The sequence below is a fragment of the Chelonoidis abingdonii genome, chromosome 20, assembly GCF_003597395.2.
Source record: "Chelonoidis abingdonii isolate Lonesome George chromosome 20, CheloAbing_2.0, whole genome shotgun sequence".
Classification (NCBI taxonomy): Eukaryota; Metazoa; Chordata; order Testudines; family Testudinidae; genus Chelonoidis; species Chelonoidis abingdonii.
Window position 1 is genome coordinate 21,786,702 of NC_133788.1, and position 124,786 is coordinate 21,911,487.

Here is a 124,786-nt window from a genome sequence, read left to right on the forward strand (position 1 = left end):
AATTGCTCCTGTTGTAATGGTCTTCTTCAGCCTGGAGACACCAGAGGCTGCTGTCACCCCTGGCTTTGTTAACATGTCATCACTGCTAGCTCTTTTTAGCTGCAAGAAAGGGAGATCTTGTGAGCAATCAGAAGAATGAGAAATCTGGTATGCACATGAGCTAGATGATTTTACAGACATACAAGTTGAAAGAAAAGTGCTGACACACTTGGAGAAGGGAGTATTTCAGGAAAAGGAAACCCACTGAAATATTGCTTTGGGAACAGTAATCCAGAGTAATTTCTGAACATTCAGAAAAGGAGAATATCCTTCTCCCATATATTAGAGGGATTTTCCCAGCTTGGCACCAACGAGGTCACTGCAATCCAAGGACATATTTTCCTTTGGGCCAAGACCCAGGACAACATCCCACAGGCTGAGAAAGAAATGAGACTGATGAAATTTGACTCAGATACCAGGCCTAATGGACACCACTGGCTACTCTCTGATCCCCTGGTGCAGCAGGCCCAGCACATTCATACATGTGCTTGAAATTTTATCTACCAGGTGGGGTTATTGGTACCAAATTCAATAGCCTGCCACGGTGGGGAAAAGCATTTTTGTATTAATTCCTGCCTTTCAGTGAAGTGGACCAAGAGGCAATGCAGATTTGGTGATGCAGGCTATAGTGGGGGTGAAGGAGGGTGAACAAAATAAGCAATGACAGAGGGGATGGGGTGAAAAATCCCGAGTCCCATTCAGAAGCTCCTGATCATCAGTCATGGCACTGGAGACTTCTCCCCACATCCTGGTTGGATTTGCACTTGTTCAAGCACCTAGGCTTCTGAACATAAAGAAAACAAGCAGCCGAGGAAACTGAGGCACAAAGCAGGCAAGGAACAATATAAAATAACTGGCATCTCAGTGCACCCCTATGCCACAAAAGCTACTAGGCCTTGGAAGAATCTGCTGCTTTCTATTTCTGTTTCAGCTGAGGCCATTTTACAAGGCCCTACTGTGCTCCAGCAGTGACCTCAGATCCTGACCTGGGAGGGCCAGGCATTTCTAATGGAGAGGCTGTCTGCTCATTCCCATCTCTCTGCCAAGCAAGAATTGATGAACTTAGCTGCATCATAAACTCTGCTTTGTGATATGAACAATGACCCCACTAGGGACTAGCCAGGATCCCAAATTCATTTAGCTGAGGACTGGAAGCTAAAAGGAAAGAGCAGAGAACACAGAGTCTGCTATCACAGTTACCAAAGGGAAATCCTTTATCTTAAGTCTGGCATCACTTCAGCGGTTTAGACCTTCAGGGGCTTCATTTACTGAACAGCAGTGAATAAAACTAACCCAAAACAGTTTGGTAGGTGCTGGTGCTAGCATCACTACTGGAAGATGCAGGATTTGATTATCAGTGTGAAAATGGAAGAATGTATCCAAGAAAGGGCATTTCATTCTTCAGATTGCCAGAGGGAATCATTCTCAGCACAGAAATGCATCAGCTCTCAGGTTTAGACAAAGAAGCTGCAGAAACCTCCAGATTATTACCCATACAGCCCCACTGATGTGGTTCACAAATTTGGAAGAAGACAAGATGCCTGCCCTAAGGTGTGTTCTAAGCAGGTACTTAAATGGAAGTGTGGTTGATACACAGGAACTGGAAGCCTTGGTGTCTTGTAAAAAGCAAGGCTAAGGGAGCATGAAGGGGGACCTTCTATTTAGAGGAAGATGCAGATAATTGGTACCCAAGATGCTTAGGCAATTCAAGAACCACTAAACTGAACTAGTTACAGCTGCTCCCCAGGGAACACGTCTAGTGTGACTGCAGATTTGTCCCCTCCCAGACATTCAAGAAAGCACTTGGAACATGCAGGATGTGGGAGGGATTTGTGATCTCAGAACAGGTGATCTAGTTACAAGCCTGACACCTAATGGTATATGTGGAGCTGCTGCACCACATTTGCTCAGGCATTTAAAAAAAAACAAAAACACACTAGAATAAAGTTTTCCTGCTTTAAGTTTCCCAAAGTATTAAACAAACTTATGAATAAGACTCTACTAATATAGTGACTCTGTAAACAAATTGTGTTCAGTAATAGCTGAACATTTTTTCTGAGAGAGGAAATGCTAGACAGGACAGCAAATTTATGTCCACAGTACTTCCAATTGGACAACCCACCCAAAACTGACAGAAAGGATCTTGCTTTAATGTGTCAATCAAAGATTGGCACTGATAACAATGCAGCATCTCCTCTTCCAGTACTGCACTGCAGTGTCAGCACTGGGGATGAGCCAAAGTCCTGGTGCGACATTTGAACCAGGACCTCCCACCACATGGCAAGGTGCCAGCCTGCCCTACTACAGGGCACTAGACACAGGAATATAAGAGATGTTCCAGCATATATTTTAATGTAGTTTTTGAAGTTAATGTAGTTTGTGGTTGAATTTTCACTAGCCAGCTCACCACTATGTATGTTAATATTCCAAAATCTAACACTAGCTGCTAACACCCACAGTTTACTCTGTAAACTTTACTGCACCTGAAAAAGCAAGACTGATTTTTTTTTCCTGGTAATCCAAGTTCATTCTAGAGGCGTATTCAGGAAATTCATGCAAATCTGAAAGACCAAAAAAACATATGCTGCACAAGGAAAACATTGAAATGATGTTGGCCTAGACCAACGTAAGGAGGAGTCCATCTCCGAACCCTCGCCAGTTGCGTTTCCCTTTTTGTGCACTTCCATAGCTCAGATTAACTAATGAGTAACCGAGAGAGAGAGAGAGAGAAGCCTTCCGAGAATTTTAAAACAAGGCGCTGTAGCATCTCTCTCTAGACTAGAGTGAGATGTTAGTGGACAGAAAAGAGATGAGAAGGGAGATTATACTGCAAACACATGCCATGGTTAGTGGGTTCCTGAATTGTAATTTTTTAAAGCAAGATCAAATCTCTCTCAGCTCCAATTTTCTTCTCTCTTTCATCTCTTCATCTGACTAAGTCTGTGGTTTCCCAGACTCTGGGAGCATGTGAGCTTCGATAGCCAAAGCGTTGATCTACTGCAGGAAACTAGACATCTGAAGTTTTGCATTTTGGCAGGGCCTTTGCCAGTCCATTCCTGAGAGCAAGACAAAGCAATCTGACTTTCTGACCTCTGCAGAAGTCTCCATCCATTTTCTCTACAGAAGCTTTTACTAAGTTCACCACTTTTCATAGTGCCAGGTGCACCTCACTGCTCAGTCTGTCTTTCCACAGCCCCTTGCTAACTTTTCCATTTGATCGTCTTCTGTTTGTACTGTAGTTGCTCAGCAGGTTAGAGATCACGGAGGCAGCTAGAAAGAAAACACCATGTTCTTTAAAAGATGTACAATTAAACACATCAGGTTCCCTTGCCTTCCTGCCCACACAGACCTCTACAACACAAGCTCAGAAGTGCCAGCACAGCACCACACTTTAAAGGAAGGACCTTGTAAGGAAAACAGATTGGCTGGAGCCCGGGGCTCAAAGTGTCTAATTTCTGAGATGCTTAGAGTTGTGGGAGTCTGTGAAGTGGGTATAATATATGGTCCCATTGCACTGGAGGCTGCAGGGGTTAATAAGTGTTTGTAAGGCTCTTTGAACATCAGCTCTGTAGAATACTATATATTGTTAGAAACAAAGTCTCTGTTCCCAGGTTCCTATTCTTTCTTCTATACTTGGACCATATTGCTCTCTTTGTTCAGGGTCTGCCAGAACACAGATGCAGCACTATGCCAGGTTTGGAATTTGCAATAAAATGGAACATTATTTTCATGTGCATTTCTGGTCTTATTAAAATATATATAAAAAGATGAGTATAATAAAATGTAAACATTCTATCACAAACAATATTTTTGCTATGTATCTTGCCTTTTCAAATGGGGGGAAAAACACAGATTATAGGACACAAGATTATCTCATAACCCTTAACAAATCTCTTTTTTAGGAAAATAAATTCTAAACTCTAAAAATCACCCTCCACTCCTACCCATTCAGTGCAATCCAATCCAATCCACACCCACCCATCCACAGAGTATAATTTGATCCACACATACCTTGTACAGACTAATCCTTCACTCACAACACACACACACAAAATATATCCTATGCATGCACTACCCCACCCCCCCACAGTCTAGTCTCTCCAACCTCTATCACACACCATGGTCAAATTCCCTCCGTCATCCTCACCACACACCAATCCACACACAGAGACAAATCTGGAATGACTATCCCAAAACATACAGTATGGTCAAAAGTATACAGGCCCTGTGGTATAATAGGTTTCAGAGTGGTAGCTGTGTTAGACTGTATCAACAAAAACAATGAGCAGTCCTTGTGGCACCTTAGAGACTAACATATTTATTTGGGTACGAAAGCTTATGCCCAGTGAGCACGGAAGGTCTGTGTCTTATGCCCATGAAAGCTTATGCCCAAATAAATGGGTTAGTCTCTAAGGTGCTACAAGGACTCCCTGTGGTATAATATGCATATAGTAGCATCTGATCCAGACATACACATACCCAGTGGCAAAGCCCTAAACACTTGGTGACATGCCCCGCCTTAGCTGGAGTGGTAGCTTGGAATGCTTGCACACTGCTTACTGGTTAGTACCTTGCTGAGCCGAGATTCAAAAGCAAGTGAAGTAGAGGATTTGGAGGTCTTCAAGCCCGAGGAAGTGGTGGAGAGAGATTTTCCTCGATCAATTCCATGGTTCCCTTGCTTTGCCATTGCACTCCAAGGTCTGGCAGCACTCTTCATTTTCTTTCCAGAGGAGTCAGTCTGCAGAATATCGGAAAGAAATCAGATATTAATGTTTTTAAAGCATCTGGAATCCAAAGAGAGAGGCAGAGGTGCCTGGCGCCAATTTAAAGGGCTGAAAGGAATACACCAAATTCTCCCCTCTCTCTTCACACAGGCAGACATTCAGGCATAGCCAGAGCATGGCCTTCAGAGATCAATAAAGAGGCCTGCAGCCACCCACACCTTTAATCATGTGTTGCAAATCTGTAAGCACATAGAGGGAACACTGAATTCTGCTTCGGCTTGTAATCTCCATAGGATTGCCTATCCAATATTAAAAAGTACAAGGAAAGCTGCAATTTGCATTATGTTATGCAAGTTAACTGCAACCCTCAGGTTTCAAAAAAGGGTCTAAATGCAGCCACTGAAGAAGGTGCAGTTGTCCTTATTTTTAGCATCCAGGCTTCAGATTCATAAAATGGGCATTACCGAGAAACTCAATAATATTAGGACAGTCCCAAGAGACAAAATGATAACATTTTGTACTGGACTAGGATCTTTCTCCACGCCTCATGCAAAGAAAGCATAAGGGCCTGTACTAGTCCTGAAGATAAAGAGAGGACTCTGTCAGACTGTCAATCCAGCATCTTCATCTTGAACCATGATTACGTTAAAATGTTATATTCAAAACAGAATCCTGAGACACACACAAGCTCTCCTCCCACTATTTATTTATTTTTGATAATTCCTCAGCAGCACAAATTAACTATACTATATCTTTAGCTGATCAGACCTGCCTAGAACTGCAATAGTTGATATTGCTACAGTGATGAAATCATTGTTCCATTGTATTTCCATAAAAGAGAGACAGTCTCACAGGTAACAGTCAACTTCTCTGCAAAGAGAAAAAAGGAGCTGCAGTCAGTCTTGAATTTTCCAGATACGAGCCTATGAGGGAAGCAAACCCTGCCAGGATTTGGAGAACAGAAATGAATTTCTCTTCCTTGATGTGCGAGCAAGCACATTTTGTCAATTTCCCTCAGTAAGTGGTTTGTTGCCAACTAAATGGATGGCTTGACTCTTTGAGCAGATCTGCATCCCTGACTTTTCATTATCCATTCCCCAATTTGCACTAGCAACAGTATCATCATTTGGGTCTTACAAGTTCTGCCAGCCACTTTTGGGGGGAAATCACAGATGGCTCTTTCTTCTTCTTCTGTTCTTCAGTCTCATTTTCTAAATCAGATAGGATGTAGCTGCATGCGACTCTTGTGCAGGTAGTTTGTGTGGTGTTTGCCAAACAGGTGGCCAGAAACTACAGAAGACCAGTAGAGAGGCTCGGGTAGATGGACTCCTGCATTTGATTATAGAAGAAGAGGCTAAACCAAGACTCTTGTGGTCATAGGCAGCAGCTCTAACAGATGAGCTAAAATATGGCCTCCCTTAGCTAAGCCAGTAAGTCTCATGGTGAGGAGGACTCAGACTTTGCCCAGGTCTCACAATTTGCTTTGTGAATTGTTCTGGTGAAGTATTCTTGTTAATGAGTGTGGACCCCTGGGAAGCAATCTATTCCGGTCCTAATTACATTCCGTGTGAATGACACCTTCCAGGTGTTACGGATGTTCTATTTTAAGGGCATGCAGGTGCAAGAGTGTTCTAGGCTCTCTTTTGCTGCTGTTGTAGGGAAAAACAAGCACTAATTCCCCTCCTCATAGCATCATGGCTTTTCCTTTGCAGATGCTGGAAAAAAAATATCAAATTTTTGCATGGCTCTAACCTCCCAGCTACTAATAAAAACTGAGCAACTCCTATTTTAAACTCTGTGCAGTCACCAATTCCATTGGGAGTTCCAACATATATAGTGAGCACTCAAGAGCTAATTCATCGCAGGAGAAAATTATCTATTAATTCCGTGACCATTACTGTGCTGCATATACCTGACATTTAACGCATCAGTGAATATTTAACTATGAGGAAATACAATAAATACTATTCTTAAGTCCCATGGTTTCAGAGTAGCATTAACAGGATTCTAGTGTTTTATATGCATTTAAAAAAAATATATATGGATGTATGGTAACCCACTTTTACACATACAAATCAGGCAATTGCACATGCAAATAGCCTTGTTGAAGAGATTACCAGATTTATACAAACACAGTTTTGTGGGTGCCACAACTGCACATGCATTTTTCCTACTGTTGCCTCAGGACTTCTTCCTGTTTCTATCCCAGCACCCTCCTGCCCAGCCTTGTGATGCTCCTCTCTGGCCTATGAGGTCTGAAGGGATTCCATCTTGAGTCAATGAGCACATTTTAAAGTGCCTGGGGAGTGTTGTGTCTTTTGGACAGCCACATCAGAAAGAAGAAAAGCAAGAGCGGGAGCAAACCTCAGTGAAAGCAACTACAATTTAAGTGGCAGTTCCTCTAACTTTCCCTCCTAACCAGTAGCAACTTAGATACTTGACTTAAGCCAGAGTGGACATATAAGAATGTAAGGTAATAGACTTGAAATTACATCCTTTTTCACCATGTCAAGCAAGTGAAGCCAAGGATTGAGTCCATTTTGTTCCAACTTTTCGATGGTCAATAAATTTCAGAATCTATCTAGATGGGACCCTGTGTGGGGAAAATTGGATATTATTGCACTAGCAATCAACACTGAGTGTGTGGGGCGGGGGAAACAGAGATATCATCTTTTTCTATTTCTAAAGAAGTTGGAGTCTCTGAGCTGCAGCCAAAATACACAAGTGGAGATTATTTTGTCATGTTGATCCTAAGACCTCTTCTTGATTCAGGAAGGAAACTAGAGGCCTGTGCAGAACTGTAACTAAGAATGTGCAACTGGAGTGGCAGGAGAATAATCCATCAAGCAGATTCCATATGCACTGAGATCTTAGTCAACTATAACCATGCCTCTGAGCAGGGATGGACTGAACTTGTTTACAGACTCAATTTGTGGTGCACAGGTAAAGTTAGGTTCCAGGTTTTGATCACATCAGCTGTTGAAGACATTCTGGAATCTTTCTGTGTGCGCAGCAATTGATTGAAACATCTGCTTTTGCATGAGGGAATTATGAAGTTCCTCTTTCTGCAGAACCAGCACCAAAATTACCATTAGCACACTGCAGTTACTAGACCCAAAAGGGGTAAAGCACATAAACATCTGGACAGATGAAGAGCTGGATGGCACCATATTATTGGGAAGGGGATCTGAGCCTTTCACTTCTAGGTTTCAGGCTAAAATCCAACCCAAGTCAGTAGCAATCAACACTCAAAACAATTCAACAACAGTTTAGTGGACTGCATAATGTGGACTGGTTATCTCATCTCAGTGGCTAAAGTTCCACATCACAAAAGCCACCAGGACACTTTGCAGCACCTTTCAGAGAGGCCAAAAATTAAATAGGTTCCCATTGACTGTTTCTCCAGAGCAGGCAGGAGATACTTGACAAGGCCGAGCTTGGCCTACCCAACCTGAACCTGTGCTGTGGGTAAGGAAGATTTCAGTTTCTGAGTGTTAATCCAACATCTTCCACAAGCCTTAAACTCACTTGAAAGAACAAAGTCCATTGCACACGTCCCTCTCATCTTAATTTGCTTTCACTCCTGCATGACACAAGTTGAAGATTTTAAAGGAACTGCTTGAAGAACAGCCCAAAACAACAAATTACCAAAAAACAGAACAGAAGAGCCCCACTGTTCCCTGGTCAGGGCAGGAAATCTATCTTAAGAGTCAACATCAGCCTTTCATTTCCTCCAAGACCAACCTTCTGAGTCAGGGTGAAAACGCTGTTTGTGACAAGTATGAGTAGCGGGAACACTGGGAAACCTCAAGGAGGTAATAAGCCTTTCCAAGCTGCTCATTTGCCTGCAATGAATGGCAAGGCATGTCACTAGAATTAGGTACACACATTAGCTGGAACCTGTCGCCATTCAGGAAACAGAATATTAATGTGGAAAAGTTACTACCGCTAGTTCTCCCCCCCAAAAGAGATAACAGAATGGGCAAAAACAGCTTGTACTGCAGATGGCTCTATTAATGGTGCAACAGGACCCCAGAAAGGTTTTGCATCCCAGCTTTGGGAACATAAATTGAGATGTTGCATGTTCCTTGAATGTGAGATGCATATCCTACAGGAGAGCAGAAGTGCAATGTGGCAAGTCTGGGCACTCCTAGGCCTTGAAATGGTAAACCTAGGGGGTGACAAAGAATTAAATATAATTATCTAGAGGGCAGTTGTTAAATCATAGATCTTCTACTAGCGTCTGTGTGCTGGCACATGCCTTAGAAAAGCCCATTTAGCCAGGCTTCCCTGGCCAAAGGCCCTTTGGCCAACAAGAGTGAGAGGTTATGGCCAGAATAAAGGGAATCATTATCAAGGAGCCCCAAATCCTGAGTTTGTGTGATAAATAATCAGGAGTCACAATACATTTAAAAACCATTTTAAAATATGCAAAGATAAAAGAAGAAATTCTATGAAGTACAGAGAGGGATTTGAAATTGTACAGAAAAACAAGAAATAAAAGGCGAGGGATTCAGTGTCCCTAAATATAAGCTGATGAAACTAGCAAAAGGCTGTATTGTCTGCAGAGGATCAGGCAGAATTGTGGAATGACACTTTGCAGTGTCTTCCTGTCCCAAACATTGAACCAAGACATCAGCTTGTCAAAGACCAATACAACCATTAAATGGCAGAGTCTGCCTTTTTGATGTGGCTTTGGGTCAAAAGCTGAGAACAAGGAGTTGGTAGATGTGAACTAAAGGCAACTTTTACCATCCCTCCTTAGCTAGTATCTACAATGTAAAGGCCAGCACACTGCAATTTCATTGTACTACCAAGGCGGGCCTAGCTTTTTACAGGAAACTAGGTAGTCTGGTCAAGAGGTTAAAGCAAGAGACAGTCAGAAGACACAGGTTCTAGTTCCACCTTTGCCAGGGACGTGCTGTATAAAATCATCACTCTGTGTATTTCCCTGAATAACAATACTGAGCCACCTTTTATTTCCTCCGGTGAAAAGTGCTATATACATGGAAATTATTTAATATTAATATTACCAGAGGAGATTTTGTTCAACACCTATTTGTGCACCAGACTCTAAGACACGTTTCTGTGTCTGGGAAGATAAGCTTTCAACAAGTAATGGCTCCCTGTGGCTTCAGATGCATCAGTAAATATAAGTCTACTGTATGGTAAATAACTGTCAGCATTTTCTTCCAAAAGGACCCCAGGGAGACTGTGGACAGCCTAAAGATCAAACCACAGAGAGCAAAAGGAGAGAAAAAGCAGCAGGAAAAGCAGCCTCCCAACACAGATGTAGTCAAGGAAATGTGTCAGATGCAATGATAATCTAACTCCCTGGCTTTCACCCTCATCATGTGACCCCATGTTTCAGATGACAGTTCCTGATCAGTCCCCTGAAGAGGGCCCTATAAACCATACTTAGAGCTCTGAGGATTAATCAGTTTCTGGCCTCCTTCTCCAAATTACATGTTGACCCTTCCTCAGGAGAGAAGGGCTGAAACCCAGCTTTCTATAGAGCCCACTGATACCTCTCTTTGCCTCAGCCAGGGGAGGTGACTGAAGAGCACCAATTAGATTACTGCAGTGTACTCTGTGTAGCGCTACACCTTGAGAACATTTGGAAACTGATGATAATAAGAGGGCAGCTGCGTTCTGCAATACATGGAGTTCCGTTCCAGGGGCAGGTTACATCAGCGCACTGAGATGTGCACTGGCTACCAGTAAGTTTCTGGGTTGAACTCAAAGCGTTGGTTTTAACATATAAAACTCAATGGTCGGTGACCTGGTCACCTGAGATGCATCTCTGCCTGCACTGCACTGCTGCAAAGGAGATCAGCTGAAACTTCCTTGATATCAACAGAAAGAGGCGCCTGACAGGGCATTCTCTGGACAGGGTCCTCAGAATTCGATTCCCCTCACCCACCTTAAGGGCATGCTGTAGCACCCATCTTTTCTCCCGGGCATTAGGGGGGAGGCATGGAAGGTTTTGGTTTTTGCAGTGGGAGCTATTTAATTAGCTGGTGTGAATTTATTTTACAGTGGGACACGGAGTCCATTATACTTGGAATTTTATTCTGAAATGTATGTCAAGGCACCTAGTTATAGTTATATGACTCAGTCTATAAATATATCAGTAAAACCCCTCAGCACCCACTCTGAGGGCAAAATTACTATCCCCACTTTACAGAGTGAGAAAGTGAGTAAAGAGACTTGGCCAAGGTCACAAAGGTAGCCAGGAATAAAACCCAGGTCTGAGCTTCCTGCTCTGTCTTTTAACGTATAAGAACATCCTTTCTCCTTTATATAAAGCATATGTTACTGTTTTTGATACAAATACTATTGCCAATAAAGGGGTGAGCTGCCAGCCAGTCCTGTAGATTCTGAACAAGGCTCTAGAAAACATATTCCACTGGGGATTATGGCAAGTTACACAATGAGCTAGGTAAAAAGAGAAAGTTGATTGGTCAGTGAAGGATATGCCCACATTTGTGCAGTTTAATGTCTAATCCAAGATCTGGTAGCTACACTTATCAGTTAATAAAATCATTTATGCACTTCAAGAAGAGACATTACACAGGAACACCTGAGCTTTTAGGTTAAAAGGAGAAGTCATTTTGGTGGGTAAAGCATAAATTCCTCGCATCAAACCCTGGATGTATGAGTATCCAGGTCTCAATTTTCATGCCTTCGTACACCAATAATTAGTCAACAGGGCAGTTAATTTAACCAGGGTCATTCAAGTGCCTTTGCAAAAGCAATCTCTTTTGAAAGTTAATTACTAGATCTGCAGAGTAATATACCAGTCGGCAGCTTAACTGGGAACTGCAAATGCTCAGCATTTCACAGTGAGGCCACTAGTACCCGACTTTCAGATGGGACTCATGAAGGAAGGAGTTCTCTGACTTTTGGGAGTTTAAATTAGACCTTTACTCCCATTTTCCTGTAGTTTGTTTATTTCTACCAAGCAGTCAGGCCAGTTCAGAATCAACACAGAACATTGGCTTGAAATCAAGGTAAGAACGTCGGAGGTTTTAGCATGTAACATGTGAGCCATGTTTATATTGCTGTCCCTCTATACTAATTGAATTCTGCTATTCTCAGGTTAGCCATCAACTGAAACAAAAAGACCCAACAAGCTCAGTACATTGTCAAGGATACCCTACTGGAGTGTAGGAAGCTATGCAGCAACGTAACCAATGGAGTCAAGATAGAATGTTTTTTCAGACTTTCGTAACACCTCACTTGAAACTACAATTTGTAGACTTGACAGATGCTTTCATATGACTCATCTTAATTTCTTAACTGATACCAGGAATCAAGCCACAGTCACAAAGCAGAGAAATTGACCGTCCAATATGGCAGTTGCTGATCTGGAGGCTGACTGCACAGATAAAAAACTGTTTAAAATCAGACTGAGCTTGTAATTAAAACCAAAACCTTCTGTTACTCTCCTAGCCTCATCTTTATCTGCCCCTCTACAGACCCAATCCCTTCCAGCTCAGTCTGCATCAGCTGTACATCTGCTACGTCCTCTGTTGCAGAGACAGTCGCCTGTCCTTTCATAAGAACAGATTTGAGCATATAATCTCCCCCCACCCCCTTTCTGTAATTTCTATTATCCTGCCTTGTTTCTAGCATCCCCTTGGCTGTCTCTGGGCAATCCTCATCTGTCATCTTTCCAAATGGAAACTTTGGCTGTGTTTTTGCTTGTATGAAGCTTAGCTCACATCAGGGTTTAATGAATTTAAAAATACTGGAGATATGTCCAGTTCAATGACAGCTCATTGCTAATGCTCTTAGTGTTCTCGCTGGGCACTGGGACAGAGGGTGAACCATAAGCCCTAACTCCTCCACTGAGCATCTGGTTCCAGTGGCCTAGAGGGCCAACACATTCTCAGCAGACTCCATTTCTCATAACATTTAATGCTGGATACTCAGACTTTGTTAATAAGATACCAAGAAACAATACATTACTTGGAAACTTCCATGCCCAGACTACAAGTTATAGCAAGGAGGAGGACTGTGGGGTTTTTTCATGCCTTAAGCTAGGTATTTTACTTTCAACAGTCCAGAAGAATGTGTTATAATAATAAATCTATGGACTTTGCAACCAAAGATCCACAGAGGCTAAGGCACTTGCCCAAGATCATGCAGCAAATCCGTGAGAGTCAGAAATAGAATGTCCAGTACTGTGCTTAAGCCATCAGACCATGTGACATCCTCTATAGGGTTGTACAAGGACTTCTTTCCTTCATGGAAGTTGCTACCTATGAGCAAACAAGGCCACCATATGGAGTCCTATGAGAATCCCCTTCATGTATGCCATCCTTGCTCCATAGTGTAAAGAGCCCCTCCACAGGGTCCATTATTCTCTTTCCCTGCACAGTATCACATGGAGCCACTCTCGAACAGTGAAACTACTCTGGAGCCCCCCAAAGACAAGGTCCAATTGTCTGAGAGTGGGTAGCTGTGTAGCAGGGAGGAGCTAAATGGGTTATGAGGCTATCGCAGAGTCTCTAGCAGTTGCTTGTCTTACTTGTGCTTAAGGCTGATCTTGTTCTTTTCTTAGGCTAATTTCTATCATTTATCCTTAAGGGTGTATTTCTTTACTGGTGGAGATTCCATAACGCCAGTATGTTATAATCAGGAGTGGCCTGGGCAGAGAAAGGTCTAACCAGCCATGAATGCTGAGCACCTGGTCACTGCCTCAAATAAACCATCCCATTACCACTTCCAAAGCCCAAGTCAGCAATTCCAATCTTTGGATGAATTCAGTGTTGCAGACAATAAAAAAAATATCCTACCTGCAGTCACCAGTGCGTCAATCGATCACAGATTGTAGGGCTGGAAGGGACCTCAAGAAGTCATCAAGTGCAGCCCCCTGCGCTGAGGCAGGACCACGTAAACCTAGACCATCCCTGATAAGCGTGTCCCCAACCTGTTCCTTAAAACCTCCAGTGATGGGAATTCCACAACCTCCCTTTGAAGCCCGTTCCAGAGCTTAACTACACTTATAGTTAGAAAGCTTTTCCAAATATCTAACCTAAATCTCCCTTGCTGCAGATTAGGCCCATTACTTCCTGTCCTACCTTCAGTGGACATGGAGAACTATTGATCACAGTCCTTTTTAGAACAATCCTTAATATATCGGAAGACTAGTATAAGTAGGGTGACCAGACAGCAACTGTGAAAAAATAGGACAGGGAGTGGCGGGTAATAGGCGCCTATATAAGAAAGTCCCAAAAACCAGGACTGTCCCTTTAAAACTAGGACATCTGGTCACCCTGGTTATAAGATCCCTTTTCTTTTTTCAAGACTAAGAGTATGTCTACACTTGAATTGCTACAGCTGCACAGCTGCAGTTGAACTGCTGTAGCACTTCAGTGTAGACACTACAGCAACAGGAAGGGTTCTCCCATTGCTGTAGTTAATCTACCTCCCTGAGAGGTGGTAGATAGGTCAACAGAAGAATTCTTGTGTCAACCTAGTATTGTCTATGGCGGGGGCTAGGTCAGCTTAACCATGTTGCTCAGGACTATGAATTTTTCACACCCCTGAGCAACACAGCTGGGTTGACATAACTTTTTAGTGTAGACCTGGACTATGACTAATCAGTGATTTTTACCAGAGACGGTCAGGGAAATAACAAAAGAGAATTGCATGGCTTTGTCCCCAAATCCCACCACCACAGAATGTCTCCTGAGAGTTTTGGGCTTATGGGTTTCTTGTTCTCAACTGGATCCCATTTTCCAGCTGGACATGAGAAAGGAAACAAAAAGTTTAAACAAAACTCTAGTTCTGTGCAAATGGACAGAGGATTTATTCAGCTCTGTTTTTCTTGTGTTGGATCCACATTCCTGGCATTTACAAGCCACAGGAAAAATATACCCTTGCTGTTTTACCAGATAAACCACATGGAGTTGTCCAAGGTCAGAACCCAATTAACCTTAGATACCTCAGAGACCCAGGTACTTCCCTCTGCTTCTTGATCAATACAGGGATGTAGAGATAAAAAACACACAAGCTAGCAGAGATTTGGTCAGCATTGACCCTATAGGAGGACAACCACCATCACTAGCTGGAGCTTTGATTTCTACTGGCTAACAGCAAACAGGCCACCATATTTAAGTTAAGTTATAGGTGTAGTCTAAATAAGGTTGATTGGGCAAGAATGGATATGACCTTTTTCTTAGTCCAGGGCAGGGTTTTAGACTTGAATGCGGCAACTCTGTGCTCATCATGTTACTGACAGCTGCATGTGAAGAAGGCAACAAAGCAAAGGGGGGGGCGGGAGAATGTGCTGTTGGGTGTACTTTTGCTTAGAGGAACACAGTGTCTGTACCTGTGTGCATATATAAAGGCTACACAGTTAATGCTAAATTTAATCAAACCACACCAAAATTAACTACGTTCAGGGAGTGATCTCACTCTAGAGAATCCAGGAGAAATCATCATCTCAGCTCATAGCTTCCAGGCAATAGGGGTCCCAGCTTATATGGTATGTATAATCAGCCATTACTTTGAGACTTAGGGCACAGGAGGGCAAAGAAAGATGAAGGCTGAGCCTTGATTCTGAATTTCCTAGCTGTTGGGAGTTTTAAATCAGTCTTTAGCCATAAAAAAAGTTAAGCCACTCAGAGCTATCCCCAACACCTTCCTGGCCTGAGCAGATGGGTTTAACGCTGGTGTAGTATAACGCACGTACATTTTGAGAACAAGGTCTATCAGAGCCATCTGAAAGTAGCTAGTTCTTGTTAATCCTCTTCTGCCACCCCCGTGACGCGAACTAGAGGAGGATGAGAAATGGAGGGGTAACATTGCATGGTCTTATCAATCCACAGTAAGGAGAAGGATGTTCTATTTTACACAAGGCACAGCTATGTAATTACTATAGAGAGGAAGAGTAATGACAGGGGTTTTGCCTGGTAATGCCCTGTCATTATACCTTACTGCTGAGTACAGGCAGATGCTCTTAGAAGGGACAGAAGGAACTGCCAGAGAACACCTTCTCTAGGTTGGAAGAGAAACATAGCATACAAATACATGACAACTTGCCCACCACATGCATGAGACATGGCAACAGATAGATGATTTTGTAGTAAGGACAATGGATTAGGATTCACATCTTAATTCCATTCCCAGCTCTGCCACAGACTTCCTGTGTTATCTTTGGCAAGTTACAGGATCTTTTTCTGCCTTTGTTTCCCATCTATAAAATGGGAATAATACTGGTCCTCTGAAGAAGGGGTCTTGGGAAGATAAACTGCGATATATCATAAATCCTCTGGTACCTTGATGAGGAGCCTCATGGAAAAGCCAAACAAAAATAAAAAAGCAAGTCCACTTCTCCCACGCACAATGCATGGGTGATCACAATCCCCAGCCAATCCGCCTATCATTAATCACAGCAATCATTAATTTCTGAAAAGTTGTCTGGCAGAGAGACTGTGCTCTGCAAATGTGCACAGTAGCCTGTTAATTAACTGAGACCTTTTGAATTTGAATTTGTTAGTGGTCAGTGTTGTGAACTCCTAGCAGAAAGGTTTCATTGGAGAGAGGAAGCCATTGTGAACTCTAAAGCTGCAAGAGAAACCAGTAGACTTCTGCATTTTCAAATTATTCATTCTGCATGTGGACAGGGCTGAACAAAGCTGAATGGATTCAAACAGCAGAGTCAGTGGTTTGCAAGCTATGGCCTGCCGACCACCAGGGAGCTGTGAAACCCATAGAATCACACAGTGGGGTCCAGGTGTTGAGACAGAAGCTGACCCAGGACAGGTCTCTCTTACTAAGTAATCATCAGAATCACACCACTGGAGAACAATCAAATATCCCCTTCTCAGCTGAGACTCAGATTGGCAACAGAATAATTTCCAGTTTGTAGGGAGTAGAGGCAATACTCCACAAACAAACCATGTTAAGGGGTAAAAAGAACAGGAGTACTTGTGGTACCTTAAAGACTAACAAATTTACTTGAGCATAAGCTTTCGTGGGCTACAGACCACTTCTTCAGATGCATAGAATGGAACATACAGTAAGAAGGTATTTATACATACAGAGAACATAAAAAGGTGGAAGTACCCATACCAACTGTAAGAGGCTAATTAAGAGAAGCTATTATCAGCAGGGGAGAAAAACTTTTGAAGTGATAATCAAGATGGCCCATTTCGGACAGTTCTATGCATCTGATGAAGTGGGCTGTAGCCCACAAAAGCTTATGTTCAAATAAATGTGTTAGTCTTTAAGATACCACAAGTACTCCTGTTCGTTTTGCTGATACAGACTAACATGGCTGCTACTCTGAAACATTTAAGGGGTGATATCTAGAGAGAGAATTAGATTGTGTTGATGAAAGGAAGCAGGGTGTGGGGGAGGAGAAGAGTCCCCATTTCCTTTCCAGTTCTACCAGTAATGATTCATTACAAACACAGAGCTTAATTAGCATTTGTACAGCTCTGCAAAGCTGTAACAGTCTATATAAATGCTGCATATTATTACAATTGCTATTACCATCAAGATTCAGTTTAAATCAATCACATTTTTGTGGCCAATTACTAAACTGTTGAAACTGATGCTTCCTTCTGAGAGTCTCGGCAGCTCCCTTCTTTGATGGAGGGAGAGCACAGCTCTGGCCAGGCTCCCCAACATTTGTACTCATTCACCTTGCAGACGAGGTAACTGCCAATTTTTTTCTGAAGCAGCTTGGCCCCTTCTTGACTGGACAGTCTCAACAGCAGGGTTGGGGAAACCTATTTGTGCTCCTGTTCGACCCTGCCGTTGGAACAGATCACTGAACACCAACAGGAAGAGAGAGCCGAGGCAGGCAGAGTGACAGCTTCAGCCCATTTGTCACTAGCTCAACTCCATGCAGCGAAACAGAAAACTACATAGTAGCCAGTCCTCGTAGGATCATTTTCTATCGTTAACATCTAATAGACCATCCAGCCTAGCTCCCCGCCAATGCAGGCATGTTCCTTACAGTGCATTTTCTAATGCTCCATCCAATCTAGTTTTAATTAGAGTCAGACATTACATTCAGGTGTTGTTAAGCAAGACAGTCTGCTTGCTGCGAGAATGTGCCTCTGTCCACTAACCCGCACTAGAGAAAATCCAGTTCCCACCTTACAAATAAAAAGAGGATTAATTACTTACAGTGAAAGCTTTTTCTCCTCCTTGTTTTAAAACGAAAACTGTCTCCTGCTAGCCTCTGACAGCATGTGCAAGCCAGACTGAGAATTCAGGGCTTTAGTGCTTCCCTGAGAGGAAAACCACATTGCAACAACACACGGAGAGCTGCTTGAGAAATGATTCACATACGGAAGCAAGCTGGCTTTACCAGAGCTTTGGCATTCAGCGCACACGCACACACACATATGTGTGCGCGCACACACACACACGAAAGAGAAATATTATACTTCCATCATACCAGGAGGTATTCTTGCAGGCAAGCCATTCATACCGGAATTCAGAGCTATGCAGGGCAGCAATCCCCTTCAGAAAGCAGTGAAGGGTTCCTTATTCCTTCAGCCCTCAGAATAGAAGTGTACATTGGTAGATGGTCTGATAAGCCCCAGTCTAGTCTGCATAATCTGATCAAACGAAATATGCAGCATGTATATTGCAGAAAAAATAACAAGGTGGGCACCAAAAGGAGATATTTTCCGGGGGGTGGGGTGGAGAGGGGTCTGTCTTTGGAGGAAAATTACAGAAGCTGCACCCACAAGCCCTTATATTCCATACTGAGCATCTTCTCCCCAGGAGCCCCACTCAAGAGGCATTTCCCTCACCTTTACCACTGCCTTGAAAAAGTGCAGAGTGGGGGTTTTACACTAAAACAGAGATTCAATCATGATCTAACATGTGGGGGGCGGGGGGGAGAGAGAAGAGATAGGAATCCAGCTCCAGAGCTCCCCATATTGTCAAGAGCTGAGAGCCCTGTGCAGATAGCACAGGGGAATGGACAGCATGTCTAGCCCCATCAGATTTCAATGACATGTCTGTGGCTCACTAGGCAGAAGCACGCATCAGCTCCTAGGCTAGAAGAAAGTGAATAAGGGGCATGGGGCTGAGAAATGCCTGAGGGACTCCCCTCACCCTTCGGCCCTCTGTGTGTGCAGAGAAAAGGGGCAAGGGATCTTTACAGACAGAAATCAGGTAGAGATAGATAGGGTCCCCTAGGTGGGGGTCAGAAAAATTAGAACCAAATCAGGATTTCAAATACTCCCAAGTTTGGGGATGTTCAGAGTTAGGGTGTTGGTTTGGCCCATTATAAAGGCAGGGATATTTGCAAAATTCTTCTTTGGATCTGCATCCTAGGCCATTCAGACCTAGGATATTAGTTTGGATCAATCTCTAGAATCAGGTGTGGGTTTTTTCCACTGTAATGTGAGCCTGGAATATAAGTGACAGTGATACAACAGCAGTCTCCTTAGAAAAGAAAGCTAGGGAGGGTTTATTTTAGCCAGCTGTTTACAATCAGATCCTAAATGCAGTGGCAGTCTATATTTGGCTCTGCCCTCACTGAGCACCGCCCGAAACCCTCATTCTAGGGGCCAAGATGTCCTGACACAGCCCCAAAGGAAGCCAATGATGTGCCACGTGTAAACTCTTCACCCAAAGGCTATTTCTAGGTCATTGTTGGTCCAAGTGCTTTCACCATAGAGCAGTTGGTCTCAAGCTAGGGGCCTTGGATCCTGGAGCTGCAGACCCAAGGAAGATTGAATACAATAAATAAACAATGACATTCTATCTGGTTTGTCAATCCCCGCACTATCTGGGGACAGACTAGGTGACCACAGGTAGAGCTTTTCCATCCTTACTTTATGCGCTATGAGGCTTCTGAGACCTCTCCCAGTCACAAGCTATAATCAGAAGGCAATACTCTCTGGCATTCATATTAACAAATTACTATAAATGAACTCTGCTCCTCTTCCTGGGAGGCAAATCATACTATTTTTGGTGATAAATGTATGGACAATCACTCAGGTTTGCAATACATAGGGACAGCACTCAAATCTCTGCTCCATGTCGACTTTGGGCAGCTTTCAGAACCAGAAAGGGCAAACTGCAAAATGGCGGAATCAAAACCAATAGTAAATGCCAGAGACACCAGGCCAACATGTACCACCTAAAAAAAAGTTCCCAGTTTGAAAATACAGACACACATTTTTTGGACTGAAGCACATTGTCTCTTTGTCATTGCTGGGGGTGAGTTCATATGGGGCTCAGTGGGAAACCAGCCCCAGACTATCAGCTCAGTAGAATTTAAAAAGATATTTTTAGCTGTGTCGGATATCACTTGACCAAAACCCAGTGCTGAAAATGCTCAGCATGAGTAGGAAAAAGCCACAACACTTGCCCACTAGAGTTTTGGTACATTGGCTATAACAGAGTAACTGTGCCACACAATTGCCCCAAACCCAACAAATCTACAGTATTTATTTATTAGTACCCTTTTCTATGGCATTCATCACTATTTTTACCTAAGCACCTGACATACACTAAAGAATTTATCCATTTGCCAACTAAGGAGCCAAGGCATAGAGAGATTAAATGACTTGCACTAAGTCACACTGGAAGTTTGTGGCAGGATTAGCTTAAGAAGCCAGACCTCCTGAGTCCCAGGCCAGAGCATTAACCGTCCTTCCTTTCACCCAGTAGCAGGGGTGTGAAGTGAGAATATGAAAGTAATTTAAAATTAAAACAAAGAATCAGCAAGATTCACGTCTGAAATAGATGTCAACCAAATGTGCAACTGCAGACAGAGGCAGAGCTAGCAACTTGCGCATGCGCGCGCACACACTCAGCTATTGTCTCACACCCACTTTGTAACCCTAATCTCCTAGAACACACATGCCACTGGGCACAATCTGATCACTTACACAGCAGGAGCAGAATTATAGCAATGTGTTATGAAGAGCATTATGATGAACAAACTCTGCCAGACAGCGCACCATAACAACACAGGGCCCCGGGAAATTAAACATTGTATGCTGAGGCATGCACTGGGCATGCTCTTTTTCAACCACAATCTTGCTTAAGGCACAGTGTGATGGAAACGATCAAAAGCTGGATTTGAGTTGTTAGGCTCATTTGGGAGGCAGATGTCTCTAAATAGGGATGTGGAAAAGAGGCTTATACAGGGACCAGAAGAGGACAAATGCACAACTTGAACCAAAAGATAGGCTTTTACAAACTGCACTTGTATGTGCAAAAGCCCTAGTTACAAAGAGACATTCCATAAACAAGGCTGTGACATCAACATCAGTGTGGTTTTCAAGGGAGTCTCTAATTCAGTTGTGAAGCATGGAACATTATTGTCTGCAGATATAAAACCTAGAGGTAATTACAAGGGAAAGTCAGCAGGCAGAGTGGGTATTAGCTGGAGTTGGGCTGTGGCTTTGGGGCTATATTCACCCTGCCCTTTTCCTTGCTGTGGAGATCCAATATCAACTCCTCTTTATTTTTCTTTTCTCAGTTTCACTGCTGATGACAGGAAGGAAGTTTGAGGCACTAGCAGCCCATGTGCAGAATGAATCATAGGGCAACAATCAGCTTCCATTTTGCTGAAAACACCCTGCTGCTTGGTTAACAAGATGATGCTAATCAAAAGGGTGGATGTAAAGAGTGAACTCCAAGAGCTGTTGCCTGTAAGGGCACAACCAGTGCGAGATGCCTGTGTGTGCAGACTTAGAATCATAGAATATCAGGGTTGGAAGGGACCTCAGGCGGTCATCTAGTCCACCCCCTGCTCAGAGCAGGACCAATTCCCACCTAAATCACCCCAGCCAGAGCTTTGTCAAGTCTGAATAGGCAAATATCTCACCAGACAGTTAACATTTAGACCTCTCTCCTCAATGCACTTGAAGAACTCAAGAATTTCTAGTGTTTAGGGGAATGTTACACAGGTCCAGGTTCCCACTCAGACACCCAGTGAGCTCAGCCTAAGCCACAGCCAGCAGCTTTTACCTACAACTGCTGGAGAGAACACTCTCTTCTAGAAGAGGGCAGGATTGTTAGAAATCTCACATAGGAGTGACAGGGAAGACTATTGGAGGCAGATAACCAGCCAGTTTCCTTTGTTCTGCATTGTTGAGATTTTAGAAAAGTAAAGCATACTGAAACATCAAAGAACAGAGAAACACCAGGCAAGACATGTGAACTAAGAAATGAATTTGTTTTCGAAAGTATAAGGATTTGTAAGAGACTCCAGCAGTTTTCAGCACCCCTCTCTGGCCACGTCTACACTACGCGATAATATCGAATTAGCTAAAATCAGTTTAATAAAACTGATATTATAAATTCGATTTCACGCGGCCACACTAGGCACAGTAATTCGGCGTTGTGAGTCCATGGTCCAAGGCTAGCGTCGATTTCTGAAGCGTTGCACTGTGGATAGCTATCCTAGCTTCCCATAGTTCCGCAGTCTCCCCGCCCCTTGGAATTCTGGTTGTAATCATTGATCTGTCGGGTGGTTCTGGGTAAATGTCGTTCAGTCATTCCTTCCTCCGGGACAACCAGCGACAATCTTTCGCGCCCTTTTTCCTGATGCCCTGGCAGACGCCATAGCACGGCAACCATGTGAGGCCCGTTTCAGCTTCTTTTTTTTCGGCAGTATGTGTACTCGATGCCGGACAGAGGCATATCAGCGCCTACACAGTAGCATTCATTTGCTTTGCATGAAGCAGAGATGGTTACAGTCTTCTTACCGTTTCTGCCGAGTAAACTGGCAATGAGATGAGTTTCTTTCTCTGTACTGTCTGCTGCTTCATGAGTGCCCCTGGCTGAGTCGGCCGGGGGCGCAAAGACAAAAACTGGGAATGACTCCCCGAGTCAATCCCTCCTTTATGGTTCTAAAAAGAGTCAATCCTGCCTAGAATAGGGCAAGTGTACTAGGAAACCAGTGTATCAAGATCGAGAGCACAGCCGCTCCGTGTCAGTTCATTAAGATGAGCTCTCCTAGGGGGTGCCCTGCAAACCCACCTTGCTTCCCTCCCCCAAACCTTCCTGGGCTACTGTGCAGTGTCCCCCATTTTAGTGATGAAGTATAAAGAATGCAGGAATAAGAAACAGGACTTGTTATGGAGATAAAATGAGGGGGCAGTAGCCTTCGAGGCTATGAGTCCAGAGCAGGACATAAGCGGTGCGGGAGAGGAGCCCAGCCTACCTGCTCTATGACAGTCCAGGCAGAACAGAATTTTTCTTTACACAGAAAGGAGGGGGGCTGATGAAGGGGGTGCTCGGCCCCCAGTTGCTTGATGAGACAGTTACTAGCCAATGTTCTGTCATCTACTGGGAGTGACGGAATCATTCCTTTTTTTACCCAGGGCCGGCCGCCTCACCTAGCACATTGGAGCACTCACGGCTCATGAGGACAGTTACCAGTCCTACTGCACGCTCTGCCACCAGGAGAGGGAGGGAGCGAATACTGTTTCTGCTGCAGCACTGTCTACCAGGCAGCATCAGTAACATAGGGTGACATATAAAAAGTCAAGAAATGATTCTTTCCCCTTTCTTCAGGGGGGGAGGGAACTGACAGAGGGATTCCCTGAACCACCAAGACAATGTGTTTGAACCTACGAGCATTGGAGCTCAGCCAAAATGCAAATATTTTTTGAGACTGCTGGGACTGTGGGATAGCTGGAGTCCTCAGTACCCCCTCCCTCCATGACGTCCATTTGCTTCTTGGTTTCTTCCGTTACCTTTTCACCAGCACTGTGTGGATGCCCTGGAGATTTTTTCGAAAGCTTTGGCATTTCGCTTCTGTAACGGAGCTTGATTAGAACAGATTTGTCTCCCCATACAGCGATCAGATCCAGTATCTCCTACGGTCCATGCTAGCTCTTTTTGGATTTGGGACTGCATCCCACCGTGCTGATCAGAGGCTCCCGCTGGTGCAAACAGGAAATGAATTCAAAAGTTTGCGGGGCTTTTCTGTGTTACCTGCCACTGCAGTCCGAGTTCAGATTGCTGTCCAGGCGGTCAGTGGGCACTGTTGGGATACCACCGCACGGAGGCCAATCACGTTGCCAATGTCGGCCCATGCACCTATCGATTGGTATTATTCGATTTTAGCGCTACTCTCTCTTCGTTGGGGGAGGAGTACAGAACACCGATTTAAGCCCTTTCTATCGATTAAAGGACCTCGTTGTGCTGGACGGTACATTCGTTAAATCGTTTAGACGTGCGTTAAAATCGGTTTTTACGCATAGTGTGACCAGCCTTAGAGGAGAGGAAAGTGATCAGGAACAGTCGTCAACATGGATTCCCAGGGCAAGTCATGCCTGACTTAATCTAATTGCCTTTTGAGGCGTAACTGGGGTCTGTGGATGAGGGGAAAGCGTGGGACATGTTATCCTTGACTTTAGCAAAGCTTTTTGATACGGATCTCCCACAGATCTTGCCCAGCAAGTTAAAGAAGTACAGTTGGCTGAATGGACTATAAGGTGATGAAAGCTGGCTAGATCGTCAGCTCAACGGGAGTGATCCACGGCTCCATGTCTAGTTGGCAAACCAGTTTCAAGGGCGCGGGCCCCAAGGTCGGTCCTGGGGCTTGGTTTTTGTTCAATCTCTTCATTAATGCATCTGGAGGATGGGGTGTGACTGCACTCTCAGCAAGTTTGCAGATGACACTAAACTGGGAGGAGTGATAGATACGCTGAGGTGGGATGGATACAGGAGACCTAGACAAATAGAGGACTGGGCCGAAGAAGCCTTGGTGAGTTTCAACAGACAGCTGCAGAGTCCTGCACTTAGGATGAAGAATCCATTCACTGTTACAGACTAGGGACCGATGCTGTAGAAAAGTATCTAGGGTTCCAGTGGATGAAGCTGGATATGAGTCGACAGTGTGCCTTTGGTGCAAGAAGGCTAATGGCATTTTGCGTGCTGCTATAGTAGGGATAATCGCAGCAGATCGAGGGACATGATCATTCCCCTCTATTCGACATGGTGAGGCTCATTGAATACTTGTTCAGTTTGGGCCCCACTCTACAGAAGATGTGGAAACCTTGGAAAGAGTCCAGCAGAGGCACAGAATGATTCGGGCTGGAGCCATACTTATGAGGGGGCTGCAGGATTGTTTATTAGGAAAAAATTTTTCACTTGGGAGTAGTTGAAAGCACTGGAATGAGTTACCTGGGAGGGTGGTGACATCTCCTCCTTTAGGGTTGTTTCAGAGCTTGACAAAGCTCTGGCTGGTGAGATTTAGTTGGAACTGGTCCGTCTGTTGAGCAGGTGTGACTAGGATGACGCTCTGAGTCCCTTCCAACCCTAGTTATGTCTATGATTTATGAAGGAGACGGCTGTTTCCTCTCTCAGCACATTCATATATTGCCATGCTTTTCCTCCATTCTGGAAGAATCTCCCCTCTGTTCCGACAGAGCCTGGTCACGGGTAGCTGGCCCCTGAGGTGGCCAGGGTGCTCGGCCTACCTGGACAGGCTTGGCTGAGAGAACTAGGCCAGTCATCCATCTGGGATACTCAGAATATATAACTTCTGCTCTTTGTGCTTGGCAGGAGAGACGCAGGAGGGCACCTTGAGGGAAATAGCTCCTGTTGGAGCTGGATAGGAAGCTACACCCAGTGGGCTACCTAGAGATCAGGGCTCCTGGGGAGAGACCAGTTTCCAGTGTGCAGAAGGAGAAGCCCCCCAAGGAGGGTTCTCAGGGGACTGGTGGAGATGACAGAACAAGGCAATGGGTCTCAAGTTTCCAGGTCAGGAAACGTAAGGAAGAGTGCTCCCTAGGTGGGTGAGGCTATCAAGGAGGAGCTCCAATGAAGGGATACAGGAGCCCCCAGTTCTGTCCTGAGGGAAGGGGTGTCATCGTTGTCTCTCTGTGGGATCTTCACCAGAAGAGGAGCTTCCCCAGTTGAATGCCAGAGGCCCTGGCACCCAGAAGAGGTTTTTGGGTCAAGAGGGCCTCTCTGGTAAGGACTTGGGACTTATGGGGGGTTTGGACCAGGATGTTGGGGGTCTGGGGTTGAGGCCTGTCTGTGTATGTTTCATCTTTGGGTTAAATAAATGCTTGATCCCTGAGGGGCCACTTCATATACTCAACCTCATTGACTTATTGAAAGTCCATTAGGGGAAACTGAGGGCCGGGATATTATATTGTAGTGCTGCAGTGCGCCCCCGTTGCCAGCCTGCTTTTATTGATCTCATGTATATCTCCAGCAGAGCAAAATAGTGACAACTTGTTTAGAGGGGCAGTATACGTAGGCATGTGCCATTCTCTCTCCAAACTATTCTCTCCCCTCAGCCCCCTGGGAATGCCAGAGACGGTCTGTATGTGCAAGTGGGACTGCTGCTCCCTCCAGCCTCCTTCATCAGACAAAATGGCTGCAGTTCTGGCTCTTGGTGTCCCTCTGTGCCTCTAGAATGGCAAAAGTTTATTGATTTAACCCATCCCTTATCATTGTTCCTTTCTCCTCTCTGAAACATTTGTACCAATAGCAGGAAACTAAGACAGTGCGTCCCATATGACCGAGTTCTTTCTGCATCATTAAGGGCAACAACTGGAAGAACACCTGGCTTTTGGGGGGTGTTACGATATAGCTATTCAGGCCTGTCGTGCAAAGGTCTATACTTTAGAATTTAAGGTGTATTTCTTAATCACTTAGCTAGTTATAGAAGTATAAAGAAAGAATCCAATCACTGTTTGGTGTAATGGCTTTTCTACTGTACAGTCTGAGGCCTAGATTCTTCAGCTAAGAAAACAGCCATGACACTGGGGAAATGTTATGGTCACATCTTCCCCCAAAAAAAAAAACCATTTTTCCCGACTAGTCACATTGAAAAAGGCAATTTGGGCTTTAGGAAGGTGACCGATCTAGTCCCTCCAGGAAGGAAAGAGCTTAGGAGGATGTGAAAGGGAATTTTTTGATAGTTTTCGTCTTGTAAGAACTACTTATTAATAGACAAGCTGGAAAACTCTTATTCTGTAATAGATGTAGTTGTGAGCCCCTTATGTCTGTATAGATGTAGTTGTGAAAATCCTCACTCTGTATTGTTTGTATGTTTATTTGCAAGGTCTCTGTCTTAATTGGTGTCTGTGATTGTTCTGTCTGCTGTATAATTAATTTTGCTAGTGTAAACAATTAAGGTTGCTGGGTATAAATTGGTTAGCTATTCTGGCTACAATACGTGTGTTAGGACTGTAGGTAAATGTAGAATGACTGGTTTTTAAGGTAAGTGGATATTACTATTAAATTAGGGCAACAGAAAGTAAAGTTGGATTCAAAAAATAAGAAAAGGAACTTGAATTTAAGCCTTGCTGGACGTTCACCCCAATAAACATTGAATTGTTCTGCACCTTCGGCGTATTGCTGCTCTCTGTTCATGCGAGAAGTACCAGGCAAGGGTGGAGTGAAGGAGTAAGCTTCTCTAACAGGGTGTCTACACTAACCCAATTTTCTGTAAAATTTCACACTGTTTGCTACCACCAGTTCTGCTCATTATGCTAGCATGCCAGTACCGACAGTGTTCGCTGGTGTTGCACTTAGCCACTAGGTCATCTGCTCTGCCCAACTGTCTAGGGGAGGTGACCAGATGTCCCGTCTTATAGGGACAGTCTGATTTGGGTCTTTCTTATATGCCCTATTACCCCTCCCTCCCCGTCCCAATTTTTTCACACTTGCTGTCTGTCACCCTATCAAGGGGACATGGGCGTTCAACACCAAATGGCTGCTGGACCTGTCTGATGTCTACACAATCATCCAATGGTTGCTACCGCCTGGGATCTGCCTCCGTAGGTGTAACGGTGGGACCAGTAGGGGTACTAAGACCTGTGGGTAGAGGAGGCTTTGAAAGCTGCATTTCTACTGGCTGTGTAAAGAAAGGTGACAGCTACAGAGCAAGGAAACAGCTTGTGGCTGATTGGTTATGGCCCATCCGGTGCATGATTTTGTACAATGCCAGGCTATGAAATACAATTGAATACCTCTAGAGGAGTGATTTGCTCTCTGTTTGTTTTCATAATATTCTAGTGAGCCAGTACGCCTGTCTACCGCTCCTCGGCCTTAGCCCTGTATCACCCGTCTCTCTCTACCCTTCCCCAACTTTATCTAAAATTCTTATTAATTAATCCGCTAAGGCATACGCTTTGCACTTTTACCTATTTATATTTCATCCTATTAACTATTACTCCAGTTCTTAGCAAGGTGGTCCCCAGATCTCCTGTATAGTATCCGCGTCCTTCCGTGTTAGCAATACCCTCCAGCTTTTTGTGTCATCTTGCAAACTGTTTATTAGCAGCATTCCCGTCTTTGTGGCCAGTCAGAACAAAAGGTTAAATAGACGGTCCCAAAGCACGTCAGCTTGAGGGACTCCACTAGTAACCTCCTTCCAGCACTGACATTCAAGCCCTTCAGTACGGACCGCGCTGGAACGTCTTCCCTTTAACCAGTTCCTTATCCACCTTACAAACTTTATATTCATCCCCATCTCTTTCCAATTTACTAACAGTTCCCCCCCATGTCGGAACCGTGTCAAAACGCCTTAAACTGAATCGAGGTAAATTTAGATCTACCGCATTTCCTTGTCTAAGTAACCCGTCACCTTCTCAAGAAGGAGGAACAGGTGGTTTGGCACGATCTACCTTTCAGTAAATCCATGTTGCAAAATTCGTCCCAATAGCCATTGACCTCAATGTTCCTTAACTTACTTTCTCTAAAATTTTTTCCAAGACCTTACAACTAACAAGACGTCAGCTACAGGCTATAATTACCACAATCACTTTTATTCCCTCTTAAAATAGGAACTACGTTAGCAATCTCGCAGTCATACGCGTACAACCCCCGGATTTGTTACCGAGACTGCTTAAACCTGCGTGTCCTATATGGGCTCACAATTTCCACACGCCAGTCTTTATATCCTCGGATGGAGATTGTCCGGGCCCTCAATTTTGTCCCATTAAGCTATTCAGTTTGGCCTCTACCTCAATGCGGTAATATCCACCCTCCATTATCGCACGTTTCCCTTTATCATCCCTCCATCATCCCTAACTCCTTCACTAGTCTTATTAAGACCGCCCCCTTAGAGAGCAAATACTTATTTAGATAATTGGGCCATGCCGTAGGTTATCCTTTAACCTCCGTTCCTCCTTCAGTGTTATAGCGGCCCCCACTTTCATCTTCTTTTGTTTTCTTCTTATTTACTGTGGCTGTAGAACCTTTTAACTATTGGTTTGATTCCCTTTGCAAGGTCCGTTTCTACGCGGCTTTAGCCTTCCTCATCTTCTTCCTACTATGTTCTGACGTCACTAAGCGTAGCTTCCCTGCTATCTCCCCCTTCCACTCCCTGTAAGCTTTTCTGCTTTTTCCTAATCCCCTCTCTGCAGTATGCTTGCTTCATTCCAGCTTGGCCTACAATCCCGCCATGGTTTTTCCCCCTTTCTTGGGTAGCAGGCTTCCGACAGTTCCGCAGTGCGACTTAAAGTCATTCAGGCCTCCTCCGCATTTAAATCCCCCAGTTCTTCGGTCCATCCACTCCCTGAACTAATGTCCTTAACTCGTTTTAAAATTAGCCTCGGAGTCGGCAAACCTTATCCCAGATCTACTTGTTCCTTCCATCTAATGATTACTCAGCTCCATGACAACTCGAACCAAGTGTCCCCTACCACCATTTCTTCTACGAGGTCCTCACTTGCTCACCAAAACCAAATCTAAAATGGCATCCCCTCTCCGTAGGTACTTCAACTACTTGATTGAAGAAATCCATCCTTGCACGCACATCCAGAAAAAATCTGACCCTATTATTCTTGGCAAAGCACTCCTCCTCAGTTATTATCGGAATGAGTCTCCCTAATCACAAACATATTCCCTTGTGCCTTTACTTCATTAAAGAGGTTCTCTATCCATATCCAAATCAGATCCCGCGCGTCTGTCAGCACACCCAAGCACTATCTCAGGGGGACAGCTCTAGTAGCTTTTTTACCCAGCGTGATTTTTACCCAGACCGACTCCGTCTTTATCCTTCCATCACTTCGTTATTTCATTACATTCACCTCATCATTGATGTACAAGGCTCTCCACCACCTTTGCCTTTCTCTTCCTGTCTTTTCCAAAACAGCACAAGCCTTCATCCTGTAATCCAGTCATGATCTATTCACCAGGTTTCTGTTATCCCTATTAATATCCGATTCACTTCCTTGCACCGTAGCTCCAGTTTCCTCTCTTTTACCAGGCTCCTCGCATTAGTGTACAGACATTTTAATTTTTGGCGTTTGGCATCAGTGACATTCTTTCCCCCGTCGTGCACAGACCTTCTACCACCAGCATCACCCGTTAGACTAGTTTCAACTCCGCTTTTCCTCCAGGCCTCTGATTCCCAAACAGAACATTAACAGGTAACAAATGCATCTACTTACAAGAACAGAACCATTTAAGATTCAAATGAGTAAGGGACTATATGGAGAAGGAAAAACCCCACCAGTAAAAAAGCACTTTAAAAAAAAAAAAACCTCTCTGAAGATTACATCTTCGCACGTTTTACGCAGATGGTTTGCCCACCTCTGCACTGCACCCCAGTTCACGTGGCTCTGCACTTGCTTAGCTACTATTGGTGGCACCTAAGGAACACAGCTCCCTGTCCTACATTGAGTATCATTACTGACACCAGCTGTAGCAAGGGAAAACACAGAACCATTCATTCAAGTCCTGGCAGGTAAAAAGCCTTTCTGTTCTATAACAGGGTAGCTAGGTTCTTCTGCGGACCCACCCTGTGAGCAGGTGTTAGAACCCTGGAGGGAGATACTAATTAAGCCCTACTGACTCATTGTGGCAGGTGCAGCTCATTAACCCACCCAAAGGAGCTAGGAATATCCCCTCTGGAGAGAGGTATCTAGGGCCTGGGGCTGAGCTGAACTGTGCTAAGAATGGTCATGCCAAAGGAAAAGGCTTGGATGTAATTTGTTTCATTACCTTGTTAACAGAGCCAGATGTTAGAAAGGGGGAAAGTTTTGAACCTACACGGCAAGTGTTGATCATTTTCAAGCAGGGTGGGAAGACCACCTTTTCACAAATATACATAAGGATGCAACTCTCCATCTTGTAGCATAGGTGATTCAACTGCCACCCTCAGTTAATTCACCAGGACTTCCCAATGCAATGTCAGACTTGTGTACTGTTGGGCGGAAAATCATTCCTTACTGCACATATTAAACAACATAGCATATGAAAACACTTCAGTTACCAGACCAGCTCTGACTCCCAAAAGCTGTTTGAAATGTTAACAGCAATAACATTGCAACCAGGGCTGTCAATTAATCTCAATTAACTCATGTGATTAATGCAAAAAAAAAATTGAGATTAAAAAGATTAAATTGTCATTAATCGCATTGTTAAACAATATATACCAATTGAAAATTATTCAATATTTTGGATGTTCTTCTATGTTTTAATAGAAATCAATATATTTGAAAATGTAGAATACAAAGTGTACAGTGCTCACTTAATATTTTTATTAGAAATATCTGCACTGTAAGAATGATAAAGAAAAGAAATAGTATTTTTCTATTCACCTTATACAAGTACTGCGGTGCAATCTCTTTATCTTGAAAGTGTAACTTACAAATGTAGATTTTTTTTTGTTATATAACTGCACTCAAAAACAAAACGGATGTAAAACTTGGAGCCTACAAGTCCACACAGTCCTACTTCTTGTTCAGCCAATTGCTAAGAAAAACAAGTTTGTTTACATTTACGGGAGATACTGCTGCCTGCTGCTTATTTACAATGTCACCTGAAAGTGAGAATAGGTGTTCACATGGCACTTTTGTAGCCAGCGTTGCAAGGTAATTATGTGGTAAACATTCATATCCCCCTTCATGCTTCAGCCACCATTCCAGAGGACATGCATCCATGCTGCTGAAAAATAGTGCAGTAATTAAATTTGTGACTAAATTCCTTGGGGCAGAATATAATGTCCCCTGCTCTGTTTTACCTGCATTCTGCCATATATTTTATGGTATAGCAGTCTCAGATGATGACCCAGCACATGTTGTTTGATTTACGAACACTGTCACTGCAGATCTGACAAAACACAAAGAAGGTACCAACAGTGAGATTTCTAAAAATAGCTACAGCACTTGACCCAAAGTTTAAGAATCTGAAGTGTTGTCCAAAATCTTAGAGGGATGAAGCGTGGAGCATGCTTTCAAAAGTCTTAAAAGAGCAACACTCTGATGAGGAAACTACAGAACCCGAACCACCAATAAATCAAATCAATCAACTTTCTGCTGATGGCATCTGAGTCAGATGATAAAAATGTACATGCATCAGTCTGCTCTGCTCTGGAATGTTATCGAGCAGAACCCGTCATCAGCATGGATGCATATCTTCTGGAATGGTGGTTGAAGCATGAAGGGACATAAGAATCTTTAGCACATCTGGCATGTAAATATCTTGGAATGCTGATTACAACAGTGCCATGCGAACTCCTGTTCTCACTTTCAGGTGACATTGTGAACAAGAAGTGGGCATCATTATCTCCTGCAAATGTAACCAAACTTGTTTGTGTAAGTGATTGGCTGAAGTAGGACTGAGTGGACTTGTAGGCTCTAAAGTTTTACATTGTTTTATTTTTGAATGCAGTTATGTAAACAAAAATAATTCAACATTTGTCAATTCAACTTTCATGATAAAAAATAGCACTACAGTACTTGTATTAGGTGAGTTGAAATATACTCTTGTTTTTTACAGTACAAATTTGTATTAAAAATAAATACAAAGTGAGCACTGTACACTTTGTATTCTGTGTTGTAACTAGAACAGGAGTACTTGTGGCACCAATATATATATATATCTCGTCCTACTGTATTTTCCACTACATGCATCCAATGAAGTGGGCTGTAGCCCACGAAAGCTTATGATCAAATACATTTGTTAGTCTCTAAGGTGCCACAAGTACTCCTGCTCTTTTTGCAGATACAGACTAACACAGTTGCTACTCTGAAACCTGTGTTATAACTGAAATCAATATATTTGAAACTGTAGAAAACATTCAAAAATAGTTAAGTAAATGGTATTCTATTATTGTTTAACAGTGCAATTAATCGTGTGATTAATATTTTTAATCGCTTGACAGCCCTAATTGCAACTATAACATGTTGCAAGCACTACTTTGAACCAAGGTGTTTACAAAGCTCTTTAATGTATTTTCTTTTACAGTTTCAGCAGAAGAGTAACTTGCCCCAGAGTCAGCAGTTTATGCGCTTTCAGCATCTGCTGCAGAGAGGACAGCCAGAAGAGTATATTCTGAAACTGGTTTCTACTTGGTGTAAATTGATATTAAATCAGTTTCCAGATGGTGCCCTGTTGGCAGCATTCCACTCTCTTGCTGCACCATCAATCACAATCACTTACACCTTGCAGTAGCAGACAGAGAAAAGGGACTCAGAAAGGCTCATAGAAGGGCTAAGGAACATCTGCTAGAATTTTCTGAAACTGAGGAATTCCAGATGCGAAATTATGTAATTGGAATGATATGGGGGGAACTGGAACGTGACAATGTCCCTAGACTCCAAGGCACAGTCAGTAAGTAGAAACTGATCTGCACTTACTTCTGGCCAAAAGAAAAGTGCAGGCAGTGGCCTGTGTACTCAAAAATCTGATGGAGGTTTAACATGGCTGGTTCCTAAATCTTTGATCGTTATGAAAATTACAGCACGAGAAACCACTATATATATATATATATATATATATATATATATTAGTGCCAAAACCAGCATCATAATTACAAAGCAAACAATGGCTTAGACAATGAAATGAAACTTTCCTCCTGTTTTTGAACTGTGCTAATTGATACAAGGTTCTCTTAGAAGCAATGGATATGTCACTGACAAAAACATGGGTCAGAAAAGCTGGTGGTGACATGCTTCAGTAATGTGAGTGTGACATAAGTGAGGGGTAGAAAAAGCCCCTTAAAGCCCCTCACTGGAGTAAGGGTAGCTTTACTGTAGTTTTCCCTTCCATTCAAAAGGGCAAGACGTTTACAAGTGAAATGGATGTCCAGCTATGACTTAGCGCTCCCCAATGGGGGTCTGTGCTCTCTTGGACAAGTCACGAGTGGTGGAGAAAGTGCCGTTGTATTCCTAGGAAAATTAATAATAACTAATGTCCAACATAGCAAGTGGAGAGTGAACTAGAGGCTTGGGGTCTCCATTTTTCATCTGAACACTTTCACTGCTACTTTTCCATCGTATATGTTTTGAGGCCATCATGCCATTAACAATCCATTGAGAGTGACCATGTTCAAGCAGCACAACAAGTGCCCTCTACCTGGCTGTAACTGGACTATTCAGGCAGCCCAGCAGGTGCACTCCCTGGCTGCTCCTCCTTGACTGAAGTGCTGAAAAAGACGGCATGGGATCGGGTGCATGGTTCCCCCAGAGCTAATGTAATAGGAACCAAGACAGATGGTCATTTGACATTGTCAGGTGCTATCCCAGAACCACCACACTACTACATTTTTACTGCATGCCACCAACTCTCAGAGCAGGAAAAGGAATTTAGGATTGGCCAGGATGTATGTCTGAGGCTGCTTTGAAATAGAATATACTGAATTCAATGGGCTGGTGCAGAGTGCCTCTAGGCTTAGAGCTTTAGAACGAATTTGAGGTTGATATACATAAAACAGCTGAGTTGTCACCTCTGTTTTTGAGGGGCTTCCAGTGGAACTGCTGACAGCCCTAGAACAGCAGCAGCACTGCAGGGCACAGCTCCTATACAAGATGGAGGCCCAACAGTAACAAGAATCAGGACAAACTGACAAGGAAAAAAGAAGTGCATATAGTTCAAATCCCAGGAGATTAATGGGCTCTCTAATGTAGGGCAGGGTTTCTGAGTGCAGCGAGCTACGAAGTTTGATTATGGATATCATAAAATCCTAGTGCTTCCTTCTTACCCTCAATTCCAGGATCTCAAAGTGCTTTACAGACATCAAACAAGTTACTGATATAGGCTAGCAATATCCAGTCTAGAGATGGAGCAAGTAAGGAACATAGAAATTAGTGGTCCAATTTTCAGAGGTACCAAGTGCCTGCAGTGCCCATCGATTTCAGCTAGATTTACATGTGCTTAACATCTCTGAAAAATCAGACTCAAGTTGTTTTAAGTTAGGCACCCAAAATCAGAGGCTTCTTCTCATGGATTTGTAGATTGCAAGGCCAGAAGGGACCACTGTGATCATCTAGTCTGACCTCCTGTATAACACAAGCCAGAGAACTTCCTAGAGCAGATCTTTCAGAAAACATCCAGTCTCCAGTCTTGATTTAAAAATTGTCTGTGATGGAGAATCCACCATGATCCTTAGTAACTTGTTCCAAATAGTTAATTACTTTCACTGTTAAAAATATATGCTTTATTTCCAGTCTGAATTTGTCTAGCTTCAATTTCCAGCCACTGAATCATGTTATGCTTTCCTTCCTAGACTGAAGAGCCCACTATTAATATTTCTGTGATCAAGTCACCCTTTAACCTTCTCTTTGTTGAGGCAGGCTTTCTAATCATTTAATCATTCTTGTGGCTCTTTTCTGATTTTCCAATTTTTCAATATTTGAATTCTTTTGAACATGTTCACTTTGGGGACTTGGCGAAATCCAGAGAGTCAGTGGGAAGGTCTGGATTAGAGCTGAGCAGTTCCTCACTCAAAATTAGCCACTAACAAGACAATTTTCCAGACCCAAGTCTTCTCAGAACTAACTGTAACTTCACATTATAAAATATTAAGAAATATGCATTGACGGAATGCAAGGAAATTCCATTCTGAGATCCTGGCTCTGCTTTGATGATTTATATACAGTAAAGATAGTAAAACATAGCTGTAACCCCCCAATTCACAGATATTTAACAATCAATCATCTTACTGCAGCTAAAATCAATTGGGACATTTCTAAATTCATCCGAAGAGGAGTCACTTTGGCATATGTCTCAGGTTTTAATTGCCCCTGAAGCAACTAGGAGCAGATACCTCCGCTTTCAGGATTCACGTGTCAGCAGCATGAACTTCTCCTTAAAACAAATGGCTAGTCTATTCTTCACAGATGTACACAATACTATCTGCTCCAGCTATATTGATCACAACACACTTGTGTCATCAAAACACAAGACCCAGAAATTGAAAGCGGATTACTACACAAGGTCAAGGACCCATCCTCCTGTTTTCTAGCACAGTTACCTTGAACATCAGCCTGATTTACAAACAGAAATACCACTCAAACCCTTTAAAATCTGAAGACAACAGACGCAATGAGCAGAGAAGCAAGAAAGTAGCTAGAATGAAGTCCTAGCAACCTACATATGGTATAAGCTTTCTGACTCCTGGGGGAACAAAAGATGTTGCACGTAGGTGGCTCAGTGTGATAAGGAACAAAATAATAATCTCCTTGCATTTCTATAGCTCCTTGAATCCTAAAGGAATCCAAAGCATTTCACAGGTGATAAATCGGGTACTCACATCAGCCTCTGGATACGACTAGCTTTAGACCAACAATATTATACAGTAACATTTAAAAGGGGGAAATTGGGGTAGATCTAGTTATGTAAAATGTAATTCATATAAATGAAACATGGCCAGGATCCTGGTGCTAAGTCTCTGTTAACACATATCATTACATTCACACATCCTCTCTCCTAGTCTCTGTCTAAGGCAGACCTGCACAACTTGTAAAGCGCCGAGGGCCACATTACTCCAAAGAAAACAGCTGAGGGCCGAAACCTCCCGGCCCCGCAGAAAAACCCCGCCCCAGGGCCGCCCAGCCCTGCGGAAACAAACCCTCTTTCCCCAGCCCCGCCCCACAAAAACACCTGTGGGCCAAAAAGGAAGGCTAGGGGTGGGGAGGTGATACTTTATTTTAAATCAACCAGGGGCTCCCAGCTGAAGAGGTGGCGGGAGCCCTCAGGGGTCAAATTAAAAGGGCCGGGGCTCCAGCGGATGGGGGGAATCAGCAGGGCTGGCTCTAGGTTTTTTGCTGCCCAAAGCAAAAAAGAAATTTGGCTGCCCCCTGTCGCCAGCTCTGGGCACCCCTGTACCTCCCCACCCACTGCCTCGCCCCCAGTCCTGGCTCTCCCCCACCCACCCACTCACACCCCGCTGCGCCCAGCGCCTGAGCACGCTTCCCCACCACCGTGCTCTCCCCCCACCAACGCGCCCCCCGACACAACACCCCCTGCCCCCCAGCCACGGTCACTGCGTTAACTCGCTCCAGGGTGGGTCATTCATAGGATTTCTGGATGTGCACAAAGCAAACCACGGAATTGGTTCCCATATGGTTACAGAAGCTGTAAAGTGGAACAATTTTCAGCTTGTGTGATTGGAGGATATCTTTGGATGCCATATTTCAAGACTGTCCTCCATAAATGAGGAAAAGTTGAGGTGCCTTAATTATTCTTTCTTTCGACTCTTTCTTCTATAGGGAATTTGCCAATGCAATATCCACTGTCCTCCTTTTAAACAAACAAAAAGGCAATGGCTGTTGAAAATAGCATCCAGTCCTAACAAGATTTCTTGCTCAAATTTTATTCCTACTTTTTCTACGGCACAGTTCTACCCAGTGATCAGTATATTGATTTGAAAGAGAAAATGAAGTAACAGCTCCCAACTGAGCTTAGGAGACTCACTGAATTTTGAGGTGTTCAATCGGAAGGCAGGTGCTGGGGAGAGGGACTGCTGGGGCTCCACGGCGGAGCAATGGCAGCACTGTCCTGGACCCACCAGACCAACTGCTGGTCTGAGTGGCAGCAGTAAGGGGGTTCCAGGGGGCAGTCAAGAGAGAACACGCACAGGGGGGGGTTGGATGGGGCAGAGGTTCGAGGGGAGTCCAGGGGCACAGCACAAGCATATTTGGATAGGCATGGGAGTCCCAGGGGTTTATCAGGGAACAGGTAGGGGGTGGGGTCCTGGGGGGAAGTTGGGGGGGTCTCAGGAGGAGGCAGTTGGGGACAAGGAGAAGGGAAGCTTAGATAGGGGGTGGGGTCCTGGGGGACAGTTAGGGGCAGGGGTCTCAGGAGAGGGGTATCGGGGACAAGGACCAGCGATGCTTAGATAGGGCGTGGGGGTCCTGGAAGGCAGTTGGGGCAGGGGTCCACGGAGGGGGCAATCAGCGGCCGTGGGCGGGGATTCAAAGGGCTTTGAGCTGCCGGTCACTGCAGGGAGCCCTGAGCCCTTTAAATCCCAGCCGCGGCCCCGCCGCCGGAATTCAAAGGGCTCTGGGGTGCCCGAAGCCGGGGGGAGCTCTGAGCCCCTTAAATACCAGCCATGGCTGGGAATCTCTGCGGGCAGCCCAGAGCCCTCTGACTACCTGCCACGGCTGAGATTTAAAGGGCTTTGGGCTGCCCGCAGAGCGTCATGTGTGGAAGATTTAGAATCCCCCTGCGGGCTGCACAATGAGGCTCTGCGGGCCGCATGTTGTGCAGGCCTGGTCTAAGGATATGTCTATACTACCCGCCAGATTGGCGGGTAGTGTTAAATGTATCAGGTATCAATTTATCGCATCTCGTCTGGAAGCGATAAATCAATCCGCTAATCGACGCCCATACTCCACCTTGGCAGGAGGAGTGAGTGGAGTCGACGCCAGGTAAGTAGAACTAAGATACGCAACTTCAGCTACGCGAATAGCGTCGCTGAAGCCGAAGTATCTTAGTTAGAACCCCCTACACACACTAGTGTAGCCCAGACCCAAACTATGAAAAAAAAAAATAATAATCACAGTTTATAGAACTGGGACTGATCTATTGGGACTAGAGCAAGCACTCTCAGCTCTCAAAGTTCCCTGAAAAGCCAATGACTAATTTAAGTCTCCAGCAAAGATTCAAAGAGGAAATAAGATGCGAGGTTGTCAAACCATAAAGCCAGAGGAAGATATATTCAACCAAGTTTGGGGACAGTTTGTTAGACAGAAAAAAATGAACAAAAGCTGAACAAAATCCCACGAGAGCCAAAAGGGTATCAGAATGGAAGAAATCACTGAGTATGCACAGGCATGCCACCTTAAGAAAGCTGAACAGAGGCCATGCAAGACCAAAGGTGTAAAAAGACAGGTGGGTAGAGCAGCAAGAACAGCAAAGGGAAAAAGAGGCTGTGAGGGACAACAGGGCAAGGCACTAAGCTCACTGTGCAGAGCGGCTGGAGGAGCAGAGCAAGAAGGTTAGAGAAGTGCAAAAGGCATAGCATGGGTGCACAGAAAAGTGGGAAGCCATGTAGCAAGCAGTCCAGTGATAGAATTCCTTAGCACTTAAAGGGTTTTCCTCCTCCAAGACCTGTAAATGTTAACTCTGGACAATCTGTGAGACAGGGGAATCAGTATTTTTATTCCCATTGTTACCAATGAGGAAACAAAGAAACTAAATCAGCCTTGGCAACTCTTCTCTCTCCTCATTTGCCTAGGCAACTCCAATGTCACTCTTTTTCCTCCATCATCAGAGCAGATGGGTAAGCAGATTTGTGCCTAGCTAGTAACTTGAAAGTGACTTTATCAGTGCAGTGTAATTATCGCTTAGGAACTCCTACCTCCCAGCCCATGTTCAGTCCACTGATTAGTTCAAACAGCCCTCAGGAAATGGAGAGGAAGAGACAAATGCAGAGCTAAACATGTTTAACCAAAAAGCTAGACATTTCCATAGAATGAAGAATTATTTTTTCCTCAAATTAAATAGAAAACGTAGCCAATGTTCTTACTGTTAAGGAGATAGAGAACCTTAGGATCTGGTCCAAAGCCTATTGAAGGCAATGGGAGTCTTCAGTGTGCTTTGTCTTCAGTGTGCTTTGGATCAGGCCCTTCCTGTCCATCTCTCTAGCTGAAATCTGGCCCAGGTGGACAGTGACTGAAAAGCATTACAATCTGGTGGTTGTTTGGTGACCAAGGTTCAATGAGCTGGTGAGTCTAAGCTTGCTCGTATTATCCACCTCACAACTAGAGTAACACCATTTCCCTTGTTACCTTGTTATTGGAGAAAGGCTAAGCAGTGAATCAGCCACAGAGACTGGTGTTGTCCCATCCTCTACTAGATTGCTCCTGAGCAGGGTTGGAGCAGACTGGGGAGGGAGTAGTGGATGGGGAAAAGTTGCTCCACTACTGCCCATTAAGTCCCTTTTCTGTGGGCCAAGGTCATCAGTCTCCAGGGCTGTCAATCCCACTCCTTTCACCAGCATCAAGATTCCCTTCCATAAAGATTTAACATACATAGTTTTTTCCTTTCTGACATTTGTGACCTCTGCCCAATTGTGAATCCAACAGGCTCTGAGCATTAAACTGTAATAACTCAGGGAGCCAGGCAACCTACCAGCAAGAGGCTTTGGTACAGCAGTCACCATGGTGACCTTTAGAGTTAATGGCTATTTACAGGCAACTCACTCATAATCACTTCGGTTAGACAGCAGGAAGCTTTCAGATGATGGAGACACAGAAGGCTTAGAACCAGAGGGCACAATTTATTGCTGGAGCATTGGAGTCTACGGAGATGTACCAGCTTACAGCACTGTTGAGTTGGAGTCCAAAATTCCCATTCTATCCAAATCAAAAAGGGAACAGGAGCTCACCAAATGAGCTATTTCAAGCAAACTCATTCGGAGGAATATTTTGGTTCTGAACGCCTCATTGCAATAGCTGCAGCTTCGTCACTGCAGAATAACACACTGCTAAACATATAACAACAGACTTAGAGGCCTTTAAATAGGCATAGATTTTGACCCATTCACAAGCAAGAGGAACCTGCAGATTTGGATACCTAATCATATTTTTGTGAAATATTTTTGAGTCACTGAAAGGGCAATATTTCTCTTGGGCTATTACAAGATTGAGATACGAAAGATTTTAGCTTGTGATCAGACACTGTATGAATGCCACCAAATAAATCATTCCAGAGTGTGCTGCTGTTTATCCTTCCTTGGTGTTGGGCTGCCAGGGACGGTCCTGCCCTCTGAACCTCACTTTAAGGAGGTTCCTCACATCAAAGGGGATTCTGCATGAGATGGAATTCAGATGGAGGCAATGGATGATGTGCTTTCTCCCAGAACTGGTCCTTTCCATCCAATCCGACTGCATGGGGTCCAGGAATGGTGAAGGGGAAGGTGTCCTGGAGGTGACAGCTCTCACCATTACAGCACAGCTGAGGGTAAATCTAACTATAAAGGGTCCCATCTGTGTGGAAGTCTAGTGGGTATGATCTGACCCAAGGGAAATGGTGCCCCATTCCTTGTTACAGGGTAGGTTGTGGTGGGTAGATCCATACCTGAAGGTACGTGAGCAGGTACCTGCAGTGAGCTAAATTAATCTTTTTCATGAATTGGAGATAGAAATGTAACATTGTTTTGTTTTTAATCCATTGTGTTCCATATGGATTCCATGGGAGTTCCACACAGAGGGATTGCAGGACTGGGCCCCTGGTCCTTAATATCAGGAGCATCTCAGCAGCTTGACAAAGCCTGAAAGTCATTTACCAAACTGAGGATTCTTTTGCCTTTTCACTGCACCTCTCCCCCCAGCACTTGCCCTCCTACATCAACTTCTCTCTGGACTAAACCAGGTTTCTTGAAAGAGAACTCAGGGTCCTATAACAGCAGCTTACTTCCCTGGAAGGTGACATCAGAAAACTTGAGACACATTTTTAAGCACTCAAGTTACGAGATGTTACGTACTTTTAAAACTGTTAATCACTGGGTGAAAACACAATTATTTCTGATATCAGGGTGAAGGGAGTGATAGAGATGGGAGTGGACCAAATGAAAAGCACAGATACTGCACAGTAGAGGGTCTCACTCTTCAAAGGGCTTAATATAAAATACTTGCAATAAATTAGACACAGAGAGAGAAAACAGGAAGGCTCAGACAAACATCCCCCAAACCCAAGTCTCGTGCTTCCTGCCAAATTGCAAAACGCAGTCACATGGAGCAAGCCCAGCTGGTCCTATGAAAAGGCTTTGAAAAAAAATGTAAACAGTCTGTCTTATGCTAACCTGAGTCAGGAGCTTAGTTCACCATCCTGTCTTTTCAGTCTTAACTCTCAAATCCCTGCCCTCGTGGTCTACAGCCCAAGTCTTTATTGATATGTTGGTGGTTCAGCAGAATAATGACAACTGTTATCAGCTTGGAAAGCCCTGTCAGTTCAATAGAGAAGTAACCCCCTCCTCAGCCTACTCTGAGCTTTGGTTTGCATTTTATGAACAAATTGAGTGAGGCTCAGAAGATGAAGCAACTTTGCTTTCAGTTGCTGAATTCAGAGAGCAGGCAGATTTCACTAGCTACTGTGCATTGTCTTGAGCCTTCCATCCAAGGATCTGAAACCATTCTACAAACAGTAAACAAACTAGTTAAAGCATCATCATCACCACATTATAGATGTCTGAACAGTGAGGTAAAGTAACTCCCTTAGTGTCAGTGACTAAGAATTGGGAATAGAACCCAAGAGACCTGGCTCCCAATTTCCTGCTCTATCCACTGGACCGATTTTTTATGAATGCAGCAAAAAATTTTTTAAAAAAGTGGGATAGACCCCGAGTCAACAGTAGAAAAGAAGGAAATGGATTCCCAACTGTGAAATAAGCCACAACCTCAACCAGAATTTGGCTTGACACCACCTGCTTTGCAAACTGTCCTAAAACCTACTGTGACGCAGTAGGGACTGTCTGCATGGGGGATGGGAGAGCAGGGGATGACTTTAGGTGAGGGACAGGACTTGAGCCTGTAACCTGAGCCAGGAAGTGGGGTGGGGGGAGTCAACACCTTTGCCCAGGAAGCTGGACAATGGAGGAGAGCCTGCTGGAGAGGTTTGTAGTTTCAGTTTTGGGCTGGCTGGGAAGAGGCAGGAACGCAGGTCTGGGGTCTAAGATCCTTGCCCCCGAGAGGGACCTGGCTGAAGGGTCCTGGTCGTACCTACAAGCCCTGCTTGGGACTGTGTTCCTGTTGTCTAATAAACCTTCTGTTTTACTGGCTGATTGAGAGTCATGGTGAATCGCAGGAAGTGGAGGTCGCAGGGCCCGGACTCCACCACACTCCGTGACACCTACCAACAATGTTTTTTATTTGCAAAGGAACTTCCTGCTTCCAAAGAAGGGTAGAAGTCCCAGCTGGGATCATACTCTAAACCAGTGTTTCTCCACCTTTTAGATACCAAGGACTGGCTTGCTGCCTTCCAAAACCGTGTCAGGGAGATTTCAAGGACCGGGGCCAGTCCACGGACCAGTCATTGAGAAACGCTGCTCTAAACCACATCAGTGCAACAGCCAGAGCTCTCTGCAGACATTCAGAGCGCTCATGGTCATGGAGAGTGACATGGGGAAGCAGCTTGTCAGCAGCCAGCCTATCTAGCTTTGATACTCAGTGCTGCCAGCTCTTGGGATTTTATCATGAGTATTGTGATATTTAGTGTTTTACTTAAAGCCCCAGCTCCTGGAGTCAAAACACAGTCTAGCCTCACGGTTATGGATAAAGCTTGAAAACATGACCACTAAGGACAAACAGCAGAAGGCAGATAAAAAGACCCCCAAATGTGTATGATTTTCAAGCCAATCATATGATTTTGGAGGCCTGACTCATGATTTTTCAACACTCAGGGCTGGCAATACCCTAAATTAACACTCAGCTACCACAGTGCTGGATGTAAAGACATTCCTGTTTAGCTAATTTTTGCTCTTCTTGTAGCAGCAGTTCAGGATGTCAAGGCTACAAAAATAGCCCTCTGTGCAGAAATACTTGCAGCTCATTATCTGTCCACAAAGTCACAGGAGACCTACAAAGCTGGAGACTTTCCGGGAGGGAAGGGGAAGACGAAGGGGGCAGAGAGAGGGAACCAATTTATTTATATTGGTCTCCATTGCAAAACTGCTTCTCATGCAGTGAAGTCACTTCTGGAATAACTCTGGGATTTGAGTGATTGGTTCAGAGAGCTGCGAAGACTTTTTGTGCAACAACACCCAAAATAACCACCCGAGTCTATGCAGAAAAGGGACTCTGCTTCCAGCAGAGAGCTGGCTGTTATATGAAAGGTATACTTCAGAATCAGAATTTCAGACAAGAATATTATAAATATAGTTTAAATGCTCTGTCCCTCAGGGCACCGACCTACATGTCCATATTCTGCAATCAAAGGTTCAGTGACACTGACCAATTCTCTCCTAAAAACTTCTATATGCTGCCCTCTAGTGAAACTAAACAGATCCTAAATGTATAGAACAGTCACTGTGCATATATTTTATAAAAACATAATAGCTATTGACCTTTCATGCGTAACACATTTCATTTTAATTACAGGGCAAAGAGACAAAAGAACGTTTGAAAGAGTTCCAGTCAGGGTTACACAGGTAAAAAAATAAAATAAAAGTAATCTCTCTCGACAGAACTGAGGTTTCTTGGAAGAGGTTGAATATTGAGGGCTTAGCAGCTCCAAGTCAGCAGTAGGGTGACCAGATGTTCCCATTTTATAGGGACAATCCCGATATTTGAGGCTTTTTCTTATAAAGATGCCTATTACCCCTCAACCCCATCCTGATTTTTCACACTTTCTATCTAGTCACCCTAGTCAGCAGTGTAATTTCAGGCAAGTTATTCAGATGACAGGCTTGTGCTGAAGGGGATCAAACAGCACTAATTTGCAAGCGTCCTGTGAGTATTTTTGAGAGAGAATTTGAAGCTTGGAGTGAGTAGCTTGTTCACTGCAGGTTTCTACTTGTTCCACATAGCAAGAATTGTCAGTCACACTATCTAGGCCCCAATCCTGCAAACACTTACATTTACTCATATGAATAGTCCATGAAAGTCAATGGGACAACTTGCATACTTAGAGAAAAGCACAGGCTTAAATGTTTGCAAGATAAATGTCTTAGTCCACATGCAGAATATAAACCCATGTGTGCATGATACTGGGAAAGGGGGACAACATTCATAATGAGAAGAAAGAGATATTGTGGGGGTAAACGTCAGAAGACTATCATCATGTAATTTCTGGCAATAAATGGAGTCTGTCCCCATTACTGTGGATGCCTGCTAACCACACCAAAAATGGGAAGAATAAATTGCACGCCCTTCCAATCCCAAATCACAGATGTGGGAAAAAATAATCCAAAACAACACTCCAGCCACAGAGAGAGACCAACTCTAAGTGCAAAAGTCCCAGCCCTCAACAAATCTCTCACTCGCCCAAAATCGTAGGGAAATATATCGGCTTTGCAGGTGCCTTGGAGATTAGCAGATCTGGGCTATTTCGGATCAAAAGAGGGAGTGAGTTCTGAAGTTCAGTTTTCCTCATGAAGAGCACTCTGGCTCCTCCTTTTTATACTAAGACTTGAGTACCTACTGCGGAGGTGGACAAACTACGGCCCATGGTACCGTCCTGCCCAGCCCTTGAGCTCCCAGCCGGGGACGCTAGCCCCCATCCCCTCCCCTGCTATTCCCCCTCCCCTGCAGCCTCAGCTCGCTGAGCTGTCAGCGCTCTGGGCAGTGGGGCTGCAAGCTCCTGTCGGGTAGCGCAGCGGCATGGCTGGCTCCGGCCAGGCAGCCCAGCTGCCAGACGTGCTGCTCTGAGCGGTATGGTAAAGGGGGGGGGAAAGGACAAGGGGCAGGAGGTCCCCAGGGGCAATCGGGGACAGGGAGAGATTGGATGGGGTGGAGGTTTGGAGGGAGTGTCAGGGGGTAGAGAACGGGGGGGAGGGGCTTTGATAGGCGTCGGAGTCCTGGGGGACCTGTCAGGGGTTGGGACAGTCAAGGGACAGGGAGTGGGCAGGTTGGATAGGGGGTGGGGTCCCGGGGGGCAGTTAGGGGTCAGGGGGCTTCAGGGGACAAGGAGAAGTGGGGGTTGGATAGGTGGGGGGTTCTGAGGGGCACGTCAGGGGCAGGATGGGAAGGGCAGAGGACGGCTACGTTTTGGGGAGGCACAGCCTCCCTACCCGCCCGCCATATACGTTTTGGAACTGATGTGGTCTCGCTAGAGTGCCACCCGACTACTACATCATTTACGGGATGGCATTGAGAAGCAGTAGAGGGCATGAGAGCTCAATTGCCCAGGTCGATGTTCCGCTCAACTTCGTATATTTGAGGGGCAATAAACCATTGTACAGTGTTTAATATATTTGCACACAATTATCCAGATCTGCATGTGTGTGTCATGTAAAACAGTACAGTGCTGAGTAAAGAGGAAAGGAAAACCAGGATAATATACTGTACAGAACACCTAGTGACTTGACCTGTTCAGCCATGGGTTCTGCTTTTCAGAGGGGATACATGAAATAAGTACTTTTAAGGTATAATTCTTTTAAACATACCACTACAATGTTTTCTCACATAGATGACTTCAGTGCTAAAGCTCCATCTCACCATAACAGTATTCCTGCGGGTTAGCAAAATGCAGATTTTTTTAAAATTATAATAGTCCAAACTTTCCAATAGAACTACAACAAAAAATATTTTGTTTGGTTTTAAAACCCATCCTTCCCTTTCCTGCAGCAAGCTTAGCAAACAGAGTGTGTCTAGTGCCATGGGAATCAAAAAGTGAAATAGTCCAGCTATGCCACTACTGAGCAAAATGACGCTATGAAACAAATAGCATATAAAGGCTGTACTGCAGGCGGGGCCGGCCGGCCGGGTCAGGCCCGGGGCCGGCGGGCGCGCGCGCCTCCGGGGAGGGGGCCGCGCCATGACAGGCCGGGTAACTCAGTCATGGCCTCCCCGGCCGTAGATTCCACACTCGGAGTTGGGGAGCTACTGCCGCCGGCCGATTCGATCACAGTGTAACCACTCATGGGCGGGGAGGGAGGCCTCGTCCCAGTGGACTACAACTCCAGCATGCCCGTCTCCGAGGGGGCCGGGTGGGGGGGGGAAGGCGCGCCGGGATTCACTGGGGGCCCCTGTAGATCGTCTCTAACCTTGCGTGTATATCAGCGTCCATTGCGGAACATGAGATGTGACTCGGCACGCTCTCGCTGCGCTCAGAATGATGGGGATTTGTAGTCTGGAGAGCTAGAAAGAAAACACATCCGGGGGCCCCGCGGCGCTAGCCCTGGCGGCGTGGACGGGGAGGAGAGAAGGGTTGTGCGGCCCTGAGAGAGCAGCAGGTGAGCGGGGCTGGGGCGGGCTGACCCTTGGGGCTCTCCCAGCAGGCAGGGAGTGGCAGTCGAGAGGGGGTAGGGGCCATGGTAGGTGGGGGCGGCCCTGGTGACTGCCGCTGCAATGCGGAGAGCCCTGGGACCTAAGTGCAAGCGCATCCCCATGAAGCAACAAGTGGCCAGTGTTAGTCAGGGCAGCTGGTGTCCTACCCTTTGGAGCCTGCAGCCACCTCAGGCCCAATCAAGGCGAGTGGCTTGGGGAAGCCTTGGGTCCCGGTGTGCTGGCCAGCAGGGGCAGGGCTGTCCTTTGGCGGCTGTCACATGAACACTTGTGGTGGCCTTGCGAGGTGCCGATCCCAGAGAGAGAGAGGCGTCCTGCTCCATTAATGGTACCTGTGCAGTAGGGTTGAGTCAAATAAGTCGGCCCACGGGTACCTACGATGCAAACCCCCTCTTGAAACCCTCTCCCTGTCTTCTGAGGGAGTGACCCAGAAGTTTGAATACCAGCATCTGAGGTGGTTGCTTGGGCAAGACAGGAGTGTACTCGCTTATTTTACGTATGTACGGCAGAAGACAACCCAGGTGGACAGAGTATATGTCATGAGGCCCCAGCTGAGTGAAGTTTGGAGCCGCCTGGCATAAGCAGTACAGCAGGCTGCGAGGACTGGCGTTGGACAGATCAAAGGGCGACTAGAGTGAGAGGCATTTGTCTTTGGATCAAAAAATGCAAGTCTGATTAGTGTAGATAGGTAGGGCACTCGTAACTCTCACACTAGTGTTAGTTCTGTTTGGCACGACTATAGCTAGAACTTCCACCTGATAAGCTTGACTCAAAGAAGAGGCTGTCTAGCTAAAATAATACTCTCAGCATATATGCTATTTGTTTCATAGCGTACCCAATTTTGGCTCAGTAGTGGCAATAGCTGGACTATTTCACTTTTGATTCCTGCTGGAGCACCTGGTGGGGGAGCGGCGGGGGCCTCGCCAGGCCCGGGCCCTGGACCCCGCCGCGCTGGGGGGCATCCCGGCCCCGCCCAAGAGCGAGGAGCAGAAGCTGATCGAGCGGCTCATGGAGAGCTGCGGCTTCAAGGCGGCGCTGGCCTGCGTGGGAGGTGCGGCGGGCGCCCGTCTCCCCCTCCCACCTCTCGAGCTGCCTGGCCCCGGGGCAGGATCGCGGGAGCCCCCGCCCTGAGCCGGGCTGCGGTGTTACAAGGGGAGGCCTCGGGGCTCAGCTTCGACAAGAGACCGGGGGCGCGGGGGGATGGAGGGTTATCAGATCACCAGTGGCGTGGGGAGCGTGGATGGGGAAGGGTTATTTGCCCGTTCGTCTAACACAAGAACTGGGGGGCGGGGAGCGGCACCCAATGAAATGAACAGGCTGCTGGTTTGAAACAAACCGAAGGAAATAGCTCTTTGCAGAAGGCACAGTCACCCTCTGGAACTCGTTGTCAGAGGATGCTGTGAAGGCCAAGACTATAACTGAGATCAAAAAAGAACTAGATAAGTTAATGGAGAACAGGTCCATCAGTGGCTATTAGCCAAGATGGTCAGGGTCACAACCCCCATGGTTTCAGGCCCTAAACCTCTGAGTGCCAGAAGCAGGGACTGGGTGACGGGATGGGTCAGTAATTGCCTCTGAAAGATCTAGCAATGGCTGCTGTCAGAAGACAGGATACTGGGCTGGCTGCGCCATTGTCCTAACCCAGTATGGCCATTTTTATAGTCGGGTCAGTTACTTCTCCCTCCCTGAGCATCAGTTTCCCCCTTTGTACACATGACTCTCCATTACTGTCCCCAGGGAGTAACAGAAGTGGTGCTTGGAGATGCGCTGTGTTATTAATAACAAGGAGTCCAGTGGCACGTTAAAGACTACAGATTTATTTGGGCATAAGCTTTCGTGGGTTAAAAAAACACTTCCTGCCCCAGTCACATTATGTATCTGAAGAAGTCCACTCTCCTGACCACAAACATCTTTTAAAAGCTGTAACGTACCAGGATGCTGGGACGTTTGTTGTCATGACAGTGCTGCATTGCTGCAATCAGGGGGGAAATATTCTGTTCTCACTGTGGTTTTTTGGCTTCTTTAGGTTTTGTTTTGGGAGGAGCATTTGGTGTATTCACAGCAGGCATCGATACCAACGTAGGGTTTGATCCCAAGGATCCCTATCGTACGCCAACTGCAAAAGAAGTCCTTAAAGATATGGGGCAACGAGGGATGTCCTATGCCAAAAACTTTGCCATTGTGGGTGCTGTGTTCTCCTGTACTGAATGCCTAGTAGAGTCCGTAAGTAGCCATCAGAAATGCTTTCACTCTTGACGTGTGCATTCCTAACTAACTTGCTCTTGAGCTACACTAAAGCAACCTTGAGTGATGGAAAAAAGCTCTAGGAGGAAAATGAAGAACACCTAGCCTGATGGTTTTCAGTGTTTTCCAGACTCTGATTCCTTGTTATAACAGAAAAAAGTACAGAACCACCCTCTTCACCATTTCACCACAGAGGAAGAAAGGGAGGGTCATTGCAACCCTGTTAGGGCACACTTGGTAACAAAGATCATTCCAGTTCCAGGGCTGGATAAATATATGGGTAATTTTGGGGACTATATTTTTAAAGATTAGCCACCCTTTTTAAAAAAATAAAAAATCTCAGTATCAGTTGTGCCCATAATTGTTTGTGCCTCTAAAATTTTAGAAGCAAAAAGGAGGTTAGTTCTGGATCATATCCTGGATCTCATTTTGTAGCTAGAGAGCAAAGTGACCTTGCTTATCTCACTGCTAAAACTCTTGACTTTCATATTTGCTTAGGAGTAAGGCAACAAGTTTCTTTATTTTAATTGGAACGTGTAATTAACTCATGCAGAAGAATAAGGGTATATGTACATGGTAATAAAACACTCACAGCTGGTCCTTGTCAGCTGACCCGGGCTTACGGGGCTACTGCATTGGAGACAGTTGGGCTTGGGCTGGAGGCTAGGCTCTAGGACCCTCTCCCCCTTGCAGCATTCCAGAGCCTGGATGTCTACACTGCAGTTTTATAGCCCCGCAGCCCATATCTTGCAAGCCTGACTCAGGTGATACAGGCCAGCCACTGGCATTTCATTGTGGTGTAGATGTACCCTAAGTGTCTTAGGAAATACTCCCCCTTCCCCCAAGAAGTCTCATACCAAAGGTCAAGGTTGCACGCTGCTGCAGAGTTAGGGACAAGCATATTCGGCTGTGAGTCAAGGGGAGTGAAGGCATGTTTTTATTCTCAAACTAACATTCAGTAGCTATGCTAATAGTTCCATGTGCTCTTTCCTACTGTCACTCCATTGCGTTTCTCCATTCCGCAGTATCGTGGCAAATCAGACTGGAAGAACAGTGTTATTAGTGGGTGCATCACTGGAGGTGCCATTGGCTTTAGAGGTTAGTAGCACTTACTTTGAACTGTTGTATGCTAGCTCTGGCCCTGGCCAAAACTGCCCACTACATGGATGTACCGCAGTCTTTTCTAGACATCCCAAGTGCAGAACACGTCCACGCAGTATTAATGGGGCATCACCATGGAACTTGTAATGGTTCAAAATGAGTTAAATTAGCTTTAGGTGCTGCATCTGCTTCCCTGCTAATTGGTGGTTGTATAATATTTTGCTGTCATCTAAAATGTTTTACTTTCTCCTGTGGTTTGAAAGACCACACAGACTCGGAGGGCTGGACTGTGTAAAAGATACAGTGAAACGGACTATACACAAGCATCAGTCAAATGGAAAAATGAAACATTTTTATTCAAAGTTTTCAGAGTAACTTTCGGTGTTAAGATGTAGAATAACCCCTCAAACCAAATATTGCATAAGAAATACCACCAGCGGCTGGCGCCTCAGAGTGAGTCTAGCTAGTAGCCATCAGAATGCAGATTAGTCCAGCACCAGTCACTGCTTATCACCTGGGCTTTTTGCAAGAACCCACCAAATGCTCCCTTGTTCAGAACATGCATGGAAGGGGGAGCTGGGGTTGTGGTGCTTTTCAGCACAGTTGACGTTCTGCCTTCTTTTCCCTTCCTCAAAGGAGTCTTCTCAAAGAGTATTAAGGGAAGCAAACAGCTCTAGAAAGGCTCCTAATTAAGTCTATTATACTGTGTCTGACCTGGACCTAATCCTTTTAGAGCTCTTAAAGCAGCTGCTGCCTTTCTGTCCCCATCATACTGTTTAACCACCATAAGTCACCTGCAGTGCTGAGATCAGAGCCAAGTGACTCCAGCCAGCTGTTGAAACAGCCATTGCATCGGAGCTGGCAATACTCATTTGCAGCCCTTCAGAGGCAGAGAAACGATAACAAAGCTCAGTTAGTTCAGCACGCAGGCCCAGCCCTTGTGGTTCCAAGTGCAGTGTGGGCCAAATTCCTGGGATGCATGTAAGTCTCCTAATCCAATTATAATTGGAGTGCAAGATTCTCTGCATGGAGAACTCTGCAATCCTGGGACCTCTTCAAGGCCAGCAGCGTAAGGCAGTAAATGGGAAGAAATGCCAGGCGTTCCTAATTCTTTCCCTTCCCTTTCTGCATTGCAGCTGGTTTAAAAGCGGGGGCCCTTGGCTGTGGTGGCTTTGCGGCTTTCTCAGCAGTGATTGATTATTACCTACGGTAACAGCACAGTCCTGTGGGGAAGTTTCACTTATGTTCCAGTGCCGCTGGTAAGAGCTGTGGGTTCGCCAGACTTACTTCCTTGCCTTTGGAGCGGTGATCAGAGCAGGATGGTACCTGCTGTTTCCTAAATGACTGATGATCCTTTCACCCTTGGCCCTGGCAGGCTGATCTCATGCCCCGACGTTCCTGGGAATTGAGCCAGGCTTTTGGACACACTGGTCAATGTCATCAGCGGAATGGATAAATGGTCAGTTTCCAAGAATTAAGCCTTCCGGATCCTTTGAGGTCTGACTTCTGGGGAGTGTTTTGCTGGTGTTGAAAGAGGCAAGCTGTCAGGATCTTGATAAATAAATGCAGCAAGCTGGGTTGTCACAGTTTGCTGCGAACGTTTAACAGTAACGGGTTTGCAACTTGCCGCTCTGTTGGGTAGAAACAAGACCGTGTGGGGGGAAAGAATAACTAATTCTAGGCATTTCTTAATATCCACTGGAGAGTGCCAACCCTCTGTGTAATGCTTTAAAGTACAACTAAATAGGAACCAACTTTCCTTACCATATCTTCAAGAGAACCAAGTGAAAAGGCATTTTACCTAGCGATGTGTGTGGCAACATTTCAACAACACACCTTAGGAAAAAGCAGCTTGTTGACAGAAGTATATTATTATATGGCAGGCCTGGCTAGCTAAGCTACTGCTTCATCTGCCATTGGATCAAAAAGTTAGTTCCAAAAGTTGTTTATAGAGTAGAAAGACATCGCATTAGAACAGTGTCAGGAGCGTCATAGTTACTCAGCAGCTCACACTCCTTTCCCATGATGGAGCTGCACCACTTTCACATGCTCTGTGGTGCTGACTATTACTAGACACTGTATTATTGTGCACAAGAGCTACCAGCTGGACTTGAGTATGACTTTAGGCCATATTTCAGACTGATTTCTGATTAAATCTGCACAGAGTTTCTCTCACACTGAGTTGGGGGACTGCTGCAGAAATGGCTAGTTAGTGGCACACTGCTGGAGGTACATGTTAATAGGCTCTTCCAAAGGGAGACAGAGGTTCGTGGCCATGCTGGGTGTGCATGCTAAACAGCTGTAAGCAGTCTGATGCCTTACACCTTCTCAACCGAGCCTGGCTGTGCAGAACTGTAGCTGAAAGTGGTGTTCCACAGGCAAAGGTGCTTAAAACTCTCTCACTGAATGTAGAGGAAGATGTTAAGCCTGGGACCGCTGCAGGGTGTTATGGGAAGTGAGCGAAGCTGGAGTCAGGATCAAGTGTTACTACAGCGTGCAGCAGGGTGGAGGAGACGGCCGCTTGGGTTAAGTGTGTTTAGCTTTCCAAGGGGGGCTGAAAGGGCTGCTCTTCCATAGCTGCCGGCTTCTTCAATGGACTTCGCCGTACTGTAGTCATAGTTGACTGTTCATTAGCACCCACGAACTGGTGCCTTAGGGTGAGTTCTGGCTGGCACATTTCTAAGACAGCTGTTCCCATGCCTTAGAACAAACATCGTTAGTTTGGTAGGCTCAAGCCTGCTTAAGCTGGTATTAACCTGGTTTGCCTTTATGAATGGCTCAACCACCACTACGCTCTTAAGTGGTCTGTAGCCTGGGCTCCTGAGATGGGGGTGGGGGGGTTCCAATTTCCACTGTAGGTCCCCTGCTGAATCATGGCCACCCATTCACAGGCTGCTGCCAGCCCTGGGGTAATGACAGCCAGTGCTTACATGGAACAGTGAGAGCAGCGGCAGGGTTTTAGCTATCCCATGCTTGAGGAGTGTCCTGTTTGGAAAGGGAAACCGTGCTGTGTGTGTCCCCACAATCAGCTGGAGGGCGGGAGCCAGCCCCATGTGACCTGTCAGCTCTTAGGTTTCCAGAGCAGGCTGGCCAGTACTCTCAGCAGTGGATCAGCGACACAGCATTCAGCAGCTGGGCTCTGCAGCATTACTAGTAAGATGGCTCCTTGCTGTAGAGACCTGTCTGCGCAACAGGCGCAGCGTGTGCGCTTGGGCCTCAGAGAGCCCTGTGATAATAGCAGTATTTACAAGGCAAGGGGGCAATTGAAAAGCCAGCATGTGTTGGAGATAACCAGCCTGCTGCCTTTGATGCAAACATCTCCACCACAGAGCTACTTTTTGTGCAAACGTCACGGCTTTGCATTTTATTAACATGTTTTCACATGGTTTACATCCATTGAAAGTTTATAATCTACAGAAGTTGAAACAGAACACAAACAAAAAATAGATCTTAACTTAGTGAAAGTCAAATATTAATGAACTCTTCTATTCTACCTGTAGCCACAAGAGTCCGACACCTCCCACCCCGCTGTAGGTAAAATGAAAACACAGCCCATGGGATTGCCACAGCTTGTGCAGGGGGCTGGTCTCCAGCCCTTTGAACTGGCTTGGGGTGGGGTGGGGTGGGGTAGGGACGGGCCATAGTCTCCCTTTGGAATGACACCACGGTTGACAGATGTAGGTACATAGAACACACAGGGATCCATTGTGCAGTTAGATCTAAGCTCAGCCCCATTATCCAGGGCAAAGTGCAACCCTGGTCAATATGTCCAACGCCGTGTCTCTTCTGCTTCGCCAGCAGGCCAGCAACACAGGGCTGGAGCGTAAGCCTGTTAGACTGGCATTGCAAGACTTCCCTCTCCCTTTAGCTGCTTCAGTGCTGTGGGGCCAGCAGCTACAGTCAGCCCCCCTGAAGCTGGTTTTTAGGCCATGCCTGCTGCTTTCAGCACGTGGAACAGCAGTTAAAGGCAGTGCTGCTGATACAAGGGATATGCCTGGTCACCCCAAATAAACCAGCTGTCCATCAGCATTTGGCACAGAGGGTGTGGGGGCAATGGGCAGGGCTTTCTCCCCAAGAACAGGCTCAGTGGGGGGAACAGGTAGGGTTAGTTTCCTTGGCAGGTACCAGCACCCATCTGCAGGCTGTGGAGGTGGGGGCAGGTTGGGGTGCTCTCAAGCTACGAGAGCAGGAGCCCACAGAAGAGTGAACACAAGATACAAGTGTTTGTCTGTGGGGCACGTCCCAGCCAGCAGACAGAGCCATCGTTGCCTTGCCACAAGGGCTGGAGGGAACCAGCTCAGGGGAGCTGTCCCAGCAGGAAGGTGTGTACCCATGGCGGCTGAATGGATCAATGGATGTACTTTAGGTTCCACCACTCAGGCTGATGGAATGAGGGAGGGCCACATGGGGAGAATCCAGCTCCTGTTTCAAGCAACGGGGCTTGCCCCTTCCAGCCCCTGTCTCCACGAGGCTCTGAGTTCACTTTCAGCTCAGAAGCTGTTTACACCTTGGTGCAGGAAGGAACAAAAAGCAGCTGTTGTCCTACAGCCTCTGGCAGCCTCCTGCCGTGTTTACAAGGGGCCGGCCTGCATATGGCACCAAAGCAGAGCCTGGCTCCCTCCCTCCTCTTCACCTGGTTCTCAGCAGGGTAGCTCCCGGACAGAAGAGCCCCCCCTCATTAATGCTGGGGAAGGAAGCCTAGCTGCCCTGTCACACAGTGCGGCTACCTGGTCTCCATTAGCTGATGCCTTTGTGGCAGTGCTCGGCTGGAGAGGAACGGTGCTAAGGCATTGGCATTGACGAGGTATGTGAGACAGTCACTCCTCCCTCACACTGCAGTACTGAGGGGCATTCCCCCGCCGGAACACTCCAGCTTCAGGGAGCGCCTGGCTTAACCTCGGCCGTCCCAACCATCCCCTGGAGACACTGTGGGGGCTAGAGGCTAGTCTGTTTGCACACCCAGAGGGAGGCGGGAGTATAACATGACAGCCCTTTCCACACGAGCCTGCCAAAGGCACCTTCCCCACCCCCACCCCCGAGAGCAGGTTACCCCCAACACGACACAGCAGGGGGATAACCACAGACTACACAACAAACAGGCAGAAAGCACAGGCCACGGGCCCTAGAGGACGAAACCATAAAGCACCTGGAACGACATTAAAAAGCTCCCTTCCTCCCCCCACACACTCCTGTGGCCAAAAGTTTGCTCCCAGAGGGAGAAGAGTCCAGATGCAGAGTCCACTGTTCACAAGGCCAGCAAGGCAAAGTGGAGCTTATTGTCTTGAGGGGTAGAAAGGGGAAGCCCTTGGTCCCGTCTTGGCCTCTGAAGCAGGAGAGGCCAGGCAGCGCTGTACATTCACGCACAGGGGACGAGGCAAAACAAACAGGCAGTGGTGCGATGCTGCAGGCTTCGAGCAGGGCGAGCCGGGGGGACGCTTGGCTGAAGCTGGAGAGGGCGAAAGGAAAGTTGCAACGGCCTTCGAAGGAACGGGAGCCTGGCAGGAAATGAACAAAGCGAGGAGCCCACGGCCCTTGTCAGTCACTACCTCTTCTGTCGAACGAATATTACATAAAACAGTTCCTGACCACCAAGGTACGTAAGACACGACTACTAGACAGGGCGCGCAGGGCCAGGGGGCACTGCCCTGGGGAAGTGCCCGTCTCCCCGCAGGGGCGAGTCTGGTCTGTGCTGTACCCCACGCTCCGGGAGGCTGGCTTCGTGTGCGGCTGGTGCCTTCTCAGCGCAGGCTACACGTCTGTGGAGAAGTAGAGTGTGTTGCGTTTCAGCTCAGCGAAAGAGATGGGAGGGTGCTGCAAGTAGTAAAGGAGAACCTGGACCTGCAGGGGACAGAGGAGAGAGTTAGGCCTGGGCACGGAGCTGGTGAGGGGACAGAGCTGCCAGTCCAGCCCCTGCCTCCAGCCATTAGAAGAACCTTCACGTGAGAAAAGCGGGGCCGAGTCTGTCCATGAAGGTGACTAAACCCAACTCTTCTCCCACAGGGCAGACCAGAGCCAGACAAGGGCTGTTTTAACGCACAGAACACCGTGCTGAAGGGCCTGCTCCACTGCAGGTTTTTAATGCAGTGGCACTTAGAGGCCTGCTCAAGATTGGACCCCCGTGCCAGGTGCTGTACACAAAACAATGGACCCCACCCCCCCCTTGCTGACAAAACTCCCCGAAGGCAGTCACTGAACCCTGGCTCAGATTTACCCAAGCTGCACGGAACAGGGATCCTGGCTGAGACAGACAGAGCTGCTTCCCCCCAGGCAGCTCTGCACAGCTGGCCAGCAGCTTTCTGGGGCTTTTCAGCTCCAGAATCAGGCAGAAGCAGGAGACTGGTCCTGAATGAGCCAATGGGCTGAGCTGATGGCCATCTGGTAAAGGGCAGAAGAGTATCCCAACGGGTGGCCTCTGCTGTTTCCCAGCCAGGCTGGATGTCAGTTTGCCTTGCCAGGACATACATGGAGATGCCTGCACCATGTGCACAGAGCATGGACTGACGAGGACCAGAAACATTCAGGGTTAACCACCCTGTGGGGACAGGCACGTTCAGCCCGGCTGTGCCTGAGCTAGGCGAGTGTGCCTGCAGCTCTGCCCCGACACCCGGGGGACGCCCTGTACAGTGAGCCGCAGCTTAGCGAGGGGAAAATGCGCACGGCCCACGAGAGGGCACTGCTTCCCCAGGCAGATGGAGCCAGGGCAGCAGTCAGCCCCCATACCTGTGCCATAACGTCATGGGACCAGATGTCGGAGGCCAAGGTGAGGTGTCCTTTGCTCTCCACCTCGGAGGGTCTCAGCAGTGTTGGGCCAAAGACTGTGGCCAGGTTGTGGAGGGACATTTTGTTGATGGGCTCCTTTTCGGCAACCCTGCGTGGGGTACGGGGTGGGGGGAAGAGTCAGTCCACTGCAGAGGTGGATCCGGAGCCACCCCAGAGCTGCACTCACAGGCCACCTGGCTGGGCGCAGGGCTCCCAGAACCACTCACGCTCCCCTGGACAACACAGGGGAGGGAAGCAGCAAGCTGAGCCACTCTCAGCCCCTTTCCAAACTGCACCCATGGGCAGAGCACTGCTGGCCACAGCGTCTCCTCAGCCTCACTGTCTGTGGGACACAGGCCAGGTGCACTGCAGGGCTCTGTCCACCTCCTGCTGGAGATGGGACCTGATTCGATGGATCAGCAGCTGCCGGGGGTTGCGCTGCCAGCCCGGTGCTTCTGTCTTAGATGGTACGATGTGCCGGTGCCCCGTGAAAGCCACCCAGGACTCCCCAGCACCCCTCCCCCCGATGTTCTGCAAAGCCCTCCGGTGCCAGGGAAACTGGCATCACAACATTGCCGTCTTCAGCCCAGGCTGAGCGCGATCCAGGGACCAGATGTGCCCAGTTCTCAGGATGGAAACCAACCAGCCTTTCCCAGCAGCTCTTTCGCTCGCTGCCTGGCCCCTCCCCCAGCTCACTCTGTTCCCTGTGTGATCTTAAATAAACCAGAGAGAAAAATGCCTCCTGACGCAAGTAACATGAGACCTCGACCCATGTCCAACTTCCCCCGCACCTTCTGTCCAGCCCTGTGCCTGGAGCCAGAGCCCCGAGCAATTCCATGGCCCCGCCAGGGGCACTAGCCGCCGTGCTCCCCGCACCGCCCTGGACCCACGCTGCCCCGCCAGGGACACTAGCCGCCGCGCTCCCCACACCGCCCCACCAGGGACACTAGCCGCCGCGTTCGCCGCACTGCCCTGGACCCATGCCGCCCCGCCAGGGGCACTAGCCGCTGCGTTCGCCGCACTGCCCCGGACCCACGCCGCCCCACGAGGGGCACTAGCCACCCACGCTCCCCACACCGCCCCGGACCCGCGCTGCCCCGCCAGGGACACTAGCCGCCGCGCTCCCCACACTGCCCCACCAGGGACACTAGCCGCCGTGCTCCCCACACCGCCCCGGACCCACGCCGCCCCACGAGGGGCACTAGCCACCCACGCTCCCCACACCGCCCCGGACCCGCGCTGCCCCGCCAGGGACACTAGCCGCCGCGCTCCCCACACTGCCCCACCAGGGACACTAGCCGCCGTGCTCCCCACACCGCCCCGGACCCACGCCGCCCCGCCAGGGGCACTAGCCGCCGCGCTCCCCGCACTGCCCTGCACCCATGCTGCCCCGCCAGGGGCACTAGCCGCTGTGCTCCCCCCACCGCCCCGCTTTTGTGGAGCTCAGACATGGCAGCAGGAGTGGCACAAGGGATGCCAGAGCCCATCTCGGAGCAAGGGCAGTGCCCACAAATTACTGTTGAGTCAGAAGGCCCGAGAACTTCCCTGGATGGTCAGTGCCCTGCCCACAGCTCTGCTGTGAGGGGCAAGAAGGAGCCAGGTAAGTGAGCTGAGCAATTAAAATCCCTGCCAAGCCCGGCTACCAGCAGCCACAGTACAGGGCTGCCAGAGAGCTCTGCGGGGGGACTGGAGTGACAGGAAATGCCACAGAGATCACCAGGAGCTGCCAGAGACCCAGCTCCAGCTCTCCTCTGCCCTGTGCCAGGAGAGAGGCGCACCCAGAGCTGATGGCCCAGTGAGCACTGTATTGAACAGCGCAGAGAAGCTAGCCTAGCTCTCGGAGAACAGCCCCCACATCTTGGGTGCAGGGGGCTCAGTGCCCGGGTTCGAGCAGCCTCACTGCGTGAGCGTCCTCCCCAGTGCTGAGCTCCCCAGGGCTCTGAGCACTGCAGCAAACCCAGCCGCTCGCAGGTTCTGTCCTAGAAGGACGGCCTCCTGCACAACGCAGTGCGTGGGGCGGCCAGCCCAACCCAGCGACAAGCGACCCCGGAATAGCCCAAGCACATTCTCTGTCCTGTCCCAAGCGTCCCCCGCCAGGACCAGCGTCCCCAGCGTTACCTTTTCAAGTGTTCCAGCAGGAAGAGGAAAGTGATGAGGTTGGGGTCAGGCAGCGACCGGAGAAGGTGCATCATGCAATTCTCCTTGGCAGCGGGATCCGAGAGCGCTGGAGACAAGGGGAGAGGTCAGTCCAGGCTGGGAGGACCCTGCAAGCACTGAGCAGCCCTGAGGCCCCCAGCTGAGTCTGGCTGGGAGCCCCCCGACTGGGGTCACTGGGATGACTCGAAACCTCTCACCTCCAGGCAGGAGTCTGCCTCCAACTAACAGCTGATCCCTGGGGAAGCCTGTCTCACAACCGCCCACGACAGGGGTCTGCGCCGTGACCTCCTTCCCCCCAAGAGCAGGCTGTGGAGCGGGGGCAGGAGGTCATGGTGATGAGGGCCAGTCTAAGGAGCCAGCCAGGCCTCTCTGTGCGGCCGGGGACAGCAAGTGTCTGACTTCATAGCAGTGTTGCTGGGGTTTGGGCTGTTTCCATCCTGCTGCAAAACCTCCAGCACCCGCTGGGGTCTGGAGCTGTGGACCCACACGGGAGCCTTACCTATCCCCTCCATGAAAGCAGGGTACAGCCGGTCGGTAAGGAGGGGCTCGGGGAGCTCGCGGAAGTACAGCTTCAGGGTGCCCGCAATGGCGTTGATGTCCATGTCACTCAGCATCACCAGGATGTCCTTGTTATCTGCCAGGAGAAACGCCCCCAGACCATCAGGACGCCGGCCCAGTCCAGCACAGCCAGCAGGCTCCCGAGTCCTGCCAGCTCCCCCGGGGCACTAAACTCTGGCACTCAAGGCTCAGGCCAGATGTGCAGCTCTCGGGAGGTAATGGTTCCTAGTGGGTAGTGCATACCCCCTCTCTCCAGCTGTGAATCAGTACTCACCTCACTGACTGGGCACTGGGGGGCTCTGCACACAAATGCAAAGAATGATCCTTCTCCCATTTCCTGCCCTAACCTGCTGCACAGTGCTCCTGTGCGCTGCCAAAGAGCTGCTGTGCTCCAGCCCAGAGACAGCTGCAAGGCGGCAGCAGAGGCAGGGATTCCCCAGAAACAGCAGAGTGTGTTACTGCCTTGTTTGGTTCTGCGCCACACCGCCTCCTAGTGGTGGAGAGCAAAGAGGCCGGAACAGGGTTGTGATCTTTTAATTCTGCTGCATTGAGCTCAGCGCCAGTGAGCGTGAGCCATGGGGGAAATAGGGGAACTAGCACTTGCCGGGCAGGGCAATAGCCAGCTCTGCTTTGCAGCCTGTTCTCAGACAAAGCTGAGCAGGGAAGAACTTGCTAACCTCTTGGGAGGTTCTCCTGGCTCCGTGCTTCCTTGAGAGCAGCCCAGCAGGGACGCAGCTTGGAAGGAGAGCCCAGTGCAGCACAAAGACAGGTTAATGATGGCTGTACTGATGTCCTCTGCAGAGGCACAGAGGAGAGCAGGGCTGGGGCGGAGCTGCCCGGCGTTTGTGGTTAGCTCGATCAGGAACCGTTTCCCCACAGCTGCCTCGCATGGAAGGGCAATACCACCATTAGCCTTTTCTGGCTCGAACGCTGACACCACACAGCACATGTGCTCCCAACTGCAATCTCATGATGGGTCACTAAGCCCCTTCGCAGACATGGCTGCACATTTTTTACACCTAAAATCATGTTAACCAAGTCCCTGGTTTTCAGGCTGTTTAGGGTTCAAGGGAAGGTGGACCAGAGGGGAGCTGGCAAGGACCGGCTCTGCAGGGCTCAGCCGATGCGCTCCCCTTCCCAGAAGGGCTCTGGTCTCAGGCATTTGCCCCAGAGATCTCCGGCATCTGAGCAGAGGGACTGCTGGACGTGCTTAGCCTGCTGACTCCAAGCAATGGTGCAGGAGGACCCTGGTGTTCTCTTTTCCACAACCAACCTGTGCCCCACCTCACCCAGCTTAGCAAGATGTGCACATGCAGGATTCCAGCCACCCCCGGGCAGCACCATGAGTAGTGGCGGGGGGAGCCATTTCCCTGTCACTCACTTGCGTCGAAGGCTGCCTTCAGCGCCTGGATGTCCGTGGCAACCCCCGAGATGCGGTAGATGCCGACCTCCTCGATGCCTCTCTTCTCCACCTCCTCAATGCACTGCCGCACAATGTACGGCACCTTGGAGCGCTCCCGCCTGGGGTGGGGAACCAGAGCAGCGGGAGTGAGACAGCCAGGCCCTGTGCCCGCTGCACCCTACGCTTCAAACAGCCACTGTGCCCAGCACACGGGGCGGGTGGTGGGAGTGGCACCCTCTGCTCTGGCAGGGGAAGTGGCAAATCAGACTGAAGGGGCGAGAGCCCAGGCCCTCAATCCCAGGCTGAGCCGTGAGCTAGCGGGAGTGGAGCCGAGACTCAGCCTCTGTTGAGGAAGGGGACACACCTGCTCTGCTCTGGGAGAAGGGATGGGGGCAGCCCGCAGTCAGAGCCGTGCACAGGGCTTCCCCACACACACAGCGGGAGGGACAGACATGGACCCTTGGCAGCACATTGCTGACTCCGGCTGGAAGCCCGTCGCTCAGGTTGGACGTGTTGTGGAGGCGGCTCTGCTCGTTTTGGGCCAAGGGGAAAGGAAGCGCCTCCAAGCTCGGGGCTGCACACAGGTCACCCCCTGGTACCAGGGACTTACTTTGTCACAACACTGATTTTCACCCCAAAGACGCCGGTCTGCTTCTTGGACGGGGTCCTCTTCAGGCTCATGTCCCGGCTTGTGAACTTCATGGAGAACTCCACCTTGATCTGAGGGAGGCACAGAGGGCTGTCACCGCAGCGCGTGGCACAGCCGCAGGCAGGGACGTGGCCCGGGGGAGGGCAGGGAGCTGACTGACCCATGGCAAGTGAGCGACGATACACCCTGGCCAGGTGTCTCCAGAGTGACCTGGGAAGCCTGCCCCTCCTAGCCAACGGGGATGGAAGGGGGGAAGCTATTGTCAGCCCGAGTGCAGGTGCATGGGCAGTACCCGACCCTCGCCCCGAGAGAGGCTGCACCTCAGATTACGTACCCCATTCATCTCAATCACGTCCATGTGCCAGTTCTTGGTCGGCATGGCCTGCGGGTCCAGCTGTGAGGAAAAAGAGAAAGTGAAATTCCCAAGTGCTCCCCTGGCCTGCATGTTAGACACAGCCCCACTGAATCCCAGGGAGGGGCGCTGGCACTATTCATGGAAGTGTGCAGAACATTGCATCACTGGACTCTTCCTGCCCTATCACAGAATCAATCATAGAAGATTAGAGTTGAAAGAGACCCCAGGTGGTATCTAGTCCAACCCTTGCTCAAAGCAGGACCAGCCTGTCACGGAGTCACCGGGCGATGCTCTGGAACTGCTCCCCACTAAGCCAGTCAGGACTTTGGGGAGCCTCCTCTCCCTTGGAGCAGACTTGTTCAGGGCAAGAAGCTCACACGTCTTCACCTCCCGGGTCTCTCCTTGGAGCATTCAGCATCCTCTGCCCCTCCGTGGGCTTCCCACAGCGAGCCCACCCAGGCGGGGTCCTGGGGAAGCCACAGGGTTCTGCACCCCCCCCCTTTGCAGTCAGACGTGACTCTTAGCCAGCCAAAAAGAGGTTGATTCAATGACAGGAACAGAGTCTAAAGCAGAGCTTGTAGATACAGCGAACCAGACCCCCTCGGCCGGGTCCGTTCTGGGGGCAGTGAGCCAGACCCCTAGGTCTGCACTTCACTCCTTATCCCCAGGTAGCTCCAGACTAACCTCCCTCCAGCCCCTCCTCTCTGCTCAGCTCCTTTCCCGGGCCAGGAGGTCACCTGATCCCTTTGTCTCCAACACTTTCAGCTGGCACCTTTGCAGAGGAGGGGCCCAGGCCATCAGTTGCTAGGAGGCAGAGTGCCCGGCAGTTAGGGGCACTGGCCCCTTCCTCTGTAGCAATCACACACCCTTATCCCACCACCAAGATACTTAAGAACTGCCTAGGGGACACTGAGGCACCAACACAGTATTCAGAGCAAACATTAGGAACACAGCCCCAACTAAATCATCCCAGGAAGGGCTTTGTCACGCCTGACCTTGAAAACCTCTAAGGAAGGAGATTCCACTACCTCCCTAGGTAACTCATTCCAGCGCTTCACCATCCTCCTAGTGAAATAGTGTTTCCTAATATCCAACTTAAACCTCCCCCACTGCAACTTGAGACCATTGCTCCTTGTTCTGTCACCTGGTACCACTGAGAACAGTCCAGATCCATCCTCTTTGGAACCCCCTTCAGGTGGGTTGAAGGTTGCTATCAAATCCCTGACTCCAAAGCTGGAGTTACAACAGGGAAAGCTACTGCCCACCCCACGAGGTGAGCAAGTGCTACCCTTGCGTTACAGCTGCGGAGATGGGCAAAAGGTGACCTAGAGGGGCCACCGAGGGAGCCTGTGTTGAAGCTGGGATCAGCTCCCAGCATCCCTGGCTCCCCGGTCCATGCCCAGACTGCTCACTGCCCTGGGGCTGGCTTTTGCAGCAGTGCAGCCAGTGGCTCTGTACAGCAAGCCCTTCTCTCCAGCCTTGGGGAGCAGCAAAAACCCCACTGGAGGCTGCTGAGAGCGCTCCGTTCCTGCAGAGCCAGGCAGTCGAGTTTCCATAAATCAGGGCTATTTCTGGAGCAGTTTCATCAAACAGAGCGGGGGCAATGTTTTCCTCCCAGGTCGCTGGGGCTATTTATAACCTTGGGAACCATGGGCTCCGCTCGTTCCGGACGAGCATGTAGGCAGGATGACCCCAGCTGGCTGGGCACGCGCTGGCCAGAGCTGTGCTGTAGTTCCCAGCCATCGAGCACTCACACCACTACTAGCTGCTCAGTGCTGCACCCGAGCCGGGGCAGGGCCAGTGCTGGCGTGCCGAGCCTCTGGACCCTGGGTGGTCCCACGGCTGCAGCCAAGGCAACCCAGCCACTGCCCAGGCGAAGGGGGAAGCAGCGGTCCCATGGCAAGCGCGAACACAGCAGTTTGGTTGTGCTAGCTTGTGGCACGGAGCACCGCTGCCAGCCGAGGGATGGCCAGAGGCACAGAGAACCGGCAGGGAGAAGGGGGCCGCAGAAGCCCAGCCAGGGCTGGACAAGCAGCCCAGATGCCTCCTGTTTTCCAGCTACTCTCCTCATGCTGGTCCCACAGCATCCAGCCAGAAGGGGGCAGCAGGTGGCTCCCAACCGCAGTGGGGAGGCGGCCAGGAGCTTAGTGACAGATGGGATGGGGTTAAATGTGGGGCAGGACCCCAGACCCTTCCCTGGACCATAGACCGTACCCCAGATTGAGTCTCTGCTATGCTCTCCGCAGGAGGGGAGGGGAAAGTCCTGGTCTCTCCAGGGGGAGCTGCAGGAGACCCCTGGGCCCAGCTCCATGGAGCCCCAGGCTGCCCTCTCGTGCTGCTTCTTCCAGCTCTTCCATGTGCGCGCCAGCTCCGGGACAGGGGGCAGTGGCTCAGCGAGGACGTGCCAGGTAACCTGGGCCCCCGGCTAGGATGATGAGCTCCAGATGTGGGTGCGCACGCTTGGCAGGTGGAACAGGCACCAGGACCAAGATGTGCTCAGAACAAGGGGTCATGCCCTGCCTGTGTTTTGGGGGAGCAGTGCCAGGGAAAGGGGAGGGATCTCCCAGGAGCCGTCCTGCCCCAGCACCCACCATGGGAGCACGGGCATCAGGTCAGGCACAGCAGAGTGCCCGTCTATGGCTGACCCTGACTGCAGAGGGAGCCAAGGGTTGGTTAGTCCTCTTCTGACCTGCTCCAGGTCACCTCCGCTCCCAGCCCCTGCAGCAATCCAGCCAGCCTGGCAGGGCTCAGTGACCACAGCACTGACTGGAGCCTAGCCATCCGAGCCCTGATGCATCTGGTGAGCAGCCCTGGGGATGGGAGGGGCAGGGGCTTGGACCCTGCCCGGGGAAAGGGACAGGAGGGCTGGCCCGGATCTGGAGCTGCGAGGTGCATGAGCCTCCCCGAATATACAGGAGCTAGGCTCTGCAGCACAGCTGCTGGGCCGGTCACGTGGCGCCTGGCTGAGCTAGAGCCCAGCTGTGCAGAGCTGCCTTCATTCCTCAAGGACACGCCGGTTTCCTCTGGCATCTCCTGTCTCAGCAGAGGCTTCGGCAAGAACATGCTGTTCCAGTGAGGCTGAGAGAAGCAGCCGCCACCACAGCCTTGCCAGCCCCCTCCACCCTGGAGCAGCCCCAGACGTCGCACAGGCCAAGCCAGCGTCCCTCCCGCTATATCCATGCGGCAGGTGGACGGAGAGTGCCATGGCAACCCACTAAGAGACCCTTGGGTTGGCATCCCCCACCCACAGTACATAGGAAGAGACAGGCTGAGGAAGCCAGGCCCCTGGGTCTGGGCTCTCCCCTTGGCAAGAGCAGTGGGGGCTGGGCCCAGCCAACCCCTCCCTGCTGGGGCTGTTGCAGCAGAGGCCCAGGGGAGAGCTGGGCCTGCCCACGGGAAGGGGATCCAGTCCCCAGAGGTCAGGGAGACAATGTTTCAGAGGGTGCCCCCAGTGCCCTCTCCCAAACGGCAGGGCCCAGTCCCACGCTTGAAAGGCCGGCCTCCCTCCAGCGCTGGAGAGACGCAGGCACCTTCTGCAGGAGGTGGAGGGATCCCATGGCGCTCACCCAAGGAGCTGCAAGACAGCAGGGGACGCCCTTCCCCTCCTGGTCACACCCAGGCCAGCTCCAGCCATGTGTTCTGAGCAAAGTGCTGGGTCGTTCGTGGGGTACCCAGTCACCCAGCAACACCAGAACCTGCTACTCCAGCCAGCCAAGTAGGCCCAGCGCTGGAGTCCATCCCTGTCACCTGCCTCCTGCGGCTGCCCCACAGCAACCCCCCAAACATGGTCAGACCTGCACACCGCTGCTCCTAGCTCTGGCCAGCCAGCAGGCAGCTAGCTACCTTCAGCCCCAGCCGGAGCAGGCCCAGTGGCCTGGTGCATTGAGGGCAGAGCAGTGGCGCAGTCTAGGCCCTGTGGCTGGATGGGGGGGAATGGACCAGTGGCAGCTCCCTCCTGCTTTGCTCCTCGCAGGGGAACAGGAGGGGGTGAAGGTGCCTGTTGTGAGCGCTGGCGGAGCAGAGCAGGGCCAGGCCAGTCACCACGGTTAACCCACTGCTCGACTGCAGCCCCTCACTGTGTTCACTGCATGCAGAGGCCTGGCTGGCTAGTCCTGCTAGAGGAGGAAGGATGAGCAGAGACCCAGACACCAGCTCGGCCCCCCAGCTGGCCTGGTATCTCCCACTTGAGGCCTCGTATGGTGCAAGGGAAGCCTATGGCAGCGTCCGTTCTCTGGCTGGCTGGGGTTGTTGTTGTTGGTGGGGCGAAAACTCTGAGACAGTTTGCCTGCCATGGCCAGGCCAGGCCCATGGTTGGTAACGCTCAGCCAGTTCCTGCAGCAGGCCAGGCCGAACTGGGGCCCGGTGGTTTCTCTCTCCTGCTGTCCCTGGGCCATGCGGAATAGCTGTGGTTTCCAGCCTTCGGCACAGGAATGTCTCCTGATGTACATTCCCTGCAAAGCAGCACAGTGCTCCAGCCAGAGCCACGTGTGCCATGCCTGAGAGCTTCCAGCGAGCACGCTGAGACCCCACAGGGCAGCCATGGGAGGGGGGCAGTCCCCCGTCACGAATCCTACAGCCAGGGCCCCTCCAGAGCTGGAGGGAAGGGGCAGCAGAGCCCCTGCTGCTCCCCAACAATGCAGAGCAGCCGCACAATGCTCAGCCCCGTTCTCTCCACACACCCTTCAGCGAATCCAAGCAAAGACCCCGGCTCCGCCTGCATTCCCAGGCCAAACCCAGCCACTCCAACACAGCACAACCCACCCCACTGCGAGCCCAACGCCGCCAGTCTGCCACTTGCATTGCTAGTGCACATGCGCTGGTCCAGAGGGTGCAGCCCGCCGGGATACGTTCTCCTGCTGTCATCGCTCCCTTTCTGGGCCTCGTGTCCTAACCACACACGGCGAGGAGTACACGGGCCCAGGACTGGGGCAGCAGGTGGGATGGGCAGAAATTTGCACACTGCCTATGCTATCCCTGGCATTGCCAGAGCCCGAAGCAGCGCTCCAGAGGCCGGCACATTGGGCGCAGGCTGGAAGGAGGGCAAAGTACCAGTGTCACTGCCCGCCATATGCCGCCACCCCTGGCCAGGACTCAGCGTGGTGTTTTAGGAGACCGTGACAGACATGTGCCAGGGCTGGAGAAAGCACCAAGCCCTGCCTCTGTCCCTGTGCCCAGCGAGCTGAGCCCAGCAGGGACTAGCTGCCTCCTCACCAGGAGTGGGTTCTGGACCAATTGGGGGGTGGAGGATCCTCTACTTCATCCACTGCCCCAGAGATCCAGGATGGATCCAGCACTATGGCTGAGGAGTCATAGTGCTGCCAGCAGGGGCCCCAGCTGCCCCCCACCCTCGCTGCTCTGGCAGGCTGGTGACCAAGCTTCTCCAGCCCCCTCTGCTCTGTAACATGAGCAGATTGCACTTAACTTCACTAGAAACCACCACAAACTCCCCCCCACGTCTCCCCCAGGACCTTTGAAGTCCACATATGGAAGGGGTTTAGCAGGCTCTGAATGAGGCCTTTATTAAAGCCAGGTTAGTCTCCTGATTCAAAGCATGACTCTGCCCTCTAGAAAGCACCATGCATTCCTGCCTCCTCCCCTGCCCCAGCCAGTCCCCTTTCCATGGCCTGGCTGCAGGGGCGCCCCCAAGGACAGGCCGGATGGACGGGGCGGGGGGACCGAGCATGGGGCTGGCTGCCGGGGAAGTGCTACCACCAGTGCTACGGATGAGGGCCCAGGACACACAGCAGCACCTGCCCTCCACAGGCACCAATGCAGGCAGCCAGGATCAGTGGAGTCTGAAACCCTCTATGGTCCAGCGGGGATTACCCCCGCCTCCTCCATGGCCACATACCTGGACAAACACAGCTGGCAGCTCACTGGCTGCCTTTGGCTCCCCAAGCCCCCAGCCAAGGGAGGGGAGTGACAGAGCAGCGGGACGCACTCATGTCATGCAGGGCACCCCCCTCTCACACCACAGTCTCTCTAGCCCCTACACACCTCAGGCTTGGGAGCGCCCACCGCTCCCCTCCTAGCGCTGCTCCCCTCACGGTGGGGACCCTCCAGACACAGCAAGCCCCAGGCCTCTCCGAGAAAAGACCGCCGCATGGTTCGGCCCTTCCACACGCACAGCCAGAGCCCACTGAACCGGGGGAGGAGCGGGCCAGGGCCGCCTGGGGCTCACCGAGCTGCTGTTCACCCAGGTCAGATTTGTGACGGTCCCTTTGCACCAAGAGCGCTGTTTGCAGGCCCTAGAGTGAGCTGGCAGGGGGAAGGCAGCCAGGCCAAGGGCATTCCGGGACGCCCATCCGGCACAGCTCAGGAGAGGAACAGGGGCCGGCAGCTCCTCCTCCCCCAGGCCCTCGGAGCAGAGCTGCTACTCCACGAAATGCCTTACCCAGACGCCACGCCTGGTGTGATGGCGGATCCATAACTAAATATTTGTGTGGCCTGAAAATATGACAAGTGTTTGACAAACAAAACAACGTTTGACAATCCACTTCCTCCTTAGCTTCAAGGCCAGCCTGCAGGCTGGGCCACATGCTGCCAGGGGCCCCTCAGGGCTGCGATCAGGGCCTGGGGAGGGACTGTGGGGGATACAGGCTCACAGACACTGAGAACACCGCTGGGCTCCCCTGCTCAGCTGGAGCACTCAGGCAGTTTGAGCGTTTCCCCAGCATAGTCCCTCCTGGAGGGCAGATGGGGCTGGGTCACGTGCTGGGGGACAAACAGACCCCGAGCCCAGGGCTCTGCAGCCTCCCCCATTCACCCGGCGCGCAAGGGGGACTCCAAGCCAGTAGCTTGAGTCTCTCCTCACAATCTGTCGCTACCCATGTGCCAGCGGAGGGGAAGCACCGACTGGGGAGCGGAGGTCCCAGGGGAGCCATTCGCTGCAGCTCACTGATCCAAGGCCGCCCAGTGGGGCTCTCCCCAGACAGCTCTCAGCAGGGCAGGGCCGCCGTTAGCATTCGCTGCCCAGGGGAGAAACACGGCCCGGCCCCAGGGGACGAGAGTCGGGCAATCCGAGGGACGACACCCGGAGCCTGGCCATGCCAGGCCAGTGTTGTGCAGACCTGTCGACCCAGCCAAGCAGCCAGACTCTTTCCCTGCTACGGCTCAGGCTGCTGGGACCCAGGCCTAGGCCCGGCTACTTGGACCATAAACTCTCTGGGCAGGGACTGTCCTGTTCTGTTTGGAGAGCGCCCAGCCCAATGGGCTGCCAGCCACCAGCTGGGGGGCGAGGTCCTATGGTAACAAGTCACCACACCATGCAAGTCTCAGAAGAAAGCGGTGCCTGACAGCCCCTGGACGCCTGGGAGAAGCCGGCACTCCCAGATGCATTTAGGGCCCAGAGACCAGGTGGGGGATGAAACATCTGACCAGAAGTTGGCCCAATAAAGCTGTTCCCTCCCCCACCTTGTCTCTAACTTCCTAGGACCGACATGGTACAGCTCCGCTGCATCCGACTTATGTTCCTGAGGCATTTGCAGGATCTACGGGCAAGCGGCAGGAGGTTCCAGACAATTGCACATCCAAGACAAACGGGCGAGAGTCAGTTTCTCCTTCACTGTCTTGCCGGGGTCAGGGCAGCAGTAACCCTGGCCCAGTCACATACTGTGAAGCTGGAGTGCCGGGAAGCCAGTAGCATGGGACTCATCCCGCCAGCTGCGGCCGGGAGGAAAGCTGGATTTTGAAGAGAGATCTGCCATTCTGTAAAGATTCTAAGTTTAAAGCTGGGAGCAGAAATGCTCAGACACATTCACCGCTTTGAAGTTCACCTCAGAACTACCGACAGCTTCTCCCTGTCACTCGGCACTCACGTCTTTGGCCAGCAGACCCTAGGGCAGGTGTTCCAAACTAGCCACTCAAAGCACGTTTCCCTGAGCAGTTCAGGGCCGGCAGCTCCCCTAACAAAGCTCCTCGCTTCTGTGGCTTAAGCCTCTTCCAGGGAGGGGCCAGGCCACAGGCACCGGCTACCCAGAGATTAGGTTAATGCCCCCGTCACAGCCGGGGAGCCAGCGAACGCGGGCTGAGCGGATGAAAGCGCTGTTACTAAGCAGACCTCGGCCCCTGCAAGCCTGATGTTTTGCCATGGTTCATGCCAGCAGCCCAATCCCCCTGCGTGTAACAGGCACCGCCAGCTGTGTGCCTAGGAGTGAGGCTGAAGTGACCCCAAGACAGCTCCCAGCGGGGAGCAGACACCACCACCACCAGATGGAGACACCCGTGCACGAGCGGTACCCTTCAGGGACATCAAGGCAAACGCTGGGGCAACAGCTGCCCTCCATGGAGTGGGCCGTGGAGCTGGCATCCCTTAAGCTTTGCCCCATGACCCACACGGTGCCCCAGGATGGACTGCACAGCTCTCTGCTGCCCACCGCGGCTGTCAGCATCACTAGCACCAACGCTCGCCCTGTGTGTCCCCTCCCGTTCCAGGCAGCCAGGGGAGGACCAGCAGGGAGTGGAACCAAGGAGCGAAGCCATCCCTACCAAAATGCCCAGAGAGCTTGATAAAGCCTCTGCAACCCTAGAGAGAACGGGTAATTAGCCCTGGCTCTGCAGAGGGAGCCTTAACCTCATGGTGCCACAACTACCCGAAGGGGCCCCTCACTCTGGGTGCCAGCCCCAGGTTTGGGCACCAAGAGAATTGTGAGCAGGCAGCCATCCTGGCATTGCCAGCTCTTCTGGACAATTGGGGCTGAAGTGACTCGTCCTGAGTTGCAGAGGGAGCCTGCAGCAAGGCTCAGAATAGAACCAGGAGCGCTGACCAGCGACGGTCTCCAGGGAGCGGCACACACTGCCCACCGCGCCCAGGTTCCCCGTGGTCAGGGCCAGATACAGCAGGGCGGTGGGGAAAAGCGGTGCCTGGCCTTTGGACCCCACGATGATCTGCTCACACGCTGAACCACAAGATTCATGTACCTTCCCGTACGCAGCAAAACTAAGATCATTCCAGCCCCCTTTCTGGCCTCTTGCAGCAAGGAGTGCCACAAATTTGGGGGGCTGCGTCCTCTCTCCCTGACTCTGCCCCATCAGATTAGTTGCATGAGACCCACTGCAAAGCCATGGCCCCTGGCACACCAATATTCAGAACCAGCCCAACCCAGCCCCACACCCTCCAGCGGCCTCTGCAGGGTGGGCAGCAGCAGCAGATGTAAAGTGCAGTCCCTGCATGGAGCTGGCTGCCTGGTGCGGTACCTGCCTAGCTCGGAGCCTGTGAATTCCCTGGGCAGGAGGAACAGCCTCTCAGCACCCAGCGCATCTACTCAAGGCAGAAGACAGATCATCGCCCTCTTGGCTGGGGAGCCTCCCCCGAGGCTGCACCCTGGCGCAGACACCCTGCAGGGGGACTGAACCAGCTCACTGAGCACCACAGACACCCAGGGCACTGGGTAAGTCAGAGCCCTGAGTCTCAGGGGGCCCCGCACTTGGCAGGGCTAGTGCGGCTGGCACCCATGGGCGAGGGCGAACCCTGGGCATGCCCAGCCCCCCGCCGCACAGGGAAGAGTGAAGAGAAGACAGCACCTTCTGCCCGAGCAGCTTGCTGCGCACGCGGCCCCACAACCTGGCTCCCGTGTTGGAGGGGCGCTTGCCCCCGGGCTCCTCCAGCCTCTCCAGGCAGCAGTGGTCCAAGTGCTCACACACTGAGCTCAGCTTGCAGTCCGGCTGCACTAAGACCTCAGTCATCTTGGGCTCCCCGCTCCCCTGCAGCGTGGGACAGAAATCCTCCCCAGTCTAGGGGAGCGCAGCCAGGTCAGCGGTGCCCAGGAGAGCCCATCCGTGCTGTGCGGAGCCCCAGCGTAGAGGCAGCACAATAGGCAGGCGCAGCTCGGGCTCAGCTGGGAGGCTAGGGAGTCAGCGAGCAGCCCTCCCCCTCCCGAGGAAGTGACTCAAAGGCAGGCTCCCCCCACTCCCTTTAACTCCTTCACTGCCGCTCCTGCCAGGAGCCTGGCACAGCCGCTGCATGAAGCGGGACAGCCGCTAGCACAGCCCAGCTACCCCGTTAACTCCTTCCTCGCAGCTCCTCAGGAACCAGTGACTGGCCCAGCACAGCGGCCCTGGTTCCTCCCGCTCTCCCTTGGCTGGAGCCACGAACCCTCGGCCAAGCCTCAGTCCCGGGGCAAGGGAAGGAAATTGGTGGTTACAGAGGGGATCTGCCCTGCGTCACACCCAGCAAGGGACTGAACCCCAGGCTCCAACCACTAGACATGCTACCCCCTGGGTAACCGTACATCTCCAGCATAACACATGGGGCTTTCGCTGCTCCTCGCCCCTGGCACAGACACACACTGGCTAGCACACCCAAGACAGGCGCGGTTAACCTTTTAAAACCTGTGCCCCAAGGCTGTAATTCAGGAGCCGGGCCTTGGTGCTCCTGCGAATGACCCCCATGCACAGAGTGGTACTTCTGGGAGCAGCACTGCCCTCCAGCCCCAGAGAGGGGGTGCTCTGGTCTCATTGCACCGTCCAGGAGCTGTCCTCCTGCCTGGCTTTGCTTAGAACATTCTCCGCCAGAGAAGCAGATGCCAGGATGCAAGGGGCTCCTCTGCCCTCATCACCCAGGTCTGCCTGGCTGCAGCACAGATGCAGCAGCAGGTCGTGCACAGGCCACGAGAGCTCCCTGAACCTCCCCCAGCTGGGAAGGAACAGAGATGTGGACCCTTGCTCTGGACTTCCCACGCTGTCAGCCGGCAGAGCCGAGATGTCACATCCCAGATTGGGGGGGCCCCTGCGGGGACTGGCAGCAAATACCAGCTCTGGTCATGTCACACACAGGAAACAGAGTCATCAACAAAGCTGTCACAAGCCAGAGCGACCATCCCTCCAGCAGGCAGTGCCTCCAGCCTCAGCATACCTGCCGGGAACACGGGCAGCAGCCAGAAAGTAACCCCAAGCAAGGACATGCATCTTAGTCTGGTAGTGCTGAAGGGGGCGAGGGGGCACCACGCCAGGCGCTGTCCGGCCATAGCAACATGGTCCCTGCCCCAGAGAGCAGAGAAGCCATTTCACTGTCCGGGGATTGGGCAGCTGGGGGGTGCCCACTCAGCACACAGCAGTCTGCCCCTTCCTCAGGGCTAGTGCGACGCTAGGCAGGTTAGCCCCACAGCGGAGGCTGCACAGGGGTGGAGAGGTGTGGGGGGCAGGTACAAACCCCAGCAATTCCTTCCAGACCTGCCCCCTGTGGCTGGGCTGCTCCCCAAGCAGAGGAAAGGGAAGCTGCCAGGAGGCCAGTCCTCCCCTGGGTGAAGGAGCAGCCCAGGCTACAGCAGGGGACAAGCGGGTTCAGCTGCTGGGGTCTCTCCTTGCCAGACTCGGGTCTTGGCGAGGGGGCTTTTAAGCTACCGCAGTGAGGGACACGATAGCCCCAGCGCAACTAATGGGGAAGCCGAGCTCCAGCAGCTCTGCCAGCAGCATTAGAGACACAGCCGAGTGGGAGGAGGAAAGAAGGAACGCTCCCCCCTTGGCCGCACTGCTGCCCCCAGCCCAGGGCCCGTGCGGCTTGAAAGCCTCGGCGCGCTTCGTCTGCTCCTCCCTAGGGCTGATCCAAGACAGCAGCTTGGCTGGAAGCTGGCCAGAGTCCAGGGTACAAGAGCCCATGTGCTGGAGGCCAGCAGCTTCCGCCACGCCTCCGCGGAGAGACGGACGCAGCCAGCCAAGCTGTATCTGCAGAGCAGAGATGGCCGCTTCCCCTGCCTCTCCCTCCCAGCCCAGACACGTGTGCATCCAATGCATGGAGCCCAGGGCTGGGGAACTTGGGGAGCCCTCCCCACAAAGCCAGCTGGGGGTCGAGCAGCGAGTGTCCCCCAGTGAGTCTCTGCAGGGTTGAGCACATGTGCCTTGTGTGATGGGGCAGGGACTGCTCGGCCTGGGGCAATGGCACCCAAAGGCACACCTTTGCCAGGGCCTGGGTGCACCCTGCACCCAACCAGCACCGGCCACGCTGGTAAGTAGGGCCCCACTTTGCTCGGGCTGTGTCGGGAAGCGGTGCAGCACATCACTCGCTGGCCGGAGCCCCCAGCTGTTCCTTCCTCCGAGCACACCAGGAGCACAGGAGCCCCAGCCAGGCCACCTCATCTCCGCTGGAGCCTATGTGCCTCCTCCCGCTAACAGCTCCCTGCGCAGGGAGGCAGTGTCCCCGACAGCAGAAGGCCCCCTGAGAAACTGCTCTGCAGCCCCAACTCCGACCTCCCTGGGCTCGGGCCAGCTGCCAGCATGGGGTCAGTCGGGTTGGGCATGGAGCTGGGGCCAGCAGCTGAGGGGCCTGTCCCTGGGGTTCTGCTCCTGCAAGGGGAGCGTGGAGCCAGGCCAGAGCTCCCAGGCAGGGTCTGGGTGCCCCCTGCCCACATGCTGGGGACCGTGGCAGGGCGGGAGCAGGCAGTGTCCTGGCCCCAGGGGGATGCAAAGGGAGGTGGCTTCACCCCTCCAGCTCAGCCTGGGGGCTCCGCCGCTGGGCAGCTTCCCCCTGCCCAAGCTCACGCAGGAGAGGGGGGAGTGACTCTGGCTCAGATAGTTACCTCCTGCCGCCGCATGACCGGGGTAGGGAACGCCAGGCAGGGACATACTGTACCCCCAGCCACGCCCTCTGCACGGCACTTTGCCCATCCCAGCTGCCTGGCTGGAGACAGTCCGTCTGCACTGGGCAGTCACTTGCATGCCCCATCCGCTCAGCCTCGCAGTGCCAGACACCTGCCCCACGGAGCCAGAATATAGGGAGGCTGTGTAAGGCCGGGAGTGCAGAGCTTGGCGTTTGCCCAGCACCCACCCACAATACACAATGCACCTGCCCAAGCTGCCAGCCTGTGCTCGATACGGGGGGGGGGGGGGGGGGGGCCTGACACAGAAAGGGGCTAGCATCAGCAGAGCTGGGCTAGCAGGGGGCTGCGGGTTGAAACTGAGCGGCACTGGCAGAGCTAGGGGCGGGAAGCCCAGGGCTGGACTAGCAGGGGGCTGCGGGTCAGGACTGAGGGGCACTGGCAGAGCTGGGAGTGGGGAGCCCAGGGCTGGGCTAGCAGGGGCTATGGGTCAGGACTGAGGGGCACTGGCAGAGCTGGGAGTGGGGAGCCCAGGGCTGGGTTAGCAGGGGCTATGGGTCAGGACTGAGGGGCACTGGCAGAGCTGCGGGGGGCAGGGCTGGGCTAAGCTAGCAGGGGCTGTGGGTTGGGACTGAGGGGCACTGGCAGAGCTGCATGCGGGCAAGAAGCTTTTTCAAACCCAAAATATTCCTAAAACTGAACTCCCTCCCCCATCGCCTGGCCATCTCCAGGGAGGCTGTCTGGGCTGGTGCAAGAACCTGCAGTGCTCTGAACCCTGTGGGGGGCTGTCACAGTGCACCCCGAATCCCAGGCTGGCAGACACTGAACACGGAGCGAGCCGGCCAGGGATGCAGGGGAAGCACCACTCTGGATGGAGAGAACTCTGCTCACCCGGCTTGAGATTACCCTGCCCGCTACTGTTCCTGGGCAATGCCCCCTCCAAGGGTCCTGTGCTCTTACGAAAGGGACGCCTCCGGCTGGCTGGCTGCAACTCCCTGAGCTAGCCTGGCCTGCCAGCCCAGCACGGCACAGCTCAGCCCTAGGCTGCTCCACGGAGAGGAACTGCTCAGCTCCAGCTTGTCTCCCCGCCACCTCTTACCACCAGCAGGGTGAACACGGGGCCTGCCAGCGAACAGACTGCAGGAAGTGTCAGGATGCCACCCTGTAAATCCACAGGACTCCCACACCTGGAATCTCACATGCAGCTCTGGTCACCCCAGTTCAGTGTCATAGAACTGGCAAAACCACAGAGGAAAGCAGCAGAAATGTTCCAGGGTAGGGAACAACGTCCACATAAGGACAGCGTAACACGATAGGGCCTGTTCAGCTTGGCAGGAGGTTAGGACGGATATTCTAAACCCAATGTGGAGCTGTGAGCGAGGGCTAGAAAACCCAGGCTGCAGGTTTAACACAAACCGAAGGACGTGCCTCTCCGGAGAAAGCAGTTAACTGTGGAACTCCTTGCCAGGGGATGCTGTGAAGGCCAAATGCACAGCCAGGTTCATGGAGGATGGTCCCTCAATGGCCATTAGCCAGGCTGAGCAGGGACACAACCCGACACTCAGGGCGTCCCTAGCCTCTGACTGGGCGACAGGAGCCGGATCACTCCATAGTTGCCTTGTTTTGTTCATTTCATGACGCACTGGACCCTGGGACACTGGACTCGTTGGATCCTTGCTCTGACCCAGTCTGGCCATTCGAGATACGTGGGGGAGGGGTTTATCAACCTGCCCTCCCCCTTGATTTTTACAGGGAGGGCAGGGTGGTTGGTTTGTCTCGGCCAGAAGAAATCAATTCCTGATGGAATCTGCCTGCAGGGCCTGGCACATCCCCAGGGACAGGAGGCCCAAATGCTTATTTGCATATTGAACGATTTCCCGGCCTAATTTATGAACCCAACTGCACAAGCAGGGGCAGTGGGAGGGGAGGGCGCAGGCCCCAGAGCCGCCATCTGCTTCCCACTGCAGACTTCCCATCTCAGAGTTCGTCTGCAAAGGCCAGGTCAGCTAAACCATAAACACCTGGGGAGTGGAGGTAGAGAGAACCAGGCTCTGCACAACCTCTGCTGGGTCACACCCAGCACAGAGCCTCTGGCCTGGCTGGGGCAGACGCACAAGCAGAGAGGCCCATGTGGTGAGCGGGGCCAGCTGGGAAAAAGAGCAGGAAGCTGGGGAGGGGAAGTTCAGGACTGGGGCGAGCAAGGTGCATCGGGAAAGGTGTATGCAAATCCCAGGCTGGGGTGTCAGAGATGCCGCAGGCCCGAGAAGCTGTCTGCGGCGGCTAGCTCAAAGCCCCGAGGATGAGGGGCAGCCCTTGGCCTTCTGCCACAGCTGACCGCCTGCCAGCCAGATACACCGGAGCACCCAGGCTCGACTAGCACTGTCCCTGCTTTCCCAGGGCTCTGGCACCGATCAGTCAGCCAGCATGGGCACTGTCAGCACAGCCACCCATCATTAGCCACCCAGAGCCACTCCCCATACTGGTACCAGCCCCCTTCCATGCTGATCTCAGGGCATGAGCTGCCATCTGACTGACGCATGAGCCAAGGTCCCAGGGGACGCAGCGAGGACAAACAGCTCTCCCACCCCCACATTCTCACAGCGCCCTGCCAATCACCTCCAGAGAGCAGCACAATGCTGTGCAACCCGGCTGGCCAGGCCACCAGGCGCTGGGAGAGCCGGGCACCTTTCTGAGCCCACACGCCTCTGCTCTGGGCTCCTCCTCAGCCCTCCCTAAGGGTCCCTCTTGCCCAGGAGTTCCCCCCACAAGCCTGGCACACAGCGAGGTTGTTTGCAGCAGCCAGTGAGAGAGGGGGACATGCCATATGCAAAGCCTGCCCCAGTCTCCCCATCATCCCCGGCAGCAAACCGCACTCACCCTCCACCGGATCTGCCGAAGGACCAGCCCAGGGACTCCTGCTACACGCGAGCTGCCTGGCACTGGGGCTGCAGGCTGGGCTCTCGGAGGAAGCCAGGATGGCAGGCAGTGTTCCGGGCCGGGAAGCAGAGGCTATTGCTGGGCCTCCATTAATAGCCATTACGGGAGCCCTAGGGAAGTAAGCCTCCCTCTCCACGGTCTCCAGACAGCCAGCCTGCCCCAGGGTCAGGGCCAGGGCCAGGGCCTTCATCTGCCTGGCAAACCAGGGAGCTGCCCAGAGGGCCCCTGCAGCACGCGGATGGCTGGGGGCACATTGGAAGGCACTGGGCAGCCCCCCTGGGCTGAATGGGGCAAGTGTCTTGCCTAGAGGCCCGTGTTGGATTGGGACTGCCCTCCCCACCACTGCACACAGAGCACATAGCCAGTTCTGGAAGAGCAATTCCTTCCTGAGCCCAGCTGGAGGCCAGCCTATGCCCTGGAGCATGTGGGTTGAAAGCCTTTATCGGTTAGAGCCTCGCTCCCACCATCGCAGATGCTGTTTCAGCTTCCGACAGGCCACCCACCTTCCCTCAGGGGCTGCTCGGCTCCTGGGGCCTTCTCTCAACTCTCTGGGCCCAGGGGTCTCCTCCAGCCTCCGCCCCCAAGGTTCACACGGCGCAGCGCTCTGCCTCCAGAGCAGGCTGGACTGCTAATGCGCTATCCCCGCACTGGCTTCCATGTGCCCCTGACTCCAGGCTCAGGGGCCGTATGACTCATGGTTGTTGACACAAGGCTATTTCCGATTGCCCGACCCTGCTGATCGCCAGGCACTGGGACCCCGGTCCCTCCGGCTGACCCCCTCGCACATTTCCAGGGCGACGCCGACAGCCCCTCACCTGCTGCTGCTCCAGTTCAAAGCTGGAGTCTAACACTGCACAATGGAGCAGGGCTTTGAACTCAGCCCCTCGCCCCATCCTGCCCTCCATAGGAGCTGGGTTTTGGCTCCGCTCCCCCGTTCCCAGCAGCACTGATCCCTCCCACAGCCCCCCAGGGGCTGGCCAGTAAAGCCTTGTTCCCAGGGAGCAGGCAGAGTGGGGCTGAGCCCACAGGCCCTGCAGAGCAGTGGGGATGAGCTGGCAGGCTGGCCAGGCAGCCCCCAGGCAGTCTGCGCCATGTGGTGGGGTGGGGGGGCGGTGCTGGGAGCCAACCCCAGGCTTTTGAATTAATGCCCTACCAGGTCCTGAGCGCTGGCTCAGGGCAGCCAGCCCCAGCCCCGGGCAGCCAGCCCCAGCCCCAGCCCCAGCCCCTCTGGCGGCACGTGAAGTGAGTTTGATGGGTCTCAGGCCATGACCACACGCCCGCTGCAGGCACCAGGCTCAGCGGCATCCAACTCTTCTTCTGCCCCTCCAGGGCCGAGCCGAAGCCCCGCAGCACAGGGTGCTGGCCCTGGCCCTGCCCCTCCCTGGGGGGACACTGCTCTGCAGCAGGCAGCCCCAGCTCGGGGACAGCAGGTCCAGCGTGAACGCTCAGCACCCCATCACCAGGGGCACAGGGACCAGCCCTAGGAAAGCACCGGGGAATCCCAATGCTGCGTTGATCCACAGGCTGGAGAAAGCAGGGTTGGGGTAAGCTACTGCGCTGGAGTCACATTTAGGGCTCTGCCCAGGAACTGGGAGCTGGCCTCCTGCCACTTGCACAGTGGCACGCCCCCAGGGCAGCTGGCTGGCTCCCATTGAGCTAAGCATGGCACCCGCTGCAGCTCCTCACCCCACTCTGTGCCAATGCCGCACGGAGAGGAGCTGCTTGTGCCACGCGCCCCCCATCCCCGTCCCAAGGCTGATTTACTTCAGCAGGTTTGTAGGGTCCCTGCTAAGGGCACAGGCTGCCTGAGTGAACCCGTCCACGCCAGAGGCTGGGCACAGGGCCGCTCAGCCCCTCCCTTGGCTTGTGGAGTGCCTGGAACTGGAGTCCTGGATCTGGAGGTTGGTTTTAACCTGGACTTTGGGGGCAGGGATGGGACTGGAAGTTACCTCCTCTCCCTGCCAGCTCCTGGGCTGCAGAGCAATTGTGCAGGCGGCTCTAACACTCAGCCCCACCCTGTGGGAGCAGTGAGGATCACAGAGGCCTGGTGGAGCCTGACAGTTGGGTACAGATCCACTAACACCTGTTGCTGCTGACACAGGACAGGATTCTACAAATGCCTGCATGGCCCGTGAGCTGCTGACCCCTCAGGGGGCCGGCCCATGGGCACCAGCCCAGCTGGGGAAGCAGTGTTGGACCATCCAGCAGCTCGGCACAAGCCCCCACAAACCCCTAACCCAGCCCAGCCCAGCCCAGCCCAGATTAATACGAGCCCTTAACACAAAACCCACGACCGCCCCCAAGCAGAGCCATTACCCGGCGAGGGGAATGCCATCGTCCAGCAACTTCACTGGTGCCACTGCTTCTACATGGGCTGTGCCCAGGTACCAGGGCAGCGGCGCTGGAGGGATTAACCTGGGGGCAGGATGGGGTTGGTCTGATAGAGCTTTCCACGCTGGTACTACGGTCCCAGCCATGGGCCTGGCCACTGCTCCGACCTAGGACCCAGCCCCAGAGAGGCGCTGTGGCCCGAGCCGAAGGAAACCAGGGCACAGCTCCAGCCAGCCAGCAGGGTCACCAATCTCACAGCCAAGGTCCCCTCACTGAACGTGCCCCCAGCCCCTCGCCAGGGGGCCCAGCACTCGGTATCACACAGGGAGACAGTCTCCATGGTAACCAGGACCCAGCCTACACCCTCAGCTGCACCCCAGAACAGCTGGGGACACACTGGCCACTCCCCTGTGCTGAGCCAGGAGCACATCCTGGGGATGCAGCAAAGCCCCCATCCTCCTTACCCAACCAAGAGGAGACAGTTGCCCTGGCAACCCTGGTTGCTATAACAGCAGCACTGGGGACTGAAGGCAGCAGCAGGAGCCGGGAAGGGCTGAGCTCTGCACGGATCACACAGGGGGTGCCCTGGCTGGGACCACAACCACTTGTACGGGCTCAGCCACGATCCCAGCGGAAAGGCAGCAAGTCTCCCCCCACCCCCCAACCCCGGTGAGGTCTGCGGACAAGGGCCTGGCCAATAGCTGGGCCTTGGCATCACCGCTGGACCCTGCTGGATCGAGACCCTTCACCTGCCAGCAGCAACACCAGCCCCACCAGGGAGCAGGGCCATGCTGCAGGGGGGCGGGAGAGGGCACTCCTGGAGACCCTCACCAGCCACCTCCCTCCAGCACCCAGTCGCCCTGGCGCGCTCAGCTCTGTGCATCGAGCTGGCATCCCTCCCGGGCATGGGGAGACCAACAGAGGTGACAGGGCAGAGGACACACTCCCTGAAGCAAACAGATGCCATGGGGAGCGTCCCCTCTCACCTGGGGAGCTGCCAGCCCCCGCAGTCCTCTGCGTCCATGGGCGGCACAGCCGGCTCCTGCCACGAGCATCGTTACAGCCGGGCCAGACAGGAAGGAAACAATTCAAGCCCGGGGAATCTCACAGCACCCTCCACACCGGCCTAGCCTCCCCTACTCCCGGCCCCTTCCGCCCTCAAAGCTCAGCACACTTGCTTGCCAAGATCTGGGCCAAGGCTGCCGGTCTGGGCCCAGGCTGCCGCAGAGCCGGCCCACCCATCAGTACAAGGATAGCCCCAACCCACCATAGCCACCTGGCCTGGCCAGATCTCTGCGCCAGCCCGGTCCCACTTCGCCCCTTAGCCCCGCAGGGCTCAGGCTCTCCAGGGAGAGGGCACCCAGAACACCGTCCATTTCAGCCTGACCCCAGGCATCCACTGTCCTAACGCGGCCCGCCAGGCAGCCAGCGAGTGCAGATGGCGCAAAAGAACTGCGGCGCGCCAGACAGAAAAACAAACCCACCCGCCAGATGTTCCTCGTCTGGTGGGAAGGGAAGGGAAGGGAAGGGAGCAGCTCTGCCAGTGACATAGCGCCCGCGGGGGAGGCCTGGCAGTGCTGAGCCGGCCGTGGCACGGGCCCTCGGCTGGGCCATTCCCAGATAGGCAAGGGGGGGTGGCCAGGCTCTTGTGGCTGCCGCTCAGAGAAAAGCATCAGGCTCATTACAGCCCTGAGAGCTGCTCTGGCACGGGCAGGCCAGTCCCAGGCCAGGGGAACATGGGCAGACCAGCCCCCCCGAAGTCCCCCGCAGCCTTACCTGGACCTGCCCCTTGCCCATGATCTTATCCACAATCTCGTTGTTGTCCTTGTTGAGCTTGGTCTTGTCGTAGCACTTCTCGTAGCACAGGATGCGTAGCGACTGCGAGCCCTCCAGCTCGATCTCGAACTCCTGGGGAGCCAGAGGGATGGCGGCTGAGCCCACGCTGGGGCAGAGAGCAGCCCTGAGCCGCGTCCAGCAGGGGGCAGGCACTAGCGCCTGGACTCTGCACCCATGTGTCTGAGCGCACAGTGCTTCAGCCTCATGCAGCACCGGCCGGGCCCTGGGTTCAGGAGAGACCAGGGGCCGTGCGTCAGGGACTCAGAGCTGGAATAGCAGGAAGGGGAGGAACGGCCTGCGGGAGGAGAGGGAAGCCCGGGACTCAACTAGCGGGGGCAGGGCTATGGGTCTAGATTGAGGGGCACCAGCAGAGCAGGGGGTGGCAGCCTAGGGCTGGAACAGGGGTGGGGGATGCTGTCTGTTCCCTGGCTCTAGCACGATCCCCTCAGTCCCCTCGCAGCAAACTCACCTCGTTCCACTGGGGCTCTGTCGTGTCCCGGAAAACCCTGGTCTTTGCTTTGCTGACAAAGTACCCGAAGGAATCCACTTCCAGCGTGCAGTAGAGGTCTGGGGAGAGGAGACGAGTCAGGGGGCTCTAGGGAATTCATGCCCAGTTCACATGAGCTCTGGGCAGAGTCCCCAGCCCGCAGTCCTTCCCCAGCCAGGGCCCGATAGCCTGGGGGTGCCCATCTGTTGGGACAGATGCCCTCATGAATGCAGGGATAGCAGGGACTCACCCCCCCACCCCCAGTAGGAGCGGTCTCTCCCCTCTCCAGCAGCCCTCTGCACCCCTGGGTGAGCACAACAGGGCCCCAGGGCTGGGGCTAGGTCCCGCTCACAGCCAAGCCCCAGCAGCACAGAGCTGGCACTCACTGGCAGACTGTTTGAATCCCTTGGCAGAGTGGACGATCACATGCAGAAAGCCATAGAGTCCCGGGGATTCGTCATCTGCGGCAGAGAGAAGCACAGGGGTACGTTAGGGCTCACAGCCCTGGCTGGCTCATGGCCTGGGCCCGGCCCTGGGGTGCAGGGGGCCCTGGGGTGCAGGGAGCCCCGGTCCCAGCCTTTCCCCTCTGCAGTCGCACAGCCAGGACAGCATCTCAGCCTTCACTCACCTTCCTAGCCCCGTGGCCCAGCAGGGGGTTGCACATCAAGAGTGAGGGGTGCATCCAGGGCACATTCACTGCTAGCGTAATGCAATGCAAGCTACTCCCATCCCTGCAGCAAGCAGCAACATCTGTTCCAGCCGGGATGCCCAGGGTTCAGTCACTGGGCGCCTTTGGAACTGGCTTCCCAGAACCACCAGTCAAACCTACCCAGCAACAGACCTGCAGACAGGACAGCTGCCCTGTGCCTGGATCTCTGCCACGGACACCAGAGACCAGCTTTGCCCCGTGCTCTCGTGGGGGGCAGGAGACCAGAGACTCACACTGCACAGCAGCGACCTCTGTGGCCATGTGAGGGGGTTCCAGGCAGGGTGCAGTGATGGGTTCCCACAGAATGGCCAACATGATTCCAACGCCCCATCCTGGGGGCACACACACCCGTCAGGGATCTCCCAGCCAGTGTGCAAGGGAGGGGGTCACTGTGCCAGCCCAGCTGCCTGAGCCCCCCAGGTTAGCACCCCTCCCTGCCGGACAGGCACATGGTGCCATGGGGCTCTGAGCAGCACAGCCCGGTTTACCCAGCAAGCCTGTCCCAAGCCAGGCCAGCTGGTTTGCTCTCACAGCACCACCTGCTGGCACAGACACTCCACAACCATCTCAGACACACCTGGCAGGAGCTAACGGCCGTGGCATCAGAGCCTGGGTGTTTTACAGACCCCGAGCCGCCCAGCCTCACCCAGGAGGCAGGGACTTACCCCGAGGCCCAGCAGGACCCGCCACAGAACCCAGGAGTCCTGCCCCCCAGTGCACGGCTGGGTTCTTACAGAGAGGGACACTTCTCCCCCTACCTGGCAGATCTTGGCTTGGAGCTGAGCTGATACCAACAGGCAGAAGCCCAGGCAGAGGGCAGGAGCACGGGCACGGGCACCACCAGGGCTGGCAGGAGCTGGCTCCATGTGCCCTCCTGTAGGGCATTTAGGGGGGTACTCTGGCACGCTTCACGAGGGAGCCAGAGAGCAGAGCCGGCCCTGGAGCGTGCAGGCCCGAGCGGGGCCCGGCGGGAGACACTCACCGTCCTTGTTGCTGGTGACAGGGATGTTGTGGACGGTGCGCAGCTTGAAGCAGGACCCCGTAAGCACTTGCAGCTCCACCGAGCTCAGCACGAAAGCCTGGAGGTCTGTGGGAGCACAGGGGGGATGGTGAGCGGCTGCAGCCAGGGGTTCCCATGCGCTGCAGCTGGCTGCAGGCGCCCCGGGACCTCCCGAGGGGCGGCCCGGAAAGGCCATGGGCATGGTTGGGCCCCATGCTGCTACAGCAGGCCTGGACCCCTGGCAGGAATGGCTCCGCGGCAGTGAGCATGAGCCCCAATGACGCCCCCTGGGAGAACTCAGAGACAGGCTCCTCCCGCAAGGCCTCCAGCAGCACAGGGCCTCACCCTTCTTCTGCAGCTTCTGGATGGCCTCCCTCCACTCCGACCGCTCGTAGTCCGAGGAGAGCAGGAACAGGTAGCTCTGAAAGGGAAGGGACGGTGTCAAGGCAGCTGTCTGGAGTGGGACCGACAGAGCAAGCTGAGGCCCCCGGTGCCGCAGGAGGTACCAGGTATTCCCAGACCAGCCGCGGCAGGGAGAGATCCCAGCCTGCACAGAACAGCTCGGCCAGCCGGAAGGGAGCGCAAGAGATGCTGCCTGGCGTGGTCAGCGTGCATCACCCCGCTCAGCGCCCAAGGGCAGAGCCCTGGCTCCGCACGGACACCCTACTCCCACCCCCACCGAGGGAGGGCAGAGGAACCGGCCACAGCGGCCGCCTGAGGGAACGCAGTCCTGGCCAGGCCGGCTCTTCACCCTCCCCAAACCCCAGCAGTGGCTCTTCGTGAGCCGGGCGGCTGGCAGGCACCTACCTTCCCGTTGCGGTTGTGGATGCGGAAGGGGATGGTGGGGGAGTTCAGGAGCAGCCAGAACTCATTTTCAAACATCTTCTTCTTGAGGCGCTCGATGGCTCGGCTCTGCCCCTTGCCAGCTTTCTGCAGGGGGAAAGCGAGAAGGTGGGAGCCAGCCAGAGCCACCCCAGGCAGTGAGCTGGATCCACAATCCACATAGGAGTCCCTCTGCCTCCCCCAGTGCCAGCCAAGGGAGGAGACAGGGAGGTGCCAATGGGGCAGAGCAGGTCCATGCCCTCCCCCGGGCATGGGGTTCTAGCTCTCAGCTTAGGGAACTGGTCAGGGCCCTTCAGCGGGGGGACCTTCCCCCCCAGCCCCTGAGCAGAGGTAGGTACAAGAGCTCCCTCCCTGGGCACAGGCACAGCCCCCCAGCACCGCACACCAGCGAGCCCAACCCCCCTCAGCTCACCTCCTTCTGCACCTCGCTCTTGATGGTTGAGATCTTCATCTTCATGTCCTCCAGCTCGTGGTCCGGGATGGTGTGCACCTGCGGGCAGGGCTCCGACTCCTCAGGGGCCGGGAACACCAGGTCGGCCAGCGGCACGTACCACTTGCAGTCATACTGCTGGTGCTTCCTGCGGCGACATGCCCAGGTTGAGCCCACGACCCCAGCGCACCTTGCTGTGCATGGAGCCGCCAGGCCACCCAGCCGCTCCCTGCAGATTGCGCGGCTCTGCCCCTTGCAGGCAGGTCTACCCAGTGCCAGACCGATTTCCCACCTCCATGCCCCTCCCCGCAGGGGGAAGGACCCACCCCATGTCCAGGTACAGACTAGCCCCTCGGCCCAGCCCTATGGCCCCTGCTCCAGGCAGCCCAGTATGTGGCACTGACCCCTGCAGCATGGGCCACCCTGGCACTCAGAGGGTGCTGTCCCCTCCTCAGCAGTCTCCGCCCACCTTACCCCACAGCCGTTTTCTTCAGTTTGGCACAGAGGACGACGTCTGTGAAGAGGAAGACGTGGCGCAGCTTCCGTGAGCCCTCGGACAGCTCCACCAGGAAGCCATCCTTCACCAGCTGCCGCGTCTAGGAGAGAGAAAGGCTAGCTGTTAGCGGGAGAGGCCGGGGCCCTCAGCCCACACGTGGGGGCAGCCAGGCCTCCAAGCTCCCCAGAGGAAGGAGCCCTGCGTCAGCTGCTCGTGTCTAGTGCATGTCTGAGCTGGCCAGCCTGGAGAGAGGGAGCCCCAAGAAGGGGCCCTGGATAGGCTCAGACCAGAAAGAAGAGCAGCCCCAGACCCTGGATACGGGCTGCAGCTGGAGGGTCTCTTCCCAAGAGCCAGCTAAGAGCCCAGTGTTTCCCCAGCAGGGCAGGCTGAAGCAGGAACCAGCCCCATTGCTGCAGCAGGGAGGGCTCCCCACTTCAAGACACTGAGGGCCCTAATGGGCACAGCTAGGCAGGGGGGGAAGGCTCACAGATCATGCCACCAGCTGGTGAAAAAACCCACCCAGCCACACCACCATCTTAATGGGACCCAGAGGGGTTCCTGTACCACACTGGCCAGGGGAGGAAATGGAGGGTTAGCAAAACCCTCCCAGCCTTCCCTCCCCCAGTAATTGGAGATGCCAGCTGGATGCCAGCTGGCAGCCCTGCCCGGGGATTGGGCCCCTGCCCACAGCCCAGCGTACCATGGCGCAGCTGCCCCCCCACATGGGGGGGAAAGCACGTCTCCCCACTCCTCCATGGGCCATGCCCATCTCTCCCAGCTGGCCTCTGTTCCAGCAGCTGGGCAGAAGGGGCAGCTTTGCTGGGAGTGGGGGCAGGTCACCCCGGCAGCCCTGCCTCACCTCCCCCTTCGGAGTGGTGACTGCCGTCCTCCGTGGGTCGATGTCCTCATTGATGCTGGACAGGAAGTTCTGGGAGATGCGGAGGGCATCCTGCAGCAGTGGGTAGTCGGGGTGATCAGCCGGCGTGTGTTTGAGAAGGTCCTGGAATAGAGGCGGTGCCGGTGAGCAAGCCAAGGCAGAGCCAGCGAGTCCTCCCACCCCCCACAGCGGGTTAACTGCTAGGGCCGCACTGGGCCCCTAGCTGAGCTCTGCTCCAAGCCCGAGCTCACTGCCCAGAGACCCAGCAGCAAATAGGGCTGCATTAGGAGCTTGGAGCAGGGCCACAAGGGGTTAATCCGCCACAGCTTCCTGCTCCCTCCTCCACAGGACTAACCCTCAGGGTGCAAGGACCACCCATCCCTCCCTCCATCTCGGAGCGCGTTATTCTTGGCCAGAGCCTGTGATGAAGTGGGGCTGTTCTTAATGTTTCCTCTGAATACTGTGTGGGTGCCTCAGTTTCCCCAATAAATTTCTTAAGTCTCTAGGGGGTGAGATTGTTGCAGAGCAAAGGGTCAGTGCACATATATGGCCGGCACTCTGTCTCCTGGCAACTAATGGCCGGGGCCCTTCCCCCCTGCAAGGAGATAGCTAAAGGGGTTGGATAACAAAGATCAGGTGACCTCCTGGCCTGGGAAAGGTTGAACAAAGCCCAGAGGAGGAGGGAGTTTCAGTTTGGGGCTGGCTGGGGGCAAGGAATGAAGTGCAGACATGGGGATCTGGCTCACTGCCCCCCAGAATGGACCAGCTGAGGGGTCCTGTTCTCTGTACAGTAACTCCTCACTTAACGCTGCAGTTCTGTTCCTGAAAAAAGTGACTTTAAGCAAAACAATGTTAAGCGAATCCAATTTCCCCATAAGAATTAATGTAAATAGGAGGGGGGGGTTAGGTTCCAGGGAAATATTTTTCACCAGACAAAAAACTAACACACACATACACACACAATACGTTTTAAACAAACAAACAATTTAATACTGTTCAAAGCTAAGATAATTGTGAAGCTTGGTTGAGGTGATGAAGTTAGAGCGTGGGATATTTCCTAGGGAATGCCTTGCTGCTAAATCAGTGGTTCTCAAACTTTTGTACTGGTGACCCCTTTCACACAGGAAGCCTCTGAGTGACACCTCCCCCCACAGAAATTAAAAATACTTGTTTATATATTTAACACCATTATAAATGCTGGAGGCAAAGCAGGGTTTGGGGTGGAGGCTGACAGCTCACAACCCCCCCCCGCCCCCATGTAAATACCTTACGACCCCCAGTTTGAGAACCCCTGTGCTAAATGATGAACTAACCCAAGGGCTCAGCCGAGTGCTAACACGTTGTTAATGTAGCCTCACATTCTACAAGACAGCAGGAATGGAGGGGAGGGGTGACAGCATGGCAACCAGAGGCAGACACGTGTGTGTGTGTGGGGGGGGGGGGGTGTCCCAAGCTCTCTCTGTCTCTCTCGGTCTGTCCCCCCTCCCTGCTCTATATGGAGAAGGGGTAAGCAGGGTGTAGGAGGAAACTCTGATATTAGCCCCCCCTTTCCCTGTTGCACAGCAAGCAGGAGGCTCCAGGAGCAGCTCCAAGGCAGAGAGCAGGAACAGCACATGGCAGTGGCGGGAGGGACAGCTGCACCTGCTAGCCTGCTGGGTGGCTCCTGCACAGGGAACTTAGGGGAGTGGGGAGCTGATGGGTGGACCAGCAGGCCCCCTCGATTCCAAGCCCCCACTAGCCTGCTCTTCCTGCAAGCAGTGGACAAAGCAGCGGCTGCCAAACAGCCTTAGAAGGGAGTACTGCACAACTTTAAACGAGCACATTCCCTAATTGATCAGCAACATAACGAAATAACCTTAACCAGATGACTTTAAGTGAGGAGTTACTGTACCTACAAGCTCTGTTTTAGACTAATAAACCTCTGTTTTACTGGCTGGCTGAGAGTCACGTCTGACTGTGAAGTGGGGGTGTAGGACCCTGTGGCTTTGCCAGGACCCCGCCTCAGCAGACTCACTGTGGGAAGCACACGGAGAGGCACATGCTGAATGCTCCAAGGTCAGACCAGGAAGGTGAAGCCGTGTGAGCTTCTTGCCCTGAAGACACTCTGCTCCGAGAGAGTAAGCTCCCCAAAGTCCTGACTGGCTTTGTGGGGAGCAGTTCCAGAGCATCGCCCGGTGACTCCATGACACTGCCCCCAGCAGGGATGGAGGGAAGGAATGGGGGCAGCGGAGGAAGCAGGACGCGAGCACAGCCTGGCACAGGTGCCCACCTGAGAACTGGGGCAGTTCCAAGGGGGGGCCTTGAAGTGTGTTCCCCTGCCACTGCCAGGGCAAGGCCCCCACGCCAGGACCCCGGTGGGTGGGGCTGGCAGGAAGTGGCAGTGACAGAGTGTAGGCAGGGGGCAAGCCGGAGCCATACTCACATGCAGTACCAGGGTGCTCCGTGTCACCCGGTCGATGGGCTTGTACAGCAGCGCTGTGGGGAGAGGTGCTAGTATCAGAAAGGTGCTGTCCCTGGCTCAGCCCCACCCCAGCCCCTCACTGGACAGCTGAGCAAGGCGTCCCCCTCCCCATCCACACACGGGGTCTCCAAGCCCTGCCAAGCCCCCGGCCCAGCCAGTCACAGCCCACCTTGGTGCCTTGCTCAGACGGCCACGCGTGTCTGCACAGAGCGAGCCACTGGCTGCAGCACACACCCAGACGGGTTCACGCCCGGCCGCGTGAATCTCCGCGTGGGTCCCAGGGGCTGGGTAGCACTCTGTGCCCAGCACAGTTTTGAATCCCTGGCAGGTGGGAATTCCTAGTGCCACCAGCTGGGACCATCGTGCGGGGCCTGGGATCTGTGGGAAGCTCAAATCAGACACAGCTCAGCCCAGGACCGTGAGCTTCCCGCACGCTGATCTGCCAGTGCACCTCAGTGCTGAGCCCGCAGCCCCTGCTGTGTCACTCCACCCCGCGCCAGGAGGCTGCAGCAAGGAACTGGGAGGGTACCCACGCTGGCTTCGCCTGTATTGCCAGGGAACGCCACCACCAGGACTAGATACTGTGAGAGCCCAGCCTGCTTCCCGTTCTCACTTCTCTCCCTCGGCCAGTGGCACATCCGTGTCAGGTTCCCCTTTTTCAGATCTTGGCCCCACCTCCCCCAAACCCACGGAGCCCTGCCAGCCACGTCCCAAGCACGGAGCAAGCCTTGGACGTGGAGTCTGGCTGCCAAACTCAGCCAGGGGAACCTTGGCCTTTTTTTTTTTTTTTTTTTGGTACACACACAAGAGTTGCGTTGGAGCTGAGAAACTACCCAGGCGCCAGGTACTCTATGGCCCCAAATCCACACCACCTCCGGGAGTTCCCCCACCAGCCACTCCGGTTCCCTCTCCCCGAGACCCACTGGAACCAGGGGGAGAACTGACTGACCTGGCAGAGTTCCCACTGGCGTGCTGGCTTGTGGGAACAGGGAGAGCTCTGTGCACTGGCCACAGGCTCCAGTCCCATGAGCCAGGCTGTGGCTGGTAGCACTGGGACCTCACACGTTTCCAGACAGAATGGAACGGTGCAGGCAGCTGCTGCTCCCGAGTTACAAAGAGGCTCAAGCCAGACCCAACCCCTAAGGGGGAGGAGGGGACCTGCCCCTGCAACCTGCACACCCCTTTGAGGCTCAGCGTTCACTGAAGAGCCTCCCAAGAGCCTGCTCTTCCCCACACCATGTGAGGGCCCTGGATGTGCGCACGCAACTCCCACAACCCCTCCCCAGCACAGCCCAGCAGGTGACTTGCATGACTCCCCAGTCTATTTATATTTGTACCCTGAGCAGATGCAACTGCATTGTCCCTTCCCATCAAGCCACTTCCCCAGCCCAAAGCACGTGGAGAACACGCTTGGACCTGTCCAAGGAGAAGGAAACCTGCTCCCCTTTCCTGAGGCACTAGGACTTGGCCACCTGACCAGCCAGCAGGGCTGGGGGTCTCAGGTCTGGACCAGCACACGGCTGCTCCATGCTGAGTCAGCGTGACCGCTGCAGAGGAAGGCGTGATGAGGTGCTGGCTCTCCCAGGCAGCTGTGCCCCCCACCCCAGCAGCAGGAAGCCCAAGCATGGTGGGGAGGATGTAATGCACACACTCAGCAAGGCGCACCCCCCCAACCACCCGGCACCCACTGGCTGGGGGCAATGGGGCCCCAAGAGCTGGGGGCAAGCGGCTCTTCTCTCCTGGACTCGCAACATGCGGAGCCCAAGGCCGGCACATTAAAGCCCCCGCTGGCCCAGCTGCTCCCCTCCCAGCCTCCCACAGCTCAGCAGCAACAATGGACCCGCCTGTTGTCACTGTGAGGCAGTCCCTCCATTGGGGTGATCAGGAAGGGGTGTGTACTGTGCCCATCTCCAAAGGAAAAGAGCATCAGGCCAGGCAGGAGCAGGCCCAGGGGGAGTAGGACATGTACCACGCCCCCCCCGGACTCTGAGCACCCCCTGCCAGCACTGCTCGGCACTAGCTCAGACGTTCAGCGAGCATTTCATGAGCACATGCTGCCTGGGACAGCCCGAGCCAAGACAATGGGACCTGCCCAAAAAAATCAACGAGATCTGCCCAGCCTGGCACAGACCCACCCCGCTGTGCCCGGGCACCATGGGACCCTCCCCAACTCCTTCTCTCTGCCTTGCCAGCCCCTCGGGCTCGGTGATAATTCCACATGCCTGACCGAGGGGTTCTGGCTTCTCCCCGACACCCCCAGATGCACCCCCATCCTCCCCTCCCCTGGCTGCTGCCGCTCCCTGGAACAAGGCTGCATGTGCCCTGGCAGAGCACAATCAACGCAGCCCTTCACCGCCCAGAACAAAGAACTACCAACTTCAGGCTGCAGAGCGTGGCGCCAGAGGGAGAAACCCCCTAGCACAGACCCCCAGGCCCGGCAGCACCGCTCCCAGGGGCGACCCGCGCCGAGAACACCCCCAACCGGGCTGCCTGTCTGTCCAAGGTGGGCAGGACCTTGCAGAAGCCAGGCCAAATTCCCCCCCAGCGTCACGTTGCCCCCAGTGGCCCTGCCCCACACCCCGACTCACCGTAGGTGCAGTTACAGCAGAGCCGGACAATGAGGAGGATCTCCATGGCAGCCCCGTCTCCGCACAGCCATTGTGACCGGCTCCCTGCCTTCCCTCGGCAGCTCAGCCCGGCATCAACCCCTCAGCGAAGCGGGGGAAGGGGGCGGGGGGCTGCCAGACGATGCTAGCATCCTAAAAAGGGGAGCATCGGCGCCGCGCACGGGCACACAAAGGGCTTTCTGCTCTCACGCGGGAGCGGATCAATAATGCATGTGCTCAGGGCCGCAGACAAAGGCGGAGAGCCCCCTCCCCACAACGCATGCACGTACCTTCCATGGTGACCGAGGTGTGGTTCTCCTTGGAGTCCTTGGGGCCCTTCACTTTCAGCTCCTGCCCACGGGAGAGAGGTTCGTTAGAGGCTTGGAGCAGCAGCCTGGGAGGATGGGGACTTGCAGGGCCAGGGTTCTGGGTAGGTGCCTGGTGCAGCTGCCTCTGCTCTGGGGCACAACGGAACTGCCTGCCACTCGGGCTCAGGCACATGCAGGCTGGAGCTGCCCTCGGGGCACCTCTCACTCCAGCCTTGTGCTGCTGGATGCTACAACAGAGCTGGATCCCCCAAGTGGTAGCCAGCACTGGCCCAGGTCAGCCAGGCCCCCAGCGCCGCTGCAGCTCCAGGGAAGGCCAAGGCAGAAGGGCTCATTCTCGGCAGAGGAGGGAGAGCGGGAGCAGGGCTGCTCCCCACCCTGCATGGGGTCCCGCTGCACCCCAAGTACACACGATGCACCCCAGGGTGAGACGGCGAATGCCAGAGGACATGATGAAAGACTCCCCCAGAATGCACTGCAGCAGCCTGGTACCCCCATCCTGCCCCATGCACGAGGAGTTCAGGGTTCAAATCCAGTTCCACACTGGGAATCACACCTCCAAGCCAGGAGCTGGAGGACCTGGATCTATCTGCCGAGACCTGAGCCCTATGGCCTTGACACAGTAGGGAACATCCCTGCGCCCTGCTCAGCCTCTGGGAGCACAGGGAGCCGGGTCTCAACAGGTAGACACACCGCCAGGGTCTGCCATTCGCACGTGGCACTGACGCATGCGACACGGACGGGGCACCACATCCACCAGTAAGTGCTGCGAGGAGCAGGCAGGTCGCTCACACGACTGACCCAGGCTTGGGGTGCAGGGGGCCAGGTCTGCAAGAACCAAGGGGGTTTGAGACACATCGCAGTGAAGCCTGGCAATGGGAAAGGCCATTGCCCGCGGGCTCCCGTCACTCCACCCCCAGCTGGAGAGCATCTGCGCTGGGAACAGACATTGGAGCCAGCCCAGCTCCTCCAAGGATGGCCCCAGCACAGTGCAGGGGCGGCCCAGACAAGGGAGGGCTCGTCCCCCATTCCGAGCTCTGAGAGGCTGCAGGCTCCACAAGGAGGAAGCCCCCAACCCCAGGCTGAGAGTGGCTCAGGCCTGTTGCTATGCCCCGAGAATGCCCAGTGGGCCCAGATGTTGCCGTGTGCGGCCTGGAGTCCACCTGGGACACAAGCTGGCATTGGCCCAGGGAGCTGCTCTCCAGGGACAGCTGCCCAAGTGCCCGCAGGCTGTTGCCTCCCAGCCTCCCACAGTGGGCGCCTCATGCCACTGAGCTCCCCAACCCCCGACATCCCAGCCTGTGGGGAGGGGAAGGGCTCACCTGACCCTCACTGAGCTCTCTGCCCAGAGCCTGCAGGAAGGGTGACCAAACAGCAAGTGTGAAAAAATCGGGCTGGGCTTGAGGGGTAACAAACACCTATATAAGACAATGCCCCAAATTTCAGGACTGTCTCTAAAAAAAAAAATCAGGACATATGGTCATCCTACCTGCAGGGCATGTGCTCCATCCTTGCCCCTTGCTCCACTCACATCGGACCATGGAGCCCGAGCACCAGTGCAGCAGGATCAGCAGCCAGAGCTGCACTCCCAGGCCCGGGCTGCCCCCCACATCAGCCGGGACAGTGAGGAAAGCAGGCTGGGTCCTGCCTCTGGGATCTGTTCGGTGCCGCACGAGCCCTGCACCACGCCGCCACCCAGCAAACGCGGCCGGGCGCTGCACCAGAAGCTTCCAGCAACCCCCGCCAGGGGCTGGGGAGCCCCGCACCGCCCCGCTCACCTCCGAGATCTTCTGGAACTGATTGTTGCTCTGGCTGCATTTCTCCGCGGTCTCCCGCGCCACCTTGTAGTTATCCAAGAAGGCTTTATACACGCCCAGCTGGCTGGCCTGGGGGCAAGTGGAGGAGGGGAGAGGGGGATTACCCACAAGACCTGGCGGGACACTGCCTGGGATGGGGCCCTCTCCTTTGAACTTTGTCTTCAGCAGTTTCCATAGCAACCTGAGCAGGCAGCGCTTGTTAACGGGGCAGGATGCTTCTCCAGAGCCACCCAGCCCCTCTCACATGCCTGCCCAGCTGGGGCGGCCAAGCTCCTCCTGGCCCCGACACCCAGCCCGCTCCCCTAGGCGGGGAAACGGGGCGCACAGCCGGGCGCTCTAACAGGACTGGCTGGGGTGGGCAGTAGCAGCAGGCTCCATATGTGCCCAGCTACCCCTCCCTAGGCGGCTGAGCTTGGTGCAGCCTCCTCCCCCCAGCCTGGCTGCTTTGGGGAGGTCACTGACCCCCGCGGCCCCCAGAGGAGCCTGCAGGAGACATTCATGCTCACCAGCCCCTGCTGTGGGCACCGGGACCTGGGAGAAGGTGCCCAGGCAGTGCTGGGTGAGAGCCGATTGCCAGGGACCAGGAACCAGACAGGGGCAGAATTGGAGGCCTGGGGAGTACAGTGGGGCAGGCCTCAGGCCTGGTATGAAGCACAGCAGACGGACTTGGGCAGCAGCAGGGTGAGCATCATCCCCACTGCCCACAGACATGCCACCGGCTGCCAAGCACAGCCCCCAGCCTCCCCAGCACAGGGACGCTCTCCCAGCCCCTCCCCACAGCAGCTGGTACAGGGGGCCCAGGTAGAAGGGAGCTTCCTTAGCACAGCCACTAACGAACCAAACCCCGGCGCACCAGCCAGCCAGCGCTGTTAACATGCAGCCAGCCTGAGAACAGGCACTCGCTGCTGCGTTAACCTACAGAGCAAACAGGAGAACCTGGAGCAATCAGCCCCTGAGCTACGGCTGCTTCCCAGGAGCCTCTGCACGGCCCTCCCCCTGTGCCAGGGCCCGGCAGCCCTCCCACCACACAGCCGTGCCTGCTACCTAGCAGCAGCCAGTCAGAGCAGATTAAGGCACAGCTTCCCAGGCCCCAGCTCCGGAAGCCAGGCTTCTCAACAAGCACAGGGAAATCAGTTCCTAGCCCTTTGCAGTCAAGACCCGTGAGCCCCGTGTAACTGACACAGTGATACCTGCCTGAGTCTGCCGAGAGCCTGCACCACCAGCTCTGAAGAGGGAAGTACTCCCCTGCTGCCAGTGTAACCAACACAGCAGTGCTGGTAACTCCAAACTCCACTGACCTGGGACCCCCACCAGCCCCTGACTGAGGCTGTGTGTGACAGGAGAGGGTACAGTGCCCACTCCACGCCCCAAGGGAGCCAAGGAGACCTGTTCTCTGGGCATGGTCTCTGTGTGGTGCCAAACAAGGGGTGGAGCCACAAGGAGCCTGGATTGCCATAACCCAGCCCTGCTCATCTCCAAGCCCAGGGGGATTTGCCCATCCCCACGGTGCTGGAAGGAAACAGATCAGAGAGAAAGTGTCCCAAGTCCTCAGCCCCGCAGTCTCCATCAGCATCGCTCGGAGGAGCTGCTGGCTAAGCACACCTAGGGTGCGAGCTCACTTGGGATCGGAGCAGCGACTGCAGCCTGCGCATGGCCCAACCTGGGGTGAGCTATTGCAACAGCCACCTGGCTCAGCAGGGCCCAGACCCCCACCCAGAGGGATTTGCAGTCACCTGCTCCTGCTTCAGAGACTCCTAACGCCTGCTCCCTGTTCTTCCAAAGTGCCCTGGGACGGCCCAGCCAGAGCCCACAGCCCCATTCGGCTCCCGGCACCAGGGAACAGTGAGCAGGAGGGGAGACTGCACACTGCATGAGGCCTGCAGCCCCCTGGGCCACCCCCTGCCATCCCACCCCATTCTAGCCCAGGGCTGCCCCAAACAGAGCTCTGCCTAGGCTTGCACCTGGGAAGAACACCCTGGACTCAGCTCAATCCCTCCCTTGTCCAGGCAGCATCTCTATGGGAGCCACTCCTGTAAGAAGTGGGCGAGGAGCCAGAAGACAAGCCCTGCCCATGCCCTAGATCCCAGTCCTGCCCAGCCACCTGCAGGGGAGCCGAGCTTACCAGCTTCTGGAAGAGGTGCCCCAGGGTGACCTTGCTGTCCCACTGCTGCACCTTGGGGCAGAGGCTGTCGTAGAACTCCTTGTGGATCTCGTAGATGTCTTGGATCTTGTAGAAGATGGTCTCGATCTGCTGGATGGTGAGGACAGGCTGGGAGGTGGTGGCCGTGGCCTTCAGCGGCTTCATGGGCTGCAGGAGAAGCCAGTGTTAGAGCAGGAACCTGCCAAAGAGACAGGCCAGGCTCGGTGCCTGCCCAGAGGGCTGGAGCAAAGCCACAGACAGGAGCTCAAGGGCCCCGACTGGCATGACATGGGACAGCTGAGAGCCGCCCTTCTCACGGCGGTACAGGGGGCAGCCCCTGGGAACTACAGGTCCCAGCATGCAGCGCAGCCTGCTCCAGCTGGGTGTTGCATGCTAGGAGGATGCCCCCTGTGGGAAACAAGGGGTCAATGTTCAGTTCTGGTACTTGCCTGCAAGTTTGAGTCAAGCTGGGTGAGGAGCTTGCCAGGGTCAAGCCCCACGTTCCCTGGGATGGGGAAAACAGCCACGCAATGGGCAATCTCAGAGCAGGAAACTCCTCGGGCTGGAACAGCCAGGGGGGCTGCAGGTCAGGACTGAGGGGTACCGGCAGATTTGGTGGGGGGAGTCCAGGGCTGGGCTACCAGGGGATAGTGGCTCAGAATCCAGCCACCCCTCCTCTCACAGATCTGCAGAGCCCCTTTCTAGCCAAGGCTGGCGTGGACACAGCTGGGAGCAGGAGAAGGGGGCTCCAGCCCCCCGCCCCAGCGCTGGGACACTGCCTGCGCCATGCCGTGCAGGGGCTGCAGACAGCAGTTTCGGTTTGCGTGTCCGCACAGACTTCCCCATTGCGCCAGGAAGGGGAAGGCGGGACCCTTCCAGCCCCGTGCATTGCACAACACAAGGGCAGCAGGCTCACAGGGGAAGGACTGGGTGCCAGGGTAGCAACACCAGGAGGTGCAGGAGGGCCCAGGAAAAGGACGGCCAGGCCTGGCACAGGGTGTGACGGGGAGAGAGGTCTGGCTGCCCATGCAGACGTGCCCCAGCGAACGTCAGCCCTCGCCCCGCAGGGGATGGTGGGGTACGGGCACCTATGGGTCAGCCTCCATCCCACAGACGCATCCCAGGCCCTGGGCACGGGGGCGGGCAGGATGCATTTGCATTAGCAGCTCTCACCCCAGAAGCCAGGATGAGACAGAGACCCGCACCCACCAAGGGACTCTTCCTTCTCCACCTTGTGCTGCTGCTGTGACTCTAGCTCCCCACCCCCAGCCGCCTACTCCACTGCCCACGAGGGGCGGGATAGGCTGCCTGGGCTGGCTCCCACTGTGAGTGGGGCTAATGTTAGAGACGCATCCCCCAGTTGGGATGCTCCCTGTTCTGAAGGGAGCCAGGGGCAGGTCTCCAGCCTAGTGCCCGCTTCCCATAGAGGGCACTGGAGCCCCATAGCCCGGATTCCCACCTGCAGAAACTGATGTGGCAGGGGAGAGGGAAGCCCTGGCACTGCTTGAGAGGGACAGGGGAGAGACCCCAGGAGGGCATGGCCTTGTGCCCAGAAGCACAGGGCTCAGTGCCAGGGACCAGCCCTGGCACCCGCCTGGCTGTACTCACCAGCAGCAGCGCCTCCAGCTGGTTGATGTAGATCTCCTCACTGGCCAGGAAGCCTGATAGCACCAACTTCCGCATCTCCAGCCCCTTCCCAGCATCCCGCTCGCCCTGCATGACAACAAGGGATGTCAGGGTCTAGGCGCTGCCAGGGGAACCCCCAGGATCCGCTCCCAGGGGAGGGGTTCTCTGGAGGGAGGCTGGCATTGCCAGGAAGGTGCATGGCAGAGCCTGGTGCCAGGGCAGCAGCGTCAGCCTTGGGCAGGGCGGGAAGCCCTGGGCAGAGCTGGCTTTGCTGCCTTCCCTCCTCCCTAGCTCCGTTGCCAGGGCTCCTGCGGTCTCTGATATTGGCCCTCCCCCACAGGCCCCTCACAGGGCGAGGCCCACAGCCGTCAGGTATGTAATGATCATTGCCAGGTCTGGGCCAGCTGCCAGTGCCTCACTGAGCCCCGCCCCCCCCGGCATGTACCAGCACCACCCTTTCCCTTCCCTGGGCTCCCACCGCTGGTGCCTGGGCCAGCGCTCCAGCAGGGCTCCCGTCCTCAGGCCGGGTCGCAGTCCGACCCTCTTCCCATCCCCTGCACTCGCCCTGGGCATGGCCCACTGTCCAAGGGGCGGGAGTGCCTCAACACAGGAGCCGGGCTACCCCAAGGCAGCTTCTGGTGGCCAGCCTCCCAGCTTCAGCAGCCCCGCATGCCCTCTGGCCCTGGGGACAGCACCAGCCCAGGAACCCGAGGCAATAGCCAGCAGCTACCATGTCCTTAGCTGTCGCTGGGGCCTCCCAACCCAGGGCGGTGAGGGGTGGGCCAGGCCCATGCCCAGAGGGCTCCCTGGGCATCAGGATCTTCCTGGCTGGCCCAGCACTGAACAGGGCAAATGGCGAAGGCCGGCAAGGAGGGGAATGCACAGGAGAACTGGCCGTTTGTACCCGTACGCGGGAGGAGTGAGACAGTGCCCAGCAGAGTCCCCGTGGCAGCCCTCCATCGCACCCCCACCCCATGCTCCACCCAGGCCAGCTCCCTCTGCCTTGCTTTCACAGCCTCCTCAGCTCTCTGCAGGGCTCTGAGCCCGAGCAGCACCCCCCACCCCACGGGCTCAAAGGGGGTGAGCAGCTGCCACGGCAGCCCCAGAGCCAAAGGCCCCTGACCCCACAGAGCCAGGCTGGGCGAGTGATTTCTCAGGGGCTCAGCGCAGTTCACACCTGTCAGCATGAAGCCAGCGCCTCCGCAGGGAGCTGTGCTGCTCCCAGTGCCACTTTCCAGGTGAGACCCTGCATGGGAAGAGTCCTAGGAGCCTCCCACCAGCTCCCAGGTGCCAACCCTGGTGTCCCGGCCAAACGCAGTGGGACCAGTCTGTTCTGGACTGGCAGCAATGCCATGCACAGCCACATGCAAAGCAGAAGCGGCTGCGTCTCAGCCCTGCCCTGCCCTGCCGTCAACAGCTCTCTACCCCGCACGCCACATGCCTGGAGAACCTCAGGGCCCCTGGCTCCTTGCCCCTCTGCAGAAGGTGGGGAGGGGCCTGCAGCACACAGCCTAGCCCCAGCACGAGACAGGGTCAGGGCTGCTGCAGGGGCCGCTCTGGAGGGCGCTGTAGGGTTTGCGAGAAGGGTGATTTCCTCAGCTCAGCCTGCGAGGAGTCAGCGACCTTTCCCCCCTACCCACCTCTGGGCTGGATCCAGCATTTGGCATCAAGGCAAACCCTTCCCAGGAGCTGCCTGGGGGCCTCTGGCCATGCAGCCTCCCCCACATGGCCACAGGCACCCCCCTGAAGCAGCCTTCGGAGTGCTCCCGTGCAGCCGGCGGCTCCCAGCCAGGACCTGAGCCTTCCCCAAGGGAGGCTGGCATGGCAAGGGTGATGCATGGCAGAGCCTGGTGCCAGAGGAGCACCAAGGAGCCAGCTTGCCCAGCTCCCAGGCTGTCTTGCCTCAGCCATCACTGCCCTGCAGGCAGAGGGGCCCATGGAGCTGGCCCACCCCAACACCCTGAGCCTGGAGCTCGGGAGGGACGGCTGCACACCCAGCCCAGCAGGGTCCAGGGCCCAGCGCCCAACCTGCCCTGGGCTGGCACCAGCGGCTGCTGTCATGAAACCCACGGGACGCGGCTGGCACCACTGGAAGCCACGGGCAGGAAGCGCTAACCCGCCTCAGAGGAGCCTGGTTTGGTGCAGGCCCCAAGCCACCTTCCTCCCACAGTTCTGACGCCATCTCCCCGGCCATGGGGGAGGGCAGCTCCCCTGCTCTGCAGGTGGGGGTCTCACTGCCCTGCTGATGAGGGGGAAGCTCTGTTTGCTGATAGCCAGATACTCCTCCCCTCCACGCAGCACCCTCTGCTCCCTCCGGCCAGGGGGCCCAGCTCCCAGGGGGGGAATTATCAGTCCCCAACGGACGGGCCTGGATCACTGCCAGGCCTGTCTCCCAGCCGGGCAAGCCCTATTGCACCTGCCTGTGCCCAGCGCCCTCAGCCCCTCCCCGCCCCCACACAAGCCCTGGCCCTTTAAGGCAGGAGCCGGCTGAGGCCAGAGCTGTTTCTTGTGGGGTTTTAGCCACTGATTAGTCACAGGCTCTTCCTGCTTCTCTGGGGCAGCCCAAGCCCCGCTCGGCTGCCCGCCAGCCCCGCTGCCCATGCCAGGGCAGAGCAGGCGAGCACCAGCCTCGGCTCTGGGCTCCAGCACCGCCACAGGCCCTGCCCCACAAACCCTGGCCAGGGCACTACCTCCAACAGGCAGGCAGGGCCCGCAGCACCGGGCCCTGCTGTCCCACCAGGGGCACAGGAAGGACAGAGGAGGAGTGGAACGGCGAGTGGTGGCTGCTCCCACTCCGTAGGTGGGTCCAGAGCCTGCGAGCCCCTGGCCCTGGGACCAGCAGCTCTGGCCCTGCTTTACTGAGGGCAGCAGCCAGCACTTGGGGACATGCCCAAGGCCACACAGTGCATCCATGGCAGAGCCGGGGCTCAGAGCAGGAGCTGGCCCAGTGCCCTTCTGGAGCAGGCTGCAAGAGGCCTGTATGGCTGAGCGGAGACACTGCCGCCCAGATACGTAGAGGCCCCAGCTCCTCAGCCAGCGCATGGCCCCAGCTCCAAGTCCAGAGGCCAAGGCTGCAGCCCCAGGGCCCTGCAGAGCCAGCAGGCCCTTTGACCCATCCAACGCACCCCACCAAGGGGAGGGGCTGCTGGGTCCACTGGCACCAGGGCTGGGCTGGGCTAGTAATGCACGGCAGCCCTGTAGCCAGGGATGGGATCTGCCCCTCTCCCCCAGTCATCAGAGCCCCAATCGCTGCCCTCTGAGGGAGGCCAGGACAAGCATGGGTGTCACTGTGCCTGGTTCCCTGCTCTGCCCCCCAGCTTCGGCCCCAGGCACCCTGCCCTGCCCCCCAGCTTCGGCCCCAGGCTCCCTGCCCCCCCCCAGCTCAAGCACCCCCAGACTCCCTGCCCTACTCCCCAACCTCAGCCACAGGTACCCCCAGACTCCCTGCCCTACTCCCCAACCTGGCCCCAGGCACCCCCAGGCTCCCTGCTCTACTCCCCAGCCTGGCCCCAGGCACCCCCAGGCTCCCTGCCCTGGCCCCCCCCCCCCAACTCCAGATACCCTCAGGGTCCCTGCCCTGCCCCCCAGCCTCAGCCCCAGGCACACCTCACTGCTCTGCCCGGATTGTGCACTAAAAGCTCCTGCACTGGGAGGTGCGCCTGCCTCCTGCCATGGCAAGGACGGCAGGAGACAGAGGGACAGGCACCATGGCAGTATTAGAGGAGGACACTTCACTGCCTCTGCCCCCAACCTACAGCCCAGAAACTGGGGCAGCTCCCCAGGCTAGGGCGCAATGCTATGGTGCCCAGCACCCACCACAGAGGTACACGAGACCCTGGCCCCACTCACAGGCACAGATGACACACAGCTGGCACTGATGAGGACTCCAGATGCACCCCCCAAGCCCAGCTGAGTGCCACCCTCCTCCCCAGGCAGATGTGTGCCCACCTTCTCGGAGGCCAGAAAGGGAGACCCCAGGCCTGGGCTGGTGGGGGTGCCTGGCTCCAAATCCTCTTCATCCTCCAGGATTTTGTCCAGATACCCTATGGCCTCCTCTTCCTCCTCCATGGCCCGCAGAGCAGCAGTAGGCCAGAGGGCACGGCCCGCAGCTCCAGGTGTGCCTACGCCAGCGGGCCAGCCTGGCCCGATTGAGACCTATGAGCTGGCCGCAGCCTGCTGCTGAAAGGAGCCATTACGGGAGTCCTGCTTGCGCCAGCCAGGGCAGCTTGGCCCCAGGCTTCCCGGAGAGGAGAGGAAACCCCGGTCCAGGCAGCCCTGAGCCTGCACAAGGCTGCGGAAACACTAGGGCTGTCAGCACAGGGGCGAGGGGCCAGCCCGGCACAGGCTGCTCCGACTGCTTAACCCCTTCCCGGCTCCTGCCGTCTGCACTCCTCCAGCCAGCCCCGCTGCTCCGCCCTGCCTCGGCTAGTAATGCACAGGAAATGAACGTCTTGCCTCGGGAGGGGGGGCCGCTCCCTGGCGGGTGGCCAGCGCCATGCGCAGGACCAGGGCTGGCTGCTCTCTAGAGCGGGAATCTGCAAGGCAGGGCGAGCGTTTGGGGAACCAGTTTCTCCACTGTGAGCTGCCACAGCCACAAAGGGACAAGGGAAGCAGCGTCCAGGTGGGGAAGTCAGGCTCCACGCACTCTGCTCAGCCCTGGAGCTCTGGTCACACAGTTCCCCAGGACCCAGCCTCAAGCCACACACAGCACAGGCTAAGGGGTGATGGACAGTCATACCCCAGCATCAGTCGTTGCCTGGAGAGGGACCCCGTCCCGGAGTCCACAGCACTGTCCCACCAGCCCTGCCCGGGGGCTCTCTCCTCCACCCCACCCCGCTCCTGGGCATAGCGGCGGCGGAGCAACCTGGACCTTGGCACAAGGGTATCTGGGAGGGACATCATACAGGATGGGATGGGATAGGAGAGGGTCAGACAGGGTCACTCAGACCTCCCCCTTCAGGGGATCTGGCCTCGTGTGCAGCCTGGAGGCAAGCACTGGACAGGATGGGATTGAGTAGCCAGGTAAATCTACAGGAGAGTTCTGGCCCACAACGTGCCTGGCCAGCCCTCACAGCCAGGGAAGGAGCCTTGCAAACCCAGCCCCGGTACCCCTCCATTCCTTCCAGCAGGGTATTGACTCTGAACCCTAATGATGTGATCAGCATGGAACTGCTCAGCCCCCAGCCAAGCTGAGGCAGACCCCCCACTCCTGCTGGATGTTGTGGCAGATCCTGGGATGGGGAGTGCAGAGTTCAGCCACTAAGGACCCTGCCCCACAGGAGGAAGAAGAGACAGCTGCCTCCTGGGTACCAAATCTGCCTCTCGTGCCTTCCTGAGCGCCCACAGCACCATCCAGCCCCTGCCCAGCTCCCCAAACCTCCAGGGCCCCCGGTGCAGTGGCAGCTCAGGGCTGAACCCGGCAGCACAAGGATCACACAGGCAGAGGGCAGTGAACATAACACAAGTGCCAGGCACTCTGGATTGACACGACCAGACTGGGGAGGGAGCAGCCTCCCGCGTGGACTGGGCACACCGGGCCTCAGCTGGCCACTAGAACAGACTAGGTGGAGCAGGGTGGGGCTTTTCAGGGAGCAGAGCAGCAGCCAGAGGCTCCCAGGGCCGTGCAAGCTGGCTGTGGGCTAAGGACGTGGGGAGGGAGCTTCACTGCCTCAACTCGCCCCCTAACTCCAGGAAAAGGGGAAGCTGAGGTTGACAAGCTTTGCATGTGCAGCCCTATTGTCTTCCTCCACCGCTCCCTGCGGCCATGACACCAGTACTGCGCTGGGGGCGGGGACTGACCAGGACACACTGGGGGTTTCCAGAGTCCATGCCTGGCCTGTGCCCTTGATGAAGGTAAGGGCCAGGACTGGGCTTCAGCCCTAGAGAAGGAAGGTGCCCCAGGACAGGCCCCTAGGCACAGAGTTCAGAGAGGGCCAGGGGTGTGGGGAGCCAGTGGGAGATGTCAGGTGGGGGGGGGGGGAGTTCACAACCAGAACCACAGCCCCCTCCTCTCCCTGCGCAGCAGCCCAGCACACGGAGCCCACGCCTCATGTGCCCTGTGAGAGGAGGCTGCCCCTGAGTATTCAGGGCAGGAGGAGAGAGGCCATGGCCCAGCAGCAATGCCTGCCTGCGCCCCAAACACTGGAAACAGCAACGCACTCAGGACCCGTTCACAGCGCCTTGAGCCCAGCAGAACAGGCTCTCCTCCCTTCCCAGCAGGGCTGAGCTACCCCTTTTGTGCAGGGTGGTCTGCCCTCACCCCAGCTGTAGGGGACTGACACACGCCAGCTCCCCCCAGCCCCTCGCACAGCCCCCTCCACCAGAGCTGGCCGCAAAGCACCCAGCCCCACTGGAAACCCCTTTCAACCCCAAATTGCACCTCGCATCCAGAGTGATGCCAGCCCAGGGGCTCCCCCCCAGCTGGGGCTCCTCCACTGGCCCCACAGAGAGGGGCCCTCGGGTCCCCCTTCTGCAGCTGCCATCGCTCTGAGCCGAGCCCGTGTGGGAAGAGGAGAAGCTAAGCGCGAGTTAGCTGCCTCCCACTGGCAGATCCCAGCCGGCCCGGCCAGCACGGACGCTGGGGAGGCAGCTGTGAAGGGTTAAAGCCACCAGCCGCAGCGTCTAAAGGGCACTCGGCTTAGCCTGGAACTACCCGACCACAGATAATGGGATTGAAGGCAGCGCCAGCGCTGGAGCCTGAACGTGTCCAAAGCTCATTAGCGCCGGGACAGTTGCAAAAGGGAGCACACAGCAGAGACTCCAGTCCCAGCTAGGCTCTCCCACTCAGCAGCCAGAGAGGGGCAGACCCCGCTGGATGCCTCCCGGGGTAGGAGGGGCCAGCAGCATAGCTGCCAGGAGAGCAGGGCACCATGGGAGCAGATCTCCAGCGCCTGTGCATCCTACAGGCTGGGGTTCTGCGGGCACCCATGGCACCGTATGCTGGGAAACATGCCATGCATCTTGCCCCTGCCCTTACCTCCAGCCCCCTGGTGCCAGCCACGAGATCAGGGCTGGAGCACATGTCCCTTGTGCAGTAGCCATGCCAGGCAGGCAGCAGCTCTGCCCAGGGGCTCTGCTGGGCACTGTTCCCTTGGGTGTAACCAGGCGCAGGCTGTCCAGTGTGGGGGCAGGGCGTCCCTGAGATAGGGAACAACCTGAGGCTTTGTCCTGAGACACCCAGGCTCAGCAGCTAGACAGCTGCACCCAGCCAGGACCAGCGCAGTACGAGACAGCTCCCGTACCCAGCCACACCCAGGCCCCACAGCTCACAAGCAGCTCCCCACCCCTCCAGAACAGCCAGCTCCTGATGCTATCGGGCAGCGCCCGCAGATCAAAGAGAAAGCCCACGCCCCGGCCCACATGTGTTCATCTGCCTGCTTCCCGCATTCGCTGGCTGTGGCAGTGCTGCCCACCCCAGCTCGCTAGCCACAGCCCCCAGGCTGTTCCCTCCAGGACCTCCCCACAGAGCCCCTTTGCCAAGTGTTGGCTTTAGTCCATGAGCCATGTGGGGAAGGAAGAGCACCATGCCCATCTACAGACAGTAATGCAGGGCAATGCCAGGGTCCTGCCGAGGGGCAGCCCCAGAGAAGGAGGAAGAGACGATCCAGGCCCGGAGCGACCCCATTCTTCCCACACTGGGGAAGTAGAGACATCCACGCTTCAGACACGTCATTGAACCCAGCCACAGGTCCCTGCTCGCTGATGCCACCTGGTGGGGAAACAGCACAAGCCAAACGACTCTGGATTTCAGAGCTCTGAAATCCACGGCTGGCATCGAGACCCCAGGCAGGCAGGGGCTGGATTGGATTCGATCCTGCTCATTCCTGATGCCCCTTGGCACATGCCACCATCTGCCTTTCCTTTCTGCAGCTGGGCAGTTTGGGGTCTGGGGGTGTAGCCAACCAAAGGGCTCCCCCATCTTTCTTTCCTCCACCCAGCCTGGCATCTCACCCCCACCAGGCAGGGGGCTGGGAAGCAGCCACACTTTCGCATTCACTCCTGTTCCTTCTAGGATTAGATCTGAACCCTTTCAATGAGACAGAACCCAGCCTTTCCTGGCACTGCCTTACCCTGAACAAGGAGTCCCAGAGCTGGTACACAGGCCTCTCTGCCACATGCACCTCACGGCATGGCCACGAGAAACTGTTACCCTCAGCCTAGCATGGCCTGAGAAACAAGTCCCATGCTCCAGGGCACAAGGGACCCCACTGCTGCAGGGTCAGGAAGGCTCTCTCACCCCCTCCATGCACTCAGCACTGGGCAGGGCTTCATATCATGCTAGAGCATCAGGCATTTGCCCTCCAACCCGCTGCCGAGAAGGTGCGTGTCAGTGCTAAGGAAGCCAGGAAATCAGGCTGCATGGCTTGTTTGCCAAGAGCCATCAGAGCCCCCAGAAATGTTCGGGAAGATACATGTCACGCCCCCTGAGCCTCCCAGACACTGGCACTGCCCAGAGCATGGCAAAAGGCCCCCCAGCCAACCCTCCCCGTTTCTCGGGGTTTCCCGTACACAGGAACACTCCGACCACGGCTCTCTCTAAAAGGTTTTTTTCCCCTCCCAAAAAACGCTTGCTTGAAAATTACCAGAAGCCTTCAACTGGCCCAATCCCACCCTCTGTCACTAGATGGCGCACGCAGCCCATGAGAGAGGACAGATGTGCCCTGTCAGGGAGCTGCAGCACAGAGCCGGGGAAGAGGCACAGGGGTCCTGCCTGAGCAGCTCCAGCCAAGCAGCAGAAGGCCCCCACCCCTGCCTCACTGGCTCCCATGCCAGGCCTGACACCACACTTCAGGGGTCAGGAAAGGGGGGCACATGGCCACTACCCTGCACCCCTGCCCTGTACCCCCAGAATGCCCAGCCAACAGGCGTGACTACCCCGCCCCCAAACGGCTTTGTCCCTGAGTCCCTATCCACTGAGGCAAGATGGGGGGCAGAGAGCGGTTCCCACTCCACTTCACCCCCTGCTGGCCCCAGGAGATGTCCCATAGCTCTGCAGAGAATCCCAGAGCGCCTCTAAAGAGCACTGACATGCAGCTGGTTCTGGGGTGGAGAGCAGAAACTGGATGCCCTATACCATGCACGGGGAAAAGGCCAGAGACTCCTGCACATCTCTCCTCTGCTCTGCCAGTCAGACTCCGCCCTGCACAGTCAGCAACGGGGAGGGCTGCGAGGCTGTTGACAGCTCTAGGAGCTCTGCAGCAGCTCCTCCTTCTGGGGATGGCCCTCTTGGCAAGTCACCCTCGCTCTTCACCACAGCAAAGCACCAAGGAAGAGACGGGCAGCCGACTGAAGCTGGATATTCACCCTTCCCTGAGCCACCAAGCCCCAGCCCGTGCTGCTCAGCCCCAAACCGCTAGCAAAGGAGCAGCCAGGCAGCTCAGCACCCCTCCTCTCAAGCCAGGAGAGGAGGACAGGGAGAGTGGGCTGAGCTGGGAGGCCAAGAAGGGAATATGAGGGAAGGAAGAGCCAGAGAACTGGACCATTCCAGCTCCAGCGACACCAGGTCCCACAGGACACAGAAGCAGTGACACGCCCATGCTGGGCGGAGCTCCAGCAGCACCATCGCAAAGCCACCTACCCCAGTGCCCAGGCCATCGGTGGGTGTGGGTGAGATACCATCCCCGCTGTCCTGGCTGCGGGCGCTGAGCTGCGGCGACATTGTGGGTGACTCGTCGATGTACGGCATGGTCTCCGAGCCCTCCGGCGGCACCTTGGTATCCTCATTCCCCTCGGCATCGTAGTCCTCTGCCCCGTAGTTGAAGTCTGCCAGGAGGACGAGGAGAGGCCGGTGAGTGTCTGCCACCAGGGCACCTAGGGAGGCATAACGCACCGGGTGCTGCCGGCCCCTTGCCGCCATGGCACCGCCCAGCAGGAGACCCCAGGTGGGAGAAGGGGCTGGCCAGAGGCATGACATCCAAGGGCTAAGCCATAAGACATGTGTCTGCCCACTGGGGAGAGCTGGGAGCTCAGAGCCTGCTGCACCCTGCCTGCTGCACCATCTTGCTTTTTATAGGGGCTGGGGGCAGGGCTCCCAGTGGGTGAGGTCACTTCCCTAGCTCCTCCCCCTTGTTTTGACTCCAGCAGCCAATGGGTGTGTGGCACCAGGACAAGGTGGGAGCTGAGACAGAGACTGATGTTTAATAGGAAAAACCCTTTCCCATCAGCCCCCGCCATCTCCTGCTGCCACTCTCTCTGCAGCTGGGCAGGGGCCTTCTCCTGGCTCCGTGGGGTCCCAGGGCAGGGGCGTGGGCATGGGCACTTGGCCTGGGGGTGCTTCTAGCTCTGAGCCCTGCACTGCACTGGAGCCAGCACCATTGGCACTGGCTGCAGAGCCCAGCAAGCAGCGCGGCAGCAGCTTTCCTGCCAGAGGGCAGCAGGGCCAGGGCGTTGCATGGCTTGATTTTAGGGCTGCTCCAGTCAGGCACCTGGCAGAGACTGTGCCCAGGGGGAAGGGGTTGGCCAGGGCTGGAGGGGCCCCTCAGCACCCCTACCCCAAGGGTCAGCAGCTCCCTGGCACCTCTGCTTGTATCTGACAACCACCAACCAGCCCCCTCCACCCCAGAGAGTCAGCCACCCCACGTGTCACATACACACATACGCTGGCACCACCACCTCCCCATCCGTTCCCCCCTCCCCAGTGCTAGTCCCCAGCCGGCTCTTTAACCCATGAGGTGCGGATGCCCCCTCCCCAGCGCAGCGAGCCACGGTGGCCCCTGCCATCCCCTCCTGGCCATGTTCTGCCCAGCCAAGCCCACAGGTACCCCCAACACACAATTAACAGCTGAGCACTGCCTTAGAGGTTCAGGCCCGGACTCTGCCAGCCACCCTGCTGCAGCCCTCTCCCTGTGCCGGCAGGGGCAGGGGCATGGGCAGGGGCAGGGGCAGGGGCAGGGCTGAGCAGGGAGTGGAAAGGGCAGCGGCAGGGGGCTAGGGAGCCAGTGATCCATGCGAGGGGAGGGCTCCACTGCAGCCTGCCCCATCCCCATAGTAGAGGCGCCCAAGCGAATCTGTCCCCTCTGTCGTCAGATGCTGGGCAGCAATGAGGGTGGGCCTGGGTGCCAGGACTCCTGGGCTCTGCCACTGACCCACTGGGTGGTGTGTGTAAGTCACTACGCCGCCCGCCACTCCGTGCCTCAATTTCCCCTCTAGGTCATTGTCCCCATGAACCTCAAGGGCAGCTCTCCACACCCTCCTCGCTGTTCCTCCCAGGCCTCTCAGGCAGCCAGCAAGGGAGCACTGAGCCCCGTGGACCCCTCGGGCCTGCCTGTCCCAGCCACTCCCTCCCTCTATCACTGCCAGGCTACAGCCGGAGGGACGGGGCCAGGCTGGGAGCAATGAGCTGCCTCTGCTGCAGGTGAGGGCGGGGAGGCCCAGGGGTTGGAGCTGCACTTGGCTCCATTCTCCACAGGCCACAGAGCTGGAGATGGAGGGGCAGGGCTGGCCTGTTACCATGGAAACAGCAATAGGCTCAGCAGAGGGAAGAGGCAAATGCTGGGGTCCTGGTCCCTGTGGGGACCCTTCCTGACGCCACAATTATATGGAGCTATACCTATCTCATAGAGCTGGAAGGGACCTTGAAAGGTCATCAAGTCCAGCCCCCTGCCTTCACAGCAGGACCAAGTACCATCCCAGACAGATTTTTGCCCCTGATCCCTAAGTGGCCCCCTCAAGGGCTGAACTCGCAACCCTGGGTTTAGCAGGACAATGCTCAAACCACTGAACTATCCCCCCCCACAAGCACCCTGAAGCTTAAGTCTGGGTGCCCCCCCCCCACGCCCCTGCACTGAGTGTGCTCAGCCCAGAGGCCCCGTGCGAAGCCAGGCAGGGGCAGAGAGCCCCCCCCAACACACACACAGCCCCCTGCACTGCGTGTGCCTAGCCCAGAGCCCTCATGTGGAGCCAGGCAGGGGCAGAGAGCGCCCCCTAACACACACACAGCCCCCTGCACTGCATGTGCCTAGCCCAGAGCCCTTGTGCGAAGCCAGGCAGGGGCAGACAGCCCCCCCAACACACACACAGCCCCCTGCACTGTGTGTGCCTGGCCCAGAGCCCTCGTGCAAAGCTGGCTCACTCAAGCCTCACAGCACCACGCTCAGCTGCAGTTAATATTTCATTGCAATTTAATATTTCAAGCTGATAAATCTTTAACTCCAAGAGGATTTTAAAGCCCTCCCGAGTCAGACCCTGTGAGCATGAGCCAGGGAAGGAAGAGGGCCAGGAACAAGCAACATTTCTGGACCCCAGATAGCCTGGGGAATCATGTCCCCTCTGCCAAGAAACGAGAGGCCAGTGCTGGAGCCATTCAGAATGGGTCTGGGCAGAGCGGTGGGGGCGGTCCAGCAGGACGGGTCTGTGTGGGACACAGGGCACGGCCCAGAGCAAACCCATAACTGACCCCATCACAGCTCAGCAAGCGACCCAGCGTGGACAGAGCCTGGCAGCCCAGCCCACATCGCTCAGACACAGAAGGGTCCCTGCTGGTCTCGTCCTGCTAGGTCTGGCTCCTGTGGCCCTGGAAAGGTGTGTGTCTCCGTGCATGCGTATACACACACTCGCACGTGTGCACATGCAGGCACAGCACGGCAGCCCAGGTTCCCACCTCATTAGCATGCTCCAGCAGGGAACCCTCCCATCTCCTCGGAGCAGCAGGCCAGGCGCCGGACCCAGCTGCTGGCAGCGCCGTGGCAGGCTGTCAAGGGAGCAGCCAGGACATCCAGCCAAGCACACACTCCTGAATCACCCTCATTAGCACGGGGTTCCCTCCATCAAACCCACGCACGTGCTGTCTCCCAGACTGCCGGACACGGCGCGAGAGGCTGGAGGATCCCCCTGGCTGCGTAGTGCGTGGAGAGAGAAAGGGAGGGGTACTTAACGCTGCACTGCGCACCTCCCTCCCCACCTCTGCATGCACACGGGTCACACATGCACAGCACGGAGCCCCTGGAAACGTCCTAATCCATTCGGGGTCCCTCCCTGCTACTGGCACCGTGCAGGGTGTGCTGGTTATATACAAAATGCTCTAGCACGTTACATTAGCACATCCCTACTTGTGGCGGCAAGTGGGGGGCTGCTGTCACATTGGGGGTGTTTGAATCACTTCTGCTTCCAGAGGGGTAGCCGTGTTAGTCTGGATCTGTAAAAGCAGCAAAGAGTCCTGTGGCACCTTATAGACCAACAGACGTATTGGAGTGCATCCGACGAAGTGGGTATTCACCCACAAAAGCTCATGCTCCAATACGTCTGTTAGTCTATAAGGTACCATAGGACTCTTTGCTGCTTCTGCTTCCTTGTTTAAGGAGTTTGGGTGAATTTTAAAGCAACAGTCCATGGGGGTGGAGGCACACCTCTACCTCCTCCCTTCTAAGCCTGGGCCCCCCTCCCACAGCTCTGCCGGTGCCTCCCAAACCCAACCGCAGCCACCTGCTAGCCCAGCCCTGAGCTCCCCCCTCACACAGCTCTGCTGGTGCCCCCAATTGCAACCCACAACCACCGGCTAGCCCAGCCCTGGGATCCCTCCTCACACAGCTCTGCCACTGCCTCTCAACCCGGGACCTTTCCACCCGACCCTGAGTCCTTTCCTGCCCCTCTCTGGCTCCCCCCTGCTCCCCTCAGGCCCATGTGGAGTACGGCAGAGTCAGGTGGGCCAAGACCATCTCTGCCAGCCAGTCCCAGGGCAGCTGGGCACGGATCAGCCTGCAGATGTCACGGCCTCTTGCTCATTCACACCTCCACCAGCAGCTGCTGGCAGCTTCTCCTAGAGCCGGGGGTGCCAGCCCCCATCGCCAGCCCTGCTCCAAACGGCCCAGGCTGGAGAGCGCCCATGTCCCCAGCTCCCGCCTCCGCTCTGGCAAGAACAGCCACAGCTCCGCAGCTTCTGCATTGCCCGCGGCGTGAGGCCCGTGCCATCTCCATGGCAACAGGCTCCTGCACAATCCTGCCGGCTGCGAGCTCAGCCTCCCACGGCCGCGAGGATGGGGGAAGGGGCGTCGTGGTCTCCCCTGCTCCATCCCACGGGCCTGGCAGGGTGGGGGCCACGCGAGGGGGGGCATGGAGCCAGCATCACTCCACCCCACAGCCCAGCTCAGTGCGGCCCTGGCTTTCAGCCAGCACAAGAGGGGCCAGGCACTCCCCAGCGCTGCTCAGCCCGCAGACACCGGAGGGGGAGCAGGGGCTGGGCTCAGCGACCCCCAGGAGAGGTGCTCCCTCCTAGCCAGCCTGGGGGCTGCAGTGTCACAACCATAGCAGGGACCACCGAGTTGCGGGGCCAAGCTGCCAGCAGAGAACACCGGCAGGAGTGCCAGTGCCTAGGCTGCCGGGCCGCAGCACGAGCCCAGGGCAAGAGTCAATGCCACCCCTGTCTTCCAGCCTTGCCCATACCCCAGGCCCTCTGGCACAGGGCTCTGTGAGCAGCTTCTTCCCTCTAAAAGCCCCCTGGAGCCACAGGCCAGGAAAGAAACTGACCCCAGGATTAGCAGCCACTCATTGCCCGTGGTTGTGCCCCCGGGGCACCGGCCACACCGACAGGGCAGAGAAGCCCCTGGGCACTAGGGCGCAGTATTTGGGCTCTCCCAGAGCATTCCCCTGAGGACGAGCCCCATGCAGTGAGGTCTGCCATGTTCCTGGCTCCCATACAGCCATGCCAGCTGCCTCATTACCCCGCCAGGAATGCACATTAAACCCAATAGCTAAGACTACGCCCACTGCCAGGCAAACGTCAAGCGCTACCGCCAGGGCAGGGCAGCTGGGGTGGGGTCCCCACCTTGCCAGCAAAGCACAATCCCCCCATGACAGCCCAGTCCCTTCTCCCCCACCCCACTGCTCGACGCACAGTGGCCTATAGGGAGGGACTCGGAGAAGGGGTGATGGGTTGGGGAAACAGGGATCCCATAGGCAGAACCATACCCCCTCAGGCTCCACCGCCAGTGTGCGCAGTGCACGGATGGAGGAGAGGCCCAGGCACTTTATACCCAGAGCCCAGGGTATCAGAGCAGGCTAGGAAAGGGGAACCCAGCCTCAAACTTCAGGGTGCTGGGATCATTGTGGGGTCAGGAAGGGTGCCCACAGGGACCAGGCTGTGGGGTGGAGCAGGGGTCAATGCAGGGCGCACACAGGAGCAAGGCCAGCAGAGGAGGCATTTGATGTGACGGTGCTAGCTGGGGTGGCAGGGACTCACCCTTGCTCATAGTGCCCACTCACCCTCTCCACCAGCCAGCAGGTTGGGGGCTGCCCTGAGGGGCCAGGCCCAACCTCCGCTCCCAGCGCAGAAAGCTCCCACTACAGCTGCCCCTGCTCCAAGAGGCTGACACTCACCCCGGGGGGGCCCCATCACAGCCCCTCAGCCTCATGCAGAACTGCCTGAGAGCAGCTCCCAGGGGCCAGACCTAGGCTGGAGAGCCCCTGCCCCAAGCTCCTGGCGATTTAACCCTGGGCCCCCCAGCATTCACCGGCTGGCCAACCGCAACAGCCCAGCTTCCCCCTCTCCCCAGTTCAGTGCCCTGCACACTAGAGTTCTGCACCAGCTCCCCAGCGGGAAGAATTTGTGCCATCTCTGAGAGCGCCTCAAACACACACATTGCAAATCCCCAGCTCTAACCCCTGGGCCCACACTTTCCACCTCATGCCCTTATCTACTGTGCCCCAGGGCCCCTGCACCCCTGCCTGCAGCCCAGAGATAGGCCGGCTGCCCTGGGTTTGTGTGGCCCTCACTGAGAGCGCAGGACAGTCGGGAGGGCTGGCTCCCAGGGCAACCCGGGCTCCGCAGCAGCACAGGCTGAGTCCAGCACTGCCGTAGCACGGAGAGAGCAGCTTCAAAGCCAGCCGCATCCCGGTCACATCGCACTCCCCACAGCCTGGCGCTGGGCCACCTCCAGCAACGGGAAGGGGACGAGAGGGCTTGGGAGCCCCTCTGCTGCATGCGTCAGAGGACGAGAAGTCCCAGGAACAGCAAAGGGAGGTGCTGGGTGATCTCACTGGCACTTCCCTTCAGCTCTGCCAGCACGTCAGCACCAACCCACAGTCCCTTGTCACCACACCTGGACTCCCCACCCAGCTCTGCCATCACCCCATAGCACTGACCTGCAGCCCCCTGTCACCCCACCTGGACTCCCCACTCAGCTCTGCCATCACCTCAACACCGACCTGCAGCCCCCTATCACCTCACCCAGGCTCCCCACCCAGCTCTGCCATCACCCCATAGCACAGACCTGCAGCCCCCTTGTCACCCCACCCGGACTCCCCACCGAGCTCTACCATCACCCCATAGCACCGACCCGCAGTCCTGTCACCTCACCCAGGCTCCCCACTCAGCTCTGCGATCACCCCATAGCACCGACCTGCAGCCCCCTTGTCACCCCACCCGGGCTCCCCACCCAGCTCTGCCATCACCCCATAGCACCGACCCGCAGTCCTGTCACCCCAGCCCTAGGCTCTCCCCATTCCCCTCTGCTGCAGACCCAAACTGCAGCCCCCCTTCCCCATTATTTGTGTCCTGAGCCTTTCCTCAGAGCTGCCTGCCTTTGGGCAAAGGGAGGGGACGCAGTCCCTGGGGACCACACACCTGCAACTGCTGCCCTCCCCCTCCTCCACTAGAGACAGGTTAGGCACATTCCGGGGACTCCTGGCTTGCGGCCGGCCCAGTCCAGTCACCCCTCCATGCAGGGCCCCAACACACTTCCTCGCCCGCCCCCCGAGCCCTCGGATACAGCCTGGCTGTGGCTCCCGGAGCCCACTGCACAAACGCTTTGCCCATCCTTCCACTTCACTAAGCAGCTCCATGGCTGTGGCCGCATGTCCACCTGCCTGGGGGAGCCTGGGGAGAACGGGCAGCTAACAGGGTCAGCATGGCAAGGGCCAGGAACAGTCCTCGGGGTCATTTCCCTCCCTCCACGTGCAGCGCGGGGACTGGCTCCGAGGAGAGTATTCCTGCAGCCTGGCCAGGGCGAAGGAAGACCCTGGCCAGCCCCGCGGGTCAGGCTGGGGAGCTGGCCGCCCCTGGGAAGACACAGATGGGATGGGACGAGGAGCCCGTCTCCCCTGGTCTCCAGCATCACCAGCCTGTGAGACGTGCTCCCTCTCCATGATGTGCTGCAGACTGGCCCTGCTGCCTCAACCGTAGGTGGCCCAGGGTGGGAGGGAGCCGAACAAGGCAGAAGTGAGGCTGGCCTGAAATGCCTTGGCACAGGGACCCGGCTCCATCCCAGAACCAGCAGGGGAACTTCAGATCTAGGCTCTGCTGCCTGGGCCCTGCTCTAGCACTGGACAAATCCACACTGGGGATGAGGGGACAGCAACTGCCCTCTCGCAGAGCCCCCTTTGCCAGCCTTGGCAGAGCCCCAGAGAGGGCAGGCCCTGGGTAAAGACACCTCTGCTTTCTCCCGTGGCAGGAAGTGACCTGCCTGGGATGGGGACTGACTGCAGGAACATCACTGAGCCATATTTCTTCCCTCCTCTCCCCCTGTGGATTAGCTGCTCCAGGCCCAGTGGTGCCTGTTAACCTGACCCTGCCTGCGACAGAAGCTCCTCATTAAGCTTCCCCTTCCTTCCACCTTCGCCGCTGCTTCCTCCACCCACGCCAGCTCTCCTCCCCACTCACAGGCACCGGGCCAGGCGCTGGCAAAGCCCTGGCATGGGCAGTACAGTCAGGGCACCCAAAGCAAGCCTGGCAGCGTGGGACAATGCTCCCCAGCACACCGGGGCTAAAGGATCCCGCAGGAGGACAGGGCTGGGGAAACGAGATCCTGGCAGTGCCGCAAAGCCAGGGTCATTCCAGAGACCCCAGCAGTGCTGACAACAGCTCCTCTTCGCTGGCCCTCATGCTGTGCTGGGGGGAGTTTCTGGCTGGTTCACATCACTGAGGGAGAGCGACAGTGGCAACTGGTTGCACCATGAGGCCAAGCAAGCCGGGGCGTCCGTGCCACCAGCACAAGGTCGCTCCCGTTGGATCCACCCCACACCCACTGAATGCAGGGACAGGCCAGGTGGCCAGTCCTACATGGGGCCTGCATCCCTGCATGGCCTCTGGGATAGGGCAGCACAGCAAAGGCAGCCTGAGTGCCAGCGAGAAGGCTGTGCTGGGAGATTTTGCCAGCTGGCTGCCCTGGGGAGGGGCAAGCCATCGCTGAAGTCTAGCACTCCGGGAGGGGTGCAGCCCCTCCCTTTGCAGCCTGGTCCTGCCTCGTCCCCAGTCTGAAACACAAGGGGTCCTTGCTGCTCAGGCTTGCTGGGCAGAGCAGCCAGTTGGCAGCTTCCCTCTCTGCTCCAGGGTGCTCCCAGGTGCTCTCCCTGCCTCTCCTGCTTGGGAGCTGGAGGGTCAGGCAGATGGGCCCTGAGAGCCAGGGGGTGATGTTCTCTAGTGCAAAGGCCAGCACCTGGAGGAGAAACGCCCCACTGAGGAATTTGGGACAATGGGGACGCACAAGAACTCTTGTGTAGCTCTGTATTGTGGCTAGGACCCACCGATCTGAAGCCGTTTCCTGGATCTGTGTCCTGGGAATCTCTGCAGGCTCAGACAGGCCGGTGGGCCCACGATCCACTCCCAAGCGAAAGGGCGTCCGGGAAAGCAGAACCCGGAACCCGCCTAGGAGCCTACAGGCCCACGGGCAGCCCCACAGGGCTCAGCTACGGTGGAGCCAGTCTTTTTGTGCTTGACTAAAGGGAGCCACTTCTTTTTGGCTCCCCTGCATCACCCAAGGCCTGGGCCAGGTGACCCCGCAGAGGTGCCCTCCCCAAAGGAGAGGCCCTCCCGATGGAGCTGCAATCTCATTACCTGACCACCCCCTCAGTTGGAGGAAGCAGCAAGTTCCCATCAGGCCTGCCACTGCCTGGGCCAGACCCGCAGCAGAGTCTCCAGCAAAACCACCTGCAGGTTGGGAGGAAGGAACTAGTGTCCAGCTGCACAGCTAGGCAGGCGGCCTGTTACGCTCACACCCTCACCCCACCGGAGAGACAAGAGACTGTTGGGGCCTGTTGCTGCTTTCTGTGCCCTAAGCCCAGATGGAAACTAACTGCTAATGGGACACAAGATCGCCCGGACCTCGTGTCTGGGCAGGGCCATCGTGGCTCTGCTGTGCCTGAGGGAGGCTGCAGAACTCAGCCAAGGCCTGAGGGAGAGAACTCACCACAATGCTGCTGCAGGAGTCCCAGGTCCTGGCTTCCTTCCACAAGGCCCTTTGTACAGTTACCAGCTCGGGCACATTCCCGCCCATGCCCCCTGGCGCCAGGACACCCCAGCTCCTGCCATGCTGGAATGCGCTCAGTGCTGGTACGAGCCATAGAGAGACATGGCCTGAGCCGGTCTGACAGTGCCGGAGCATGGAACCATGCCAGCGGGCTCTGAAACATGCCTCACCAACCACAGCCTTGGCACTGGCTCCTGAGGCCCCCAGGACAGACATCCAAAGCAGATCCCCAGTGACGTGCAGCAAGCCACACGCTGCCCTGGCCAAGGCTAAGGGATCTTCACACTCCTGAGCCCAGGGCTAGCCAAGGCAAAGCAGCCAGCTGGGCACCGGGCACCCATCACAGCACCCCTCCCTGACCAGGCCTGGCTTCCCCTTCCCTCAGCCGGGATCGCCAGTCATGCCAAGCTCAGCCCGAGGGTCTAATCCACTCAGCTTAGCTCACACCTGAGCCCCGAGCCAGATGTGACACCGGCAGAGAGGCCAGTGCTCCAACTGCCTCTGCCCCCAGCAGCCTTCCTCCCCCAGGGCACTGCCCTGCAGCCACCCGCCTGCACACAGACCCAGAGAGGGCAGCGTGGCCCTGCTCTCCAGTTCATGCCAGGCCACAGATCCGGGCAAACCCTCTTCGAATAGCTGCACGGAGACTTGGACACTCGGGAGCAACTTGGCACATCCACGTACATTACAAATGCTGGACACCTCCTGCTTATCCTGGGAGGGAGTATTTCCACGTGGAACCAGGCACCTATGCCATCTGCACACCTGCGGCAGGTTTGCCAGCATGGCCAAGTGCTCAGAGCAGGGCCCACATCCAGAGCCAGGGAACCGAAGCCAGGTTCCAGCCAGGGGCTGCAGGCGCAACTTCCGTCGGCGGCCCCCATGGACACTGGGTCTGATCTAGTGCTGGGGCTGCCAGGGCTCGCTGAGGGCCTCAGCAAAGCACCAGGACTAACGTTTTCCACTGCAGCCTCTGACTGTAGTGCCCAGCTGAGACACCAGGCCCTGGGCTTGCAGGGGTATCAGGGGTGCTCAGCCGGTTGGGGGCACACATGGTCTGGAACCACTTCTGACCCTGGGGGCCTTAACCGCTGTGGGCCAGTCTCCAGACAGACACCACATTATAAAATGCATTCGAGTCACCGGATCGAGAGTGAAAATATTAACTTTCACCTCCACTGTGTGCCCGCACCTGCTCTGCCATTCGCTCCCCCTGCCCACATCCTGCCTGTACCGGCCCAGCCATTCGCTCCCCTGCCCGCACCTGCCCCATCGTTTGTCCCCCTGCCCACACCTGCCCTGCCATTTGCCCTCCTTGCCCGCACCTGCCCCACCATTCGCCCCCCCTGCCTGCACCTGCCTTGCCATTCGCCCCCCTTGCCCACACCTGCCCCGCCATTCACCCCCAGGCCAGCATCCTGCCTGTACCTGCCCCACCATTTGCCCCCCTGCCCACACCTGCCTGTACCTGCCCACACCTTGTGATGCAGTAGGGAGTGGGACAGATTGACCTGGGAACGTCCTTTAGTTTTACTGGGACTGTCTGCAAGGGGGATGGGAGAGCAGGGAGTGACTTTAGGTGAGGGACGGTACCTGAGCCTGTAACCTGAGCCAGGAGGGGGTGGGGGGAGTCAACACCTTTGCCCAGGAAGCTGGACAAAGAAGGAGATCCTGCTGGAGAGGTTTTTAGTTTCAGTTTGGGGCTGGCTGGGAAGAGGCAGGAACCCAGGTCTGGGGTCTAAGCTCCCTGCCCCCAGAGGGACCTGCCTGAGGGGTCCTAGGTGTACCTACAAGCCCTGCTTGGGACCATGTTCCTCTCGTCTAATAAACCTTCTGTTTTACTGGCTGGCTGAGAGTCCCAGTGAATCACAGGAAGTGGGGGTGCAGGGCCCGGAATCCCCCACACTCCGAGACACACCTGCCTTGCCATTCACCCCCAGGCCAGCATCCTGCCTGTACCTGCCCTGCCATTTGCCCCCCGCCCCGCCCACACTTGCCTGCACCTGCCCCGCCGTTCATCCCTGGTACCCCCTGCCCTGATATTCACCCGTGCACTCTGCACCCTCTGCCCTGCCATTCGCTCCCATGCAGCCCATGTCTGATCCCTCATTCGCTCCTGGAGGCCCTGCCTGCACCCTGCCATCCACCCCCAGGCCCACACCCTGCCCCGCCATTCGCCACAGGCCTGCACCTGCCCCACCATTCACCCCTAGGCCCGCACCCTGCTCCACCATTCGCCACAGGCCTGCACCTGCCCCACCATTCGCCCCCAGCCCCTCACCCTGCCCTACCATTCGCTCCTGGAGGTCTTGCTCACACCCTGTGCCCATGCCCTGCTCATCTGAATTTCAGCTTCAATCGCTCGGGTGCACTTTGCTTTGCTGCACGTCACGGCGGAGAGCACCCTTGGCTGGGGTCTGACAGGCAGTACGCAGTATTGAATGATACAGCCAGGCAATGCCACTCAGAGCACCCAATCCACCTCCTCCAGAGCCCCTGGCCAGGCAACCTACCCGCTGTGTGCTGGCCCTAGGGCGCATCCTCTCCCCGCCCTTCACATCACCACCTCGCTGTCCCCCACAAGGCTACTGGTCCTTCCAGCCCGGCGCCAGGCCCTCCTAGGTGCTGCACTCCGAGCCCCACGGCTCCGGCACTATCACTTCATGCTTCAGGGCCCCAGGCTGCCTGCCTACAGGGGCCGGGAAGAACTCACAGCCAGGTACAGTAGCGGGGGCTCTCCAGCGCTCGCCCCGTCTCCAAAGCACCTCAAAGCACGTCTCAGACCTCAGCCCTGCCTGGCATGGGAGAAACCCCGACTCCCGCCCCAGGCCGCACAGCGAGTCAGCCAGAGGCAGCAATAGAACCCAGACATCCGGGGCTCTAAGCACACAGCCCTGGGGGTGGGTCGGGGAGCTCACCCACTCGCTGCACCACTGCCAGGACATGTTCTGGCTCCTGCCCACTTGAGGTGCTTGCTGCATGCAACCCCAGGGCTGTGAAATCCAGCCAGAGCCAGGCCTCCCCACTGACCCAGTCGGTCACCCCCCCAGCACGAGGGCCAGGGACCCGGCGGATCCCCCTCCCCAAGTCCTCCTGGGGCCGCAAGGAGCTTGGCCCCATTCCCGAGGCAGCCCCTGTCTCCCTGGGGCCGTGGTGGCTACCCAGAGCCATGCTGCAGAGCACGAGAGTCACACGAGCCCTCCAGGCAACCCCACCACACGAAAGGTCCCCAGCGACCCGGGACCTGGAGCTCTTTCCCACTCCCCGCATCGCAGTGGCCTTCCTGCCATGGCCACAAGGGGGCATTGGAAAGTGGCCCAAGCCCAGGGACCAGCCTGCTTCACTGAGTTTGTAACTGGTGGCACAGGGGCTAGCAGGGAGGCCCCATGTCGGGGGCCACAGCTGACACCAGCAGGGTGAGCTGGGGACTGACCTGCTTTCGCTGGAAGGGGTATCAGGTGTGGGGGCAGTGCAGGGCTAGGCCCCCCGGGCCGCTCAGGTCACCCAGCTAGCAATGCAGGAAGCTCGGCGTGGACGGCTCCAGTGTTTCTACATGGTGCAGCCCCACTCGCTGCAGGAGCAACACCCAAGCCCACCGCTGCCCCCAGGGATCTCACCCCTGCAGAGCACAGCCTGTTCTGGGGCTGGGAACTGGGCATGGCTGAATATGGTTCCCCAGGTGAATCAGCCTGTGGGCCCCCCCGGTGCCACGCAGGTGAAGGCAAGTGAGGGCATCTCCCAAGGGAGAGCACACGCCACAGACAGCCCCCCTCTTGTGGGTCTCCCTTGAGGGAGCATCTCCGCTGCGGAGCTGCACAGGTCTCTCGGGGCAATCGCAGGGGAGGGTGCCCCAATCCTCCCCGCTCGCCTGCCTGACCCCGCTGCGCCAGCACTCAGCCTGTCCATTTACATAACCTGCCTGGAATGGAGCTGCAGGGGGTCGTGCCACCCCCAGAATGCCCAGGGATGGGGGGGGAGAGCATTTCCTGGAGCAGCCTGCAGTGACAGAGAGCAGGAGAGGAGCCCGCATCCATGGGGAGGGGGATGCGCTGAACAGCTCAGGCCCCCAGCAACAACGGGCACAGGCAGCAAGGACAGCCGCTCCGATGCCGCTTCGCTTGGATCCTACCACCCACCCGGCCCAGCGTTACACAACAGGTGGAGACAGAGGGGGGAACCGGGCCGGGCATGCTGCAGCCTGGCTGGAGAGGTGCTCAGCCGGCCAGTGCCCCTGCCTGGCACCGTGCCCCCAGGTGAGCAGGCTCCCTGCCCCCTGAGCGATCCTACCTCAGGGCCCTTCCAGCCCTCTCCGAGTCCCACAGCCAGGAGTTCCTGGCGGCTCTGGCACCCCCCAGCCTGGTGCCCCCTGGTCCCCCCGAGCGCGCACGTACTGCTGTAGAGGGTGTCGATCCAGGAGAGGCGCGCCAGGCCCCGGTGGCTGAGCGGCTCCATGCTCGGGGAGGCTCGGCTGGCTGTCAGATCCTCGGCCACCGACACATCTCCCAACAAAGGCAGCGAGGGGAGGGAGGCAGGGGAGCGGGGAGGGGGCCAGAGGGAGTGGGGCTGGGGCGGGCTGGCAGGAGCCGGGGCAGCAGCGGGTCAGGGCGGCCAGCGAGGGGAGCTCGAGCCAGCCCCTAGCCTGCAGCATGGGGCTGCATGCCGGGAGGAGAGGCTCCGCTCCGGGAAGGAGCTGCCAGTGCCTGCCAATGGCAGCCCGCACCTCCCCCCGCCTGCGCCGGGAGATGGGGCGGGGAGTGGAGCCAGCCCCGCATGCAGGGAAGCTGGGGAGGGGGCAGCGAGCCCCTCTGGCCAGAGCACGCTGCAGGGCAATGGGCTCAGCTAGGCTGCTGCCCTGCACCCCAGAGATGGCTGCATTTCAGCATCGCTCCGCCTGCCCCGGCACAGGTGATAGCTGGGGGCGAAGGGGGGGCACCTCATGCCGTGGGGCAGTGCTGGGCTTGGCAGGCTACTGTCACTGCCCTGAGTTTAGGGGGTGGTCCCTGCTGCTTCGGAGCATCCAGCATCATGCCGCCAGTGCACGGAGGGGAGGAGGGAAGAGGCTGCGGAGACGCTGCCAGATGGGCAGCTGGCTGCAGGCGGCAGTTAGCTGGGTCTGCCACATCCATCGAGGTCACTGACCCCCTCCCCGAGCCATGCCATCAGTATTTTTAGGGGGTGGGAGAGGGGTAAGGGTGGCCCTGTGGATGGCCTAACCTGGGCATCCTGCACTGTGCCCGCTCTGCAGACTGAGAGCCCACCCCAGCACCTCTGTCCTGCCCTACAGGGACCCCTCAAGGCAGCCTGGGCATGGCTTCCATCCACCAGCCAGGGGGCCAATAGTGCCAGCTGGCAAGGTGATGCCCATCCACTGGAAACCAGGCTGAAAGCCAGCCAACTCATTTCACACAGACCAGCGAGCAGCCAGAGACGTAGCCACTTCCCAGCACCAGCGGGCCCTGCCGCACTGGAGCTAGCAGGTTAGAGGGGAAAGGGTCTGCGTCCCAGCCCCAGTGGCAAGGAGAGCGGGCCCCAAGGAACGATCTGGAGGGAACATGGGGCACGTGGGGAGAGCGGAGCCGAGGGGCACGACAGGCCCTGGGACATCAATCATCTTTGTAGTCACGGAAGCCAACAGCAGCCATGGCAGCTAAGAGACACACACAGCGGGGAAGGGCGCACACGGATCCATTTCTTTCCTTTTCTCCCCTTCCTGGGGCACGTCAGTGCCAGGCCACTGCCCCCCTCCCTCCCCGAGACTGCAGCCGGGCACAGCCAGGAGTATGGCATGTAACCAGCACCCTGCCACTGATGAGGTCTAAACATCTGAGTGCTTTGGACGTGATTTGTGTTAGAGGCAGCTTCTGAAAGGAGACCTCCTTCCCCCTGCGAGCGCTGGGACCCCGGCCCCTTCAAGGTACGGCTCTGTGCCAGCCAGGAGGGCACTGCCACATGGAGTGCCGGATCAGCCCAGCACACACAGCCTTGGTTTGCCAGACGCAGCATGCAGGGAATTGGGGCAGGTCCAGTTACTTGACAGGTGCCCCCCACCTGGAGCCTGGCACAGCTCCCACATCTGCTCCAGAAAGAACTCTGGGTGGGGGACACCGAGCCCAATGGCCTGGGGTCATGGGAGTGGCAGCACAGAGCCAGCAATGCTCAGACCCCTGCCCCCCAGCAGAAGAGCCAAACTGCCCCCCTGAAAGCCATGAGCCAGGGGCACACTCTGGATGGGAGCCCTGCAGAGGTCTCTGGGCATGCTCGCCCATGGCCTGGCGCTTCCCTGGCTGGCTGCTCCCTCCAGTAGGGGGCTTGCACCACCTTCACACCATGGGAAGGGAGCACCCTGGCCAGTGGCTCTCTTGTCCTTCCCTTCTCGCCATGCACCCACTGCACAAACTCTGGCCCAAGCAGGACAGCCCCGGGCAGGTTGCCTACACTAGGGGAATGGAGACAGGACACCTGGGTTCTATTCCCAGCTCTCGCTCGGTGACCATGGGCAAGTCACTGCCTGGCTCTGTGCCTCAGTTTCCCTCTGTACAACAGGGATGATATGTTCCTGCCCCCCCCCACCATAAAGCACTGAGAGCTCCACAGACTGACAGCCCCAGAGGGGTGCTCTTACTGCAAGGGACACAGACCGCTCCCTCCCACCCCCAGCCCTATCAGCAGCCGTAGGAGAAAGGCTTCTTCTTCGAAGCCTGTTGGCCCCAGCAGTGGAACGAGGGCCCATCGAAGCCTTGAGAGCGAGACGGAAGCCCACGGATGCCGGTGCCTGTCTCCACTTGCACCACACCTTGCACCAGGGCAGAGGCACCAGAAGAGGAGCTGCCATTGTGGGGAGACTACCGTACACACTTGTTCAAAAGCCGAAAATTTTTGGTAAAAAAGTGACATGCCAAAGAGCAGGGGTTGGCTTATAAACGGGTCTACACCAGAATTTGATGATTTTAAACTCTGTGGAATCATTGAATTGAATATCTAATACATTGTCACTTTGATTACCTGGAGCGTCTGCAGGCATGGAGCCCCTCAGCTCCCTGTGGCCGAGGTTCCCCGTTCCCAGCCAATGGGAGCTGCAGGAAGTGGCTCCATGCCTGCAGATGCCCCAGGTAAACAAAACGTCCCGACCCACCAGCAGCTTAACCTGAGGGGCTGGGAGCCAAAGTTTTTCAACCCCTGAAATATAGGGTCAGCTTATGAAAGGGTCACACAGTTTTTGGTATTTTTACCTAACCATCTTGGGGGGTCGGCTTATAAACAAACAGGCTAATGAGCGAGTATATACGGTAGATCCCCATGGGCCAGCCCCATTCCCTGGGTCTGGGAGAGAGCAGCGCCTGATGCCTCACCTCACAGCTGGTTCCGGGGCCCTGCCAGGGCCATGCCAGCTCCATGTCTGTCACGGAGTCCCCGGGTGATGCTCTGGAACTGCTCCCCACCAAGCCAGACAGGACTTTGGGGAGCCTCCTCTCCCTTGGAGCAGACTTGTTCAGGGCAAGAAGCTCACACGTCTACTCCTGGTCTTCTTCCTTGAGCATTCAGCATCCGCTGCCCCTCCCTGCGCTCCCAAGCAAGTCACCCCAGCGGGTCCTGGGGAAGCACACAGGAGCACCCCCACTTTGCAGTTAGACGTACTTTTGCGACAAGCCAGTAAACAGAGTTTATTCGATGACAGGAGCAGGATCAAAACAGAGCTGTAGATACAGCGAACCGGACCTCTCGGCCCGGGTCCATTCTGGGGACAGTGGAGCCACACCCTCAAAGTCGACACTTCATCTCGTCCCAGGCAGCTCCGACTAACAACCTCCAGCCCCTCTATCTGCTCAGCTCTTCCCCCAGGAGGTCACCTGATCCCTTGTCACTCCAAACACCTTCAGTGACACCTTTGCTAGAGGAGGCCCAGGCGCCATCAAATTTGCTAGGAACAGATCCCGGCATGTAGTCACTGCCTTGCTCTGCCAGAATCTAAGAACCTAACCATGGACAGACGAGGCACCAACCACGTATCAGAGCAAACATAAGAACATTCCCTGAGTCATCACAATGTCCAAGCAGCTCGCCCTCGCCCAGTTGTCACAAACC

The 124,786-nt window shown here is 55.1% G+C and overlaps 3 protein-coding genes across 11 annotated transcripts in view; 1 reads left to right on the top strand and 2 right to left on the bottom strand.

Moving 5' to 3' along the window:
* The window catches only part of SPECC1 (sperm antigen with calponin homology and coiled-coil domains 1), a 168,664-nt gene extending 150,603 nt beyond the window's left edge, over positions 1-18,061 (bottom strand). For 3 of the 4 annotated variants that reach the window (XM_032784169.2, XM_032784163.2, XM_032784157.2), the window contains exons 1-3: positions 17,916-18,061; positions 4,610-4,777; positions 1-99 (exon numbers count right to left, since the gene is read on the bottom strand). The exon at positions 1-99 is cut by the window's left edge and continues 37 nt beyond it. In XM_032784169.2, the coding sequence (XP_032640060.1) occupies positions 1-99; positions 4,610-4,756 (246 nt within the window). In that variant the 5' untranslated portion in view covers positions 4,757-4,777; positions 17,916-18,061. The remainder of the gene's footprint in view (positions 100-4,609; positions 4,778-17,915) is intronic. The other variant, XM_032784138.2, reaches the window with a different exon arrangement.
* Positions 18,062-47,734: 29,673 nt separating this feature from the next.
* TIMM22 (translocase of inner mitochondrial membrane 22) lies at positions 47,735-51,808 on the top strand (the record flags this gene model as incomplete). Its single annotated transcript, XM_032784515.1, has 4 exons — positions 47,735-47,903; positions 48,879-49,075; positions 50,122-50,194; positions 51,334-51,808. Coding segments are annotated over 4 exons (516 nt in total), but the record flags the coding sequence as incomplete, so codon positions are not given.
* Positions 51,809-53,529: 1,721 nt separating this feature from the next.
* Positions 53,530-121,192, bottom strand: ABR (ABR activator of RhoGEF and GTPase). Of its 6 annotated transcripts, XM_032784091.2 has the most exons (24): positions 121,096-121,192; positions 107,107-107,291; positions 97,512-97,616; positions 95,886-96,071; positions 93,725-93,832; positions 91,911-91,971; positions 88,976-89,028; positions 86,536-86,676; positions 85,655-85,776; positions 85,163-85,328; positions 84,715-84,837; positions 84,253-84,328; positions 83,890-83,994; positions 82,585-82,659; positions 82,181-82,278; positions 81,652-81,783; positions 71,600-71,809; positions 62,057-62,116; positions 61,684-61,793; positions 61,053-61,192; positions 59,613-59,747; positions 59,075-59,180; positions 56,918-57,065; positions 53,530-56,035 (listed from the first exon to the last, which is right to left on the bottom strand). In XM_032784091.2, the coding sequence occupies exons 1-24, from the start codon at positions 121,154-121,156 to the stop codon at positions 55,946-55,948; spliced, it is 2,796 nt and encodes a 931-aa protein (XP_032639982.1). In that variant the 5' UTR covers positions 121,157-121,192; the 3' UTR covers positions 53,530-55,945. The 6 variants fall into 6 exon arrangements, with proteins under 6 accessions (XP_032639982.1, XP_032640008.1, XP_032639976.1 ...); XM_032784117.2 differs by lacking the exon at positions 71,600-71,809 and having other exon boundaries at positions 97,512-97,610; positions 121,096-121,190; XM_032784085.2 differs by lacking the exon at positions 121,096-121,192 and having other exon boundaries at positions 107,107-107,526.
* Between the last annotated feature and the right edge of the window lie 3,594 nt (positions 121,193-124,786).

Bases quoted from the DNA above. Each gene is read 5' to 3' on its own strand.
- ABR (XM_032784085.2), bottom strand. From the start codon at position 107,442: ATGTCATGCCTCTGGCCAGCCCCTTCTCCCACCTGGGGTCTCCTGCTG. The intron at 84,838-85,162 runs GTGAGCTGAGGG...TTCCCCCTGCAG, and splicing joins AGAGCGAGGTGCAGAAGGAG to AAAGCTGGCAAGGGGCAGAG. The intron at 81,784-82,180 runs GTGAGTTTGCTG...CTGGCTCCCCAG, and splicing joins CAGAGCCCCAGTGGAACGAG to GAGTTCGAGATCGAGCTGGA.